This window comes from Vigna unguiculata, chromosome 5 (genome assembly GCF_004118075.2).
Source record: "Vigna unguiculata cultivar IT97K-499-35 chromosome 5, ASM411807v1, whole genome shotgun sequence".
NCBI classification, from domain to species: Eukaryota; Viridiplantae; Streptophyta; class Magnoliopsida; order Fabales; family Fabaceae; genus Vigna; species Vigna unguiculata.
In genome coordinates this window covers 9,194,865-9,314,475 of record NC_040283.1, presented here as the reverse complement: position 1 = coordinate 9,314,475, position 119,611 = coordinate 9,194,865, and the positions used below count along the sequence as shown (strand labels likewise).

Genomic DNA, 119,611 nt, shown 5'->3' with positions numbered 1-119,611 from the left:
CGATCGATTGGGATGACGATCGGGGTACCTGTCTAAAGTACTCCGACGCTTAAGTCAGTAAAGACCGAACGGTTTATCAGAATATGTATTGCAATAAATGCGAAATTAAGATCCCCACCAACCTACCTTTGGGCCCTATTTATAGCTTTCGACATGGGCCTGTAATTAGGGTTTCTTAATCACGGCCCAATGACCCCTTAATGAAGATTATTGACTCGTTTAACCGATAATTATTGACTTAAGTTATTTAACTGTGCGACCGATGGCCGCTTGGCTGGGTTGATAACGTTATGTTTTCAACAAGCTAACAATCTGTGTTTTACCGATCAACCGACAGGTGCTTAAGAAGGTTCGTCGCTGCTATTTTACCGACTAACCGATGGGTCATCGAGGTTAGAGGGTCCATCGCTGTTGTTCTACCGATGAACCGATGGGCCCTCGAGGTTAGAAGGTCCATCGCCGTTGTCTTACCGATGAACCGATGGGCCATCGAGGTTAGAGGGTCCATCGCTGTTGTTCTACCGATGAACCGATGGGCCCTCGAGGTTAGAAGGTCCATCGCTGTTGTTTTACCGATGAACCGATGGGTATGAATATGGTTAAGTCGTGACTTATATGTTCAACCGTTTGACCGATGGTCTGATGTTTTATCCGTTTATCCGTTCGACCGATGGTCCTTTAACGATGCCACGTGGCTGTTGGTTTAACCGTGAGACCGATCCGATTGACCGATAGGACATACAGTACAATTATTATTATGATTAATACTATTAATATTATTATTATTAATTGTTATTATTGTTCATCTTATTATTATTATTATTTAATAATAATAATAATTATTATTATTATTTACTTTATACCTTACACTTTAGCACCATTGTCAAGCTCAAATTAAACCACTAAACAAACCAGCCACCACCAACAAAAAACATTCATGCCTTGCAAACAAACTTTCAGAAAAAATTATAGGGTATTTAAGTATAAACACCCTATATAAACAATAATTACTCTTGCATCTCCTTATTGAAGCGAGGATTCCTTTTCTCCTACATCCTCTGCAAATCATTATCCTTGAACTCCCTAAAATCATATGAACCGAACACGGAATTACTCGCAAATCGATTTCGATAAATAGTAAATAAGCGGAAAAGAACGCAACATAAGTCTCTAAAAATACTATTCTATCTTACTTTATTCTTAATTAAATTTTTATTACTTTTAAATATTTGACATTTTAGTTTTGTCTCTGTATTAACTATGAAATGTCGGTTAAAATAATGTAAGACTCAGATAAGAAATAGTCTTTATAATAGATATCCAATTATTTATTATTAAAATGTTTAGTATAAATAGAAATCAGTTATTACTAAATAAATAAATAAATTTTCATTTCATGAAAATTACTATTTCTCTAAAGTAAATTCTTCTTCCTTTTCTAACATCTAAGTTTTTTTTTACCTTTCTATTTGCTTGTTTAAAAGATCGAAATATACCATAGGGTTCCCGAGAGAAAAACATCTTTCTATCTTATTAATTCTTTAAATATAGTAAATTCCTCTTTTGTTCTTAATAGAGTCTTTTGGTTTTGGGCTACATGTATAGTTTTGAAGTTTGCATGTATGGTTCAAGAGCTCTAGATGAATCTTTGTTCAATTACGATTGTTAAGGTATGATCAGATTATTGATCTGAGCTTTCTTTATGCAGATATTGTTTTCTCTATGATTAGGAGTACTTGGAGGCAAATGAGACTTTGTATTTTTCTCATAGTCATGTAAGGAAAGTTAGATATTTAAAATTGATTGTGTTGTTGTATGATATTGTTTTTGAATTTATTCTTTATAGTGGTTGGATTCGATGTATGATATAATTTTGTTTGTTTGATAATGTTAATTAGTGAAATGGATGAATTAATAATTTAGTTAAAAATTGATATGTTGATGTGGAATTTGTTTCAAAGATATGTAAATTTAGCTTACTTGGTACATTTTGAACTCATATCACTTGTTTTGGCTTGTGTGAGGAAAGAAAAATACATGTTGAGGCTAATCGAACATATTCACAAATCTTCCAAAAACATACACTTTATCAACAGAACTATCAACATATACTTTTTAAAACATTATACATATGACTTCGACAAATATTTTTGTCGGTAATGAAACTGAAATAATCTATCAGTAATATTTATCGGTAACACAATATTTTTGACGAATCTTATTCCATTGATAAATCTAGTATTTCTTGTTGTGAACTTTATCAAACAGTAAAAAAAAATCATTAAGTAGCAACCAAATTTAGAAATACATAATTAGTCATTATATTGACTAAGTTAGAGATAATTTTATAAACTAAAAATTGTTGGTATCTAAATTAGTCTCTATTATTAATAAAAATTTATAATTAATTTATAAATTAAAATATAAATTATTTTCTAATATTAATTTCTAAGGTTTTAATTACTAATTATTATTGATTATAAACTACTTTCTATTTTTAAATTAGAGTTGTATTCACTCTTTCAACCATTTACAATTATTCAATATTTCATGAAATTTACTCAAATCTTCTGATATACTTTCCCTTTCAAACATTTGTAAAGATAATAATAGATATTGCGGTTGTTATTTTGTTATTTAATATCACGCTTTCCTTTATATATATGTATATATATATATATATTTATTTATTTATTGCAAAAGTATCATTTAATTAATATTTGAAAGTATACATATGGATATGAATATAAGTATATATATTTTTAGAGTGACAATGTCTTAAAATAACGAGTCATATTATTTTAATAATAAAATGCTTAACTATAAATAAAAATTTCATAAAGTGATATCACTAGTTAAAAACACCTTATTTCTCTAACAACTCTTCTTTAAGAGTCTTCTACCTTCCGTCTAAAATATCTTAACCCCTGTTTATCAGTTTGAAGATTGAAGACCGCATGTGTGATTCTCACGATAAAATCAATTCTTTTATTTGTTTCTATAGTGCATGTTAATACAATAACTTTCTTTTAGATAGGATGTTCTAATATGGAAATAAATCATACAAGAACATTATACATTATGACAATCTTAAAAAAAGATGTATTTTTTTAGAGAGTTTTATTGTATACAATTGATAATTGACCTCACAGAAAATTTAAATAAAATAAATTTTAGACAGGAAGAATCATCACACAAGTTGGATATTTATGTAAAGTTTTTTACAATCATATATTTGAGTTGGTATTTGGGGAGGGGACCTTTAGAATCAGTCTTCTTCTCAAGTGGACCTTGTTGGGTATCATGCTTATTATATTTGGATGGTCAAGTTGAAGAAACAATGAAAGGATACTACAAGAGAATATGAACTTCCTTTTTCTTCGAAAATGAAAGCAACCATATAAAATGAAAGTTCTTCAACACATCTCAATTCATATTAAAAAGCATGCAACTTGTTTATAAAGTAAAAAAAAAAGAGAATGCAATTGGGACATTATAACTTCTAAAACCCGTAATTGATAAAACCCAATAACAAAAACCATAATATCTAATGTTTAAATTATTTGTTATATAAATATTGATAGTAATAATTGGTGGTATAAGGTATTTTGATTCCTTAACAAGTAGTAGCAGAAAGGAAGTGGATAATATATATATTCTTGGAAAAGGAAAAGAAAATGCAATTAAAAGTGGTAAAGTGAAGAAAATGTGACGTGCATGGTCCCATGGCATAGAGAAGGCAAGTTGGTAGAAAATGGTGAGGTTTTGTAAGTTTAGCAGTGAATGGAGGGAAGAGATGCACGTGATGGTATGAATTTGATGTCACGTGCATAAAAATATTAGGTCTAAAGTCTGAATTTGGCCTTTGCCACTCCCATCCCATTCGTGGTCACGCACAGTTTCAGACTTTCTGTCAAGTCTTCACTTTGAACAACGAAAATTATCAAAAACCCATGAACCTGGCTGCGTTCATATATAAGGATTTTTTGTGGAAAATTGGAAATCGTCAAATCTATAAATCTACATGTACATGCGGCTATCGCACGCATCACTTATATTATAAATAACTCAAAATTAATATATTAATATATATATATATATATATATATATATATATTATAGCCTTATATATTCTTCGATTCGGTGAATATAGACTTAGGGATGTTTCGAGCTCTAATGGATCGAAATAGTATTTTCATGTTTAATCAATACATTATTTGTCTAGATTCTTAAACTCTATCTCGGAAGAGAATAGTATATTTAAAATATTGTTACGATTTTTAAATAATATGAAATTTTTATAGGCATATTAGAAATACTATTTTCCATTAAAGTATAAAAAGATGATAATTTTAAATAAGATTATATTAGACATTATTATGAACTTTGACATCTTAAGTATGCTGACACCTCAAAATCTATCAATCATTTTTAGAATTATTTTTCCATTTTCTCACTTGAGAACTAAAAGAACTAAAATGAGTGTTCATCTTTAAAACTACATTTCTAATTTTTTGAAGAATAAAAATTTTCTTTGAAACATATTTTCGTTTTCACAAATAACGTTAATGTTTTAACCTTAAATATCTTTAAATAATATAATTATGATCGATAATCAATTCAAAATATTATTTACTTTAAAATTTGAAATTTCTTCGTGATTTTATTCTTAAAAAGTATATTATAATATTAGAAGAACATAATATATTTAAATTTTCATTAATCTTAACTTTTTAAATAATGAGATTATCGAAAATACAAGATAAAAGTTTCTTTATCCTGTTTACCAGTGATAAATACATTATTTTTCTAACTCACAAAACACTTTTTCTAGATAAAATGATAGAGACATCAAATATTAAAGTAATATTTTACCACTTCTAAACTTACTAATGAAGTTCAAGACTGAGCATTCACATATTATATTATAATCGAAAGATCTTATTCGGTCAACTCCAAATTTTCACTTGACCTTGAGAGTATAACCTCTCCATTAATTCATTACATAAGGATAATAACTGTATTAATATTTTCGAAAATTAACAAAAAAATTGCATTTTTTTTTTGCTTAAAATTTTCGATGATTTTGTAATTGAGTATGCAATTCGTGAAATTTTTTGCTTTTTTTTTTTCTTTCTAAATCTTTTATTATGTTTGAAACAGTAGGTATATGATCTCATAGCTTACGACCTATCTGCAAGTTGATCATAATTCATTTGAATAAGCCTATCTTTCTACACGGCATTTATTCATACCTTCATGACTTAATTAAATTTCGGATCTGTCTTTTCCGTGATGTGAATAAAATTTTCGCACTTAATTTTATTCTTTTTTTTTATAACTTATTCAATATTCTTTACTTTTTCTTACATGGAAGCCAAAAATTTGTAAACACCATACATGTACTAGGGTTTCTTATTTATTAATATTACTGCGGTTTTGTTTGCATAAAGTTGTCCAATAAATTCACTTATTAAGGTTGTTTAATGAGACCTTTATAATTCTTCAGAAGGAGAAAATAGATAAATATTATGTAACTTGATGTTATGGGAATCTATAACTAAGGTGTGAGATGGAGAAAATAGAGACACTACTAAGGTTTTGTTATGTTAACGTTTACCAAATATCCAATAATTAAAATCGTAATTTTCTTTTTCGGGTAGTCTAACTCACTTAATTTGACCATTTATAATTACAACCATATAACCATGTTACTCTATATTAGACAAGGAGACATAAATTTTCAACAATATCTCTCATTTAGATTTAGTAATACTCGCTAAATAATTATTTTAAAAATTCCTTGGATACCTGCATCTAATAATTATATTAAAATAGCTTGGACACGTGTGTCTGTATACAATTCATTTAGATTTTCCTTTACAATCGGTCTATTCGGTATTAATTCACAACTTTTATCAAATCTAGTGTGTCATTACACAATAACAATCACCGCATTTGCTTAATATATATAACAAACAAATATGGAAGAATGATGTCCAAATTAGATTATCAAGAAAATATTTTAATAATTATAAATTTTAGTGATAAAAATAATTAGTAATTATAGTGACTGATTTAAATACTAATTTATAAATTAAAAGTTATTGGTATTTAAAGTAGTTTCAAAATATTATAATCAGTTTTTAGATTGTCTACTAAAATAGTTTTTATTATTAATTTGTATCTGAATTGATTACTAATATTAGCTACCAAAATTTTAACTATCAAAATAATTAATTTCTAAATTAGTCTCTAATTACGAATTTGGTCTCTAAACATATTCTTTTATCACTAAACATAAGATTGGATAGAACAAAATATAAGATTGGATAAAATATAATATTTTAAGGAGTCCCATATTTGATGTAATTTTTAGGTCGAATGTTGTATGATTTAGTTTTGGTTTATATTATGCAATATTTACATGGTGAATTCTATAACTTCATATTGTTCTACTTCCCCTTAAACTGTATTGTACATTTGATACTTATCAATATATTTTTTTTCCTCAATTTTTGTTGAATCACATCAGATTCATGGGAGATTTGATTTTCCTTATATTTCTCATTGTTCCCCTTCGTCTTATCTAAAATATACTCCTTTTCCTTTTGTTAACAAAATTCTATTAAAACAAAGGCTTGAATATATATTTGGTCCCTATTTTCGTTGTTTTTATTTAATTTGGTCCTCATTTTCATTTTATATTCAGTTAGGTTCTAATTTTCGTCAAATTTTGGTTAATTAGTCATTTTCACTAACTATGTTTAAATAGTTAACGTTTTTGTAGTGAAATACTTTCAACATTCTAAATTTATTGTGTAATATATCAATATAGAAAGGAATAAAGTTTTAACATTGATTAATAATTGAAAGTTGATATATACACGAGTTATGTCATTCATTTTGATACAAAAGGAAAAACATGACCCTTTTCATATAAGTTTTCATTCACGCACACATAATAGTATATATATATATATATATATATATATATATATATATATATATATATATATATATATATATATATATATATATATATATATATATATATATATATAATCTTACCTTTTATACATCATATCATCCATATAAACATGTATAAAAGCATGGAATATAACACATATCATCAAACTCTTAACACATTGTTGTTTAGCCATATCTTCTTGCTTAAGCGACCTCATCAACACAAACAATGTTCCAACCGTTGTGCTCAAGCAAACTCTTCAACACAAACATGGTTCCAACCATTTCATTTGCTTAAGTGAAATGCACCCGAGAATAACACCCTTTCATGATTATCCTTGCTACCAAATCTCTTGGCACTTAAACGTTCACCGCTTAAGTGTTATGATCAATGTTAGAGTGACCACTGTTCATTGGAAATAACCCAAAAAAGTTTCAAAATGTTAATCCACCATCTTAAAATGCTTGAGCATCCAACTATCACTTGAGTGTCCAAGCCACGTATCTCACACAATCTCACATTAGTACACATGTACATTGCTTTTATGCTATGCTAAGTGTTCAAAAATAATGTTTGAGCCACAATCAATATCGTTTGAACATTCTTTTTAACTCTTGAATGATATGTTTTCAGAGTTGACAAAATTCTTTGAACCCTCTCACACTCATGTTGCACGTTGAGGAAACATATTTCGTAAACACATTTATAACTTTGTTAAACAGTGAAACCACTCTCTACATGTCTTATTTTTAGTATCTAACTCATTTCCTTTTAATAGTAATAAATTGGGTATATTATACATATTTGCTTTAATTTTGTATTTTTGGCTCATTTAATCTTTTCTTACTATTTTTGTCATAATTATTTTAGTAGATATTTTTGTGGTTTATTCTAGTTTTGTTGCATTTTAAATTTTGAAGGTTTCAAAATGAACATATGATTTGCTTGATTTGATGTTTTATACTATTCTCTATGATTTTTTGAAATTGAGACAGATTTGATAAAATTTTATAAAAGAATCCATGCAAATTGAATTTTATTTACTATAGTTTAAATTTTTGTATTTAGGTTTATCGACCTGATTAGAATAAACATTTAGGCCCATGTTTCCTTTAAATTTTAGAACTTATATATAACTTAAATGTGCTATAAACTTGTACATAAAAATCATTGGCTTAAATTTCAATCATAAAAATTGTTCATCTCATTTTCTCTCTTTCTTCTCCAATTTCATTTTAGTTATTCATCTTTTTCTCTCTTCTTCTCTCAATTTTTCTGTTCTTCATCAACGAATAACTAATTATTGAAGATGGATTTATAGAATCAAGAACAATCAAGCCGAACAACATTTTGTATCGACAATTTAACATTTTGACTTTATTTTTCAATTCTCTAACTTCAATTTTGCACTTTGTGATTATAATTTGTGTTTCTAATTTTGGAAATCAAGTTAAGAATTTATTGAATCTTAATTTGATAATTAGGTACAAATTGGATTGAATGATATTTTTATTTGATTCGTATAACTAGTTTAATTGATTAATTGAATCAATTAATTGTTCAAACCTGTATTTGAATATTTAAATGACTATGATAAGAGGAATTTTGGTTCTTAAATGTGTGAAATTGACATTTTCATCTTCTTGATTTTTGGTTATGCAATTTGTTACATTTTTCAATTTGTGTTATACTTTTTTTAATCTTTAAGCCTTCAAATTAATTTGTATAGGAAGAATATTAAAGATTGAATACAATCAATATATGTGTCATCCTAAGTTGTGCTTCACATTGCAAATTTTAGAGGAAAATTATAATATTTGATTTCAAGAACAACATTAAATATCATAAGTCATCATTTAAATTATACAACACATCACTTTAGCAATGTGAGATAATTAATGCTCACTACTTGGGCTTCACTTGAGCAATATCACATTGCTGAGTGATATTAGAACTGAAAGCAATCCAAACTAAAATGACAACCTTATTAAAGTTTCATCAAATCAATATCACATTTATACTTTCAAAATTAATGTCTAGACCATAATGGTTTCCAAAACAATAACTATTATTACCATTTCAATAAATCTCATACTAAACACATATTTCCGACACTACTTAACTTTTTGTATGTTATCAATTCATCATTTTCATTATATGTCTAGTATAATATCACCTTTCTAATAATCCATGCATTTCAAACCAGGATCACATTATATACAAGGACTATTAATTGCTTATACCTAGATTGATGCTTGATTATATCCAATCATCAGTTAACAATCCTTTCTAGTAACCTCACAATCAATTAAGTCCTCAAATAATAATCCTACACAACATGATCTCTTAACCAAGACATGTGAGAGAAGGATAAGAAAAGGACTAAAACACCAACAATATCGAATATACTTACCAAAATGAAATTTTGATGAGTTCAAAAACTTTATAAACTTGACTATCTTCATAGGTCCTTGATCCATTAAAAAAACCATGGTAAGAAAAAAAATGTTTGTTAGAGAAATTGTAAAGAAAGAAATGAACTAAAAAAAAGAATGAATAACTTCTATTTATACATTTCATTTCCTATTTATTTTAAAATATTCACGATCTTACAATGAAACTTCTAGTTATTTACTCATTCTTTGTTATTGTCACACAACTTATATTAAAACATTAAAAATTCCACCTTATCCACAATTTGATTCAAAGACATTAGAATTTCGATAAGACTAGTTGTAATTTACAAATTGCACACTAATAAATGATCTTTATTAGGTCTAATAATAAATTGGTCGATTGTAATTTTTTTTTCCTTTTCAAGTAATACATGAAATACAAATCCAAATATAAAAAGTGAACATGATTCTTACTAGAACTATGAAAAGAAATAAAAAGACAATACGAACAACATGCTTATTAAATACTTTAATGTCAATTATTAGTTAATGGATCAATAGACATATTGTTTCTTTTGACAATGTCCTATGAGTATCTCTTTCCCTAAAATATTTTATTTGCAACCAAAACCTTTATATATGTAATTTTAAGTTGATAGAAATATTGTTGTTATCGATAACATTATCAAAATTTGATTTCAATTTGTAGACTAGTTGCAAAATATGTCATCATATTCTAAACTATAACTTCTATTTATGTGATCAAAAGAACTATTAGAGTTTTTTTTAGTATTACCAAATTAATGATAAATTTGGATATAGAGTATGTGCTTTCAGAATATTATATGTCAAGATTACTCAAGTTTCTAATACTCTCAATATAAATAAAAACTACATAAAAGGAATTCAAACTATAGTATACACAAGAATTCTAATAATCAATGCTTTGATAATATAACACTTCCTTTACAACTCACTAAGAGAGAAGTGTTCAAGACTAAACTTGTCTTTTTTTTTTAGCAACATAACCATCTCCTAATATAGTTTCTTTCATGCTAAATTTTCTTGAAATTATATTAATAGCTCTTTTGTGATAATCAAAGCGTATGCTAAGTGTAACGTCTCTGGCTCGCCCAGACCATGTTAGGTTACTACAGCCCGATGTACCCCAACCCCTGACCTTTAACACCCTCTCAGCGAGACAGATGTTACCAGTTGCGCCGCAGCACAACTGGTAACATCTGTCTCGCTCTCTCCCCGAGAGCCTGTCAGGTTACTACAGCCCGATGCACCCCAACCCCTCACCCTTCTCCGTCCATTCATATTGGGTGGGTTGTTGCCAGTGGGAATCGAACCCCCAACCTGACCTTTAACACCCTCTCAGCGAGAGAGATGTTACCAGTTGCGCTGCACTTTTTTGTAACATCTCTCTCCCCGAGAGCCTGTCAGGTCACTATAGCCCGATGCACCCCAACCTCTCACCCTTCTCCGTCCATTCATACTGGGTGGGCTGTAGTAACCTGACATGGTCTGGGCGAGCCAGAGATGTTACACTAAGAATTACATGAACTATAACAAAAGATACATTATTGTTTCAATAAATGTTCATTAAGGTTTTAGGAACCAAATCCAAACACTCAAGAGTACAATTGCAAATTGAGTTACATATTTTCACCTTCTTCATGCTTAAAACTTGGTGTTTATAGGATGATTTTTATAGTTTGATGGATGTTATTATCGTGATATTATCATGAAATAATCAAATAAGTCGAGTTTAATCATGTGACCCTTGGTAGAGTGTGTAATAGTTCACTGATCGAGTGCTCTTACATCGAAGATGAACAAGGTTAAGCGATTTGTCGAAGCCGTGGGATGTCAGAATGAATCGATAGGGGAGCATTCCACCTTAAGGGAAAAGACTCGCACGAGTAGTGTTGGACGAAGCATAAACAAGAATGTCAGCTTGAGTAACGTAAACGTTGGTGAGAATCCAATGCCCCTAAAATATACTATAATAATCAATCTATTTATTTAAAGTTGATAAATGATTAAGAAGATTTAAATTACTTCAATATTAAGAACTAAAGTGTAAAGAAGAAGTTAAAATTATAAATAAGTGATGGATTAATTATTATAAGAATAAACAAGAAATCAAAAACAAAATTCAGATTAAAAATTGCTGCAAAATTGGAATGATACAATTATGAAGGACTTTGATCAATGGTGCACTTTGCTTTATTACACAAGTAATTTTGTTACGTTTTTGTTTAGAAAATAAAAACATATAGTGGACTAGTTACTCACAATCATGTGGACAATCTTTATTGATTTAAATAGAGTTTGTTAATACCAATCAAGTTGATAAGATCATTAGAGGGAGTGGATGGAAAGAAAACAAAGTGGTATTTAAAGCCTTATTAATAACTCCACCTATATTAGACTCTGCCAATTAATAAATCATAATTTGCTTGAATGATCTAATTAAGAGTGTGTGCCAAAATCAGCGGACATTTAGTTCAAAATTTCAATTTGGAATCTCGATTTTGAAAGATTTTTAATTGACTAATTAGATTAAAATATTTAGTAAAACTAGTTATTAAAATAATTGATAAATATAAAATAAGATAAAGGAATACATTTAATTACTTAGCTATAAATTATATTTAAGTAAATATATTTTGAATAACTATCACTTTTAATATTTTAACATTATTAACTCTAAGGAATTTATGCTTCCTTTTTCCATCTCTAACTCTCTAATGAATTTTTTTCTTTTGATGGTTCTTTCAAAAATCACTCTTATTTTATCTTTGATTCGGTATAAATGAAAAAAAAAAAGTTAAATATGATTTTGGATTCAAAACTTGATATAAAATTGAAATTTGTCCATATTTTAAATTTTGATATTCAAACTTTAAAAGTTAATAAATACATTCATTTTAACTCAACAACCATAAATTTTTATAATATATTAAACTACTTTTGAGACTAAATTTGAACTTGAATGTGTTAAATGATATAAAATAACTCAAATGTAGATATGGGATGTCAAGTTAACAAAATTCAAAGTTGAATTAAAATGACTATATCTATTTATTTTAAAGTTTAAAAGTTTAAAGAAAAAAATGATAATTTTGGAAAAAAAGAATTTTAATTTCACATCCAAAACTTTAACTACTAGAAACATATTTAATATAAATGTGTTTAGTAAATTTATTTAAATTATAAATGAAATTAGTAAATAAAATTTTGATAATATTACTTTATTTTATTGAAGAGATAACGTTTTAACGTCCAGGGCTTATTATTATTATTATTTTTTTATTATATTTTTTTGTTATTGATTTAATGTTAGACTTGTTTATTATTGTTTTAATTATTCAATTATTTTTTTTTATTTTTAATAAAGTATTTATTTATTTTATCAGTAAATGAAAACTATTTAAAAGTATAATGAAGAATAAAATTTTACCGAAATACAACTTGAAATTTAATTCATATAAATAATTATATTTAATTTTTTTTAACAAAATTAAAAAAAATATAAAATTATAATTGTTAAAAATATCTATTTACATAATATTAAGATTTCATTCTAGAACTAATCATATCTTTATTTTTCCTTTTACAATTTACACTTTTTATTAAATATTTGTCTACCTTTATAATTTAAATCTTTTAACTTTCAACTATATTTTCAGCTAATTTGATTAGATATCGTCAAAGTACCTTATTGAAGTAAACTAAAAGTTACTATACTAAAACAACTATGAAGCCAAACACCAATAAAATAATTTTATCAAAATAAATTAAAATTTATGTTCAATTTTCACTTCTATGATAATTCTTATCTCAAGTTTTAACTTAGAACGAGGCACACGTAAAAGAGAGAAATGAAGACAAATAATTAAAAATAAAATTAACTAATTAACCATCATGAAATATATATTATTACTATTTCTAAAAACTTAAGGTTATAGATTCTCAATGTCTTGAACTAAAACTCCATTGCTTGTCTTAAATTTCGTAAGAAAAATAGAATTATGTTGAAAAATACATAGAAGAATTGAGACATTGAAAATTAAATTTGTTTTAATATTATCTCACATTACTCACATTACTCCAATAACCTTTCATGCTTTGACAATCCCAGCCGCCGAACCTTTCTTCAACCTTTCTCTCTCATCTCAAATTAAACATTCAATCCACAAATAAGTAAACTTATAATTAAAAATTATTTTTTATCAACAATTCAACTCAATAAAAAGTGAAAAAATAATAATAATTGAATCTTCCTTGAGTACATTATCTTGTTCATGCAACTTGACATACACATACGTAACACAACCACATTTATATTAAAATAATATAAATTTAATAATAAACGTTTCATAAAAAAAATACACATGATTTTTGAGTTAGCAATCATCCCGCCACCTATATTTTTATACAGAAGAATACATTTTTTTAACTTCATTGCTTAATTAAATAATTTTATCTTTAATTAAGTAAAAACATTTTTTATTCAATAAGATACACCATTCTTATTTCTCAGTTATATAGTAAAATTATTGTAGTTGAATAAAGAGTAAAATTATTTAATTAAAAATGTTGTTTTCTTTGTATAAATGTTTTTATATGCATATAAATAATAATGCAATAACTGCAGAAGCAACTGAAACTTCTTTTGTGCCTTGGTCCCTCCAACTTCACTTAACTTCCCTCTATTCCCTTTAAAACAACAACCCTTCTATCTCTCTTAAAAAAAAAAGAAAAAACCGAACCAAACCATTCCATTCTTTGGTCACAAACCTTCTTCAATCCAAACCTCAAAAAAATGCCGAATCCCTCTCTCTCTCCGACCACCGCTGCCGTTCCAGACGCGGTGGCCCGCCACCACATCCACGCGGTGTCCCCGCACCAGTGCTGCTCCGCCGTGGTGCAGGAGATCGCGGCGCCGGTCTCCACCGTGTGGTCCGTGGTGCGGCGCTTCGACAACCCGCAGGCCTACAAGCACTTCGTGAAGAGCTGCCACGTCATCCTGGGCGACGGCGACGTGGGCACGCTCCGCGAGGTGCGCGTGATCTCCGGCCTCCCGGCCGCCGTGAGCACCGAGCGCCTCGACGTCCTCGACGACGAGCGCCACGTCATTGGCTTCAGCATGGTCGGCGGCGATCACCGCCTCTCCAACTACCGCTCCGTCACAACCCTCCACCCGTGCTCCGCCGCGGGCACCGTCGTCGTCGAGTCCTACGTCGTGGACGTCCCCCCCGGCAACACCACCGACGACACGCGCGTGTTCGTCGATACCATCCTCCGCTGCAACCTCCAATCCCTCGCCAAATTCGCCGAAAATCTCGCCCGAACGACCAAACTGCATCATCAACAACGGTGACTTCAATCTCCAACCCTCAAACTTCAAACACTGTTCGTATTTCTCTTTTCCCATTCACTTTTTTTCGGCTTTTCACCTTTTTTTTTTCCTTTTGTAATTTAGCCATTAAGTAGCTGTTGTATACTTTTTGATTAATATCACAATGTTGTGTGAGGTTGTCACCAGAGAAACACCCCCCCCCCCGAGTTTCTCTTAATTTTACCCTTGTATGATCATTTTACCGTTTCTCTTTGCTGAGAGAAAGTGAACAATGAAACAAGGATTTATGTAATGTTAGTGTAATCTCTGTTCCCTTTGTACTAATTTCCTTGTCCTCAATACAATTGTAGAAACGTTTATCCATAGTCTATAATCCATAATCAGTATGAATACCATCAAAGTTTACTCATTTTGTTTTCCAATTTCTCATATCAGTTACATTGATATATACACATAAGGTGTTTGTGATTTTGCTAATATTGTAGAGTTAGAATGCATATAAATGTGATGGAGGGGATAAGAATTGCACCGACTATGTAGTTGTTGTTGTTTGAGAATTGATGATATTGGAAGGTAGTGGTTGTGTAACTTAGGAGGAGGTGATGTGAATTGCAAGTTTCCACATGAAATGCAGAGTTTTTGATATGACCTTCCCAGAAGTTAAGGCGAATGTGACGATGGCTAGTTGTGGGGCGATGCAAGTTGCAGCATGGGTTCCGTTTGTGCTTTCACTTTCTGACTTGTTTGGGTGAAATTGTGCACGGATCCATTTGTCACGTGTACATGATTTTTTCCATTAATGACAATTTAATTACCAAGCGGAAAAAGGTATCAACATAAATGCTTCTTCCCAGAAGTTAGTGGTAAGTTTTGAACTGCATAAATTGGAAAGAAAGAAAGGTGGATGAAATAATCACGCATGTTGTAGTTTGTGGTGCCATAAATTGACCCGGTGATTTTGTTTTGTACCTTTGCAAGTAGTTATCTGGATTCTGCTACTACACCTTGAAAAAGCTTATTAAAATAAAAGTTGGGGAAAGACATTTATATTGAAATTAGAAAGGTAAATAGATTTAGAGGAATAAAGAAAGAGAGAAGAATGAATGAAGAGTGGAGAGGTATCTAGCTGGATTCGGCTGTATTGTGACTTTTTGGGGGGGTTTCAAAGATGAATAGAAGGCAATATTTTATAATTAGGTTAAAGAAAGAGAAAAAGGGTGCAAGTTGCAGCAGAGAGAAAGAGAGAGAGTATTATATTTTGAATATTGTTGAGACACAGTGGTTGTTATTTAATTTGATGGAAAGGGATATAAAATAAAAGAGGAGAAAAGAAATGTGGTGCAGCATGGGTTGGTTTGTTTGAATAATCACCGAATCGTCGTCGGTTTATGCAAGTTGGTGTGCAAGTGGATGATAAGTTAACATTTACACGAGATAATAGATGCTCTTCATATCATCCCTGTACCGCAGGCTCTACCCACCCTTTATTTTGTCCTCTTCTTCCGCTTTTTCAATTATGTATATTTAAAATCTTATCAACTCGTTCAGTAAATAAATAAATAAATATTTAAAAAAAATTAAAATATAATATATATGTTATCAATACAGATTCATACACAAATGATAAAATTTCCAACTGCGAACTTTCGTTTCGAATATCCTCGTATCCTTTTTATTGATAGAGAACTTTTCGTAGTTGTGAATTAGTTCAGCATGTTATCTTTTAAGAGTTTATATAGTTAGACCTGTGAAATAATCGCTTAGGTGAATTTTAACTTAATATTAATATTAAATAAGTAGGCATTGTGAGTGCTTTATAATATATTTATTTACTAAAAAATAAAATATTGATCGAGTCATTGAAACTTATACTTGGTGGTTAGAGGTGGTCTATTTTGTTTCGATTCGTTATTGGTTCTTCGAAAATATGAACTGAAAATTCTAACTCGTCTAGTTAAAAAAAGTTGGGTGACGGACTGACCCATCATGTTTTTCTTTTTAGTTTTTTTTAAATGTTTTTAATTATATTTATAGATGTATATATTAAAAATACATCATGAATATTTTTTAAGTTTTAATTGATTAATTAATGTGAACAAATTAAAATAATTATTATCTTTACATTGTAACTAATAATTAAAACTTAATTTATAACTATTAATAATTTAATTATAATACTTTTATATATTTGCATCTTTCAAATAATATAATACACAAAAATAAAAATTTTCAAATTTTTATTTTATTTTGATTTATATTTGAAATTAAACGGACTAGCAGGCTAAGTGAGTTAAAGTGGACTGGTAGGTTGAAAATGCAAACCTGATTCGCTAGATTTTAGCGAGCTAGCGGGTTGACTGCTGGGTCAAGTCCGTTTTGCCATCTTTATTGGTGGTTGATAGGTTTCAAAATGAGTTTTTTTTAATACTTGATTCTTTTAAAATATATATATATATGATGATATTTATCTCTCAACGGGTGAAAATGCTAACATATGTTCAAATAATCAGTTAAGTGTTATGGTTGAGACATTTTCCACATTTAAGTTATTCCTAATTGTCAAATAGGGATTATTATGTCTACCTTTTAGAATTTTTAACCCGTGTCCCCTTCGCCACAACGGTTGCAGAACCACTCATGTCTCGTTCACCATTACCTTGAGTCATTGCTGCTATTTTCGACGAAGCCTCACAAAGCTGTGGTGACATCCCACCTGAACCTTAATCTACTTTGGGCAAGGTTAAAATGCTTGTATTTTGTTTTATTTTGGGTTTAGGCTAAATGAATGTGATTTTGGGTTGTTATGTGTTTGTTGTATTATGGTTTCAACCTTGATTTTGGATTTTGTTGAATTTGGGTTTTGGTTTAATGAATGTGCCTTTGTCCTTTCGTTTTTGCTAGATTGAATAATGATTCATGTTAATGTGCATATACAGAGGGCAAATGCATCCACAGATGCAGTAGACTGTTGGTGACTACGTAGTGGTGTGCTCCAAACGGCAACCCTCGTGCACATCTCCATTAGCTACGGTGGGCTCCAAGTCGTGCCACTGTTCTTCTTCCCGCGATGATCAACATTCCTATCAATTTTTTCTTTAAATCACTAACATTCTAGATCGGTTGTGATTAGGGATGACAATGGGTCGGGTCAGGCATAGATAATGCCCACCTGCCATTCGACCCGTATGAAAAAATCGACATGTTACCTATCCCCTCTCCTATTACATACTTGCATAAAAAAAATCGTGAACTTTTTTAAATCTAGGCTACCCATGGATACCTGTGGATATTTAAAAAAATATTAGTTTTTTAAATGAGATCCAAATAAAATTGCAAAAGAAATAAATTAAAAACAAATAGTACTTAAAGAAATAGTTTCCCATGATTTGCCCTAATTAGACTATGTTTCAACAAGCCCAACCAAGTATATAGCTTAAGAACAAAATCAAATATGTTAGAAAAGAACTAGGGTATTTTTTTATTAGCAAAAATGAAGAAGAAAAACTGGGATGTGTGTTTGAATAAAAAAGGCAACTTCTAAAGAAACAAACAATAGAATGACGGAAGAATCAACATTCCCAAAAAACTAGGATGTGTGTTTGAATTGAAAAGGTAAGCTTTAAATAAACAAACAATAGAATTAGGGTAGAACAAACACTAAACAAGGCAAAAAAATTCCCAAAAAAAGCAATAGAATCAACATGTAGCGCCAACATATGTAAGACAAGGAAGAATGTAATTGCTTACTTGTTGTTGGCTCAATCACTAAGGGTTTGCTATTGAACCTTAGACGACAGAGAGAAGAAGAAGAAATATATACATACATAACAACTTAAAATAAGATAACCAAATGGGGGATAAAAGTATAGTTTCATTTTCTTAATGGGTGACGAATATCCGCGAGTATGGGTAGTATGATACCCGTTCCGATCCGTTTAACGATTAGTAATTTACCCGCTACTTGTTACCCATGAGTACCCGTTTAAGGTATCCATTTACTATCCGTGACGAATTTTACCCACAAATATTCAGGGTTACAAATATTTGTTTCATTGCTAGTTGTAATTATAGTCGATGTTATATGATCTTTTTTTTACACCAGTTTAACAAATGATGTAAAATATCTAAAACTTGTTACATCAGTTGCATCTACATCAGGTCTATAACCAATGTAATATGTCCTATACAACTGATGTAAAAGGTGATTTTTGGACTAGTGATGTGAACTTTTATTAAGATGCGGAATGCACCTTTTCCACCATTGTTTTCGTCCACATTTTGAACTTGTAGATATCCTTTATGTGTTAGATGTATACCATTAGGTGCATAAATATCATCATTTTCACTAGGTAACTTTGGTTGATTTTTTTTCTCATTAGATAAACTTTCTAACACAGTGTGCATTAAGTATATTCTAATAACGCCTTCTAATAGTATGCTTAGCTCTTTATTCTTGCCCTTAAAAAAGACATAGGTGTTGGAACATTTCCCCTTTGTCTCACACAAATATTATCTTGAATTCAACCTTTGAAGGAGAATATTCTTTCACCTTACCATTAATGTTGTCTTATTTGTAAACAAGAGGTGTGACTTGTATAAACCACCCTCAACTATCATTAAAAATGAGTCCTTACCACAACCTTCTTCTCCATTAGCATTCGTTTCTTTACCATGTTATTTTTCAACATGTAAATCCTTAGTATCAATCTCCTCTTGAACAATTATTTGTTCCTCATAACTTGTTCTACGATAAAATTTCGTTGTTAACCTTTTGTTCCACACTTTGTTCCTCATCATTTTCTTGACTAGTTCTTGTTTCTCACCATCTACTTCTATCATAGTTTTTAAATGAGAATCAACATTTATAAGTCCTCAAGAATTCAATGTGGTAAATGATATGTATATCACATTTGGTTGCAATCAATGTAATATGTAATTTCTACATTTGTTCCTTAAGCACCTGATGTAGAAATACTATTACTTCAATTGAATTACTAATCAATGCAATATGCATAACTTTTTTTAGTAGTTTCACCCTTTGTGTTTCCCATTCCACATATGTTGTGCCTTAATAAACTATCCTTCATCTCGTTGCCTTTTTACATAACAATATTCGCATCAAGTAAATAATCTACATAAAATATATTTTTTAATAAATGTTTCATACGAGACAATGAATCTTTTGAGTTTATTATAATCATCTCACTTAACCTTCACAAATGATTAATCTTTACATATTGGGTTGACTTTTTGGAATTTAGCTTTTATACTTGATTCAACATTGGGAATATACGTGGGAAGTCCAATTACATTTGTTAGAAGCAAGAGAACCCTGGAAAAGGGATATAGGGTGGAGTCTTGGACCAATGTTATGCTACCCTTATCTACCTAAGTTTAGCACAGTAAGGTAGATTTTAAAAAAATTGTTGATAGGATTTGGAAGGCTTTTAGAGGTGCATTTGGTGAATTGTTGAGTAGCTTTGAAGCACAAGAAGTGGCCTGAATCATGCCAGCTGGACCAGAGTGGAATGCAACCTATTTAGAATGTGTTTTAACTTAGTTTTGGTTAATTTGGAGAGAATTTTAAGTAAGTTTTACTTAGCAGTTCAATTAGCTAACTAGTGGTACTTAGTAGTTATATAAATAGAATATGAACTAAGTAAAAAACACAATTTTGATAGATCCCAAAACAGTTCCAATTTTAGTTACTTTCTCACGGGGTTTCTCTCTCCGTTCTTAGGCTTGAGGTTGGAGAACCTAAGTGACATAGGTTCATACTCTTCAATTCTTAGAAGAGAATGGGGGAGATGCGTGACTACCTCACTGCACCATGATTATGAATGGGAGAGAATTAACACATAAACCAATCAATGCATTAAAAAATAATCTTACCAAATACCATCATTCTATCCAAATAACAATTCAGACAATTTCAATTTGGACTAAGCATCAATCAACGATAATCAAACCAAAAACAGAACCAATCAACAATCAAACCAAAAGCAGAACCAATCAATGAATTTAAAATATAGAGAAAAAGGGATAAATGGTCACACCTTACAATAGCTCCGATATCTCACAAACACACCACAAGATCAATGCTCTCTATGACCAACAAAGATGTGGGAAGATCGAACACAATCCCTTACAAATTAAAGAACCATGTGAGAACAAGTAGCAGTGATCAACATTGCAAGAACCAAAATGAATGAAACTCACCAAAACGACAGTGAGGGTCGAAGAACGCGGTGGCTAATGAAAATACAGAGTCGTTGTGTTTCCTCAACCGACAACCAACATGAACGTGGAAGTCAGACCCACTGTGGCAGCATAGAGGTGACGACAGCGACAAGCCAGACCCACGATCAACAACATAGGGTTTTGATTTGCGTTTTGGGAAGAAATTGAATTTGGGGGAAGAGGAAAGTGAAATGCAATTTCATATGTGCGAGAACTTTACCGAATAATATCATCCGTCGATAAGTACGCCACTACCATCGGTGCATAAGTGACCAATTTCATATGAACATTACGAACTGATTAATCCGTCAGAACTAAGAAGACAACTTCATACAAACATTACCAACGAAATAATCTGTCAGTAATGACAACCATGGATATCCGTCGATAAGTCCGTCGGTAAAGATCATTTACCGACGGATATATATCCGTCGGTATCGATCCGTCGATAAATACAATATTTCTGATAGTGATTACACTAACTAGGAACAAGAAAATCTCATATAAAGTTACTCCATTATTTAGACTTTTGTTAATAGCTACTAATAAAAAATTAAGGACAAAATTTCCATAACCTCGGATAAAAAGAAAAAAAAACTATTCAAAAACTTATCAACAAACATCTATAACTTTTAAAGACTTCGTAAATAATTGACTCAAAAAATAAAGTTAAATTTGTCACATTCAAACAAAGATCCATTTTAATTCATATACTTCTACAAATTTGTTTTTTAAAATATGTTTCAATAAGTTTTAAAAATATAATAAACCATTCTTCATCTTTTATAACAATATTAATTTTTTTTATAATGTATTATATGGCCCATCGGTCAGGCGGACCAAGGTCAAGCAGCCGCAGGCCACCCGCTACAGGCGGACCTCACCTTGGGACGTTGATGTAGCAACTTTGAACACACTAAGTCGACTACCCGTCGGTCAAACGGACTAAACACACCCCCCGCCCCCGTCTTCATTTTCAGTTGCACTTTGTCTCCACCTCTATGGAGACCCTCAGTCGTAAGGACAACAGGACGCACGGTTCTCCGGTCGGGCGGCCATACCAAAACCTGGATCAGTAAGTTAAAGGTAAAATAAGATAATGCAAGTCAGTAATCAAGTTTAAAGAGCAATTGGGCCATGATTAAAAAACCTTAATCGCGAGCCCATACTGAAAACTATAAATAGAGGCCCAAGGTAGGTTGGTAAGGATCTGAAACCCGCATTTATTACAACATTTATTACCACTCGTCGATCGACCTTAACTGACTTAAGCATCAGGACCTTTTAGATAGGTACCCCGATCGTCCGACTAACCGGACAGAAGAAGAGAAAGATCACACTGAACAAAGGATTGGACTAGTTAGCTAAGGAGAGCACAAAACAAAGAACTTGAGGGTAATTCGAGTGTTGATAGTAGGTGTTTGGCTTTTACCCCCGAAACATATAATATACCAAAACAAAAGCCAAAATTGAGATTTAAAATATGATAACGTTGTATAAAGTGCATTGGATATTTCATAAATTATATTTGAGGCATTAAACTTATGTCTTCAAAATTTATGCAAGTTTTAACTTTTTCCTTAGTTGAAAAAGATAGAGAAGTATATACAAAACATCTTCAACAAACACGCGACACAGAAAAGAATAAAAACGAAAAAGATTGATGATGGATGGAGATATATGAGAGAAAAAAAAAGGTACTACCTTTGATTTGTGCATATAATTAATATTCTATTGTATGTTCTAAGCCATTATTCAAATAAATTTGCTTTCTTGAATCTTCATTTTTCAGTTCTATCTTTCTCTCTCACGTTTGAATTTTTTTTAAAGCATTAATTGAGACTGATAACTCCATTATTGCTGCATTATTTTGAAACTGAAAAATTGACCATACATATGAATATGGTTGCAGCCTGTGTTTCTTCCTTTCTGAACTGTACCAATTGCCTGCCAAGTACCAAGTACAATATCAAACATTTATTTATTATTAACTTTTTCAAAAACTTATTCATATGATGTTCATATTAGTTTTATAACATTCTTTCATGGAACCATGGTTATCTCAATTCTTGTGTTTCTTAAAGGACGACACCACCATTTCTCTGCATTCATTGGACTTTCGCATGTGTATGTAAATGATGAAAAGTGTGTTAATATATGCACACAAGTGCTCGTAGATTATTCTATATTATTTTTAAAAAAATTGTGTAGAAGTGATACAATTTTATTTTAAACTATTGGTGTATATCTAACCCTGTTGTCACGTGACAACTTTGTCACTTGTCAATGGTCAATTTTTCTATGGAAAGGAATATTTTAAATATGAAAACTGAAAAGTAATTTTTTATTGAGTGGATCGCTAAATTCATGCTTAAAATCGTAGAGGATGATTAGCAATAGGAAGATAATTGATTGTTCGGGAATTCTTTTGATTAATTTTAACTAATGAAAGATGATGTTGAATATTACTTTACCATCTGTTGTGTTGTTATCTCAGTGATGGACATTTTATTTGTTGAAGCTACTGTTTAATGTTGATAAACAATGTTCATGAGATGTTAGAGTGAAAAAAATTACTATATTAAAAAAATGTTCACATGATATTGGTGGATAAAATTAGTAGCGACATAAAATTGGTATTTTTAATAAATATTTCCTAATAATATATACATATATTTCAATTATCAATTTATTAAAAGATGAATATGAATATTATATATTATATCCACTTTTGTAATATATTATATATATATATATATATATATATATATAATTTACATTATATAACAACTCTTAAAATCTTATTTTTAAATATTTAATTTCAATAGTAATAATTGTTATTATTTTTTATTTGAAGATACACCACTAATTCTTTATTATTGTTGATTTTTTTTTGTCAACTATTCTATGTTCATGTTTAATTAAGGATGCTAAATAAACCAATTTTAGCATGTATTATTTAGATTCATCTCCATTTTGTAGTGACCGATTAAATTTTTAAGTTGAATATGAGAATGAAAATAAATATGAACATATTTGTTCTGTATTTTTATCGATACACAATACATCATTTTTTACATTAAGTTACATTGAGCTAGGTCACGGAAACATAGTTCTGTAATTTACAAAGCTTACATAAACTATAATTACATAAATATTAAATTTCATAACTTATTTTTAAGACACACATTTCATTTTTTATTCTTTGTTATCAATATATAACATTTATTTAATTGTCATTTGATATTCTTGTTTGATATTTATGTAATTATAGTTCTTTTATTTATATTTAACATTTAATACTTAATAATATAATTTTGTATGAGCACAAGTATGAGTATATACTTGTCTTTCGATGAGAATAAAAATGAAACAAAAATTCTATATTTATTGGAGGCGGGAATGAAATGAATTTTTACTTTAGAAAAGAAGATGATATAATCAAAGTCTTAACCATATCCCTTCTCTTTTTTATTGATGACAATTGTAAATTACTATTAGGAGTTTGTTTTCATTGTTGATAAAATTCTCTAAGCAAGTACTAATGTAAAATAAAATAATTAGAATACCTATTTTAATTGAATTGTTAAAACATTGATAGTCATAATTTTATAAATTTGTGTAACTTTATGAAAGAAATGAATGTTAAAAGTGTCTTTGTCTTTTATATATGTTAGGTAACATGACATAAACAAACGTTTTTAATGTTTTTTTTTTTTCACAATCAACTTATAACATCTTTTTAAGGTAACTTTTATTTATTTAATTTTTCCCACTCTTGAATTTGTGGAATCAAACTCGTGACCTTGACTCTGATACCAATGGTTAGGATCAAACACTTATCACTTGATCAAAAGCCATAGCTATTAATTATGATACAACTCTTTTTACTTAAAAGTATAACAGTCCAAACGTCACGATTGGATCGTGACCCGACGCACTTGATCTTTGTTATGAGACAATTGATGCCACATGCAACAATATCATATTGCCATTACGTCGTAATTGTTGCTATTGAACGTATAATTAGATACTTCTTCATGTAGTAATTTTGTTTATGATAAAGTTGTATAATATCAATTGATAACATTAATTTAACAAAAAATGTTGAATATTGATATTTTCATAATTTTAAAATGAATTATTCATCGTTATTTTGTATATTATTTTAAAAATTTCCTTCTTCTCTTAATTATTATAAATGTTTTGTTGTTTTGTTTGACTAACAATTATGTATCACAATTACAGATTTAGGGTTTGTGGAAATTTAAAAAAAATGAATGTTTTTTTCATTAATTAATTCAAAAACTCATGTAAAATACAATTTTTATGTCAATTTCAAACACTGTCCTATCTTGCACTTAGTTCTATTAGGTAAAAATGTTGAAAGTGAAGCATTGGTTGGTTATGGTGCAGTGAGCTTCCTCCCATCCATCTATCACATAAATTCTAAATAATTTGAGCTATTTTATAACAGAAGAATAAGTATGTGACAATTTCTTCATTTTTCTCGAATAACGCAAAGTATTGGCTAATTCTAACCCTAATAGCATGGAATTGATCCACAATATAATTTAATCCATATTCTAAAAACATGCATATATAATAATTTAATCCAAACATATATTTTACTAGATTGGACGTTTGTGGCGACATAATTAATATATAAATTCAACAACAATTTTCGATAAGAATATACTATTATACACTATCTTAAAATTAATTTAATATGTACACTAATTCCAATTAACAAGGAAACACAAACTTCATATATAACTAAATTTTAACGTAGAGGCATCTATAAAATGGTATTGTGGTAGACTACAAGTAACTCCTCAATTTCTTCACATAAGGATTTTCTTCTTCACCTTGCTTCAACCTTGAACCTTGTAACTCAGGGTGAAAGTTTTTGTGTATAGGAAAGTGCAAAAGTAAAGGTTTTGTAAAATAGGTGCAAAAGTCATTAATAAAAAAAATTGAATTAAAAATGTTTTGCCTCTTCATCAAGTAAAATTGATTGAACCCTTCATCCAATTTTTTTATTACTATACGTAAAAAAGCACTTCACCCATTGTATATATTCTAATTAACTTCTATTTTCATGCTACAATTACTGTTTTTGTTTAAATTTTCTTGTTTCACTCTGTTTTTTTTTTCTTCTTTTGCCATATTTTATTATAAATTGTGCATTTTTAAGATTTGTTCTTTCGCTCTCAATTTTCTTTTTCTTTCTTCTCTGTCATGAGAACACCAAATAAACTTAATCTGAAGAATATCTGATCTGTTATCCACTACAAGATGAAAAGATATATTGAGAAATATTATTATATGATAATTGTTAGTTGATTTTTAATTTAAATTATGTGGAAAGCACAATGAGGCTTCGAGCTTACTTCAAGCAATGTTATCGATTGGTGAAAACGTCAACAACACAACCTAAAGCTATTTCTATCGTTAAACTGGGCCTGCATTTAAGTCATATCATATAAAAGTTGTAAACAATAAATACCTAAAAGTGCTGCTTTAATTTATATTAATTTATCAACTCAAAACCTAAGTTCTAAATCTCTAACTAATCACTCTCTTCAACCTCACACTAAATAGCCTGAAATATATATGCAATATTTCACTTTTCGGAAATAATAAGTGCATTCATTAAATGGTTAAATTTTATGAAAGTCGACATATATATTTATATATTTTATGAAACTCATTTTTATCTTAGAAAAAACTTGATCTTATGGTTTTAATACATTTGAATTAATAATATAGAATGTGCTAGAATCTATTTCTAACCCTTCACTTCAATTTTGGGGATACTTTTCTCGTTTGAACGTTGTTATCAATTATAAATAAAAAGTGAAGTAGCTTCACCATTTTTTTTATATAAATATAGTGAAGATAGAAAATCCGTGTACTTACGGAGCAAATCAAGTAGCATTGGAAGAATTTATTTCATTAAAACCTTAACTAAGTTAATTTATTATATTAAAACTGTTTGATCCCAAGTGAGTGGAGATATTGTTAGGGTTCATTATCCTATACGAGCTATTGTTTGTTATGTTTTTATCTTTTAAAAGATGTTTTAGAGAGTGAAAGAATTATTTAATTTATGTTTGACCTCAATTTTTAAGTGATGTGAGACTATTAGATTTATTGGAAAAAACTAAAATCCAAGTTTAATCTTAACAAAATTGGTGGCATTCTTAACATAGTTTTTTTTTTCTTTTTTTTTTCATGAAATACTTATATGATACCATTTTGAGTGGGAATATATGATGAATAAGAAAAGCTTGGAAGTGCAACATACTCTACCAACTACTTTTAGTGGACAAGTTGTCTAAGCTAGAATACAAACCTTTCTCACCAACCGATTGCAACGAAGCTTCAAAAAGGAGGAAGGGATGTTGCTGTGGAAACGAAGAAGCCAAAATGAAAATTGCAAAGACACAGCAAGTGATGGTAGCAGGAAGTTCTTGGGGAGTTAGAAACACCTTTCATTCTCTTGTAGCCATCTTAACCACTCTTCTTCTTCTCACTACTACCATTTATGTAAGACATGATAGAGCACACTTATCTCCAACCATAAATACCTCTAACAATTCCTCTTTCTCACCATCATCATCATCATCATCTTCAAAGTGTGACTTGTTCTCTGGTAAGTGGGTTTTTGATAACCAATCTTATCCATTGTACAAAGAGCAGCAATGCAGCTTCATGTCAGATCAATTGGCTTGTGAGAAGTTCGGAAGAAAGGACCTTAGTTACCAGAACTGGAGATGGCAACCTCACCACTGTGATCTTCCAAGGTCTGTTCTAAGAAAATTATTACATGTTTGTGTTCTTAAACAATCTTTAGGTTTGGGTATAGTTTTTGAGGTTTGTGGAATGTGGTTGTTTCTATGTTAATAAGGTTCAATGCCACAGCATTGCTTGAAAGACTAAGGAACAAGAGGCTTGTGTTTGTGGGGGATTCACTCATCAGAGGCCAATGGGTTTCCATGGTTTGTCTTGTTGACTCTATACTTCCCAAAACCCTCAAATCTATGCATTCCACTGCTAATGCTTCACTCAACATTTTCAGGGCCAAAGTAAGTTCTCATTAAACATAGGACTTGTACATAATACTGTCTATGTTGCTGACATATATGTTTGATTAACATGTTTAATGAAGGAATACAATGCAAGTATCGAGCACTATTGGTCCCCATTACTTGTAGAATCAAACTCAGATGACCCAGTAAACCATAGGGTGGTAGAACGCACGGTGAGAGTGAAGGCAATAGAAAAACACGCAAAGTATTGGACTGATGCAGATTTTCTGGTTTTCAACACATATCTGTGGTGGAGAAGGCCAGTCATGAATGTTCTGTAAGTTCAGCAGTTATAACCTAACCATCAAGTTGCATGCCAACAGCTCTAACTTCAATTCCAACCACCACATGACATGATCGTGTAGGGTTGTGTTGTAATATTCAACACACAATCATGCATCTAACTCCACTTTACAAATTAATTTTGACTCGGTGTTAATTGAACAAACAGGTGGGGATCATTTGGAGACCCAGATGGTGTCTACAAAGGTGTGGAAATGTTGAGAGTGTATGAAATGGCCCTCAGAACCTGGTCCGATTGGTTGGAAGTTCATGTCAACCGTAACAAGACCCGTTTGTTTTTCGTTAGCATGTCACCCACCCATGAAAGGTATCCACATTAACATATATAATAACTATCATATTTGTTCACTGGTGATATATAGAATCATAGCCATTACATAGGTTCGTTCCCCAAAATACGAGTTTAATGATAAAAGTGATAAAATTAACTCAAACTTTTGTGTTGAAAGGGTTTTTGTCGCGTACAATTCTTTGAAGTGGGGAAACTACATTTACAATTTGATGCACATGGAGGTGGGCCAATTCATCCTAAATATCTATGGTGGAACCCTCTCCCGTAAAAAATGTTCAAACATTGAGAAGTAATTATATATGATTTTTCAATCAAACTCAAATTTCACGTTTCCAATATGTTGTATTGATTCTACGAAAAGCAAAATTATCTTGCTTTTTTCGTTAAATGCCATTGATGCTAGCTAGGTGCTTTTTTTATTGGTAGAAACTTTTCGAAGATTTTTTAATGATTGTTCTATATAGTAAAGTCATGATTATACGAGAATGAATGAATGTAGAAGTGCATGCAGGGCTGAGGAATGGGGAGCTGCAAAGGGTAACAATTGTTACAGTGAAAGTGATATGATTGCAGAGGAAGGGTATTGGGGCAAGGGATCTGACCCTAAAATGATGCGTGTGGTGGAGAATGTGGTTGATGATCTGAAAGAAAGAGGTTTGAATGTTGAAATGCTTAACATCACACAACTCTCAGAATACAGAAAAGAAGGACACCCATCTATCTACAGGAAGCAGTGGGATTCTCCAACACAAGAACAGATTGCAAACCCAAAAACTTATGCAGATTGCATTCATTGGTGCCTCCCTGGTGTGCCTGATGTGTGGAATGAACTCCTTTATGCCTATATTTTCTACCAATAACACATCAAAAGCTTGCGAATACTATGTGTTCAAATGACACATTAATTCATTCTATCTTTCAGGCTATTTAATCATTTTATAATCAATCAAACAAAACTGTAAAGCATCAACTTTTTCCTTTTTCCTTTAACATGTCTATGGAACACCACCGTTATTCAAAACATTCTTAGGTTAACTCAAAGTGTGGATATTTTAATACATTTTTATTTTCAAACTTTAAAAATGAATTAATGTAGTTTTTTTAATCCAATTATATTAGATTTTTATTTTTGTGATAAACAAAATTTTCAACTGAGAAGAAAAATATATTAAACTTATCATAATTAACATGTTTTAGAAATTCAAAAGGTAACAAAACTTGAAACTAATACAGAACCAAACCATATCTCAATCATGTTAAAATGCAGGTATGCTGTTTCACTTTAATTGAAGTTATAATGTGTGTATTTCCGTTGTTTAATTAGGGGAATTTTAACGATACCAGGTTTTATGAGTTTAATTAGCATGTTCACATAATTGTACTTTCTTGACTCTGATGATGCACTAAGATTGTAAAGGTTTTTTACTCCGAACCATGGACATTAGCATAAGGTAGATAGTGTTTGTCTACCAACTAAAAACAAATTACAGAAATGGTACTTGATTGGATTATTCAGGAAGAGAAAGTTCATAGAAGTTCAAGATAACATATTTCAATTTGAAAAACAAGGGAAAAATTTACGTTTATGTATAAAATTTTATTTGTTTACTTTGTGATACTTTATGCTTTTTTTTTCTTCTTATTTTTACCATTTCTAATTGTATTGGTTTCACAAGTTATATCTCAATTGTTTGTGTTTTATGATCACTCAGTGGCTTTTAAATTGCAACGTTTAAGTTCAATTTCATTTTGATTCAATTTTTGTGAGAGGAAGCTATGTACAATAGGACTTTTTTTTTTAATTAGGATTCTTTTTCTATTTTCTATATCTTTTTTAAAAATTATGAATTTCAACTTTTATATATATATATATATATATATATATATATATATATATATATAATTAAATGTTACAATAATGTTAAGTTAAAGACACTATAAAATAACTATTTCTTATAAACAATTAATTGTTTATTATTAACTAAGAAGATATTATTTTCATTGCAAGAAAATCTTCTAATCTTCTATTAGAAATCAATTTTAAAAATAAAAAATAGTTAGTTACTGTAGTGACCAATTTAAATATCAATTTACAAAATTAAAAATTATTGATTACTAAAATAGTCACTATTATAAATAAAAAATTATTATAAAAAATTCAAATTTTCATTTTGGTCCAAGTGAAAGTATGGGCATGGTTGAAACATAAAAATGCAAATGTAACCTTTTCTTTTTTCTGATTGGTGCTTTTGTCCCATACATTGCTTAAGATCAATAGATAGGCACCTATCACATACCTAGGTGCTTTTTATTATGTATTTTTAGGCTGCGAATTTTTATTATGTTATTTCTATTATGTAATGTATTTTTTTAAATTAATTTATTGTACCAATAAAAAAAATTAATTCCCAACAAATTAAATATAATAACTACTGTTAACAAAATTGTGTAAAAAAAATTTATCAAATCTAAAAGGTTAAAAAAAAACTGAAAACTGAAAATTTTTAAAAGATAAAATAAAACTTCAACGTTAAAAAAAAAAACAAAAAAATTGAAACCGGCAACTTGTCTGACGACTTCAGTATTATATATGCAGAAACCGACCTCCTGTTTGACTTCGTTTTTAAAAAAGAAAAAAGGAAACCGGCTTGGGGAGGACGACTTCACCTTTAATGTCGTCCTCCTCTCTAACGACATGACTCAGTTTTATAAATAAATTTTCAACCGATCATATTTTACAAATTGTTGGTCAAAATATCCAGAAAACAAAAAAGCCGTAAATAGGATGGTAACTCTGAATTTATTTTACTTCAATATCTTTTAAATACTAAAGACGTAAAGACTTGAAAAGAATGTAAAACATAACAGTTCTGAAACTGGGTTGTCCACTTCATTACTTGCGTTATATAAAAAAGAGGGACAAAGTGACAGTGACCTGTATGATAGGCCTTTTCTTCGAGCACCCCCTTTTATCTTCGTGCACCCCCTTTCTATTCCCTTATTAAAATTATAATAAAAATCTCTACACCTCTTTAGTTTTTATAATTCCTGGATTGGGTGTTCTAGAAAGTGTTTTCTAATCTAAAAAACATCTCCCAAAACATTAAATCTGAATGGTATAAAAAAATACATCTAAATTGAATAGTTCAAAAGATATTTTTAGATCTAAAAAACACATTGTGAAACAGTTTTTTGGAAATATAAAAATGGTTCAGAGTAAATGTTTCTTTATGTATATAAAAAATATTCTAGAATGACATTTATAAAAATGCATTCTAGAACAATAATTTCAAAATTAACAAAAAATATTCAGAAAATGTCTTTCAGAAGTTGTTTTCGGATATAAAAGTATCTTTTGAGACGATCATTTTAAAATGTATAAAACATAAATCTTGTCGGACGGGTGAATCCAATGTATGATTTTTTTCTTACCATTCACCACAAAAGGAGAAAATATATACTATTACTGAAAACATATGAGCTATGAGCATGTGGGTTGACTTTTTGACTTTTATTATAATAATTAAAATAATAAAATTAATTTTATTATTATTATTATGAAATTAAATAAAAATAATTTTTATAATTTTCTTATAAATATTTTTTATTTATTTTTATGGATATTTTTTAATTAAAAAAATGATTAAATTTAAAAAAACGGTCAAATTGAAAAAGACAATTAAATTAAAGAATCAATAAAATTAATAAAATAACAATTTTAATTAAAAAATTAATTAAAAGGTAAATTGGAAAAGTATATGTAGATAAAAAAATATTTTTAAATATAGATATATAGTAGACTATTTATTTGTTATTATTATTATTATTATATAATAATTATTATTATTACAATTATAAATAATAATACTATAATAATAATAATAATTATTATTATTATTATTATTATTATCTATTGTAAATATTATTATAATAAATATTATTATTATTATTATAACATGAAAGAGTAAAAAATATTAAATAATGAAGAAAGACAACTTGGTAATAACTAAAATTAGTCTTGTGCTTAACAAATGTAAAATAATAAAGAAAAAACTATATCAGACACGTGTTACTGAGAATTTATACACTGTTATACACTATTATTTATATTTTTCCTAAAATTAAAAGAAGGAAGAAAAGAAATGACAATCATTTAGTTAAAAACATTGATATTCGAATATGAGAGATTAATATCTAATTTAGTTCTTTTAATTATAAAAATACGTGAATTTAATTCTTTTAATTAAATTTTATTAAATTTATTTAACAATTCAAATCATAATAAACACGATAATAATTAATCCAAATATCGAAGGTAAAGAACACAAAGATTTAAGAATAAGAAGATATATATAATTTTAATTTTGAAAAGTAGTGTTTTAAGGTTAAACACAACAACACATGGGATACATAAATCTAGACTCAACAGTACAGGATCCGCCCTTATATCCACTCTTTGTGCATTCATTGTTGCAATCGCCCTCACATGACCCTAAGCAAACCTTAATCGGATTCACGTAAATACGCCCTTCACATTCTCTTGGCCCTGCAATAACAATCATCCATTTTAAAAACTAAATTAACTTCTTTTATAAATATTGCTTTTCTTCCAAATAAACTAAACAAAAACATTAATATCTATTTTTTTACCTGAAGCAATTACGATAAAAGCAATGCACATAATTCCAATCAACAAACTCCTCATCTTCTCAAACTTCCTTACTTTCAAATTTTTTATTTTTCTTTCTAATGTGGATAACTTGGTGTAAATCATCACCCTATATGTATAAATTATTTTCCTCTCCAATTTTATCCAACATTAAACTCAATAACAAAAAATTAATTATGCATTCATTTCTTAACTTTTAATTAATCTTTAATACATAAAATTTCTTTCCTAAATATTTAAATATAATTAATTGTTTCCCTAAAATTAAAGATTATTGATTCTTTTAATTCAAAATAAAATAGCATAAATATTTTACTATACAAAAAACTTCAGCAAAAAACAATTAACATATATAATAGTTAAATTAAATATATTATATATTTTACAAACTGAAAATAGTAAATCATTTTGTTTTAACAAAAAAATCAGCATAAGCAAATATATAATATAATTAATGGTTTCCTTAAAATTAGAAATCATTAATTTCCTTATTAGAAAACTATAATGCCATAATAATCTTGCAAAGTTAATAAATTTACTAAAAAAATTTCCTTACTCCCCATTAAGACCTCTTGGATCTCTTACTCTGAATTAAAACTTATTCAACTTCTTAATGAAGATCTTCATCTTTCTCTATTTTTATTTACCTTCAACGTCTTATGATTTTGTCATCACTATTTCTCTTAAATATCATACATGAATAATTATACTAATTTGAATTTAAATTTATCCAATAAAACTGTCCATATGTTTATTTTATTTCTCCTATAAAAATATTTGTTTTTACAAATAATTATTGTTTAATATATATATATATATATATATATTCTTTTATCTGAAAGCAATTAAAACACTTATGGTTCTTTACACTATTTTTCTTTTCCCGTAATATTTATTTGCCGATTTTCTCTCTGTGAGATTTTATTTAAATGTTGTTGTGTTGACATCAAAAACCTCAATTTTATTTAATCAAATTATTTTAAAGATATGCATTGGATAATTTCTATTTTTTCTTTCAAAGTGATAATAATTGACTATTTAGTTGCAATTGAGCCTGCCGTTATTTTATTAAGCACCTAAAAAATTTATTTTCTTCATTTTCTTTAATAGTTGTTTACATTCCTTTCACTCCATACTTTTTATTCTTTCTTTTTCACTACTTTAACGTCTATCAAGTTTACTTGGACATCTAAGATACTTTTTCTTCGATCACACTCTCCATTATATATTTTTTCCTGGATTTCTTTTATTCATTTTGGGAAACTAAACTTTAATTTCATCAAATTAAAGTATATTTGGTGGAGGAGTGCCGTCAAGCAGTGGCCAGCGAGCGCTTGGTATAGGTATTTGGCTCAAAATTAAACTTTTGTTATTCAAAATATACTCTTGAAGTTTTTATTTATTTTTCTACATCATAAATATTATTTTTTAACTTATTTAACACACTTAAACTAGAGATTAGAGGTAAAAACAATCATAAAATAATTAAAACACAAAACAATACAAAACACACTAAAACTTGAGAATATAAATATTATAAAAGAGCTAGGAAATAGTTTATTTATTAATGACACTAAACACACAAAGATAAGTAAAAATAGACCTTATCAGTCACTAAAATTAGCTAGGTAGGTTTTTGCTAGCAAAATGAGTTAGTTTCTAAATTAGTCTCTAATTAATTAGTAATCAATTTAGTGACTAATTATATTTTGTTTTTTAATAATGGTGACTTATGATGCACTCATACTTCACCTTAGATCACGTATTCGTAACTAACATGTATCGTGTCCCATAATTTATGATACTTTATTGATATTATTTATCAATGAAGTATCTAATTTATAAAGTCGTACTACACTACAAGAAAATATATATTTGAATAGTGATCAATTTTAGTGACAAATAATAATTAGTCACTATATAATGATCAAATTGACAACTAAAATAGTTCCAAAAAATTATAATTGGTTTCTTAATTGATTTCTAATTAGAAAATTGGTCTCTAACATATTTTTAGTTACTAAAATTGGTCATTATTTAAAAGTTTTCTTGTAATGGTACTTCTATGATGACAATAATTTATATTTTATGTTGACAACTTTAGTACATATACTTTTAATTTGGATTCACACAAAAAGAATCATATATTTATTATGTTTTTAAGAATTAGTATATATGGATGTGGAACGTGAGACATGAGACGTAAGATGTGACACATGGGACGTGAAACGTGAAACGTCAGAGACTTGAGAGACGTGGGACATGGGACATGGGACGTGAGATGTGAGACGTGGGACATGGAACGTGGGACGTGAGACGTGGGACATAAAACTTGAGAGACGTGAGACGTGCGATGTGAGACGTGAATAATGGGACGTGAGACGTGAGACATGGGACATGAGACGTGAGACGTGAAATGTGAGAGACGTGGGACGTGGGACGTGGGACGTGGAACGTGGGACGTGACACGTGGGACGTGGGATGTGGGACGTAAGACATGAGACGTGAGAGACGTGAGACGTGCGACGTGCGGCGTGCGATGTGCGAGGTGCGGCATGCGACGTGTGACGTGCGACGTGAGACGTGTGACGTGCGACGTGCGACGTGCGACGTGCAACGTGCGGCATGCGAAGTGCGATGTGCGATGTGCGACGTGCGACGTGCGACGTGCGACATGCGACGTGCGACGTGCGACATGCGACGTGCGATGTGCAGATCATATATTTATTATGTTTTTAAGAATTAGTATATATTTTTTAATATTCATATATCGCGTATCTATTACGTATCGTATCCTATTGTTTTGAAAATGAACGTATTGACGTATCGGATACATGTACGTATCGTATCTGTGTATCATAGATGGTGACTATTTTAGTAGTCAATCATTTTTAATTTTATAAATTGGTATTTAAATTGGTCATTATAGTGACTAACTATTTTTTATTTTTAAAATTGATTTTTAAAATAATATCTTCTTAGTTAATAATAAAAAATTAATTGTTTATAAAAAATAGTTATTTTATAAAAGTTGAAATTCATAATTTTTAAAAAAAGATACAGAAAATAGAAAAAGAATCCTAATTAAAAAAAATCCTCTTGTACATACCTACCTCTCACAAAAATTGAATAAAAATGAAATTGAACGTTAATTTAAAAGCTACTGAATGATCATAAAACACAAACAATTGAGATATAACTTGTGAATAGAGATAACAAATAAATCCGTCCACGTGGGTATTGCCCAAACTCATCCCCATTTTGACGAGGAATTCCCGCATTGACTGGGTATGGGTATGGGGAATTCCCTACTTTTTCAATTAGGTATGGGGATGGGTATGGGGATGTACATATCCCCGCCATATTACCCGTCCCCATTTAAATTATTAAAATATTCCTAATTAATTAAATAACCATATATATATATATTATTTTTTATTTATTCTAATTATTTGGTTTGTCATGAAACTCATTCGCATTTCAATTATATTTTTCATTTTATCATAATCTTGATGTAATTATGTTAAAAATATGTATATTAATTAAAAAAATTTATGTCTCACATTTGAATATTTCTATTATTTTTAACATTTTTATTTAATGTATATTTTTTTTCACATGAAAATGTTTAATACTCTCAATTTAAGTATTTAATAGCACAAACATTTCGTTTACTAGGTAATATAAAAAAAATCATTTACTTATTATTCTTATTATTAGTTTTTGTTTCATTTGAATAACTTTTTTATTTCACTAAAACATTTTTTGTTATTTCTCAACTACTGAGTATATATGTTGATATTTGAAAAGTTTTCTTAGATCTCTAAGATATTTTTCAACTTATCATATCCTTAATTATACATTTGTTTTCGTTTGTGCGATTTCTTTCAATAGTCTCTCAAATTGTTTCAAAATATTTGTTAATTTGTTAATATTTTTATTTCTTGTTTATTTTCATTATGTAGAATACTATTTCGATATATTTTATTTAATTTTTTATTTTTTAACTCATTATCAATCATACTGTAATTTTGTCACTATAATTGTGTAAATAACTTTTATTTACTACAATATAAAAATTTAATGTAATTGTCATTAATATTTTTTTATCACCATCCAACATAATTGAATTTCAAAAGATACAAGATCTATGTTAAAATTTTATTATTATGATTATTATTTGTTCTTTGTATCATTTTGATTAAGTAATGTATTATAACTTTTATTAGTGTATAAAAAAGAGATTCATTAGAATTTTAAAGATTGAAGTAAACAAACATTTAAAATATATTTTAATTTAAATATTTGTTTTCCTTTTATATATTTTTTAAATATTTTTAAATTTTATCAACTAGGTTTCATTAATGTTTGCAAATTTAATAAATGTGTTGGTTCTCATGAAATTTTATTTGGTATTATAATCTAAAATGTAAAAAATTATAATTTATTTTAAACTTTTATTATGATTATTATTTGTTCTTTATATCATTTTGATCAAATGATGTATTATAACTTTTATTAGTGTATAAAAAAGAGATTCATTACAATTTAAAAGATTGAAGTAAACAAACATTTAAAATATATTTTAATTTGAATATTTGTTTTTCATTTATATTTTTAAAAAAATATTTTTAAATATTATCAACTAGGTTTCATTAATGTTTGTAAATTTAATAAATGTGTTGGTTCTCATGAAATTTTATTTGGTATTATAATCTAAAATGTAAAAAATTATAATTTATTTTAAACTTTTATTATGATTATTATTTGTTCTTTATATCATTTTGATCAAATGATGTATTATAACTTTTATTAGTGTATAAAAAAGAGATTCATTACAATTTAAAAGATTGAAGTAAACAAACATTTAAAATATATTTTAATTTGAATATTTGTTTTTCATTTATATTTTTAAAAAAATATTTTTAAATATTATCAACTAGGTTTCATTAATGTTTGTAAATTTAATAAATGTGTTGGTTCTCATGAAATTTTATTTGGTATTATAATCTAAAATGTAAACAATTATAATTTATTTTAAACTTTTATTATGATTATTATTTGTTCTTTGTATCATTTTGATCAAATGATGTATTATAACTTTTATTAGTGTATAAAAAAGAGATTTATTAGAATTTAAAAGATTGAAGTAAACAAACATTTAAAATATCAATTATGTTCTTTGTATCATTTTGATCAAATGATGTATTATAACTTTTATTAGTGTATAAAAAAAATATTTATTAGAATTTAAAAGATTGAAGTAAACAAACATTTAAAATATATTTTAATTTGAATATTTGTTTTTCTTTTATATTTTTAAAAAAATATTTTTAAATTTTATCAATTATGTTTCATTAATGTTTGCAAATTCAATAATTGTTTTAGTTCTCATGAAATTTTATTTGGTATTATAATAAAAAATGTAAACAATTATAATTTATTTTAAAGTATTTGATATCGAAGAAACAATTATCATTCTAATATTGAATATTTGATAATATTATGTTTCATTTATCATAATTTTTTTATTATTTTATAAAGATTAATTAAAATTAATATTGAAATAGTAAGAAAATGGGTATGGGTATGAGTACGAAATTATACCCATTACCCGGTGGGGATGAGGATGGGTCAAAAGTTTAATACCCGTTGGGTTTGGGTATGGAGATGAGGATGAATTTTTTTTACGGGGATGAGTATGGGATAGCGAAACCCGTGCCCGCCCCGCCCCGTTGCCATCCCTACTTGTGAAACCAATACAATTAGAAATGGTAAAAATAAGAAGAAAAAAAAACATAAAATATCATAAAGTAAACAAACAAAATTTTATACATAAACCAAAATTTTCCCATTGTTTTTCAAATTGAAATATGTTATGAATGTGCCTCAACTCTTGAACTTCTATGAACTTTCTCTTCGTGAATAATCCAATCAAGTACCCTTTCTGTTAGAGGTGATCATAGATTGGAATTTTAATGATCTAATCCACATCTATTTTGGATCCAAATAATTGGATTAGATTTTCGATCCAAATCCATTTAAAAAAAAAAGATTGCATTTTTTAAAAATCCAGATCCAAATATTTAGATCAAGTTTAAATCCAGATCTAAATATTTGGATAGTTCAAAATCCAAAATCCATTTTTCATAAAATAAATTCAAATTAAATTTTTTAAAACTTGTGTCCATAAGGCTGACACCATAGAATTTGACAGATTTTTTGTCGGGGCCAACGAGGCCAAATTTCAGCATGGGGTGAACTTGGATGACTTTTGAACGAATTTCGGTCGGGGACGACGTGACCAAATTTGGGCCAAGGAGTTGAGATCAACTTGACTAGATTCGACTAAATTTCGGTCAGGGCCGATTTTGCCTAATATGACCAAATTTTGGCCAGAGCCGACTTGGCCAAATATGGCCACATTTGGGCCAGGGCCTGATTAATCAAATTTCGGTCAGGGTTGACTCCACTAAATTCGTCGGTCGGGACCGACTTAAATGAATATGGCAAATTTTCGATCACAACCAATTAAGTTGAATATAGTTAAATTTCGATCGGGACTTACTCGACCGAATACGGCTAAATTTGGGCTAGTGCCGACTCAACCAAATTTTGATCATGACCAACTCGACTGAATTTGGCCAAATTTAGGTCAGGACCAACTCGCCTAAATATGACCAAATTTCGGTCGCGATCGACTGTGCCAAATACGACCAAATTCAGGTTAGGACCAACTTAGTCAAATTTTGGATGAGGCCAACATGACCGAATTTTAACCGGAGCCGACTTGACTAAATTCGGCCAAATTTCGGTCGTGGACGACTCAGTTGAATACGGCCAAATTTCGATCGTGACAGACTAATACGGCCAAATTTCATCCTAGGTCGTCTCAGCTGAATACGACCAAATTTGGGCTAGGGCCGAGTCGGTTAAATCTCAAGCGGGGCCAACTCGATTGAATTCGACCGAATTTTGACTAGAGCCAACTAGGTTAAATACAACCAAATTTTGGTCGCGGTTGTATCGGCCGAATACGGTCAAATTTTGTCTAGGTCGACTCAGTCCAATGCAGTCAAATTTGGATCGGGGTGAACTCAACCGAATACTTCCAAATTTTGTCCAGGACCAGCTAGGCCAAATTTCGATCAGCACCGACTTGAAAGAATTTGGCATAATTCAGCCAAATTTTGTATAGGGTCACACCAACTCAATCAAATACGACTAAATTTGGCTAGTCCGTCTCAACCTTTAGCCTACCCTAACCAAAAATATAAACTGAAAATATGGATTGGATATTTTGGATTATCCATTTTGAAAATATAGATTTAGAGTATGGATATACAATCCATAAAATATATAAAATGTAGATCAAATTGATATCCAGATACAATAAAATAGATTGGATTTTTAATAAAATGAATATTAAATGGATTGGATCATAGCAAAATTGGATTGGATCATGAAAATTAGATTTTTTGTTCATCCTTAGTTTAACTTTTCATATCATCATCTGCTTCCTTCCGCTCATTTAAGAGTTCAATAAATATAAATTATTGTTGTTATCCTCATAATTTTTATTTTTAGGTATTAAATAAAAATTAATTATTATTTTTACCACATTTATATGTATTTAATCTCTTTTTATTAATACTTTTTTTACAAGAGTATAATTTAAATTTGTTAGTACAAATTTATGAATACATTAAAAATTCTTTTATTAAACTTCTAAAATTTTTAATTAAATTGTAAGGTTTTAAAGTTTATTAATATAAATTTCAAGGTTTAGTGTTTACGGACGTCGCACGTCGCACGCCCCACATCGCACGTCGCACGCCGCACGTCGCACGTCGCACGCCGCACGTCGCACGTCGCACGCCGCACGTCGCACGTCGCACGCCGCACGTCGCACGTCGCACGCCGCACGCCTCACGTCGCACGCCGCAAAACCGCACGTCGCACGCTGCACGTCGTACGCCGCATGTCGCACGTCTCACGCTGCACGTCACACGCCGCACGTCGCACGCTGCACATCGCACGTCGCATGTCGCACGTCGCACGTCGCACGTCGCACGTCGCACGTCGCACGTCGCACGTCGCACGTCGCACGTCGCACGTCGCACGTCGCACGTCGCACATCGCACTTCGCATGCCGCACGTTGCACGTCGCACGTCGCACGTCGCACGTCACACGTCTCACGTCGCACGTCACACGTCGCATGCCGCACCTCGCACATCGCACGCCGCACGTCGCACGTCTCACGTCTCTCACGTCTCATGTCTTACGTCCCACATCCCACGTCCCACGTGTCACGTCCCACGTTCCACGTCCCACGTCCCACGTCTCATGTCCCACGTCCCACGTCTCTCACATTTCACGTCTCACGTCTCATGTCCCATGTCTCACGTCTCACGTCCCATTATTCACGTCTCACATCGCACGTCTCACGTCTCTCAAGTTTTATGTCCCACGTCTCACGTCCCACGTTCCATGTCCCACGTCTCACATCTCACGTCCCATGTCCCATGTCCCACGTCTCTCAAGTCTCTGACGTTTCACGTTTCACGTCCCATGTGTCACATCTTACGTCTCATGTCTCACGTTCCACATCCATATATACTAATTCTTAAAAACATAATAAATATATGATTCTTTTTGTGTGAATCCAAATTAAAAGTATATGTACTAAAGTTGTCAACATAAAATATAAATTATTGTCATCATAGAAGTACCATTACAAGAAAACTTTTAAATAATGACCAATTTTAGTAACTAAAAATATGTTAGAGACCAATTTTCTAATTAGAAATCAATTAAGAAACCAATTATAATTTTTTGGAACTATTTTAGTTGTCAATTTGATCATTATATAGTGACTAATTATTATTTGTCACTAAAATTGATCACTATTCAAATATATATTTTCTTGTAGTGTAGTACGACTTTATAAATTAGATACTTCATTGATAAATAATATCAATAAAGTATCATAAATTATGGGACACGATACATGTTAGTTACGAATACGTGATCTAAGGTGAAGTATGAGTGCATCATAGGTCACCATTATTAAAAAACAAAATATAATTAGTCACTAAATTGATTACTAATTAATTAGAGACTAATTTAGAAACTAACTCATTTTGCTAGCAAAAACCTACCTAGCTAATTTTAGTGACTGATAAGGTCTATTTTTACTTATCTTTGTGTGTTTAGTGTCATTAATAAATAAACTATTTCCTAGCTCTTTTATAATATTTATATTCTCAAGTTTTAGTGTGTTTTGTATTGTTTTGTGTTTTAATTATTTTATGATTGTTTTTACCTCTAATCTCTAGTTTAAGTGTGTTAAATAAGTTAAAAAATAATATTTATGATGTAGAAAAATAAATAAAAACTTCAAGAGTATATTTTGAATAACAAAAGTTTAATTTTGAGCCAAATACCTATACCAAGCGCTCGCTGGCCACTGCTTGACGGCACTCCTCCACCAAATATACTTTAATTTGATGAAATTAAAGTTTAGTTTCCCAAAATGAATAAAAGAAATCCAGGAAAAAATATATAATGGAGAGTGTGATCGAAGAAAAAGTATCTTAGATGTCCAAGTAAACTTGATAGACGTTAAAGTAGTGAAAAAGAAAGAATAAAAAGTATGGAGTGAAAGGAATGTAAACAACTATTAAAGAAAATGAAGAAAATAAATTTTTTAGGTGCTTAATAAAATAACGGCAGGCTCAATTGCAACTAAATAGTCAATTATTATCACTTTGAAAGAAAAAATAGAAATTATCCAATGCATATCTTTAAAATAATTTGATTAAATAAAATTGAGGTTTTTGATGTCAACACAACAACATTTAAATAAAATCTCACAGAGAGAAAATCGGCAAATAAATATTACGGGAAAAGAAAAATAGTGTAAAGAACCATAAGTGTTTTAATTGCTTTCAGATAAAAGAATATATATATATATATATATATATATTAAACAATAATTATTTGTAAAAACAAATATTTTTATAGGAGAAATAAAATAAACATATGGACAGTTTTATTGGATAAATTTAAATTCAAATTAGTATAATTATTCATGTATGATATTTAAGAGAAATAGTGATGACAAAATCATAAGACGTTGAAGGTAAATAAAAATAGAGAAAGATGAAGATCTTCATTAAGAAGTTGAATAAGTTTTAATTCAGAGTAAGAGATCCAAGAGGTCTTAATGGGGAGTAAGGAAATTTTTTTAGTAAATTTATTAACTTTGCAAGATTATTATGGCATTATAGTTTTCTAATAAGGAAATTAATGATTTCTAATTTTAAGGAAACCATTAATTATATTATATATTTGCTTATGCTGATTTTTTTGTTAAAACAAAATGATTTACTATTTTCAGTTTGTAAAATATATAATATATTTAATTTAACTATTATATATGTTAATTGTTTTTTGCTGAAGTTTTTTGTATAGTAAAATATTTATGCTATTTTATTTTGAATTAAAAGAATCAATAATCTTTAATTTTAGGGAAACAATTAATTATATTTAAATATTTAGGAAAGAAATTTTATGTATTAAAGATTAATTAAAAGTTAAGAAATGAATGCATAATTAATTTTTTGTTATTGAGTTTAATGTTGGATAAAATTGGAGAGGAAAATAATTTATACATATAGGGTGATGATTTACACCAAGTTATCCACATTAGAAAGAAAAATAAAAAATTTGAAAGTAAGGAAGTTTGAGAAGATGAGGAGTTTGTTGATTGGAATTATGTGCATTGCTTTTATCGTAATTGCTTCAGGTAAAAAAATAGATATTAATGTTTTTGTTTAGTTTATTTGGAAGAAAAGCAATATTTATAAAAGAAGTTAATTTAGTTTTTAAAATGGATGATTGTTATTGCAGGGCCAAGAGAATGTGAAGGGCGTATTTACGTGAATCCGATTAAGGTTTGCTTAGGGTCATGTGAGGGCGATTGCAACAATGAATGCACAAAGAGTGGATATAAGGGCGGATCCTGTACTGTTGAGTAAAGATGGCAAATAAACCCGTACCCGTGGGTATCACCCGAACCCGTCCCCGTTTTGACGGGGAATCCCCGCTTTGACTGGGTATGGGTATGGGTATGGGTAATACGCGAAATTTTCAACTGGGGATGGGGATGGGGATATATATACCCGCCCAAATACCCGTCCCCGCTTAAATTACTAAACTATTTATAATTTATTAAATAATCTAAAAAATATATATAAATAAATAATATATTTACACATAAAATATAATATAATATAATATAATATAGTATATATACATATAAATAAAATATACTTTTATATATATATATATATATATATATATATATTTACACATATACATGTAATATAATATAATATAATATAATATAATATACATATAATATATATACATAATAATATAATATAATATATATAATATATGCGTATAAAACAAATTAATCATTTAACTAGTGAGATCTTTTATAAACAAATTTATAACATGACAAATTTATAAAAATTTAAAAGAAATATATATATATATATATATATATATATATATATATATATATATATATATAAAAGCATAAAATATCTACGCATATACATATAATATATATACATAATAATATAATATATATTATTATATTTATATTATTATATAATATAATATAATATATACTTAAAATAAATATATATCTATAAATATATATATATATATATATATATATATATATAAACATAAGATATCCACACGTATAATATATATACATAGTAATAATAATATAATATATAATATAATATAATATATATAAATAATTATATATATATATATATATATAAACATAAGATATCCACACATATAATATATATATATACATAGTAATATAATATATATATATATATATATATATATATATATATATATATATAACATATTTCTCATTCTCTTTGTTTTTTGTTATACACTTTGTTTACTCTCTCAATTGTCTGGTTTGTTTTTCAAGATTTAATTTTGAAGGTAATTTTTCTTCTTCTTATTACATAATTTTTACTCTCTGTACATGGTTATGTTCAAATAGGTGTTCCTCAATTTCATTCTATGAAATAATTTTTAGGTTACACATTTAATTATCTTTATTTATTTATTTATTTTCATGAAAATGTTTGACTCTTATTTTGTAGCTCTTCTTTTTGTTACTTTGGTTATACACTTTTTTACTCTCTTTTAATTGTTTGGCTTGTTCTTTAAGGTTTAAGCAGATCTTCAAGGTACTTTTCCTTTTATCATAATCTTAATTATACATTTTTTTTTTCGTTATGTTATGTTCAAATGGATATTCTCAAATTTGGGTCACACATTTAATTATCTTTACTCCTTTATGATAATTTTATTTATTATTTATTTTTTGTTTCATGATAATGTTTAATTATTTACTATAGAGGCTTTGATGTGTACAAGAAGTTGGATATGGAACTCAAACCATCTAGGTAAGTTACTCAAATTTATTAATATTTGTTGTTAGTATTTTTTGTGAATTCTCATATAATATTCTACATTTGGTGTTTGTAGGTGTTAAAAAATTAAAAGGAAAAGATGTTCTCATGAGTGAAAATGAATCTGATGAAGAAGGTACATTATATTCTAGTAATTAAAATTTTCAATTTCAATTATTATATCATATCTAATTTTTCATTTTTTTTTCTATGTGTAGGTGGATCGAATGCAAATAAAACCACTGATCATTTGTAAAATTAATAAATATTTTGGTTATTATAAAATTTTAGTAATGTGTAATTTTTTAGCTTTTATATAATTATTTGAATTTTATTTAGTTGTTATTTGATACTTTAATTTGAGATTTATACTATTATAATATTTTTCTTAATATTTGACATCATGAAAATCAAAAAGAGTATGTTATTTTAATATTGAATATTTTGATAGTATCATGATTCCGTTGGTGTGATTTTTAAATTTTTTTATAAAAAATATTTAATTGATATATGGAAAAATAAAAAAATGGGTATGGGTATGGGTATAAGAAAATACCCGTTATCCGGTGGGGATGAAGATGAGTCAAAAGTTGTATACCCGTTGGGTTTGGGGATGGAGATGGGGATGAATTTTTATTATGGGGATGGGGATGGGATCATGATACCCGTACCCGCCCCGCCCCGTTGCCATCCCTACTGTTGAGTCTAGATTTATGTATCCCATGTGTTGTTGTGTTTAACCTTAAAACACTACTTTTCAAAAATAAAACTATATATATCTTCTTATTCTTAAATCTTTGTGTTCTTTACCTTCGATATTTGGATTAATTATTATTGTGTCTATTATGATTTGAATTGTTAAATAAATTTAATAAAATTTAATTAAAAAAATTAAATTCACGTATTTTTATAGTTAAAAACTAAATTAGATGAAAAAAATTTATATAAACCTCTCATATTCGAATATCAGAACAATATTTTTAACTAAATAATTGTCATTTCTTTACTTCCTTCTTTAGAGAAAATATAGATAACGATGTATAACACATACTAAATTTATAAATATATTTCATTGGCTCCATTTGATCTCATATGATATGATTGATTATAAAGTTTTATTTTAAAATTGATTAAATTAGTCTATTATCAATTCTCAGTGACACGTGTCTGCTATGGTTTTTCCTTTATCATTTTACATCTTTTGAGCACAATACTAATTTCACATATTACCAAGTTGTCTTTCTTCATTATTTAATAATTTTTACTCTTTCATGTTATAATAATAACAACAATAATAATAATAATAATAATAATAATAATAATATTTATTATAATAATATTTACAATAGATAGTAATGATAATAGTATTAATAATAACAATAATAATTGTAGTATTATTATTTATAATTGTAGTAGTAATAATAATTATATAATAATAATAATAAATAATAATAAATAGTCTACGATCTATATCTATATTTAAAAATATCTTTTTATCTACATATACTTTTCCAATTTACCTTTTAATTAATTTTGTAATTAAAATTGTTATTTTATCAATTTTAGTGATTCTTTAATTTAATTGTTTTTTTCAATTTGACCTTTTTTTAAATTTAATTATTTTTTAATTAAATAACTACCCATAAAAATAAATAAAAACTATTTATAAGAAAGTTATAAAAATTATTTATATTTAATTTCATAATTATAATAATAATAATAACTATTATTTTAATTATCATAATAAAAGTCAAAAAGTCAACCCACGCTCATAGCTCGTATGTTTTCAGTAATAGTATATATTTTCTCCTTTTGTGGTGAATGGTAAGGGAAAAAACGTGCATTGGTTTCACCCGTCCGGGAAGATTTATGTTTTATACATTTTAAAATGATCGTTTCAAAAGATACTTTTAGATCTGAAAACAACTTCTGAAATCATTTTCTAAAATTTTTTGTTAATTTTGAAATTATTGTTCTATAATGTATTATTATAATTGTCATTCTAGAATATTTTATATATATATACAGAAACATTTACTCTGAACCGTTTTTATATTTCCAAAAAAGTGTTTCACAATGTATTTTTAGATCTAAAAATATCTTTTGAACTATTTAATTTAGAATGTGTTTTTTTATACTATTCAGATTTAATGTTTTGGGAGATGTTTTAAAGAAGTGTGGAGATTTTTATTATAATTTTAATAAGGGATAGATTGGAACTTTGACGTGGTACAGCATAAAAAGGGTGAATAAAAAGGGGATGCACGAAGAAAAAAAGGGGTGCAGGAAGAAAAGGCCTATCATACAGGTCATTGTCGCTTTGTCGTTTTATTATTGATTGATATATATAGTTTCTTTTATGACGCAAGTAATGAAGTAGACAACCCAGTTTCAGAATTTTTCTGTTTTACCTTCTTTTTATGTCTTTACGTCTTAGTATTTAAAAGATATTGAAGTAAAATAAATTCAGAGACTCTTTATCTCAGACAACTATAAGTAATGCAAGTACAAAAGTAATCGTAGATTATTACGTACGCATCTAATTAAACGTATGTATGAGAAATACTTTAAAATTGTAATTATTGAAACCACAAGTTGTATAGTATATATAGTTTTTTTTTTTTAAGGTAAAGAAGATTTATTAAATGTAGAGAGCAGAAGAAGAGATGCATGCGTTACCTAACAATTCATACACCACACAAAACATCCAACTGCTCTCACCCAATTCTATAAATATATATATATATATATATATATATATATATATATATATATATATATATATGTAGTGGTTACATGACATATCATGAGTAATTAATTGGACTGTTCGTCATATAAAATTCGAAAGGAGAAATTTATTCTAAACTATCTCAACTTTTTTGTGCCATCAAATATGAAAATGAAAGATATAAAAGTCTATCAACACGTTTATGATTAAAATATACTATATAAATAAAATATAAATTATGTTAAATTTATAATTTATAATTTAATACTGTGTTTTTTCTATACCACACACTTTTGGGATCGACGTGAGACACTCGTCGTTAGAGTCAATCACCCTACATATAAAATATGGTTCGATTGGGAGTCTAAACTTTGGTTATGTTGTCTCGAAAAATATAAATTAAAAGGAGTATTTAAATGATTTTTGACTTCGACTTTTAAACCATGTAAAATTATTGAATATCATGACAGAAACTTTTGTATTATCAAATTTTGAAATGTGGAGTTATCGAAGCGAGAGGTGCTTTGTGCATCATACTCTACCTATTACTTTGGATAATTAAGTTGACTAGCGAAGAAAAAATACAAATCTCTCTCACCAACCGATGGCACTAAGCTTCAAAAAGGAGACTGAGGAACCAATAATGCAAAATGAAAATGGCAAAGACACACCAAATAGTGGTTGAAGGGAGTTTATGGGGAATCAGAAACACCTTTTATTCTTCTCTGGTCATCTTAGCCGCCCTTATAGTTGCCACTACCATCTATCTTAGAAAGGATAGGGGACACTTGTTTAGAGAAATAAGTGTTCCTAGTGATTCTTCAACATCACAATGTAACTTGTTCTCTGGTAAGTGGGTTTTTGATAATGAATCTTATCCATTATACAAAGAGAAGCAGTGCAGCTTCATGTCAGAAGAAGTGGCTTGTGAGACGTTTGGAAGGAAAGACCTTAGTTACCAGAATTGGAGATGGCAACCTCACCACTGTGATCTTCCAAGGTCTGTTCTAAGATAATTATTACGTGTTTATGTTCTTAAACAATCTTTAGGTTTGGGTATAGTTTTTGAGGTTTGTGGAATGTGGTTGTTTCTATGTTAATAAGGTTCAATGCCACAGCATTGCTTGAAAGACTAAGGAACAAGAGACTTGTGTTTGTGGGGGATTCACTCATCAGAGGCCAATGGGTTTCCATGGTTTGTCTTGTTGACTCTATACTTCCCAAAACCCTCAAATCCATGCATTCCACTGCTAATGCTTCACTCAACATTTTCAGGGCCAAAGTAAGTTCTCATTAAACATAGGACTTGTACATAATACTGTCTATGTTGCTGACATATATGTTTCATTAACATGTTTAATGAAGGAATACAATGCAAGTATTGAGCACTATTGGTCCCCATTACTTGTAGAATCAAACTCAGATGACCCAGTAAACCATAGGGTGGTAGAACGCACAGTGAGAGTGAAGGCAATAGAAAAACATGCGAAGTATTGGACTGATGCAGATTTTCTGGTATTCAACACATATCTGTGGTGGAGAAGGCCAGTCATGAATGTTCTGTAAGTTCAGCAGTTAACCTAACCATCAACTTGCATACCAACAGCTCTAACTTCAATTTCAACCACCAAATGACATGATTTTACTGTATTCATCACAAAATCATGCATGCATGCGTCCAACTTTGCAAATTCATTTTGATTGTGACAAATTTACAAGCAGGTGGGGGTCATTTGGAGACCCAGATGGTATATACAAAAAGGTTAAAATGTTGAGAGTGTATGAAATGGCCCTTAGGACCTGGTCTGATTGGTTGGAAGTGCATGTGAATCGTAACAAGACCCGGTTGTTTTTCGTTAGCATGTCACCCATTCATAAAAGGTACCCTCAGGTTACAATATTTCTTGAGCCAAAGTAAAAACCACTCATGATCAAGCTAGCATCACTATGCCATTAACTTTTTCGAGATATAAAAAATCATTAAACCCTAAATTATTTTATTTTAAGTATTGGAAAAATCTCAACTTCATCTTTAAAATTTGACTTCTATATACTCCAAAAGTTTAACTATCATTCATACATCTTCAAAGGATGAGCTTCAAGTAACAAACATATGTGGGGATATCCTCCACTTAACAGTAAGAAACTTCTTATTAATAATCCTAAAAAAAAAACTGAAGTTGTAAAATCACCTTTAAAATTATGAAAAAAAGAAATCCTTTCTTTGAACACTGGCATTAAGTTTTACCAGATATCCATACAATGCAGTGCATAACTGTAAATTACATTTGCAATTGAAAAAAAAAAATGCAGGGCTGAGGAATGGGGAGAAGCTAATGGTAACAATTGTTACAACGAAACAGATATGATTACAGAAGAGGGGTATTGGGGGCAGGATTCTGATCTTAAAATGATGCATGTGGTGGAGAATGTGGTTGATGATTTGAAAGCAAGAGGTTTGAATGTTGAAATGCTTAACATCACACAGCTCTCAGAATACAGGAAAGAAGGACACCCATCTATCTACAGGAAGCAGTGGTATCCTCTAACCAAAGAGCAAATTGCAAACCCAAAAAGTTATGCAGATTGCATACATTGGTGCCTCCCTGGAGTTCCTGATGTGTGGAATGAACTCCTTTATGCCTATATTTTCCATCAATAACATAAAGCTACAGGATAACACGTATGTGTAGAAAATTTAGTGAACTTAAAGTTATGGTAATTGTTGGATTAATAAAAATCAAATTTTGTGCACAATTATTGATGACGCGAAAATAAACCAAACTTATACCATTATATACAATATTGAGGATTATACACATGAAAAACTGCAATTTTCATTTTTGTAGTTTCTATTAAACAAGATCATAATCTTTATCCTTCTCGTCAAATCCTCTTCTCTAGCATGCCACACCAAAAGACTAATTACAAAAATCATCTACTTAATTTTAACTCAGTATTGTGTAGATTTTTTTTAATTGTCATCTAATCATTCGCTACGGTTGAAAAAAACTTGTAATAGGATCAACAAATAATTGAATGATAGAACCATTAAAATGAAATAACTGAATACTAACTCAAAAAAAACAAACCTGATAAGAAAATGATTAACTAAATCTATAAAACATTTGTATATCTTAACAATAATAAGAACAAAGTGCGGTTGGTTAGTTGAAGAGGCAAAATAAATAAGAGTCAAACTCGTGTTGATGCGTTGTTTCTACCACCTCTAACTCTAATTACGAACAAGAAAGGAGAACGGACAGATGGTAAGAGAAAGGTAGGGTTGCAAATATCATAGATCAAGTCCAAAAATAAAAATAAATACGACCTAAAAAGCAATTAGCATTACTAAGAAACACAATGCTTAAAGTTTGAACTTTGAAATAAATTTGGGACACTTTCCGAAGTCTATTCTGAAAGGAAGAACGTTCCAAATGCACTGTTTGACATAGCATATGATATGAAACAACCTAAGCAGTTTCTGTTGCTGGTTGGGTCACCCCAAACTTCACCAACAGCTTAGTTAGGTTTTCAGGGGAGCAAACTTGATACTTGACTTTTCCAGAGGGTGAGAGTAAAACCTCTGCAAGTTCAAGCTTTTCAGAGGTAAGACTTGTGCTGTCCATAGTTTTACTCAGTACCTTCAGTGCAAGTTGAACTGCTTCTTCCCTTGTGATATCATCCTTGTAGTCCTGTTTCAGAATTGACTGGGCAGCCTGGTTGTTGGCACCAATAGCTGCAGCTTTCCAACCACCATAATTTCCACTGGGATCACTAGTGTAAAGCTGAAAGCCAAAATTCTTGTCCCAACCTGCAAAGAGGAATGATACTCCAAATGGTCGAAGACCACCGAATTGTGTGTAACCTTGCTTGGTATCACAGAGAGATTGAACCAGCTGCTCAACAGGCATCGGCTCTTGGTAAGCGTATGCATAACGTTGTGCCTGGACCCTAGCAGTATTGATTAGGATGTTGGCATCAGACATAATTCCAGCAACGGCACATGCAACGTGATCATCAATCTTGTACATTTTCTCAGTGGAAGTTGAGGTTTGCAGCAGCTTGGATGTGACTTTCTTTTCGCCAACCAGAACAACCCCATCTTTTGACAATATTCCTATTGCTGTACCAGCATTCCCAATTGCCTCCATTGCATACTCTACCTGGTAAAGTCGTCCTTCCGGGGAGAAGATTGTTGTACGACTATCATATCTTCGAGACATATTGATCTGAATTTTTAGTTCAGAACAAAGAAAATGAGAGCAGAGAAATGAATAAAGTATAGCTTTGGTAAATGAAAATAAATGAGAAAAGGCACTCCTATTGAACAAAAAGATAACCATTTCAGTCATTGTTATGTTAATACCTTATCATGAATAGATTAAATGACCACTTCAAATAATACCTCTTTCATCATGCATTTCTTTTTTGTCAATGGTTTATTTTTTAAATTCTTCCATGGATTAATTTTGTTAATACTTATCTCTACACAGATTGCAAGCTCAATATAACAAACTAAGTAGTATCAAAATAACAACTTGAGAAAACTATAGTATACCAGTTTTATGAGCTTGTGTCACAGTTAAACTCCACTTTCTGAGATACACATTTGGGTCTATTATCTACATAGGAAGGGAGTACAAACGGCCAACAAAACAAAGTACAAAACTAGTAATCATGGACTCAGCAACATTCCTACCTACAGTAATCTTATTAATTAAAGCTATTTGCAACCCCAAGAAAGTATAAGATATAAGTCTGCAATTTGTGATCAGAGAATATCAAGCTTCCATAGAAAATTAAGAAAACTGAAAGCAGATATAACAACATAAAGACCATACTTAGGTTCACATATAAAGCCAAGTACTGTTCTGGAGACGTGATGATAGGGTGTGGCCCGTTACAAAGGTTTATTGGAGAAAATTTTAAAAGATTAACACATTTGCAACTGCAAGAGAAGATTAAAAACTGATAGTGTTTTGTTTTGATGAAAAATATAATTTAACTCATGTTTGAGAACAAGCAACTCGATGTCACGGTGATGTTAGAAGGAAAAGGAGTAGGAGGAAGGTTCACATACAGAGGCTGTAATTACTGAAGAGCAGCAATAGATAACTCAATCATACCTGCACAACATAATGGGGTTAACAACTCTCAGTTATTTGACAGGGTGGGGGCATGTGTTGGGTCACAAGGTGGTGGTATTATGTGATTGTGTCACAGCTTTACTTCTACGGAATTGGTGACAAAACTCCAGTTACCAGTAGTGAATAAAAATCCATATTCATTTGAGGTTGGTGACAGCCATAAAATTGTGTTGAGGCAAGTGTAAAGGGTTGTTACCAGAGTTACAAAAGTTGACGATACAACAAAAAAATTTCTTATTTAGTTTGGGCAGAGCTGATGTTGTTCCACGGTTTTGGAGTGGCTTGAAAGTTTGGGAGAGATCAATGCAAATTTTGATACTCTCTAACAACCTTCAAATTAAAAATTAATGAAGAAACGAAGTTGTCGAAAGGTGAACCGGAATTGGTCAAGACTGCTACTTCATTAAAAAACAGTTAGAAGGGTTTTGCAAGAAAAGGGAGGGGACAGGGGTACATTCTGGAATGGATTTCAGAGTGGATTTAGATGGTCATTGATGAATATTCAAATGTTTTTCAAACTAGAGAGAAACATCAATCTCCTCATAGGAAGCAAGATCATGTAATTTTACTAAAACCAGATTCTCAAATTTCAAGTAATAGACCATATAAATATCCCCACTACCAGAAGAGATTGAAAGATGAACATAAATTCACAGGAAAGATAATCTCTCACATATCAATAGCTCCAAACAAACAATTGTGACATTCTGAAGCATCAATCAATGGTTGGGGCTTTAACTCTTCTATTTAAAAGGTAAGCAAATTACATTTTGAAAATAACATGAATTACACAAATACATGCTAAGAAAAATGAGAGAAACCTCAGAGGACATGTGGAAGTAATGCATGACTACTAACCTAGAAACTCAGAAAATGTCAGCAATCCAGAAACGTAGAGCTAATAGTCAATACAGAAATCACTTTAAAGATTTTACAGCCCAGACAGTAGATAAAGGGCAGCAAACACAAATCTCCCTTCCACAAAATCAATCACGCAATAAACTCAGGTCTCATACTTAGAAACTGGGTACTAACATCAATTCCATCAAACTTCAAAAACAAACAGATCCAATCTCTAAAATTGCCCAAAAAAAATTGGGGCAGAAATATTAGTCCCAGAAAATGTAAGAAGTTCACACTAATCTAAAGAGCCACATATGTCTAACCATAATAACCCTCATACACTAAACAAATTAGTTCCTGAGAAAGACCAACATGGCTCAAACTAGTGGAATCTCAGGAACCAGAATAGGGTTTTTGCCATCTTGGTGGGACAAAATTGAGGATTTCCTAATGAATAAATCATCATCCATATTCGATAAATCAAGTATCCAACTCTTAGCAGAGATCCCTAAAAAAGTGCAAATATGATTTCATCTACCGAATCGCAATTTTATTTCGAAGCGCACAGATTTTCCAGAATGCTAAGAATCTACTATAACTTTTGCCAACGTTTTAGAAGACGAAATTTTTAAACTCCCGATTATTGGTATAGGGAAATACGATTCAGAAACCACAAGAACAGTATCACAATCAAAAATTAAAAAATAAAAATTAATAAACTTTAACTACATTTTAGACAGAATGCAGAGAGATGAAAATTGCAGGATATAGAAGAAAGATAAGCAAATACAAAAAAAAAAAAAAAATTACCAGAAATGGTGAAAGGGAAGACGACGATAGGAGAAGAGAGAGAGAGAGAGAGAGAGAGAGAGAGGAGAGAGAGGGAGAGGAGAGAGAAGGTGTTAGCGCAGTGAGTGTTGCTGAAGCTGAAAAGAGAAGGAGCGGAATCAAAAATCAATAATTTTATAGATAATTATTTTGTATATTATAATAATAATAATTAAATATTTTTAAATATATAAATTATATTTAGAATTTAAATTAAAGAAACATATTAGAAAATAGAAAAAAATATATTAAATTCATAATGGGCTTCTTTTGTTAAATTTCATTCAAATAAATGCTTATAATTATCTTATTTTGAAAAATGTAGACTCTGCCTTTTAAATTAAACTTATCACGCAATTAATTTTTATAATAGAAAAATAAGATTAAATAATTTATCATACATCTATACCATTAAATAAAAAAGAAATCATATTTTTGGTGTTTACATTTTATTTCTTATTTTACTCATTAAATAATATCTTATTAAAATCAATCTTACCTTTTAAGTAAGTTTTTAAAAGTTTATCTATTTTTTTTTAATTTGATCATTTTTTTTAACTTAACCATTCTCTTAAAATAGAATAAATATTTATAATAAAACTATAAAATTATAGATTTAATTATATTTTATTATTTCTTTTATCATAAAAAAATATTTCACTAGTAAGTTATAATGTGTTTCCAAAGTAAAATATTTTACTCCATTTGAAATACAAAGCACTATTAACATTTTCTTTTCTCAAATAAGGATTAGTGTTAAATTTAGGAATAAACACAAGTTTACTTTATATTCGATAAACTAAAATAGATTTAATCTTTAAATATCTAATTACTTAATTAGCATGTTAATGACATCAAAAGAAGAATAATTCATCATTAAACACAAATAAACATTCTTCTCATTCCAAGGAATTTGGTTATATTGTAAAGTTTATATTGATTAATTATTAAAAAAAGTTTTTAGAATTCATAAATGCTAAGAACAACCATGTCATCATGAACAAGAATATTGTTTATCTTTGAATCACTATGAGTAATAGCTTCCTCAAATCTATTGTAAAGATAGTTGAATGCAGAAATAACCAAATTTATTAAAAATAATATAAAAAGCTTAAAGGAATAGTAATTTAAATAAAAGGTGTAATGTTAAAGAAAGAGGAAGAATTTTTGCATACTAAGGTATAATAAATTTTTGCATACTAAGGTATTGAGGTTTAAAATGAAAAATCATGTAAAAATGTGTTAAATTTCAATATTTAAATTTAAAAACTATTAATAACAACAAGAAAAACGAAATCCAAATTGTCTGAAAAATCTTTTAGCTTTACGATTCTATCAACTGCTATGCAACCTATATATATATATATATATATATATATATATATATATATATATATATATATATATATATATATATATATATATATATATATATATATATATATATATATATATATCACTTGAAATGAAAACATAGTTGATTCACCAAGTCGAAAATTAAATCCATGCTTGTAAGACTTGTAAAATAATTCAACTTAACAAAATAAACTCAATATATATATATATATATATATATTAAAGACTGCACTTATTAAATACACATCAGGTTTATCAGTATAGTTTTCACCCTGATGGCATTTACAATTAGCATCAAACACTTCTTATCTCTATAATTACCTCTGATTCATCTACCATAAAAAGCATTTCTTATCACATTTAGCTCCCTGGTGACTTCCATCATATCCATCCTTTCTCCTGGTGACTCCACTGAGCAAGCTAGACCAATCTTAAACAATGAAAACAAACACTTTTTGGTATTAAGATGCAAATTATCTGCAATCTCAGATATGTTGTGCTGTTCTGATACTGTAATTGTAGGAGATTCAGTTTCCACTGAAACAAGAGTTGCATCAACAATCTCCAACAAGTTATTTGGAAATGAAATTTTAGCATAGTTATGGAGGTTGTGTCCGTCTTTGAACATTTCTTCTGTCGGTCGTCTCCCTGTTAACATCTCCAGAATTAGAATGCCAAAACTGTACATGTCACCTTGTGTTGACACCTGAAAACTTGCTCCATACTCTGAAATATTTGAGAAACCATCAGTATTTTCAGAACCATTTTCATAGAGTTAATCTAAAAAGAAATATATAATATAAGATGAAAACATACCTGGGGGAGAATAACCTATAGTCCCTTTTATTCCACTTGTACTAAGGTTGTGAAAGTTATTGATTGTTGTGACAAGTCTTGCCAAGCCAAAATCACTAACATGAGCAACCATGTCATCATCAAGAAGAATATTACTTGGCTTTAAATCACAGTGAATTATAGGTTCCTCACACTCATGGTGAAGATAGTGTAGTGCATAAGCAACACCAACCACAATTTCTAATCTTGTCTCAAGGTTCAAAGTTCTTGTTTGCTCTTCTCTTCCATTTTGTGGATGCAACCATTCCTCTAAGCTTCTGTTTGGCATATACTCAAACACTAAAGCTTTAAAATCATTTCCATTGTAATCCACACTAGAGCAACATGTGACAACCTTCACCAGGTTCCTATGCCGAACATTTCTTAATGCTATACATTCAACCATAAAACTTTTCTTAGCCCCTTTCTCTTGGAGGTTCAGAACCTTTATAGCAACAAATCCTTCCATCGGATCAAGAATTCCTTTATATACAGACCCATGAGTTCCTATTCCTATCAAGTTCCAAGATGAGAACCCATCAGTTGCATGGAGTAGGTTCTGGTATGATACCTGACGAAGTTGATCAATTGTTGAATTGGTAGATGATGACTTTTTGTGTCTTTTCCTTATCAAATACATACCAAGGATACATGATAGTGTAGAAAGAAAGAAAACCACACAGGATATGGCCAGTACTAACTTGAGATTATGGTGCGTTCTTCTTTTCTTAGCTTCTAAAGGGCAAGGTGAAAGCTTTAGTTCAGATATCCCACCACAAAGCTTGCAATTGCCAGCCACTGAAATTGAACTGGCATTTTGAAAGACACCATTTGTTGGCACCTTACCCTCCAACATGTTGAAAGAAGCATTGAAGTATTCCAGAAAGGAAAGGTTTTGAAGTGTTTCTGGAATTGATCCAGACAAGTTGTTTCTAGAAAGGTCTACCTCTCTAAGACCTTTTAAGGAAGCCAATGAAGGAGGCATGGTTCCATGGAAGGAGTTACCCTCTAAATGAAGGTACTCCAAGGTTATGCATTCTCCAATTGTTTCAGGAATGAGACCAGAGATATAATTTTCAGACACATCCATGAAGTCAATATTTTTTAGCATGCCCACTTCTGCTGGTAGACTGCCACTTAAGGAGTTATATGATAGGTCCAGTGCAGTAGATAAAGTTGGAATTCCAAACAATTGTGATGGTATGGTTCCAGTGATGCTATTGTTTGAAAGATGTAGAAATTGCAACTGTTGGCAATTTCCAATGGTTGAAGGAATATTTCCAACAAACATATTAGATGACAGTTCTAGGTAATACAACTGACTCAGATTGCCTATGGAAGGAGGAATCTCTCCAAACAATTTGTTTTCTCCCAAACTTAATAATTGCATCTTTTGAAGCTTACCAAAAGTACTTGGAATGATGCCAGTTAGGCTATTTTTCTTCAAAGCCAAGGTAATTAAGTTTACAAGATTTCCTAATTCCATAGGAATTTCTCCAAAAATGTTATTACCACCAGCAAATAGTTGGCTGAGATGGGTGGTAAAATTGCTCACATACCTAGAAAAAGTCCCTCCAAAATTGTTTTGCCCTATATCTAATATATCTAGCTGGCTACAATTCATCAAAGATTTCAAAAATTGCAAGTCATTAGATGAATTGCTACCCAGATTATTTATACTTAGCTGCAGAGTTGAAATATTCTTCCACTTCCCTAGACTTGGAACTTGTCCTACCAATTGGTTGTCACCAATATCCAATATTTGCATCCCTGATGCATTAGTGATGGAAGCTGGGATTGAACCTGAGAATTGATTCCCACTCACAACAAAGTAGGGTGAGGAACATGCTGTCTGGAAAAGAGCCATTAAATTGATTGTTTGTGAGTGAGAAGACATGGAGAGAGGACAAATTGTACAAGGAAAGTGGAATGCTGTGAGATAGTTTATTATTTGGCAAGCGCAATATTATCAAATTTTTCAAAAGGCCTATTTCTTTTGGAATGCACCCCTCCAATGTATTTGAACTCAACGAAAGTTGAGTGAGGGAAGATAAATTTCCAATGGAAGGTGGGATTTGTCCAGTTAGATTATTCTCCTTAATACTAAACTTTTTAAGATTGCCAAAGGATTCAATCTTCCTTGGTATTTCACCAGTGAAAAAATTTCTATCTAAACTCAGATATCTCAATTTAGAACAATTTGCCAAGTTGATGGGAAACTCTCCCACTAAGGTGTTATTGGTGAAATATAGTACACGTAATCTGAACAAACGCCCTAATTCTTGTGGAACTTCACCATAGAAGTGATTGTCCTGGAGGAAGAGGATTCTCAGAAACGAAAGGTTACCAATGTGTGGTGATATGAAACCATGCAAGTGACATCCTGATAGATTTAGCTCTCTAACTCTTTGGTGCCGTGTACTGCATGTGACTCCGTACCAGTTGCAAAAGTGGCTTGAACTATTCCAAGAGTTGAACACTTCATTAGGGTCTAGAGATATTGATTCTTTGAATTTGAGCAGTGCAGATTGATCGGTCTCATTTCCAAATGCAAAGGTAGTTATTATATTTTGAGACCAAAAGTTTGAACAGCAGAGAAGAAACCAGACAATGCATATGGACCAAGCAACACTTGACATCATTAAAGGAAGCAACTGAAAACCAGAGTTATGGAAATTAGAGTCCAACTCATGATATAGTTATGATTGTGATTTGTAAATAACCACAGTTTACGCATACTATACTACCTTATTTGAATAATGTTTGTTTCAACACTCCAACACCAGCAGAACTTCTAGCTATAATTTTCCCTGCAAGACATCATGCAAGCTGAACTAGTTATGTCAAAGACTTTATGCATGTCTAAGTTAAAAACATTATGGTTAAATATATTTTTAGTTCCTAACTTTGATACAAAATTGTAATCTATTCTTGTTCTAAACTTTGGTACATTTTGATCCCAAAATTTAAAAAATAATAGAAATAGTCTTTTTAAGCCAAAAAATTCAATGTCATTTGAGTTATAACCTGTTGTAAATAGCTCAAATGTCAATATGAAATATCGTTTAATACATTAAAAAAATTTTACAGAGTTAGGTCAGAAGAACTATATTTATTCATTTATAAAGTTTAAGAAATTAACTGCATCAAAAAATGAACAGTAGCATTTTTTAGATATCTGGTTGTGTCGGTTGCATACTACTTTATCACAATAATTGAAACACCTCAAAAACTATAATCAACAGAACGATATTGATTTCACCTTGATTATTTCTTCTCCACCCTATTCTGATTCATGAATCATGATAACTACGAAATTGAAAAACTATTGTATCTTTGATTACTTTAAAACACCTCTACTTTATATATATATATATATATATATATGAATGATCATCTAATTTAAAAATTGAAGTACATATTTTGTTTGACTTGATTGATTCAAATGATTTTATACAAATTCTATAAGCAACAGTGAATAAAACTTGTAGTAATCAAACAAGTATATAAAATGCAAAATCAAATGCTCTAAACATAACATTTAGAGTACTAATTCACGACTAAAATGTTCAAGTTGACAACTAATCCTGGATATATAATTTCATACTTCAGTTGGGAATGAAACATACATGACCAACCTACATTAGTCACTTTGAAGTTTGTGTTGTACTGCCGTTTCATTACACTTCTTGATATTGTGAGAACCTGTGGGAAAGTGCAGTATATATGCAGACACAATTGGGGTTGTCTTGTGGTTGCAGACACTCTAAAAACCTTATAGTTGTTGCAGAAATTGCGATTCATGATCACTGTTGACTCAAGGAGAGACTCTAGAAACATCAATGAAACCGTATAGCACACTGCAACATAAAAGTCTACAATAAGATAGTATTGGAATGATGTGATAGAATTCATATTGTGAAAGTTTGGTATTTCTCTTCAAATTTACAGCAAACTTGTCATTGGTAGGAAATTTTGGTATTGGTTTGGAAACTTAACTTTCCATCACTCTGGCCCACGATTATTTACATTTTTTTCCAATGGACTGTGATGAGATTGAAAACTTATGAACCAGCTTGGAATAAGGAAAAACACAATTCAACAAAAGTTTTATACACGCTAAGAGGACAACCATACTATAGTGTGAACAAGAAAATGAACGTAAGAAAATTGGCTTGGTTGAAAAAAATACACGCCAAGAAAATTTGGTCTGATCTTATAGAATATGAACGTAAGAATCTCAATCCTGCTAAAGATGTAGAGTGAAACAAGATGAAAAAAAAAAAAAACCAACAACAATTGGCTTGGTTGGACATCGGTTGATCATAGTGTATTTCATCACGTATCTCAATAACCGTTATCATTTCAAAACCGTTAGTCTTCTGTGAGTGTTTAGGGTTTTAGTTGATTTTTTCTTGTCATTTCTTCGTGGTTGGCTATCTCTAATAATAATTGTTTTTTGAAACAGTGAGATTAGGAAATACCAGAAGAGTACCGAGCTTTTTATTAGGAAAGTCCTATTCTAGAGGTTGGTTCATGAAATTGATTAGGATTTCAAGGTATTGATGTATTATAGTCACTAATCGATTATGTGAGAAGATAACCTTGTCTAATTTATAATGTTGCTATGTTTTCATATTGATATTCATTTCCAGAGCCATGCTATTTTAGTTTTGCAAGAGATTAAACTCGCCGCAAGAAGGATTCGTGGTGAGCGTGTTTGAGGTAAATCATTTAGTTTTGCTTGAGGTAATATTTAATCTGAACTTAATTTACATTAAATATCAAATGTGTTTTTATCCTTTTGCTTTGAAAATGTAGCTTTTCAAATATTATATATCCTTATCATCATAAAAGTTATGTATTCAAGGAAATAATAAAGTATTGTATGGTCCGTTCGGTTGAGCCAATCATAAAGCCATCTAAGATTATTTCGAAGATCTCCAAATATGTATTCGAACGTGTATCTACCAGTTGCATAAGATTATTTCAAAGAAGATTTCTAGAGATGTAATCGAACGACATTCACCGATCATGTGAAATTACTTCGAAGAAGATATTCATTCATGTTATAACAATCGCTCGATCGTCGAATTGTCTACCTCACTATCTAGAAGTGGACCTATGAAGGAACATAGGAGGGCCATGGCCCCCCTCCCCAAAATTTTTATATCTATTATAAATAAAAATTAATTATAGTAAAATTATAAAATTTATTTGTATTTATTTTATAATTATAATGATAACAATAATTATAAATTTATTATCTTAAAAAAGTAAATACAATGTTTTTACCAGTTTATATAAATATTTTGAAATTAATCTTTTAATTTTTATTTTCGTTCAAAAATGTGAATTTAGTCCTCCAAATTTTTTTAGTTCCAATTTGATCTCGATTTTTTAAAAAATGATGTAATTTGGTTATTTTTCGTTAAATTTTCTAAATCAGATCAAGAATTTTTAATCAAAATTGAAGTTGTGAATAAAGATGATTTACTTTGTTTATGTAACTGACCTAATCTTAGAGTCAGTCATGATAAAAGATCATTGCTCCGCTTCAAAAAATTTAACAAAAATAATCAAATTGCATCAATTTTTAAAAAAATCAGACCAAATTGAGACTAAAAAAAAATAGAAGACCAACTTGACATTTTTTAACAAAAAATGGAACAAGAGTAATTCAACCAAAATTTTGGTGGATCTTCAACCAAAATGTTGGTTGAAGATCCGCCACTATCAATGTCAGCAGTTGGACTACCCCCAAACTCCCATCCTGGTCCTTTATAAAATTATGTGTCACGTCGTCCAGTCAGGAACGATGTTGAATGGATTAACTAGTCATCTAATTAGCACAAAAAATTTAATAATCAAGTTTAGAAAACAATTGAGTCATGATTAAACTTACCCTAATCACAAATAACAAATACATACTTAATTTAGTATAGAGTACCCAAAATAAATAACAAATATAAATAACAAATACATACTTAATTTAGTATACTTAATGAACATTGTTAGAGCATAAATTCTCGATATGAATTTTACCTTTTGGCATTTTAGAAAAGGGTATTGTGGTTCTTAGAAATGAATCCCAAACCAATTTTCATTTTCTTAAAAAAGATTGAAGGATAATTATGTGGATATAATTAAAAGAAAGGTTTCAAACACAAAGGAAGAAGAAAGTAATGACAATGTTTTTTCCAATTTACACTTTCAATGGTTGATGCAATTTGATCCAATATTATAAAATAGAAAACTACGACGGACTTTTGACATATTCCTATCAAACTACGGGTTTAAGTTACTAATCACAATAATTTTTTATAAGAGAAAAATATATGGTCTTGAAATAAGTAGATCTACGTCGATGATAAAATACCTCAACAATAAAAGTAGTTTATTAGCCAGAATTTCAACTAATTTTTTTAACATGAGAATTTAAATTTTTACTTCAAAATTTACTTAATTTATGTGATCAATTCATGATCGATATAACAAATAATAATAAAAAATAGTGATAATAGTGATAAAAGATAGATCAATGAAATGTGGTTCTAGTGAGAGTTAAAATCTTTGCAGATTAGACTCCCAAAAGAAAGAAGAATCTTAAATCTTACAAGTCATAATTATTTAAAAAATAAAAAGTATTATTATTACATTTTATATTGTATATCTTACTGTTTTTTTCTGAATATTAATAATAATAATAGCCATACTAATTTATCTTTAGTAATTATTTTACATTTAACCATGAACTGTTATAAATTCAATATAATATTTTTATTACCGAAATCAAAATGATTATTTTAAGGTCTTAAGAATAAAAAATTATAATATAATAAAAAAAATTGCATTTAATGTATAATTGAATTTCGAAAATTAATGTTATTTAACTAAAATTTTATAATTATATAATAATTTAATATTAAATAGTAACATTCTATTTATTTTATAAATTTATTTTCTAGCTATCTATAAAAACTAATATTTATATTAAATGTATATAAAGATCTAAATACAATGATAAATACTTTTAAATATGAAATAAGTATTTTTAGAAACTTAAATATTTTGAATTGTGTATTATGACTTTGTGTAGTTTTTACAATTTTATTATAATCTTTTATGAAACATAAGTGTTTTTTTTTTCTATTACAGAAATATTTGGATCCCTAACTTCGTAGTTTAGTCGTGGAGTCACAACTTTATATATCTGTTTAAAAAAAAAAAAGACTAAAGAGAATTATAATTGATAATTTAAAAAATTTGAATACTTTTTTGTTTTCAATTTTATAGATTAATCACTTAACATTTGATTTGTCCATACAAAGGGTTTAAGCCTAGTAGCGTAGGTTCCAATCGCATACTACTCACTCCTCTTGTTTGTCATTTCGTTCAGTTGAAGAGGGCTCTGCCGCAGCTCCACCTCCTCCTCCGGTCGGTCGCCGCCACTGCGACGGACAACACCAAGAAAAGTTTCCTTGAAATAGACTCCGTTTCCCGGTTTGGGAATAATTTTCATCACTGCTCGTTGCTTTCGATTTGTTCGAGGTTCGTTAACCCTGCAATTTCTCCCAATATTTATGCGATTTTATTTTTTGAGCATTTTATTTGTGTGGAATTGAACTACACTGTCAGTCCGGGTGATATCCCTCACCTCCTCCCAACATTGATATCTGAGTGAGAGTTACTGTTGAAGTTATCTGATTGAGATAATCACAGATTCGTGTGTTTCTCTTTTTCTTAAAATCCTTTTCAATCTCATTTATTGTTTATAATGTAATTATAAAAAATGCGACTGTATTATTTATTTTTATTTTATATTTTCAAATGATTGTATGAGTAAGGTTAAATTTTAAGAGTTTGTGTGCGTGTACGCAAGATGTTTAGACTTTTTCATATAGACATTTATGCACTAGTTGTTTTCTCGTAATATATTTGTGACATTTGATGCCTTTGGAATGTTCTTCAGGAGAACTGTTAGTTGGATTCTTGCAGTCTATTTGTTCCTTTATTTTATGATCCATAAAAAAACATCGAAGCAAATTTCTTGAGAGAACTTATGAGTTATGAATGTCAACTGTTTCTAACTTGTTCCTTTTTCTAAAAAGTATTGTACTTCATGTAAACAACTTATTGCATATATGGAAACTAGTGTAATCATATTTTATTGTCAATTATATAAACAACGTGTACACTAGTACATATGAAATTAAGCACGCAGGGTCTGATGGGATAAACTTTTTATAAACACCTTTATGAAGTTAATAAGAGAGGGATTCTACCAATTTATATAGGTATGGGCTAATTGTAGTTTTTGAAGAAACTGTTCTCGTATTTTTCCTTTTAATTATTTTCTTTAAGTACTCACAGAGAAATTTATCCAAACAGACACTTGTTCCCTATGTCCTTAAGTAAGGTGTTTATCAAAATGGACCCTAAATAAATATAGTTATTTTCAAAACAGAAAGTAAAGATAAAATAAGGTAACATAATTATAGGTAAACTTATAAAAAGGAAATAGAAAACAATTTTGTCTGTAACAGCTTCTACAAATCATGTGTAGTTGGTCAGTATTTTTCTTCTGTCTGGTGGTGTGCAAGGTCTTGTTCTTGCATAATACGTACTGAGTTTGCAATTTTGTGTACTGTGTCCTTCATCTGTCTTGTTGGTGAGGACTAAAGGATCAGATTTGGCTGCTGGGAGCTATATTTTAAGTACCGTCTGTAGGGATTTAAATTTTGCGAGTTTTGGACGAATATTTGCTTGTGTACATCCCTGGTTCCAGCCCATGAAGTTCAAATGTGTAATTAATGTTATCGATTTTAAAAAGATTCAAGTGGTGTGTTGCAGGTTGGGAGGAGAAAATGAAGCAGGTAGTAGGAATGGTAGTTTCCAATAAGATGCAGAAATCTGTTGTGGTGGCAGTGGATAGACTATTCTACCACAAGGTGTACGACCGTTATGTCAAGCGCACCTCCAAATTCATGGCTCATGATGAGAACGACCTCTGCAACATTGGTGACAAAGTTAGTAACATGAACTTATCCATCTAATTTGTTTATCACTTATATTGTTGTGCCTCTTATTCTCATCACTTAATTAGTAGTACACTTGTTTTGCCCAAAGGCTACTACATCTATTGATTTTTCCCTGTTATTTAGGTTCGACTAAATCCTTCTAGGCCATTGAGCAAGCATAAACATTGGATTGTTGCTGAAATTCTTAAGAAGGCACGGATTTATGTTCCACCCTCCACCTCAATGTCTAAAAATGTCAGCTCCAGCTCTGAAGCACCTGCTTCATAAATTGACTCAAAGTCTGAATGTATGAATTTAGTTGACCTTCTGAATTCAGGATTGTTTGCTGTTAAGTATTTCTAATGTTCCCCACACTTGTGGAAGGTTACACTGTTGTGGACATGTTTTGGCATCACATGTTTCTACAGGTTCCCCCCTGTTTTCTTTTTGTCCGTTTTGTACTATTCTTACTTTAATTATTTCTATAAACTATTATACCAAGCTTCTGATTCTTGCCATCCTTCAAATCCTTAGTCTATACAAATTCATGAGAGATAATTTTTATAGAAACACACGAGAGATATATTTTTTATGAGTCATGAATGTGTTTAATTATGTAGTGAACACGGGCCTTTTCACCTTCCCTGATTGCCCTTCCCCAACTCCAACATTCTGACTTCTGAGTATAGTTGTTTTTATGTTTTCTCCTTGCTATGTTGGTTAATATCTGCATCATCCAATGGTAATATCATGCTGGCGTACAAAACATGTTAGTGGTAAACTGTTGTTGAGGAAATCTATGAAACACTGATACTTTTAATTTGCTTCATATATCTGTAAATGATTTTAGTGCTTTGTTGGATACTTTCACCAATACATATTTGTAAAGTATCTTCCGAGTCTTTAAAAATGTTGTGAAAATCCAATAGAACCTAACATAGAAGCATTTGTCTCTTGGTTAGAGGTGTCTAACCGCCCGATGGGCCACCTAAACTATTTGTATCAAGCAGGCCCGCCCCTTGGACCAAGCCTATTTTGACTGTACGCTTGCTATACAAAAATTGAAATGGTATTCTTAATGGAGATTTTAATGAAGGAGTGATATTGTGGACAACAGGAAGTGATTTATAATTTTTTTTTTTTAGTATAGCCTAAGAAGTATGCTATTAGTTCGCATTTGTAGTATTGCAATTATATATTTACTATGAATTTTAATGCATACATATATTATATATTTATCTTTCATGTTTTTTTTATCTAATATAGTTTTTTAAAAACAATAGTATGACCGTATTCGATATGTATCATATCAGTGCATATGAGGAAATAGTTACAAAAAGTGTCTGTGTGTATAGAGTTCGCGGGAAGCTTTCCTCAAACTTATAAAATGCTCACTCATCTCTGGCACTCTTTTAGTTTGCATAGTGCATATAGGAATGGAGAATATTACCTACTTTACTGGACGAATTATGCCCTGTCTATTAAAAAACTTAGCCTTTTAGAAGGCATCCTTTCTTAATATTCTCTCCATTGGATTAAGGACTGTCTTTCAAAATCTACTCCCCATAGTAGAGGGAGTCTCTGATATTTTCCGACATTAAGAATTCTGATTGATGAAATATTGGTGAAATTATCTTTCTCCTTGAGACAGTAAGTAATCTGAAAGCCTTAGTCTTATTAAAAGAAAAAGAGAACGACATCATCACTGAAGTGAATGATTCCAAGACCTAGCACAGCATGAAAAGGTAGCCAGTGTCAACTTTTTGCTTGACCAAAAGGGCTCACTTTTTCATACGTAGAACAAAACACATGAGGAGGGTTAAATTGTATGGGTATGATTTAATTATTTTATGCAAGCGTTTAAAACTACAAAAGAACAGATCTTTTGTAGGTGGTTCAGATCGTAGGTAGAAGGTTGTCCAAACTGTTGCTTTGTTGGAAAGATACTTGAGAATAAATGGAAATCTGAGCCCCAAATTTGTTCTAGCCTTAAACGGAACTTATTCCCTCCTTTACTTTGTATTTGGATATTATTTCTTTACTTTGGTGGCAGGATAAAGGTAATATGATATACTATAAGATTGGTAACCTGATAATTTGATGCTGTACATTCAGGCCGCTGTATTTTTTATTTTATTTTTTGTACTAATTTCCGTATGAAAAAATGGGTTTTAGTTTGTAATCAAATAAGGAAATATTTTCACATGATTTATTCACAAGTTTTATGGCCAGTTCTCTTGGGTAATAAATCAAGTCTTACGTTGTGCTGCTGTATTATATATGCATCGACTTTCTAAGAAAAGTAAAAAAGCCCCAAATTGGATTAATCTGTTCTGTTGTTCCATTCTTATGGGAGACTTTGCCTTCGTGTTGAGATTGAAATGAACCACGGGGAATTCGTTTGTTCGTACTTATTCAACACACTTTATTATCCATTCCCCAATCCCCAATATTATGACGACTTTGATGTCCCATGCGGCATCATTATGAATACAATTTGTTAAATAGTGAGTAATTTCTTTAATTTTCGGCATAGTTGACACTTTTAAAGTATCATAAAGTTTGGAAATTGAGATAGTTTGATACCAAAGATTCAACGAGGACCATTTTTCCTTTTGTAGATAAGAAAACTGATGAATTTCTCATTCAGGATGGATTTGATAAAAAAAACAAAATCCCAAGGAGCGAAGGTGGTGGGCGGAATTGGAAAATGAAAAGTGAGAGGTCTGAAACCAACTTGAGTTACATATGCTAGGTGCACATGGTGCATTAATAACTCATGTACGCATCAAGTGGCACGTTGACCTTTTCTCAACACATTAATGTCTTGCTCCTCGGGCAAAGTTGTTTATGGCAATATATTATACATACCAAGACAATAAACCTAAGTCTTTTTTTGGTTCTGGATTTATTTCCGCAACAACACTGCATCTATATATCACTTGAAGTTCACATGAATTTTCTTCACATCAAGACACTGGATTTTAATTTTGGTTTTGTCCATGTTCAAATGAAAGGCAAAGTTCTCACAGATGAATGAATGGAATACTCCAGAACTATTAGATCTAATGACAGAACAAATGCAACATTTTCTTGAGTTCATTTATTAAGGTGCGGGACCTATGTTTCTGATCTAATAACTGTTTGAGTTAATTTGCTGGTTTTGTGTAGTTGGAAGCCATTTGGTACCAACTATTTCCCTTGACTATAAAGCAAAGCTTTTTATTAATCTATTTTCTTTCTTAAAAGTGTTAATTATTCTGTGTGTGCGAATTTAAGCTGTCTTCTTCTGAAACAGGGGAAGATATCATTGGGCATGCATAAAGTTCTTCTATCTTTTGCCGATGCAAATCATTCCTGAAAGTATACGCACAAGAAATACTGAAAAAAATTGCATTATAGTTCGTGTGGCCATATGTTGTAGCTTCTAAGTTTCTTTTGCATGATTGTGAAGTAGATGCAATAATCACGTATAGTTTCATTCAAAGAATGAATAATCATGGCAAAATGGGCTTTTCGGTTGTACCCAATTAAGAAAAATTGAAAATAAATGTGACGTACAAAGAAGTGTTTTAATCTTCAATGCAGGAGGTAACCCTGCCATTATGAATGTTTATGAGTGGCGTTTGGTTGAAGTCCTTTGGTTTTGCCAATGCATCTATGATCCATCATTACTAGTAACATTTTTTTTTTTCGGTTTATGAAACTAAAAACCTTAGAAATAAAAGTTTACTTAACTGAAATTCAAAGACACTAAATTGTTAAAAGTGAAACACGTGACAAAATAAACCAGCAAGAAAGTTGACTTTGTTGAAAATTGAAATAGATAAATTGGTCATGGATTCAAATGGTGGTGCAATGTTATAAGTATTTTATTATATTCAACTATGGTACACAAAATCCTTAAAAAAAAAAAGTCCACAAAGGAAACACAATAGAAACACAATAGAAACAAATAAGAACTTTGAAAGAATTAATGTTTCACATGCACCAAGTTTCGTGTGAATAAAAACTTGTCTCTATTTGTTGTTATACAATTTTAAAAAAAGTATTGAGAGTCCACGATTCCAACTACAGCACAATGATCAACCACATTTCAACAACATCACCAACTCAAACAAATTCCAAATCAAATGATCCAATCTGAAGTTGTACCCAAATGAATGAAACAAAATTCTTCGTCCTCTCCCAAATAGCAATTGCTTCTCTTTCACTTCACTTCACTGTGTTCTTTCTTCTCTGTTTTAATTCTCTATCTTTTTGGCGGGAATTGGACCCCACCAAATTAAAATCTCGTCCTCTTCTCCCATTTCTCTCATAAATACAATACATGCTTTCTTTCTTACGCCTCAACAGAAAAAAAAAAAAAAAAAACTTTCTTCTGCATTTCCACTCTCCAACACTGAACTCAAGCTCCGTACCAGTTTATTTCTCTTCCAAACGGTGCCGTACAACGCATTCTAAATGACCGTTACACTCTTCATCTTTCTCCTCTTCTTCTTTCGCCCCGTCGTTGCTCTCTCCTCTGACGGCATCGCGCTTCTCACGCTAAAATCAGCGGTGGACGCGTCCTCTGCAGCCGCCTTTTCCAACTGGAACGACGCCGATGCCACCCCTTGTCGGTGGTCCGGCATCACGTGCGCCAACATCTCCGGCCAGCTCGAGCCGCGCGTTGTCGGCATCGCGATCTCCGGCAGGGGCCTCCGTGGCTACCTCCCGTCGGAGCTCGGCACGCTGCTCTACCTCCGTCGCCTCAACCTCCACACCAACGCCCTCCGGGGCGCCATCCCGGAGCAGCTATTCAACGCCACCGCGCTCCACAGCGTCTTCCTCCACGGTAACAACCTCTCCGGCACCCTCCCTGCCTCCGTCTGCACCCTCCCTCGCCTCGAAAACCTCGACCTCTCCGATAACGCCCTCTCCGGCGCAGTGCCCGACACACTCCGAAATTGTTCCCAGCTCCAGCGACTAATTCTCGCCCGCAACAAATTCTCCGGCGTCATTCCGGCGAGTCCCTGGCCAGAGCTGAAAAACCTTGTCCAGCTCGACCTGTCATCGAACCTTCTGGAAGGTTCGATCCCGGACGAACTCGGGGAGCTTAAAACCCTAACTGGAACCTTAAACCTCTCGTTCAATCACTTATCTGGTAAAATTCCTAAATCTCTTGGGAATTTGCCTGTTACGGTGAGTTTCGATCTTCGGAACAATGATTTGAACGGTGAGATTCCCCAGACGGGGTCGTTTTCGAACCAGGGTCCCACTGCGTTTCTCAACAATCCGAACCTGTGTGGGTTTCCTTTGCAGAAACCGTGCACAGGTTTAGCGCCCAGCGAATTGGGGCGTGGTCCGAGTTCTCGTGGACCGGCGGCGCACCGATCTGGGAAGGGGCTGAGCCCCGGTTTGATTATTTTGATCTCGGTGGCGGACGCGGCCGGGGTGGCCTTGATCGGGCTTGTGGTGGTGTATGTTTATTGGAAGAGGAAGGGCAAGTCCAATGGGTGTAGTTGCACTTTGAAGAGGAAGTTTGGTGGGGAGAACGAGAAAGCTAGTTTGTGTTGTTGGTGTAATGGGATGAAGAGTGATGATTCTGAAGTGGAGGAGGTGGAGAAGGAAGAGGGGGAGGGTGGGAGAGGGGAAGGGGATTTGGTGGCCATTGATAAGGGTTTTAACTTTGAACTTGATGAGTTGTTGAGGGCTTCTGCATATGTGTTGGGGAAGAGTGGGTTAGGGATTGTGTATAAGGTTGTCCTGGGGAATGGGGTGCCTGTGGCTGTGAGGAGATTGGGGGAGGGTGGGGAACAGAGGTATAAGGAGTTTGCTGCTGAGGTTCAAGCCATTGGCAAAGTCAAGCATCCCAACATTGTGAAGTTGAGAGCATATTATTGGGCTCCTGATGAGAAGCTTTTGATCAGTGATTTCATCTCCAATGGCAATTTGGCCACTGCCCTTAGAGGTGAGTGTCTTCTTTCACATTCTATCCATCTTTTCATTTTTTCCCTTTGTTTTCGATCATTGATTTTCTTTGTTGCATTCAATGACTATGCGCTTTGATGTTTGGGGTCATTTCTCAGTAGTGATGATTATTATTCCCAGTTACACAGACAAAAATGGGATGTCTAGTAAATAGAGTTGCATAATACTAGTAATAAAAAAAATAATGATAACAGATAATAATTGGGTGAATTTTATATTCGGCAACTCAAAATAAAGAAAGCTCGTTTTACTCAATTCCGTTTGTTTATGTCAAATGAGATTTTTTTAGAAAATAAGGGAGTGAGAATTAATTAAGGCCTGACCATCTACCATTCCAACCTCACTGACACATTGGTTTTTTACAAAATTTGGTGTTATTGTTTTTTATTAATCCAGCAATAAGTAAGTTTTTAGAAAATATTTAATATAGCATTATCACCGATTCGACCAATGAAAATATATTAATCAAAAGTAAAAGTGCAACACTAGCTTACTGCATTAGCAACTCTAGGCACTATTACCCATCACAGTATAATTTTTTTTATCACTAATGGTGGAATGTTTCCACTACTTAGGACTAATAATTGAGTTATTATTCTAGAAGCTGATATATAATAAGCCTGTGAACTTATTCCCGGTTTTTTTTTACTCAGTTTTTGGCTTTCACTAGTTAGAAGAGTCATTTAACTGTGCAAACGAGGTTCTGTCCGCATGTTATTTTCTGTGTTTTTCACTGATTAGATTAATTGTTGTCCTTCTTAATTTAGCCAGAAAAAAAAATGTCCGTTTTGGAAAGGATTGGTATCAATATAAATTGAACATGTTTTTGTTCAAAGAAGTGATAATAATAAAATATGCTTTCAGGGAAACATGAAACTATTTGGGTTTGCTGTTCTTCAATTTTGAGTTGTTTTCATTGTGTGTGTTTGTTTTTTGCTAGGATAATAGAATTGTCGTTTCTGCTTTAGATTTGTGGGACAATGGGACCAAAATGGTAGGTTAACTGGTCCAAATGTGCAAATATTAAATTTTAACTTGTCTCGGTACAAATAAAGAAATGGCATTATATTTAATTTATTATAAGTGTATGGCTAGATGAGCAGTTTGGTTAGATGTTTATTTATTATTGCTAAGGGGCGTTAGATCCAAGAAAGTGTTTGGTGAGACAACAGTGCTAATGTTAATGACATCGCATTGGGGACATCCGACGAGAAAGTAAGACATTCACCATGTGTCTGGGAAATGTGATGGCAGTGGCACTCATGTTGGGGACCATGAGCTTCTAGATCTTTAGCTCACTTACTGCACATGGGCCACTTAACAAACCAAAACTTTAGGTGGAAAAGTTGCTGTTTCACAGTTTCAACTCGTTTCCCTAGTGCTCTCTGTGTTTCACTTAGTTTTATCTACTTCTTTGGATCTCCTTTTTATACGCATACTTCCAGTTTCTCAGTTATCACAAACTCCGCAGACCGTATTTCTTAAAGTAAGCTTTGTACAGAGCCTTGTGTTTGTAGAATTGTAGACCACTTTTGTGCCTTTACTTCATGCAGCTAAAATTGAACTTCTAGTTTTTTTTTTTTTTTTTAATTTATTTATTTATTTATTGTAGCGGAACTTCCTTGGTCTTTGACTCCCAGTAGAAAACGTAACTTTTCCTTGTTTCATTAATTTCTTTTTGGCTAAACTTTCTTACTTGATTACCCAGTCCCTTCCAGAGCTGTTTTCATACTGTTTTTCTGTCTCTGTTCTTCTAGGAAATTGTGAACACAGGTTAATTTTTTGCTTAGAAAACAATGTGTATAATATGGGATATAGATAATCCAACCAATAATTCATAATTTTTTGTATTTGAAATTATTTTATAAATTTAGTAAGTTTTTAACTTAAGAGCATCATGCAAACTTTCCGCCTCAAAGTCAATTCTAGTGGGTATATTTGAAATTATCTAGAAAAATATGTGAAATTGCTTTATGACCTTTCTCAAGAAAATATGTCAGTCTATATGAAGTTTGTATAAATTCATTTTTGAATCAATAGCATAATTTTTAATTGCAACAAAAAATAACATAATCCGTTGCATTCTACACTAAATTTATAATCTTCCCGATACAAAATTTCCGCTAAAAACAGTTCATATTTACTCCTACTTATTTATGCAGGAAGAAATGGTCAACCACCACCGAATTTCTCATGGTCAACCAGGCTAAGGATCATCAAAGGAACAGGCAGGGGATTGGCCTATCTCCATGAATGCAGTCCCAGAAAATTTGTTCATGGTGACATAAAACCCTCCAACATCCTCCTTGACACGGACTTTCAACCACACATTTCTGATTTTGGTCTTAACAGACTGATCAGCATCACAGGCAACAACCCATCCTCTGGTGGTTTTATGGGAGGAGCACTTCCTTACTTGAAGCCATCACAAACAGAGCGAACTAACAACTACAAAGCACCAGAAGCTCGGGTTCCCGGTTGCAGACCCACCCAGAAATGGGATGTATATTCATTTGGAGTTGTATTACTTGAATTGCTAACTGGAAAGTCCCCAGATTCTTCTCTGGCAGCATCAACTTCCATGGAAGTCCCTGATTTGGTGAGGTGGGTCAGGAAAGGGTTTGAACAAGAAAGTCCATTGTCTGAAATGGTCGATCCTTCAATGCTCCATGAAGTGCAAGCCAAGAAAGAAGTACTAGCCGTGTTTCATGTAGCACTGCAATGCACTGAGGGAGACCCTGAGATCAGGCCAAGGATGAAAACCGTCTCTGAAAATCTAGAAAAAATTGGATCATAAGGTTCTAACGTTTACAAGCTGAAGTACTGCACCTGAGACTGGAATTTCCTTGATACTCAATGAAGATGCATTGCAACCCCATAATGCATTTTTCTGTGGTACCACCCGGAAAATTTTCTCTTGGGGGTATCAAGATGGTGCTGCAAATGCTTAGCTATCTTCAACTGCGCTCGCAAGCCCTACTGTGTTTTCACGTTAAAGCAATTTTTTGACGGCTATCCCCATCACAGGTCTCTCCTCTTTATTCTTTTTTCGGCAAATGAAGGCACTTCGTAGAAATATTTAAATTTTGTTCTGATCTCATTTTATCACGAGTCTGATCACAATAATTTCACAATATTATGCGTTATTTGGTTGGCAAGTTAAGATGCAATCATGTGTATAATAAAATTAATTCAGATCTCTGTTATCAATGGCAACTCGGTTTCATTTCACATTTTTCTTTGGTGTTCTAAAGATTGACGGTACTCACAACAAATTTACGTATTAGTTCTCTTACCATTAACCAATCTAAAGACTATGCTGAAAAATAGCGACACGCACAGATACTGAATTTTAATTTAGTTTAACCTAATAATTTGTCTACATCAGGTACTAGAACAATCATCATGTATGTATTAAAATGGGAGTGTTTTTTGATAGAAATTAATAAGTTTTACCGAGTCACCTTATATTTCTCCCTTATTTGTGGATTTTCTCTTGATTTAAGAGGTAGTCATATTTTTTATTTATTTAATGTAATTTATGAAACCTGTATAAAAACATTTATAAACGTTATGTAATGTAATAACAAATGATGAGTTAACAAGTTATTCATTGTTTCATACTTCCGTGAGTGTAAACTTTGTTTTGGTATTATAATGTCTCATTGATATCAAAGTGGTATCTGGTTACTACTGTGAGCCTAAAAGAGTGTGACTATATAGAAAAAGCATATATAGAAAGAAAATAAAACATGAGTGAGGATCGAGAGAGTTCTCATAGACAAAAAAAAAAAATGTTACAAAGAGTGAGATATAACAATCAATTATAATATTATATGGTCAGGTATCAAAGTAGATGGAAAACTTTATTATAGTTATTGGTAGTTGTTGATAATTACCTATTTAAAGGCTCACAATATCTGGAGCTTGATTGATCCAGGCTTATTAGATGAAGCTAGTGCAGAAAAACAAAAGAAGGATTGGTTGGCTCTATCACAAAATCCAACAAGGAGTAGACTATATTATATTTTTGGTAAAATTGCGAATTGTAAAACTAAAAATGCGTGGAACACTTTAAAGTTATCATACAAAGGAAAGACACAAAAGTCGAAGTTGTAATCTTTACATAGAGATTAAGATAAGTGTGAGATGTCCAACTAAAAAAGTGTTGAACAATATTTTACCCGTATTATCGACCTTGTTAATAAGATGAATGTATATGAAAAAGAGATACCTGACAAAAAGGTGGTGGAAAGTTTTTTACGTATGTACCTTTCCAATTAAATATGATCATGTGGTGGCTCCAATAATGTATCAATAGTAGAGTTGCAGGGAAGCATTGAAAATCATATAAGGAAAATATCGAAAAAAACAAAAAAGATAAATCAAGAAAGAATGAAGATTCAGGTGAATTTCAACATTATAGTTAGGAATAATAATGTAGGATGGGCCGGTGTAGGTATGCAAGATGACTCAATTAATTTGTACCGACTTAAATTTCTAAAATTCAACAATACCAATATATATATATATATATATATATATATATATATATATATATATATATATATATATATATATATATATATATATATATATATATATATATCTTGTGGTATGTTTCTTTTAAACAAACTTGTATATTAACATTTCTTCTCTAATATTTCTATTAATTCAAAAGTAGTTCTTTTATTTGCAGTTCAATCACAAAATCATTTCTATTTCCAATAGATTTGTACTTAAAATTATAAATATAACTTAATTTAAAAAATAAATTTATAAAAATATTATTTATACTAATTTAATTAAATAAATTTTGTTCAATTCTTATGCAAGCCGCGGTCAAACGTTATGCGAAGTAGACAAAAAAAATTGGCTGAAGCGAGCCAACACATATATTCATCTCTAATTATAATAGAATCTAGTCAAGTTGAAGAAGATAGAGATTGTGATGGTTTCAATAATAGAGGAAGAGGAAATTTTAGAGGAAGAAGTCATGCCAATTTTAGAGGAAGAGGACGTTGCAATTTCAATCAATGGAGAAACAATAATTCTTGGTCCTCTAATCATGGAAGAGGTAATGGCAAATTTTATCAAGATACTAATTTTAATTGCTTTCATTGTGGGAAGTTTGACCACAAAGCAACAAATTGTAGATTCTAGGCACATGTTAACATTGCAGAAAACTAGTTCGAAGATATTGGTGAGAATTTGAACAACCCACAAAGTTTATTTTTAGCAAGTAATAATATTTTTGAAGATGAAAATATTTAGTATTCAGATATTGGTTGTAGTAATGTGGAAAAAATAAATCATTTTCTTTTCTAGATGAATCGGTAAAGTCTATAATAAAATTTGGCAACAATAATGCTATTCCGATTTTGTGGAAAGGTAGAATCACAATTAAATTGTAGGATGGTACTCAAAATTTCATCTATGGTGTTTCCTTTGCTCTTAGTCTTCATCACAACCTAGTAAATATGAATCCCTCTTTTCTTTGCGTGTTCGATTTGGTTTCTTTTTTGCTAAATTATATTTAATTTTGTTATTTTCATTAATGCTGGTTAAATTGATAATTACAGAGTGTACATGTTGACAATTGACACTATTAACACGTGGACTATTTTAATTATGACTGTTTGTGTTTTGTTCAAATAAGTCCTAGTTTTATTTAAATTTGTTCAAAGTCTCACCCTCCACTTCATCTCCCTTACTTTCTATTTCATAACCCTTCACCACTCACCACCACTATTGTCGCCGCCACCACCACCATCACCATTGTCGCCGCTATAACACATGGTTCTCTTTTGTTCTCTTTACAGGCTACAAATTTCAATGAAAACTACATGATAAAGAAAGGTCCATGGAAGGAGACTATTTGAACATAAATGGTACTACTACTCCACAGAGAGAAGGTAGTGGTGGTGGTTGTGGTGGTAATGATGGTTATGGGTTTAGTTTACTAGTGGTGGTAGTGGTGACAATAGTAATGGTGGTTTTAGTTTGTTGATGGTGCTGGTGGCGACAATAGTGGTGGTGATGGTGTGATGGCACAAATAGTGGGGTGGTGGTGACAGTGAAGGGGTGCACTGGTGAAGAGTTATAAAATAGAGGATGAGGAAGATGAAGTGGAAGGTGAAACTAAACTGAACAAATTTAACTTAAATAAGAATTTATCTGAACAAAACATAAACAATCGTGATTAAATCAGTAAAACAGTTAATGTATTGTAAACAATATTAACCTGTACACTCTGCTATTATCAATTTGAACAACATCAATAAAAATGACAAAATTTAACCTAATTTAGCAAAATAAAAACCAAATTGAACACGCAAAAAATGAAAAAAAAAAGAGAAGAAGAATTAAATTGAACAAACTGAATCAAATCAAAATCAAAATAATATTTAAACCTATAATTAAATATTAATTCTTTCAATGCACCTGTTCTTTTCCAACTAATTGGTTAAAAATAGAAATGAAAAAATGTAGTACATATGTACATGTTAAGTTGTACTACTGTACTTTTTGTAAGTGCAATTTGTTGAGTGTACTGCTTTGAAATAGAAATTTAGAAAAGAAAGGTTTGTTATATATATATATATATATATTGTTTTTTCTTAATTAACTTTCAAACATCTCATATAAATATAAATTAAGATATATAACAATAAGGTTCTCTTTCTAGAGGACACAAATTATACTCAAATATAACTATTTTCTCTATATAATTATATAATTTATATAACCACTATTAATTTTCATGTAACCATTCCATTCCCTTTTTTATAAAATAATATATAAGAGAATGAAATAAAATTTAAAAACACGTGTTTAATTTTTTAATTGTAATTTTCATAATTACTCAAATTATTTTTTAAAATTTTCAAATTATAAAGATAAAGATAAAGATAGAACATCACTTGTGTTGTGTTTTCAATAGTAATGTAATAAGATTTCTTTCTTTTTGTGGATACAAATTTTTTCTAAATTTACTCTTAGATGTGAAACATACAAATGTTATCTTTTCTGCTACTCTTCCATTATACTTCTATTTTTAATATCTTTTACATTAAATAAATATTTTCTTAAATGTATTGAACTTATATTAACCGTAATATTTTATTTTTTAGAATTAGAAAAATGCAAATATATTTCATGTATGGTTTTTCTCTAGTATAGAGATGTTAAAACATTAAAATTTTCTCTAGCGTAGAGATGTTAAAACATTAACATTAACATTCCCTATGATACAAATATTGTTTTTTTTTTAAATTTATCTAATTAAAAATATTAGTTTTTAATTAAAATTTTCAATTTAATAATTAATTAAAATTTCCTCAACTATCTAAAATCGCTCTCTTTAATGTTTATACTTTGTTTTCTTAACTTCTTATTTCTGTCACCCTATCACTTTCATCTAATCTTCTCCTTGAAATTTTTTTGAAAAACTTTGGTGAAATATATTTACTCGAAATTTAGAATATAATTAACATGTTAAAAAATTGTTTATATTAAATTTAACTATTAAAAATAAATATTTATATGCTTCCAAAACTACAGAACTAAGGAAACCCAGTTGTAACCCACCAACCGAGATATTTGTGACCAAATAAATTCACACAAACCGTTAACTTAAAAAACGACAAATAAAAATAAAAATAAAAATGAAAATGGAATAAATATATGGTTATTCTCTGTTTGGCATTTCCACTCTCATTGATTCATTTCTGATTCTCATGCTCCAAATTCAGAAATGATGTATTCTCTCTCTACTTCTTTTCTTTGCACACACTCTTTCAAATCGCCGAAGTTGAAATTGAAACCTACCACTGAGCCTCATTGCTTTGCGCGTCTTCGTGTTCGAGTTCCATCCAGAGCTTCTTCCCGGAACGACAATGCCAACACTGATTCCGTTGAAGCTCCCTCCGTCTCTCATGATTCATCTTCCTCCCTGCGTCGTCGTTTCAGGTACTTTTTGGACCTTTTAGAACTTCTCTTTTTCCTTTTGCGACATTTGCTTTGTTTTCTTTTGAAGTTGATATCAAGTTTTTCAATCTTAGAATTCAGGTCTGATTGTAAATACTTCTCTCTGAGGACTTTCAGCAAAATCAAATATGAAGGAAACATGAAATAAATTTATCTGAAAACTAAAATTGTGCAAAATTTAAAAACAAAAAGAGTTTTTATAGGAGGTAATACGAGAGAGATTTTATGTTTACGAATATTTTAGCCTGAAGAAATTTATTTCATATTTTCTTTCTATTTACTTTCTATTTAACTTAAATACTTGTCGTCTAATGATGTTTTTCTTTCTATGTAATTTAAATACTTTCTATTTCTCTATTGACTGATCATTGTTTTCCTATTTTATCTTTAACACTTTTTCAAATTTATGGTATATAATATGTAATGAACAAAAGAAAGAAACTAACAAAGATAAAAAATTGTGACTGTGATTCCCACTTATACTAAAGGAACAAAGTAGCCGTAAAATTGTTCACTTTAAAATAACTGCTTTAAAATTTTACATGTAGAGTTACTTCTATTTGATTGACAGTGAAATAATTTCGTATTAAAAATAAGGGTTTTATTTCTATATATTTGTTTCTCGGGTTTTGGGGTTTAATTTGATCCATTGGCTGTTTATGCTATGTTTTGGGATTTTTTTTTTTTTTTTTGCGTAAGCTAGATTTTATTTGTTTGATTGTATGTTCATTTACACATTTGGGGTTTGGGAAATTGAATGTTGGGATTTGATAAGAAATGGGTGGATTAAATTTCATGAATTTATCGTCTATGCTTTGTTTGAAGCATATATATTTACTTTGAAGTTTGTTTATTGGGCCATGAACAGTAAAGGCTGGTTTAAATTTGATGAACTTGGGATGGAGATAGTGCTCATTGCCCTGCCTGCTGCTTTGGCGTTGGCGGCTGATCCTATTGCCTCATTGATTGACACTGCGTTTGTTGGCCATATAGGTACTTATGTGGAAGTGAATTTTATGATCTGAGCTTTACTTTAATTCAGGAAAAAAAAAGATTAACGAGTTAGCTGGCTGCTGCTTTTTATTCTGAATTCGGTAGTCGTTTTCGATTTTTACTACTACTAATTAAAAATTTACAAAATGCCATATTTGTTTCCCGTTTTAGTCTCGATACTTGAAATGATGAAAACAATTTAAATCTCATTTTTGTCATTTCTTATTCAAATTCTCAAACTCATGAAACAGAGTTTGTAATGATTACATTACACAGCTTTTTCTCAAACCAAAGTGTACCTTCTACTCGTCGTAGTAGCAAGTATTCGCTTTTTCTGTTTCTGTTTGTTCTGATTTGGATTGATAAATAATTACTGTAATCCTTCTATGCAGGGGCAGTTGAATTGGCTGCAGTTGGGGTTTCAGCTTCTGTGTTTAATCTTGTGTCAAAAGCATTCAATGTTCCATTACTTAATATTACTACATCCTTTGTGGCGGAGGAGCAGGCACTGATTAACAGGGAAGTAGAGTCCAGTCCAAAAGATGGAAATGGTTGGTATCACAAAGTTTTAGTAATGTCTAATTTTCCTGGACCTGGTCGTAATTTTATTTCAGATGTATCTACTAATAGTTTTGATCTCATGTGGGTGTTATCATGATTTCTCAGGCAAGTACCAAAGCAAGAAGCTCCTTCCTTCAGTTTCAACCTCTTTAGCACTTGCTGCAGCTCTTGGAATTGGGGAAACTGTGGCGCTTACCCTGGGCTCTGGCATTCTTTTGAATATCATGGGTATACCTGCTGTATGTCGTACTTGGCTAATCATTGATCCATATATTTTCTCATATAACTGATGTTACGTTTCCTTATGTTATTTCTTTTGACTGCATTTTACTGGCTAAACAAACCCACCCATTCAGCACAAAGAAAAGGAAAAAAAAGAAGAATCATTATCTCAGGACACTTGAAGCACATGTATTTATTCAGGTTTAGATCTAAATGTCTTTGAACAACCACCGTGTGGCAAGATAAATCTATCATGAACAATCTATCTTAACCGAAAGCAATATTTCAGGTTTAGCTAATATTTTGAACTTACATATGAGGTTTGCTTATGAACTTGTAATTAATTGCACGTAAGCTTGTTTTTTCTTACTCTTATTTTGTGCTGTGTAGTAATTTTAATGAATCATCTGAATGTTGGAAAACATAATAGGGGTTTTCAGTTGTAGACTTAGGTTTTTTTTTAAGATAGCTTTTAATTGGTATATAAAATGTGTTTGAGTTAGCTCCTTTGTGTTCTGTAAAAATTTGGAAAATTTTAAACACCAATTATGTTCTGTATTTGTAGCCAAACTGTTAATTCTCTGTGATTTGACTTTTATAACATTAAGAATCAATATCAATAATATAAATATACATTTTTCCTTTGCATTCATTAGCTATCAGTATTATGATATCCACAGCAAGAAAATTCACATATCCTGTTTTTTTTTTTTTTTTTTTTTTTTTTTTATGGTTTGGGTGTCATGAAATTAAAAAAAAAACATTTTTTTGGCTTCTCTTCACGGGCACTTAGTTTTATATGGTTGGGTTTTACTTTTATGATCTTGTTTGCATAATATTTTTTTCCATTTTTATATGCTGTACAGGATTCTCCGATGCGTGGACCTGCTGAGCAGTTTCTTTCATTGAGGGCCTTTGGTTCTCCCGCAATCGTGCTTGCATTAGCTGCACAAGGCACCTTTCGTGGATTTTTGGATACAAAGACACCTCTATATGCTGTTGGCAAGTATTTCAGCACTACTCATGTTACATACAAATAAAACTAGTGACAAAGTATTCATTTACCCACAGTACTTCTCAATAATTTTAACTGACAATTCTGAATTTTTTATTATTAACAAATAGTTCAACTTTGACTGACACTTATCATGCTTTATGAATCAGGAAAAGAGACAAAGTTTACATTTTTTAAATTTTAAATTACAAACAAGTATCCATTCGCAAAGATGATCCATGGTTAAAGGGCAATATGTAATGGGGAATGCGTGATTATATGATGGTTTTATATAAATTGCCAGTGCAATTTGGCTGGCAGCTTCATGCTTTTACATTGCAAAATGCTCCATGCAACCCTGCTAATGTTGATGTGTACTTGTGTTGCTTGATGTGTAAATAATGAAGGTTTGTCTTGGAATGTCAGGCGCGGGAAACTTTCTTAATGCCATATTGGATCCAATTTTAATATTTGTTTTTGGCCTTGGTGTTAGTGGAGCTGCAGTTGCTACTGTGATCTCTGAGTACGTCAATGATGTGGTAAACTTAGTATTATCAGTGCATTGTGCACACATCCCTTAATTCATGGGATCTTATTTTAACAGAATTTCTCTTTGTTCACCAGATACTTAACAGCTTTTATACTGCTATGGAAGTTGAGCGGCAAAGTGTTGCTAATCCCTTTTGAATTTGATGGGAGAAAATTTTTTAGCTATCTGAAATCTGGTACGTCTTTCACAATTAAGTTCTACTGTTGCTTTTGCTGTCGTGACCCTTCTATGAAAATTGGTACTGATAATGAAATGATCAAATGTGATTGATATTGGAAAGCGGCCTAAATTGTGGTCACTCCTAGCTACCAGTTGTAGCATCTTTAGGGGTTGCACTATTTTTAAATATAAAGATGATAATTTAGTCTCACATTGACTAGAGATATGAGTCATGTTAGATATATTTTACTCTATGGGCCTAGGCCCATCTTTATGCAAAGCAATGTACATTCTATATATATTATGTTCTTTTGTTGTGCTTGTGAAACACAAAGATTCCATCATATAAATATCTATCATTTATTTCCATATGATATCGAGAGCCTAGTTGAATGCTTGTCCTCTTGGTGGATTGGCTGTCGATCATTGCCATTTTTTTTCCCAAAAATCATGTTTTGTTTTTGGCATCCTTTTAGTGTCATGCCTCCTTTGTCACATGCTCTACACCATTTATGCTGTTGTAGTCAACGTAACTAGAGACCTCACCATGATAGTTGCCTTGCCTAGGCGGCCATTGTGCCGTCAGACTCATGACCATCAAAGCATTCACACTCCTTTATATGTGTCTAGAAATAGGGGTACTTCTCTTTTCATCTGTCATTGGCAACTAGGCATGGCAGTGTGTTCAGCCATCATTCCAGCCAATCTCATTGGCGTCAGACTTGCCTCAATGTCCTCTCCTCCAATCTAGTCTTGATTTCGTTGTAGGGACTCATTTTACATATTTGCATCATGTTTTTGCTTAAGGGGCAAGATTATGTTGATCACCTCACCTAGACAATGTCCTCCATTGATGAGAAAGATCACCCTTGATAGTTGAAAGTTGATGCCCAAGTATGTTGTGTTCTTAAGTCAACTATTCATCCTCTTTTGAAGTTGATCTTTTGTGCTCACAACACATGAATTGGGGTTTAGAAGAAGTCCAATTGTTGCACACGAATGATGCTCTTTGCTTCTATTGTGTTTGCCAAAATCTCATGAGTATCATCACCCCTAAGTGCCTTGATAGCCTCATGGCTGAAAACTTAGGCAAAGTTCATGATCTTCTACATGATTCCAAAGAACTATTGCCTCCTACTGCATTCCTGCCCAAGAACTAGAGCAAAATCAAACCTTCTTTATGTTGATGTTGTTGTATGGGCTTCATGATAAGTATTCGTCAAATTGTGATCAAATTATGGGTTTTCAATTGTGTTCACACTGAATATTGCATGTTCCCCACCTTGTTACGTGTTTCATGCAAGTTACCACATAACATACCTTCTTTTGTCTTCTTTGTGATTCCTTAGCATTGGTATCTTACTATGATGACAATAATTGCTCTTGCAAATTAGACAAATGTCGTTCCAAATGTGATCATTATCACAAATTCAGTCATATAATTAATCAATCTGATACCTTGTCTGGTCACCCTTGTCAATTTCTATTGCTCCGCTGTCACCCCTATGCGTTCTAATTTTGGTGCCACTCCCTTTAATAGTTTTAGACCTCCAACTCTTTTTTGTGACTTCCTCAAATGGTACGAGGAACGTCAAGCCTCCAGTTCCATTACTTTTGTTGTGCACATAGACTCTTCATTCACAAGTCTCACTCACTCCACCTACACCTATCTTAGCTTTTGAGTCTTCAACTTTGATGCCACCAATCATATATTTGGTAATAAGTCTCTTTTCTCGTCTCTTACCACTTATGGTTTTTTACTCTTTAGCATTGTGGCTAATGCCTCTCCAACCCCTTTTCAAGGTGTTGATACTATTCATTTCTCTCTTTTCTCTCCATTGACAATGTCCTTCATGTCCCTGGTCTTTGTTTGAATTATTGTCCCTTAGTTGTCGCACTCGCTCTCTTGATTATTTTATTTCTTTTGCTATATATTTTGTTTTTTTAAAAGCCAAAGTTTGGAACAAATGATTGGTACCAGATGTGAGTCTCATGGCCTTTATCAACTATGAACCTTTGCTCATGTTGACTTGATGGTGAAATCCCTTTCTCTCATACATGTTCAATTGGGTCATTCTAGCTATCTAAGAAGATGCAATACCTTGTATCATGTCTGTATAAGTTGTTTACGTAGTTGTATTGTATGAATTGTATCAATTAGGGACACATAGATTTAGTTCTTTTCCTAAGAGTGTTTCTGAACGAGCTTTGTCTCTTTTTTTTTAGTTCACTCAAATATTTGGGGACCTGAGTCATATTAGGTCTACTTGAGGTTTTCGATATTTTGTAACTTTATTCTCAATGCAATTGGTTGTTTTGGTGGAAAATCGTTTTAAGGTTGGAAAAAGCAATATTTTAAGAATATTTTTAGAAGATAACACAATTCTTAAAATTAATGCCATGAACTGTTACAAGCCCACACCTCAAAAGCAAGAAGAAAAAGAAAGAAATGAAGTAAACATTAATGTTTGTATCATGTTGTTAATGGAAGCAGAATACATAAGGATAAGAGATCCCACTACCCAAAGCTACGCTCCTCTAGAGCAACACAGGCTGTTCCTCCCTTTTTACCAAAACCCGTCCCCCTTAACTAACGGCAAAAATGAATACAAATAGGATTCCCATTCTACCCTCCACGATTGATTTTTTTCTCTCATCCATATATTCTTCTCTGTACTCTAACTGTTCTACCTGTAAGTCATGCCTCCTCAGCCATCCAATTCTTCTTTCTCACATACACTTTTTCTCATCTTGTCTTAGTACCATCGCGGGCTAGTGATTGATGAAGCCCACTCATGCTCTGGGCCTCATCACGGACTGAATTGACTAATGCTCTCAACTCCTGCAAATTAGTTAATAGAGTTTTATTATAGGGATGGAGTACGATTTCATTAGCTTCAAAATGTTTTGTTTGGTTAACAACTTCTATAATGAGGGATGCAGCATGTTTACTTTTTGACTATTGCCTTTTGTAGGTGGACTTCTTACTGCTAGGACTTTGGCCGTGTTTATAACTGTGACACTGTCAACATCTGTAGCAGCTCAGCAGGGCCCTATACCTATGGCTGGTCATCAAATTTGCATGCAAGTTTGGTTGTCTGTGTCTTTGCTCACTGATGCTCTGGCACTTGCTGGTCAGGTTAGATAATTATATTGCATTGGACTATAAATTGCATTTTGTTTGGATATACCAAGGTTATTCCAGTTTTAATGATCAATAAATATCTCAAGGGCACTTCATCTCACCCAGTTTCAAAATCGCATGATTGTAGAAGAATAAAATTTATAATATGAAATCTATTATGGTGAACATTTGAGGGCTTTCCCTTACCATATCAGGTGGAAAATTGGGGGGGCATTTCATTTTACATGATGAGCTTGATACTTTTCCATTTGCCAAGATACTGAATGGTAATAACAAGAAATAAGAAATACAATACATTACCAAAAAGGAAAGCAATTGGCAAGGATTGGAAGAATGGACTCTGTATATGCAGTTTCAAATGATACAGATGATATGATCTATTATTAGTAGAATTCATATTATTTGAAGATGGGATCCAAACTAACTATGTCAAAATTATTAGGCCTATGAAATTTATTTGGCTGAATCTTACCTGCATGTTAAAATGACATTTCTTTACAGGCACTTCTTGCCAGTAGTTACTCCGTGGGAAATTATAAACAAGCACGCCTTGTTATATACAGAGTGATACAGGTTGTCACCAGAAATTGCTTTCTTCTTTCTTACATACCTTCTTTTAGTTAGATTGGAACTTATACTGACCCAGAATTCTTTTCTCCTACTCTATTTTACATGTTAAACAGATTGGTTTAGGAGCAGGATTCAGTTTGTCCATGATCTTATTCTTTTGGTTTGGATCATTTTCTACTTTATTTAGCACAGATTCTGAAGTTTTGGATGTTGCTCGCTCAGGTATATGGGTAAGAAACCACAGATTTGCTGAAAGTAACCTTTATTATCATTTTGTAGGCTTTATATGCTACTCCCTTGCTGATTTGGACTCAGCCTGATAGAAATGGGTCTGAATGGCCAAGTCATGAGAGCCAACTCCAAATTGAAATACTTATGTTTAAAAGCACTATAGGGCATTTTCTAATGTATTTCATTTGAATGTCTGTTTCTATTGTTTTTTTTTTTTTTTTGCCTGATTGTTCTTCCTCTAGCCTCTAGTGTGGATATACCTTGAAAGCTAATGTTTTTGGACAGTATCAGAATTATTGTGATTGATGGCTATTTAAGACATGGTAACCTTTTAGTATAACTAATAAATATTCATTATATGCCGTGCAATTCTCCATTCTTTCTGTGGAAGCATGTATTCACAAGTCATTTGGCATTCCTGACATTTAGTTACAAATGCAGTTTATTGCTGGATCTCAACCAGTGAATGCTTTGGCATTTGTTATTGACGGGCTTTATTATGGGGTATCAGACTATGGATTCGCTGCTTACTCAATGGTATTTGCCTAGTTCAATGATTGAAAGATAGTTACTCATTCCATATGATTGTTTCCTATGAACTCGTTTCCTTGTGTCCTATTTTTTCCTTTTGGCTTTTGTTTTGGGTAGGTGCTGGTTGGACTAGTTTCTTCAGCTTTCCTTCTGGTGGCTGCTCCAGCAGGGCTTCCTGGAGTCTGGACTGGATTGTTTATCTTCATGGCTTTGCGTGTTGTAGCTGGAGTTTGGAGGTGAAGTATTTAATTCATTTTGAAGGTGGTAGTTGGGAAACTTCATGTTCGTGTATTAAGACCCGTTAGTCCTCCTCATTCAAATCCTAGCTCAAAGAGCAAAGGAAAAAACATATAGTACATGTTGGATGAATCTGAATTGTCATCAAGTTGTATTTTTACCTTTTCTTCTCTCCTATCTTGATTTTTTTACTAGGGAGGTGTAGGGTATCCATCCACGAACAGAATTTTCTTAAGATTTTTTTTTTGAGTTAATATTGTTCGTTTCTTCAGGTTGAGCAGCAAAAGTGGGCCTTGGGATACAATCTGGTACAAAGACGGAGCAGAAGATTGACTAAATGCATTCAAAGTCATTTACTCGGTACTCAAAAGTTCCAACCATAACCAGGTTAAAAAGCCGTTTTTAGGATGATGAAGACATGACTTGTTGATTTTCAAAGAGCTCTAATATGCGGACTCTAAACCCTTGCAATCAAGAGAATCCAGCATGATAGCAGGCCAATAATAAATTATCAAAATGTCTCAGCAATTGCTGCATACCGATTGCCAAAATCTCGCTGATACAGGTACATACTGAATGACCAACAGAACAGGGAAGGAGAAAATGGTTAATGACCAGCTTACTTTTTGTTCAAAATTTGTATTTATTACGAAGTTATGCAGAATTTTGTATATTTTCATTGGTAAAGGCTGCAATGTAAGTGAAAATAGGTACTCTGAATTGTCCTTTGCTGCTATTCAAGTTAGGTGGGTATGATATGTATTATGTACAACTTTGTTAATGGTTATCATTAATCTTCAAGCTATTATGATTATTCATTCAGTGGTATTAGCTGTTAACGATTTCACATGCATCTAGTTAATTTGTCTTTCATTATTTACTTATTTTTATTAACCAACGTCAGTGAGTGGTTGTTAAATAAATAATTATCAACTTTTAGTGGTCAATATAGTCATTAAGGTTTTCATCAAAGATAATCTTAGCAATCGTATGGAAAGTTAAATGATTTTTCTCTTGATTAAAACTAAATTAAATTATTCTTGTAGAAAGAGTTTAACCTTTTTCTTTTAAAGATTAAATGTTAATTCTTATGAGTCGTTTCAAATAATATTAAAGTTAAATTGAAATTTTGTAGATTTTCTTTAGCAGTAAATAAATTATATTTATTTAGTTGTTTAGTAACGAGTGGTTAGTTTAGATAGTATATCTCTAATTTTTCTTGGCTTAAGTTCAAGTTAGGAAAAATAAAACTAGTGCCCACTATTGTCTAGACGAAAAGCTAGTGCTTGTAATAAAATAAAAGTATGCCTTTTGTACTAAAAGGTCATGAAGTATGCACTTTAAGATATCAAATATAACTTTATGGATAGTGACAACAATAATGTACGTGGGAATTCAGTTTAAGACTATAAGCTAGCATCATAGTTGTTCAACATTTATTAACATGATACAAAATTCTTACTACAAAGTCTCTATATAGTGAATGAGAACAGAAACATAACTTATTGAATCGCAAGGTCGGGGAAAACCATGGTATAAGTAACCCCACCAAAGCGAAAAACAAACACTGCAAGTCTTCAGGAATACTAGGATCCTATTTGGGGAAAACATACATCAAGTAACTTCCGCTCCTCCAATAAGCCAAAATCATAATCAGGATTTAAGAAACTATAATCATAACCCACTTCCAAGTCTGCAAACTGCATGTTATTCCAATGCTCTGGAAGGTAACCACCAAGTTTGTGTAGCTGTTGAGAAAGATCACACAAACATAGAGAATTTCTGCTTGTGTTGATGTTGTTCATAGCATCAATTTGGGACATGCTTTCAATTGGTCCAACAGTGCCACCACCAAACATATGAATTCCTTGCATTGAAGGATAATTGGAATCCCCAACCATGGATGCCTGAGTTTTGTAATGAATAGAATGTGCTCTCAGCTTGCATTCGAAACACTTAAGCTGAGTTCTCATCTCATCAAAATGTTCAGTTCTATAATGCTCATGTGGTGACTGATCATGACTAATCTTCAAGCTCTTGCTGTGACACAGGCCCAGGATTTCAGAAATTACTTCCTCGGTATGTTTTCTTGCTATGGATGCCTCAGTTTGGTTGTTACTAAAGTGCTCAGAATGTGGTTTTGAATTGCTATCTGGCAGCATGTTATGCATACATCCAAGGCAATGGCTGCTGCAGCTTAACTCACATGGTTTCAAAGCTTCAACTGATTCTCCTCTTGTTTCTTCACTCTTCTCCACAATGTCATGTTCAGCAGCATCAGAAGAGCTGCAGTAGTTAGCTCCTGTATTCATGGCTATGTCCAAAGGCTCATTCTGCAAGAGATTATTTCCCTCTTCACCTATGCCAGAATTTTTCAAAACCCTCTCCAATTCTCTCTCTATCCCTTCACTTTCTTCAGGTATTTCAGACTTAATATTCTTCAAAGTTATTGCCTTACATTCCTCACTTGTTTGACATTGTTCAAAGCCACTTGTCATTTCCTTCAACTCCTCTATTGAGTCATCAGCTACACAACCTCCAGAGAGAACCAGTTTCTCTTGTGTTACCTCAAAAACACCAACCTCAGAAAACCTTGGTTTCTCTTCATGAGGCTGATGAAGGTTCCTTTCTGACCCAGCTTTTTCAACATCACCGTCATTCTCTGAAGAACCACTCGGTGATTTTTTATCACATCCACTAGATGATGATGATGATGATGATGATCCATTAGAGTGTACTGGCTCCACAGAAGGGTCGGGAAAATTCAAACGCGCAGAGGAGCCATACATGGCCTTCGCAGCTTCATCATAAGCAAGAGCAGCTTCAAGTGCAGTGGAGAAAGTACCAAGCCAAAGCCTATTTGCTTTTTCACCCACAAGCTTTCCATTGATTGGTTCGCGAATCTCAGCAACCCATTTCCCCCAAATTCTTTGCCTCACACCTCTGAACTTGCAATCGGAGTTCTGAGGCCCTCCCTTACCTCTCATGCACCCTTTTCTCGACCCTTTTGCCGGAGCTTTCTGAATCACTTCCACCCCATTCTCTCTTGACCCAAGTTGTTGCTTCCTGTTATACTCTTTCCACTTTTCAAGAGTGTTCTCCACAGAATCAGTTCCACTACTGCGCCTCTTACGCGATTTCCTCTCCCTGCACCCATTCCAACCAACAAATAAAAACCTTAACTTTCCACTCAAACAACGAAATTTTTATATGGAAACATACAGCATAACAAAGCTTATGCAGTAATCACAAACTGCGTATGACATGATAGCGTATGATATGATAAATTTATTGACTTCTCTAATCATTTTCTCAGAAACTAAGCAAAACATGATTTTTTATGCACGAAATCTGATTGGGTAGCAGAAAGTAAACGAAACAGAATAAAAACCAGATAGAGTTGAGATGAATGAAGAAGTGAGGTACTGACCCAGAAACGTTAGTATTGGTCTTCATGCGCTTCTGCTATGGAAGAAGCATGTAGCAATAGGATGCAATATGGTTCCTTGTAGAAGATGGTGTTGGGATATGAAATGAAATAGCTAGTAAGAAATTGTGTTGCAGGGTTTTAGAGAGGTTTTGGATTTTCCTATGTTGCGGCTGTTTGATTTGGATGTTTGTGTGTTTTGTGAATACAAACGTCATGCTTGACTTGTTGTCTAAGAAAAAGTTGAAGAATTCAATTTACGTTTGGAAGAGCGAAACGAGGATTGGTAGGTTTAGATAGGCATGATGACGTGGCACTCTCTCACATGGTGTTCGCGAGGCTGATGAGCATCTGGGGTTCTGACACGTGGCGGAAATGGTTTCACGGTGGCAACTCCATAGAAGCTTTCTTCACTGCGAAGGGCTCTTTTTCTATTTGGTCTTACTTTCTGCAACTCTTCACTTATCTCTTTATTTTTTACGCTCATTATAATAACAAATTTTCAATTTTACGTTCTTTTATTTTATTTTTCTAAAATACATTCGTATAAATCTTGATAATGTTCTATGTTTAGCTAGTACACCCTACACTAAGTTATCGTATTATTAATAAATTTTTTTTGCTGATAGCTTTTTTGAATCATGCATTTATCCTATAATAATATAACAGAACTTTCAAATAAATTATAAATTTAGATTTGGATAAAACTTGAGCATTCAAATATTATTTTTAATAGTAAATGTCTTTTAGTTATTGAATCATGTATTTAATTCCATTCAAACATTTGTTGAATATTTAAAGATTTAAAAAAATACTTGAATAGATGACAAAAATAGAGATATATTATTGTGAATGAATATGTATAAGAGTTATTTATTATAGTATTAGTCACTAGTTAGATAATTTTTTAATGGTTAATCTCTAAGCACAAATGAATAATTTATAATAATATATGATGGATTCTCATTTATCTTTTAAATATAATTATTTTCTTCACATAAGATGAAAAATCGTTTCAATGAGTTTTATTATGCCAAACATAAAATAAATAAAGAAATCACAATATTTAAAAAATTACTTTTTAAGTTTTAAAAAATGTTAGCTACAATATTTGATAATAACCATTTTTTTTTACTCTAAACACGATAACAACACAAATACAGTTCTTTTATGGGCTAGGTGTAGATTATAATATAGGTAAGTAAGTAAAATATTAATTAGTATATAAATCAATTCACACAACCTCATGAAATATCTTTTACATATGATGTTTCCAAAATCGACTGAAGATAAGTATTGTTAAATGTGATGTACCTTACCAACAAACTAATCATTAATGTCTTGAATGAAGCTAGTTCATATTATTTCTCTATTATTTTCTTTTTCCTTTTCCTCTCACAGTTTCATGTCTATCTTGTTAACTTATATTTCTAGAATTTTAAAATATTATTAATAAGTTATCCTTATTGTAATAGAAAGAGTATAAATCTTATTATATAGTAAAAGTTATTTTGCCTTCATGTGTATCATTTTTTATAACTATTTTTATTATTAGTTTTTAATTTTCAAGGGACGAGTTCTCTTTCATGTCATTATCATATTGTCTTTATATTGAATGTGTAAAGATAAAATAATTGCAAATGGGACTGAAATCAGAGAAGAAAAGAAGAAGAAGATAAGTTCTTTGGCAAATTATAAAAAAGGAAACACATCATTTTAATTTTAACTTTAGAGCAAGAAGAGTTAAATATCCCCAAAAATAACATTGAGAAAGTAAGTATTATTGAAAATTTACTCATTGCATTAAGAAAGTAAGAAACATCGTTTGTTAAATATTTTAGAGTTGTATATGTTTTTTTTCTTTAATAGTAAAAATTAGAATTTGTTATGAATTAATGGTCGTCCATTGATTTATACAATTACTCATATGATTGATAATCATATTATTCATTACTCTTTATGATGTAATATTTTGTATTTACTATTTGATTTTATATCCTTTCTGGGTTACCATATTGTACCTATAAATAGGACTCGTCCTATCAGTAATAAGACACACATACAAACAGAAGTTGCTCCCTACTCTCTCATTCTCTATTCTTCCTCTCCTTTGTCTCTCTTATTACCTTTATTTTATAACACGTTATCAGCACGAGGGTTATCCAACTGAGCGTGAAGGCATATTTTTTTTCTCCCTAAGAACAACGCTCTATATTCCTTAACCGAGGTTCTTTCTAATCTTTTTCTCATTCACAAACTTTATCTCATTTTCTTTTTTTTTTGTGTAATGATAATTGTTTGATTTATTTTTCTCTGTCATAATATTTTTATTATGACGATGATTATTATTAATATTATTATTTTGATGATGATGATTATTATTAATATTATTATTTTATGTGTTAGTTTTAAACACGCGAAACGTTGCAAAATTTGGATTTGTGACCCTTGATATTGTAAGGAAGAATTCCTTATATTGGATTTTAAATGTTGAAATATATTTAGATGCAATGGATATTGGGATACCATTAAATAAAGAAATAAAGCAACTAATTTGCTCATAACAAAAATATTGTGAAAAGAGACTTCACAAATATTGTGAATTTATTTCATGCCTATGCATGGCTGGCTGGACAAAGCAATAAAGCTTTTGATGAAAAATCATGAGATCCGCCTAATCTGCTCCATTCCCAGAAGTGAATGGAGCAATCAATATTATGAATTGATTTCATGCCTTCTTGTGGCTGAACAAAATAATGAGCTCTTGATGAAAAATCATGAGGCCCGACCAACTGGTTCTGCTCCATTCCCAGAAGTGAATGCAGCAACATCTGATCCATATAATCATGGACGAGGTCAAGACCATAATAATAATCGTGGTCGTAATTTTGGCCGTGGTCGTAGCCATGGTCGTGGTCGTGGTCGTGCTATTAATCATGGTCGTGGACATGGTTATAAAGGAAATTTCAAAGAGAAACTTCATCAACAGAAGTGGAACAAGAATGCGAAAAAGGAAAAAGAAAGGGGTGAAAATAATGGCAAAAAGGCTAAAAATATATGTTACCGTTGTGGTAGTAAAGGTCATTGGACCCGTGCCTGTTATACACCAAAGCATCTTGTTGAACTCTACCAAGAATCACTTAAAAAGAAGAATGTAGAAACACACTTTGCTTATGAAGATGGTGATTCTGATTATGGTCATATGGATACTACTCATCTTGATATTGGTGATTTCTTTTCTAAACCCGATGGAAGCATTGATCACCTTATTGGTGATGGGAGTGTTAGAAAATAGTTTTATTTTATGATTAATTTTTAAGACAATGTTTTATATTTAATTCATGTTGCTTTTATATGTACAAGTTTTTATGTTTTTATGAATAAAATCCTCTATTTTATTTTATTTTTTTTTTCTTTCTCTCCTCTTACAAAGTAATCTCTAATATTGATATTATGTTTATATGAAGAATGAATATTGGCATTAACACCAATGATGAGGATCTGTGCCTTGCTGATAGTGCAACAACTCATACAATTCTCAAGAGTAATAAATTTTTCTCTACTTTGGTAATGCGAGAAGTCAATGTTAGTACTATTTCTGGTACTACAAATATAATTGAAGGCTCTGGAAGAGCTACAGTACTTCTGCCAAGAGGTACAAGATTGCATATTAAAAATGCATTTTATTCTCCTAAGTCCAATAGAAACTTATTAAGTTTCAAGGATATTCGTCTAAATGGATATCATATTGAGACAAATAATGAAGGAGATGTTGAATATCTTTATATCACTCAAATTGAGTCAAATAAAAAATGTGTATTGGAGAAATTATCAGCCTTCTCTTATGGCTTGTACTACACATATATTAATGCGATTGAGACGCATGTTATTGTAAGCCAGAAGCTTACAAATAAGAATGAATTTCTTGTTTGGCATGATCGGTTGGGTCATCCTGGATATATCATGATGCGAAAAATAGCTGAAAACTCATGTGGACATCCACTTAAAAGTCAAAAGCTTCTTCAGTCCAATGATTTCTCATGTACTGCATGTTCGCAGGGAAAATTGATAATAAGACCATCACCAGAAAAAATTAGAAATGAGTCAATCTCATTTTTAGAACGAATACAAGGTGATATTTGTGGTCCAATACACCCACCATGTGGATCATTTAGATATTTCATGGTATTAATTGATGCGTCCACTAGATGGTCACATATTTGTTTACTATCAACTCGAAATCAAGCATTTGCTAAGTTATTAGCACAATTGATCAAGTTAAGAGCCCACTTCCCAGATTATCCAATTAAGAAAATTCGTCTTGATAATGCTGGTGAATTTACATCTCATGCTTTTAATGAGTATTGTATGTCAATTGGAATTGAAGTTGAACATCCAGTAGCACATGTTCATACTCAAAATGGACTTGCAGAATCATTGATAAAACGTCTAAAATTGATTGCACGACCTTTACTTATGAAAGCTAATCTTCCAATGACTACTTGGGGATATGCAATTCTGCATGCTGCAGTATTGATTCGCATCAGACCAACAAGTTATCACAAATACTCTCCTTTACAGTTGGTTTTTGGTCAACAACCAAATATTTCTCATTTAAGAATTTTTGGGTGTGCTGTATATGTCCCAATTTCCCCACCAAAAAGGACTATGATGGGTCCTCAAAGACGTTTGGGAATATATGTTGGATATGATTCTCCATCGATAATAAAATATCTTGAACCATCAACAGGTGACTTATTTACAGCTCGATTTGCTGATAGTCATTTTGATGAATCAATTTTTCCAACGTTAGGGGGAGAAAGAAAGAAACTGGAAAAAGATATTGGTTGGAATGAATTATCATTATCTCATCTTGATCCTCGTACAAAAGAGTGTGAACTAGAAGTTCAACGGATAATTCATTTACAAAAATTGGCCAACCAATTACCAGATGCTTTTACTGACACAAAAAGGGTAACTAAGTCGCATATACCCGCTGCTAATACTCCAATCAGAATTGATATTCCTGTTGGACAATCTAATATAGCAAATGAATCTCAAACACGCCTAAAGCGTGGTAGGCCTTTGGGTTCCAAAGATAAAAATCCTCGTGTGAGAAAAAGGGAAAAAAGGCAAGATGGCCTAATCAAGGGGGTAAAAGTCCCAAAAGATTCTTTTGACATAATCAATGATTCGGTTCCAGAAGAACCTCAGGTACCTGAAATTGTTGAAAATGATGAGATCTCAATAAATTATGTCATGAATCATAAAATATGGAATCGAAATAAAGTCAATATTGACGAGGTTTTTGCATATAATGTAGCAAAGGATGTCATAAGTGACAATGATGATCAAGAACCAATGACAATTGAAGATTGTCGGCAAAGAAATGATTGGCCAAAATGGAAAGATGCAATCCAAGCAGAATTAGATTCGCTTGCTAAACGAAAGGTTTTTGGACCTGTAGTTCGCACACCTGAGGGTGTAAAACCTATTGGGTACAGATGGGTTTTTGTACAAAAACGAAATGAGAATGGTGAAATTGTTAGATACAAAGCACGGTTAGTTGCTCAAGGTTTTTCACAAAGACCTGGTATTGATTTTGAGGAGACATATTCTCCAGTATTGGATGCAACAACATTTAGATATTTAATTAGCCTTGTTGCACAAGAAGGTTTGAATTTGCACCTCATGGATGTTGTTACAGCCTATTTGTATGGCTCTTTGGAAAATGATATTTATATGAAACTCCCTGAAGGATTTAATGTGCCCAACAAAGCAAATTCTAAAAAGGATTATTCAATAAAATTGAATAAGTCCCTTTATGGATTGAAACAATCAGGACGTATGTGGTATAACCGTCTAAGTGAGTACTTATTAAAGGAAGGGTATAAAAATGACCCTATTTGTCCTTGTATTTATATGAAAAGATCCGAGAATGAATTTGCCATAATTGCTGTTTATGTAGATGACATAAACATAGTTGGAACTCCTAATGAGCTCACAAAGGCAATTGATTGTTTAAAGAAAGAATTTGAGATGAAGGATCTTGGAAGGACAAAGTTTTGTTTGGGATTACAAATTGAGTATTTAAACAAAGGTGTTCTTGTACATCAAGAAGCTTATATAACGAAAGTGCTTAAAAAGTTCTATATGGACAAATCACATTCACTATGCACTCCAATGGTGGTGAGGTCATTAGATGTTGATAAAGACCCTTTTAGACCTCAAGAAAAAGATGAAGAACTACTTGGTCCTGAAGTACCATATCTTAGTGCTATAGGAGCACTAATGTATCTTGCTAATTATACTCGACCCGATATAGCATTTGCTGTAAATTTGTTAGCAAGATATAGTTCTTCACCTACAAGAAGACATTAGAATGGAGTAAAACAAATACTCCGTTACCTTAAAGGCACTATGAATATGGGCTTGTTTTACCCAAATGATTCAAAATTAGATCTAATGGGTTATGCAGATGCAGGTTATTTATCAGATCCTCATAATGGTCGATCACAAACAGGATATTTGTTCACATGTGGTGGCACAGCGATTTCATGGCGATCTGTGAAACAAACAATAACAGCAACATCGTCAAATCATGCAGAAATTTTAGCATTACATGAGGCAAGTCGTGAATGCGTTTGGTTAAGGTCTATAATTCAACATGTGCGACAAACTTGTGGTTTATCCTTGGGAAAAATGAAACCAACAACGATATATGAAGACAATAGTGCATGCATTGCTCAATTGAAAGAAGGATATATTAAAGGAGACAGAACAAAACATATTCTTCCAAAATTCTTTTTCACTCATGATCTTCAAAGAAATGGTGATGTAGAGATCCAAAAGATTCGCTCATGTGAAAATCTAGCAGATTTATTTACAAAATCTTTACCAAGGAGAACTTTTGAGCAATTGGTTCATAGGATTGGACTCCGCCATCTTAATGATGTAAGTTTACATGAGGGGGAGAAATAGAAGATGCAAAGAACAATATTATATAGAATGATGTACTCTTTTTCCTTCACTAGGTTTTTATCCCAAAGGGTTTTTCCTAGTAAGGTTTTAACGAGGCACATTCTTTTATCAATGGACACCCAAGGGGGAGTGTTATGAATTAATGGTCGTCCATTGATTTATACAATTACTCATATGATTGATAATCATATTATTCATTACTCTTTATGATGTAATATTTTGTATTTACTATTTGATTTTATATCCTTTCTGGGTTACCATATTGTACCTATAAATAGTACTCGTCCTATCAGTAATAAGACACACATACAAACAGAAGTTGCTCCCTACTCTCTCATTCTCTATTCTTCCTCTCCTTTGTCTCTCTTATTACCTTTATTTTATAACAGAATTAATTTTTTTTTTTAAATTTTGGTGTAATTTAGTCCACAATTTTAAATGCGTGAATTTATTCATTTTAACCAAATTTTATTAGATTTATTTGACGTTTTAAATGTGTTTTATGGTAGCATTTAAGTTGTTTACATAGTTTGAGACATTTTCGTTTCAATGTAGCTAATAAACATGTTTAAAACATCAAATAAACTTAACAAAATTTAATTAAAATAACTAAATCTATGCTTTTTTAAAGTTAAGAGATTAAATTTGATCAAAATTTTAAAAAATGACTAATTTCAATTTTTACCGAAAATAAAATAACTAAAAATATATTTAATCTAATATTTAATCTCTATATATTCGACGTTTGTAATTATCGGCGATGTCATAACATATATGAGTAAAATTATAATTCAATATTAAAAGTAGGTAGGAAAAGTTATACATTGCCTATGCAATTGGTGTGATAAGTTAATTTATGTATGCTCCAAGAGAAAGATACATGAAAGTGGTCAACAAAATGATTGTTCAGTACTTAAAGTCAAGGAAATAGACCATCGTTTAAGAAGGAAAACACTTTGTTCCTAAAAATTATATTGATGTAGATCATGCAAGTCTTGTTATTAACATAAAATCGTACTAAGTAACCTTAAAATAAAGGTTGATATTTTTACCAAGTTGTATTGTAATAACAATTTAATCATAAGCATTGTCAATAATTCTCCAAACATATTAGAATTGAAAGACACTTCACCAAAAAAAATATCTCAAAAAAGTATTATAATCAGAAGACTTCAAATAACGAACATTTTCACTAAAGAACTTCCTCATACTATATTTTAGGATGTTATAAGTAAGTCAGAAATTGTCTATATTCGTTTATAAAGGAAAGTTTTGTAAATTGCAAAGTATTCAAACAAAAATATCATTAGTTTTTCATAACAGTTATGAGAGATTTTCCATAAAGTCATCTTAGACATCACTATAAATATTAACATTTTAATAATGTTGACATCCAAAAGCTCATCAATAATTTATGATCACATAAAAATTTATTAAAAGGAGAAGAGAAAATAAAAGAATACAAAACATGGGGAACAATCATACTTCACCTAACATAAGCAAACTATACTTATTAAAAAAATCTAAATAAATTCATGGATGTAAAAAATTAAACCACTTATATTGTTTTCTATAAATGAAAAATAAATTAGCCAATTTATCAACACAATTATTTTCTTCAAAAAAAATTTGAGAGACTTTGAACTGAATTTGCATTAAGAAATGGAAGAACTGACGTCATCCTCTAGAAGACTTCAACGAATTACTCGTTGATCCAAAAAACCATGACGACAAGAGAATAATTCCTTTCCAACCAAAGTTTCTGAAACTCCTCCTTCCAAGCATGTTCAAAGCATAAATGTCTCCCATAAATTTAGTATAAATAGAAATTTGTAAATAGGAGATATTATCTTTTGAATATTTTTGATTAATTTCAATATATTTTTATTTATTTTAAAAGCTTTGATTGTTTGTTACAATCGTGAAATATCATTTGTGTGATTGTTATTAATAAAATATACTTCTTTTTTTAATTTTCTTACATAATTCAAGTGCAATCAACCTAAAATAATAAGCTTAAATATTAATTTGGTCCTAATTTTCGTTAATTCAATCCTAATTTTTATTTGTTCAATTTGGTCTCAATTTTTCTTAATTTTGTTCAATTAAGTGTTTTTGTTAACATTGTTTAAATAATTAACGATCAATGAACAATATATGTCATGTGTCAATACATATTTTTTTTAATTTCTAATTTTTTTAATTTAAAAAAGATGCACATGTGTTAAGCCAATGTCATGTCATGTGATAGTAATAGTGTTATGTGTCAGTATCTTATATTCGATTTAGTTGCTATATTCGTTATTTTTATTCAATTCAATTTCAATTTTTTAAAAATTGATCGATTTTGTCCTTCCTAAATTGAAGTCAAAATTAATTTTTATATAAATATTATAATGATATTTTTATTAAAATTCACATTTTTATTAAATATTTTTTGTTTAGTGTTATAGTTGATTTAAAATTAGAATGAAAATTTTAAGAAAAGAGACTAAGACTATTGGTTTAAAATTTGAAGATATTAAAAATCACATAAAATTTAAAAAAATAAAAATAAAATTAAAATTTACACATTTTTCAATATTAAAAGAAATCATTATAATTATTGTATTGTGATAAAAAAGAAAAGAAAATCTAAAAAAAATTATTTTTACAAAATATATATATATATATATATATATATATATATATATATATATATTTGACAATTTTAATTTATAATAGATTAATGCAATGTTGTATAACATTTTTATCTAATCATTGATGTGATTTTTTATACTTTATGACATTTTTAATTTCTTAAAATTTTAAACTAATTGTATTAGTTTCCACTTTTAAAAATTTCATTCTAATTTCAAATCAACTCTAATCCTAAATTAGAAATATTTAATAAAAATATCAATATAACATTAATATTAATATTAATATATATATATATATATATATATATATTACTATTTATATTTATTTAAAAAGTAATAAAATTATTCCATTTATAAAAAAATTGGGATTGAATTGAAGAAAAATAATGAATACAGAACAAAATTGAATATAAAATACTGACACGTGACATTTCATTGTCATGTGACATGACCAACACATGAACAATTTTTTAAATTAAGAAAAACAAAAAAGTTTAAAAAATTAAGATGAAAAAACAAAAAACAAAAGATTACGAACGTGTGATATAAGTTATTCATCTACTATTAATGATTTAAAGGATGTTAACAAAAAATGGCTACATCATTCAAAATTGACAAAAATTTGAATTAAATTAAAAAAAATATATATAAAAATTAAATTGAAAAAACTCAATAAAAATAAAACCAAATTAGTATTTAAACTTAAATAATAAAACTTTCAAATAGCAAAAATAAAAACAATACTAAAATAATTCAACTTAAGCAATAATACATCTTATAAAACTCTAGGATTTACATAAACCCAATATATTCGTCAATTAGAATCACATGTATACAAATACAAAATTTTGTCACCAAACAACATGTAACAAGCATACTAAACGACGGACGGGATTTATCAAACTAAATACTCATTCTTAGAATCACTAATTCTTGGAAACTGAAATAATTATATTGTCGTTCCATTCACATTCCTCTTGAAGTTATATTTTTTTATACTTTGGACCACATAAATATAGAGAATACTACATAATTATCCTTTTTTCAATCATATTGTGTTTCAATTCAGTTAATGATTCCATATATCAGATTAAGTGGAGGAAGTACTATTTCAAGTTCGCAAGAACAAAGAAATTCCCACCATGAAGACACATTTTTGTCTTCGATATAAAAAGTTCAAAATAAAGAATGAAAACCTAGGATTAAATAACAATATTACAAAATTATAAAATAAAATAATATTTTATTGAATACAAATATATCTTATCCTACTTTTGTTCTAAAACAAGTTCTAAAATGAAATCTTTTATTTTAATTGATCAAATGAAATATTGGAAATTAATACGTTTCTCAGGTAATATAGGAATTTTAATCAAATATGAATATATTTGATAAACTTTTGTAACTTATCGTAGTATTATAAAATTTAAATCTTTGTTTTGGGTTATTGATAATGGAGTGGTCTCGGAGAATACTATCATTTAGCCTTTCTTTTATCAGCAAGTAATTATATAATTATAAACAAAATACATTGTGCTTCAACTCAAATTCATTATATATGGAATGGAACTCTTAAAAACATGTTATTCTCAATCTTCTACCCAAATCAAATTAAGTTGTATAAGTCTTTTTGTTTACAAAGCTCTACACCCAACTTTTTTTTTTATCAGCAAAGAATAAAATTTAATTAAGTAGAGCACTTGAGGAGTACTCTAACCCTTATACAAAAAACACAACCTGTAAGTGTTGATGCATAACTTAACAAGAAAGAACCATCAACCAAAACCTACCCAGAATAAAGAGATAGCCTTAGTATATGACCATGACACTAAGACTCTGCAGTATCTATGAAACTATTGACATTCAGCCCCCTCTATTGCAAATATAAAGTTGTTGCCTCTGTTATAACAGCAGTCACCCCTCTAGCATTATTTCTATGCAGTTCCATAGCTACATAACTTTTAAGTTATGTTTATTCCTTCTTCCCGCACATTAGGCATACATCTGTTCTGAAAAGTTTTAATCAATTTTTAATATTATAATCAAATATGATTTTATTCAGAGTAATTTTCTGGAAAATTAATTTTTAGTATATCTACAACTAGTATTTTAGCCTCATTGTACAATATCTATTTATATATTATTGAAATTATAGAAAATAAATAATTTTTTACTGTTTACTAATTATACATATTCTTTTGTTTATCATTAAAGAAAATGTGAGAGTTGTCAATGTTAAAAATAAAAATTTCTTGGAAACTGTTGAGACACAATTATTCTAATTTTTATGAATGCAACACAATTATTCTAATTTTTATTCCAATTTAAAATTATTTAACTAATTCATTATGTGTAGCAAAATTTGCGATGTAACTCACAATACATCATCAAATTGTACAAATTTTACCATATGTAGTAGAAAGTATAAAATTCTTAAATTTTTTAACTTAGGAGTATTCTAACTTGAGAAAAATATAATTATCGTGTCAATTCCATAAAAGATATAAAATTCTGAAAATTATAACTAGAGTTTAAATTAATTTAAAAAAAAATTAATTTGATAAAAACATCGTATTAGATAATAATTAATTTAACATACATAAATTATAATAGAATATTAACATTAATTTCGAGAGATTATGTGAAAATGTTTTTGTTGGTACTGCAGCTGCAGAAGGTGGAGGAAAATCTCACACTACTACAGATATATGATCAATGATCACAGTACTAGTAGATAACAGATACCTGGTGGAGGCATTGTTTTTTGTTTTGCATCAAAAACAACTTCAAAATTTCTGCATTCACATCTCACAAATAACACACAAAATAGCATGACAAACAGAATTTTGCAGGATGGTAGGCCTTCGGCACATAAAAGAAAACTACCAATTTATTTATTTTTAGAATTGATTTTAGCTTAATAAATTATGTAACGCAGAAAAAATAATTAATTGTTTTTTTATTCGATATAAATCTTTTACTCTTTAATTGATTTTAGAAACCAAACACATACAATTCTATGTTAAAAATTAATTTTATATCATTTTGACAACACCAAACATCCACAAAATACTTCCTCTTGTTTCTAATATTCCACCTCGACAACTTAGTAAGACAAGCCGGTATTTTCATAATCATGATGATAATGAAAAATTCATACAATATTTCTCATAGTATATATTATTTTTAATTAAACTAATTGTCTTATATGTCTTTTTTTCTATATGAAATTTTATCAATTCAATGTCTCTGATGAAAAAGAATTCTTATCTTCTTTCTTCTGTTTTCTATGTATCTCTATGTAGTATAACTTTTTGTGTCAATAATTGAATAGTTTCTTTAATGACAGAAGGACCATTGTCTGAGAGGCCAAGCAGAGGCAGGGAAATAGGGACACTAACAAGCCCTTATTTTATAAACAAAAATAGTTTAGTTGATTACAAAATTACTTTTGTTTTAGGAAGAAAGCAAAGAACTCTTTCATACACCTGAAGATGCAAGACGAATTTTGGAAACAAAATGAACCCATGTATTCATATCATTTGAACGTTTTATAAAAAATTAAAAATATTAAAATAATAAACAACTTTGTTACGAGTAATATAAACTAACAGGACTTATAATTTTTTTAACGGTTTCACATAATAAAAAAAAATAAACCGCTAATAATTTATTTTGTAGTGTATGACGTGTACTTCTTTTTTAAATATTATCAAAATAAACTTTGAAAGTGATTCATATAGTCTTGTAGGGACAGCAAAAATGTCCGTGTCCGCGGATATCCATGACGGATAGTTATTATCTGCGGGTAGCGGGTATTTTAATATCCATTTATAAACAGGTCGGGTACGAGTATCATACTATTCATATCGTGGGTACCTGTTACTCACAAAAAAATTAAAATTAAAATTAACAGTATATTTTATTATGTCAAATTTAATTATAATTAAAATTTAATTTAATTTATATTTTATTTTTATAATTTTATATTAAAAAATTTATAATATATATATTTTTTAAATATTTGCGGGTATCGGATATCCACGGATATCCGCGGGTTTTAAAAATATCCGCGAATATTTTTTAAGCGAATACTCAACAAGTAAACGGACGAATAGCGGACAAATATTTTTTTGGCAGGTCGGATTGCGAATAGGCACTATCCGTGTCCGACCTGACCCCTTGCCATCCCTAGTCTTGACTTGATAAAATAACATATCATAGGTTTAATATGAAGACCATAAATCAAGGGATAAATATATTTGTTTGATAATGAGATAATTATTTTAAATTTTTAAATAACATGTTAATATTACGTAGCTAGAAAATAAAGGTGCGAGATGAATTTTTTTAGAATTTGAATAGAAAAACCAACTACGTAAATAAAATTAAAGTAATAATATACAAACTATATTACTAACATGCAAAAAAATAAAAAGAATAAAAAAGATTAAAAACACAATACTGCTTAATAGAATGCCTAATCTACTAAAAAGGGAAACCAAACGTGGCTGTAATTATGAAAAAAATAAAATTAAACAATCACTCAAAACCTCAATAAGAGGAGTTTCATTGCAACGGAGTTGATCCATTAGGTTCGCGAGGAAGCAGCAACGGAAACCAAGCTTTCAACGTGATCAAAAGGATAAATCCAACTTAAGGTGTCAATCATCTTTTTGGAAGTCACTGTCTTATCTATCAAATTATAAATTAGTATTTTCACACGACCTTGAAATGAAGTTTGAATGATCACGATGTCACGATCATTCTCGATCATGCACAGAGGTATCAAATTGTTATCATCAGACCAAAAGTGTTGATTTTGTATTAAAATCCTCTGTAGGTAATAATGGTAACGGGAATTCGTAGGTAATCGTATGGTATGATGAACTCCAAGATCTTGAAGAGATGTGTTCAACAATAGAGTCCAAGATCTTTGATTCCCAAACTCCTTCATCTGCCATATGCTTAGATATTCTGTCGTGCGGTTACGAAGAAAAAGACTTAAACAACCACCCAAAATTCCAATAAATGGAGCATCATTGCAATGGAGTTGACCACAAGGAAAGCAGAAATCTCCTATGAACACCCCATCAAGTTCGTGAGGAAGCGACATCTTTGTGTAGGTCTCAGTCTCAAGATCAAGTGAAGCGATCACCACTTCATCAAATGAAATATCAAGGTCATCATAGTTATAATAATTATAATTTGGCATCCCTAACCAGTTAAGAGTGTTGTTAAGGTATATTCCTTCACCCTCCACTGTAGTAGGATTAGCAGGAAAATTTTGAATGTCTCTCCAACCACTCCCTTCATTCAGGCTGCAAACTATGGATCTAAAAGGATGACCATATTCGAAATTCATATGCCTAACTATTTCTACCACTTTGTATGTATGCCTTGAATCATCATAGCCAAACCCTAACATAACAACTATTTCTTCCTTAGCAAGTTTTAAGGAAGAATGAGAACATGTTAATAGCTTTTTTGTGGCGGGGTTCAGTAAGTGAAACATGCTTGGTCCCTTTCTGTTCTTCCATATAGCCAAACAGACCAAACCATTACATGAACCAATAACCTGATACTTGTTCCTCTCAAGGTTAGATCCATGGGTAATATCATCGGCATAAAAAGGTGTTGAATCTTCAAGCAAAGAATGGATAGGTGAGGGAATGATAAAGCAGGGAATTTTACGTTCATTTAGGTATCTTGACAAGAATTTGGTGTTTTTGCGTGAGTTTTGAAAATGCATTGTCACGAAATGTGGATCCAAGATCAGAGATTGAAAATACTTGCTCACACACATGAATCGCATAAGAGATTTCACAGGAAGCTTTGACAAGATTTCCCGGAACATATCTTCACAAAATACATCTTCACTCAACATCTCCCCTTTACGGATTTTTTTAACCTGGTAGTAGAAAATACTATCATAACATCTCACATAATTTATAAAATAGAAATCTTTTAGCAAATTTTACATCTTTGTTTCAGTTATCAAAATATGAATGGTTGGAAAAAATTAAGTATATCTACAACTATCTTAGTCTCATTCCTTTGAAAATTTATATTTATTTTCTCTAATCAAAATTAAAATTTTAATAAACAAATATGTTTGAAGAATTATCACTATACTAGAAACCTTGATAGACATAGAAGGAATATTTTGGCCTAAATGTAATGTATTTCATGTTATCAAAATTAAAATATGGATAATCTGATTAAGGAACTCTTCTATGAACTAACTTTTCTTCACAAAATCAATCTAATCTAATTCATAATGCTTCTTACCCTTCAAACAACAATCATATATTTCTAATCACATATATCAAATAATTTAAAAAAAAATAAAAATAAAAGGTATATAAAGTATATTCTAGCCTTTTACTTCTTAGTTTGGATTTTAATGTATAATTAGAACGTTTTTAGCCAAAATAAGAAAAACTTTATCAAACCTATGAACCAAAGAATTACTTTTTCTTTTTCCACTGTGAGAATCCTCAACAAACACAGAAAGGGTTAAACAAATAGTTAACAGATAAGAAAAAAAAAAACTCAGAAAGTATTTTTCTCAATTGTCTTGTATGTTATTATGTGAGGTAAAACCTTTTATATATAGAGAATCAATACCTTAACTTTCAAGCAATTTTGAAAACAAAATATAAGTATATTTTATCTAATCAAATAGATTATAACAAATTATATCATTTCAAAATCTAATTTAATCATTTAAATATTTTTTTATACAACTTGCTGTAAGTAATTTGTTGTTATTTCTCACCAAAACAATTATATTTTTATTTAATTGAAATAATCTTGTTATAGGATTAATATATAATATTACACTATATTTATAAGTATAATTGAATAATTCCTCACTAAAAAATAATCGCTAAATATTCTAACGTTATATAATTTATTTATCATTGTTTTTTCAAAACATATTGTATTAATAAAAATGGGAAGACAGTACTAAAGTATGAATTAATTTATTAAGTAAATCACTCCTATTATTTTAAAATTTTACAACTATATATTCCATAAAAGAATTAATTTTGGAGGGGGTGTTCACCAAATTCTAATAGATATGAGAAGAAGAAAATTATTATAAAAATAATAGTTGATTTGAGAGGAAAATCACAACTCACTATATAGTACAAGGGACTTTTGATAGTTGACTTAATTGAAAGGAGTCAGTAGTAATTGTCTTTGAGAAGAGGATTTGCAGTTTTGTATAAAATACAAATTGCATGAGTTTATAATTTTGGCAAGAAAAAATTTAAATTACATGAAAAGCGTTTGCAATCTTATCGAAACAAAATCATAATTTATAATCACAGTATAATTGTACAAATCAAATAATTTTAAAAGAAAAATAGAAGATATATAGAGAATTATAGCCTTTCACGTATCCTTCATAGTTCATAGTTTGAATTTAAAGATATAATTTAGAACGTTTTTGAACTAAAAGATAAGAAAACGTTATCGGAACTATGAATCAAACAATTACCTTTATTTTTTTCCACTGCAAGAATATTCGATTCGACGACCAACTGCGACGATTACTCGATCCTCAGATGACCAACTAATCCTCAACGAACACAGAAAGGGTTGAAGCAAATAGTAAATAGATAAGAAAAGAAAAACTCAAAAACAATTTTTTTCTCAATTGTCTAGTGTGTTATTATGTGAAGTAAAACCTCTTATATATAGAGAATCAAGACCCTGACTCTCTATCAATTTAAAAACAAATTTTATTTTATTTTTATATAATCAAATATGGTTTTTCTTTTCTGAAAAGTGTTTTTATACCAAATATTTTGCGAAAGAATTGGTTGTAATTTCTTATAATCTTTTTATAACAATTTAAAAGTATTTTTTATAAATTTTTTTAAACAAAACTGATAAAAAATGTGAGATTTTTAAGAATGATTATGATGTTTTATTTTTTATTTTATTATTATATTTTTAAATATTTTAAGTTTTATTTAATGAAATGTAAAAAGATAAGTATTTAGTTTATATCTGATAGATTAAGTGGAAATCCATCAAGATTTGAAAACTATTTCCAAGATTATTAAATAAAGAAAAATCTTTGAAAATTAAAAAATATTTTCAACATTATTATTCAAGTGGAAATCTTAGATATTTCAAAAATTATCAACAAAATTGGATAATTAAATTATCAACATAATTAATTGTCAATAGAGATTCAATAAAAAATTCAAATACAACTTTCCCTCTGAAATTCACTCTAGAAAGACTTTAAATAGAGGGCTCAAGAGTCAAAAATCATCAATCTTTTGGGAATAAAACTCCCCTTTCGAGAAGAGAGGAAAAAAAAATAAATACTTTTGAAAAAAAAATATTTGAAAATAAGAATATTGGAGACATTCATCTTTATCATTATTCTAATATTCATAATGTTAAGATCTTCATCATTATTTTTTTATTTTAGTATTCAGAACGAACATTAAAGGGCAACTAAAGGTTGGGTGTAATGTATTCTTAAATCCTTGTGAATTTCAGTATTCAATATAATTCTTTTTCATCATTGTTTTAACTACATTATAATTATTGTGAGTATGTAATCATTGGACATGATATTATAACCTAAAGTAGAATAGACAACTAATTAATTGTGCATTTATACATAGAGTATATCATTGATCATTCTTAACATCAAAATTTTTATCTTAAGGCAAACACATAATAAATATTGTTAGACATAAGGTTTTTATTATTCTAAGTTTTAGACTTTAGGTCCAAATGCACAATGTGTGAATTATAGAGTAGGAATTAGAAGGATATTTTATACTATTTTTGCTTTAAATGAAATCATGAAATCCAATGTTATTAAAGTCTTTATCATATATGGTTGCACACCATATTTTTGATAAAAATACAAAAGGAAGTTTTTTGTGTGAAATTTGTTGTCTAATCAAGTTATAAGTTTTAAGAGTTGTCAAGTGTCACACAAGTCTCTTAGTCATATTCACTTTATTTCTTGTTCGACTTAGTATACTTGTCAATCCCATACAAAATATTATTTGGCCTCTTTTGAAAAGTTTTAATCAAACATGACTTTATTTAGTGTTGTTTTTCGGAAAATTATATTTTACTGTATCTGTATCTACAACTAGTATTATTATGGGAAATGATAAAATGACTACTATTTTTTACTACTTCCCTTACCACCTTACGTGTCCTGACACATTCCATTTTATTTTCTTTTTTGAATTTAATTAAAAGCTGAACAATGTGTCAGATGAAAGTGGAAGCTCACTTTCGCGCGTGGGCTGAAAAATTCTCACTCTCTCACCTTACCCCATTCTTTGAAACATTTTTAAACAGAACCCTTTTTCTCTTCACTCCAAAAAATTCCCAAACCTCTCACGCTTCCATTTAGAAATCCCACCCCCATCCCATTTGTTGTAAAACAAGTATTGGTTTCCATTGTAGAAACTGCAGCGGAAAAATAATTCCCTTCCAAACTTGGTGGACTTTCCAAATCTGTTTGAAAAATGAACTTAAAAGGCAATTTTTTTCCAAAATGAACTTAAACCTCGTTTACAACCACATTGATGGGTGAATTATTGTTGTGCACAGGCTGTGGTCCAGCAAGTTTGGGAGGCAATTATGGATGCAGTTGCAATTTCCAAATCTGTTTTTAAAATTGTCCAAAAAATCGTTGGTGGATTACACCTTATTTAATCTTGGGTTCCAAGTTATTTTTTAAAATATGTGTCAGGAAAGTTTTCCCGCAAATGCATAAATAGTTGGTTTAGAACAAACGGGGTGTGCACAACCTAAGGTCTACCAAGTTTGTGAGGGAATTCTGTATCCAACTACACTTTCCAAATCTGTTTTATGTTGTGTTCAAAAAGTGACTTTTGGGTTACTAGTTAATTGGTATTAGATTGCAAGTTAAATTTAAAAATCGGCGAGGGAAGTTCATCCATAAATGCACAAATAGTTGGTTTAGACCAAATGCGATGAGGTGTGTTATTCGTGTGCACAGGCTGAAGTCGACCAAGTTTGGAAGGTAATTGTGTATCTAATTACACTATCCAAATATGTTATTTTATCTTTGTTCATAAAATCCTTGGCAGGTTACAACTTAATAGGTCTTGGGTTGCAAGTTAAATTTAAAAATTGGCGAGGGAAGTTCGTCCACAAATGCACAAATAGTTGGTTTAGAACAAATGGGATGAGGTGTGTTGTTGGTGTGCACAACTTGGGGTCCACCAGGTTTGGGAGGCAATTCCAAATCTATTATCTTACTTTTGTCCAAAAAGTCTTTGATGGGTTACAACTAAATTAGTTTTGGCTTGCAATCTAATATTCCATACGGGTCAGGAAAGTTTTCCCACAATTCAAGCCATTACATGGTTTAGAACAAATGAGATGGGGTGTGTTGTTGGTGTGCACAACCAGGATCCACCAATTTTCGAAGGAAATTTTGTATCCACTTGCACTATCCATATTTGTTATGACATTTTTGTTCAAAAAGTCGGTTGTGTTAAAATCAGATCTGCCTAATAGCTCAACCCAGAAAGGGATCTGAATTGATTAATGAGTCTTTCACTTGGTTAAGTTGAATCTTGAAAGAATCTTTAAGTCTTATAACCCAAATAATCAATTTCCCAGTTCTATGTTAATGGACTGTTTAAGGCAATTAAGAAAGATTGTAAGAGAAGAGAAAAACCAAGACACAACAATTTATACTGGTTCGATTCAAAAAGAATCTACGTCCAGTCTTCTCCTAAGTAAACCCACTTAGGAGGATTCCACTAACACAATAAAGATCTAAGAATTACAAGAACATCTATATAATTCTAGAACCTAAAAACCAAGGCACTTGATCTACCAAGACTAGTGTATTTTAGAGATTTTACAGCGCTGTATATGCCTCGGTTCATGCGGACCCGCTGCATAAAAGCACGCGGTGGCAGTTTTGTAATTGAATTGAACTTTTATGCCTCGGTTGTCATAATAACCGAGGCATATAGAGCTAAAAAAAATTTGACTCAGCGCCTTGACCACTAATTTAATTTATTTATTTTTTTCACTGATGCAATATGCCTCGGTTCTCTCTTAACCGAGGCAGTAGAGACACTTAATTATTTTGACCACTGCGTTGACCCCTAATTTGAATTTTTTATTTTTTTTTACTGAAGGAATATGCCTCGGTTCTGTAATAACCGAGGTAGTAGTGGTAATATATGCCTCGGTTCAGCGCCTACCCGAGGCAGTAAGTGTAGAATATGCCTCGGTTTCGAATAACCGAGGCAGTATCCCTTCGTAGGGTTAAAAAACCCCAATTCCTTCGTTGTTCTGCGATTTCATCTTCTCCGTTGTTCTGCGAGTTCGTCTTCTCCGGCCAACCTTCAGTTCTCCGACGACCAGCACCACCGTCACGCACAGCTCCCATCGTCCGGCGCACCTCCGACGCTTCAGCGCAGCTCTGCGCCACCGTCCCGACGCTCCAGCGCCGCGGCTTCTTCTTCTTCGACCAACCACCACCGCACTGCTCCGCCCTTCTCCGACGACCAGCGCAGCTCTGCGCCACCATCCCGCACACCTCCGACGTAGAGCTCCCACCATCCCGCACACCTCCGACGTTCCAGGGCATCGTTTCGTCGCAGCACCGCACCGCCGCGGCTTCTTCTTCTTCTTCGACCAACCACCACCGTCGCTGTACCTTTGACGAGTCGTGCACTGCCACCGGAGCCACAGCGTGTTTGTTCTTCGAGCAACCATCACCAACGGCTACTGCAATTCTGTTCAGTCTGCCTCCACCGCCACTGCACGCAACTCGAGGAGGTTCTTCCGGTGCCGTTGCCATTGCCTCCATTCAATCCACCGCTCCTTGGTATGTTTATTTTTACGATTTGGATTATTTTTGGATCCGCTGGATTTAATTTTTTTGGATTGCTTGTATGTTTTTATATTTTCAATCTTGAATTTGAGATTATTAAAAATATGGAAGAAATTTTGGATTGTTTGTACTAGAAGATAATTTGGATCCTAGGAGTTAGTATGTATCAATTTCATGAGAATTTATTTTAAACTTTTGACAGTGTTGACGTAGTATCCCTGTTGTCCGACTGTGGGTACAATTGATTCTCCTCCGTTGCTACTCACGTCTCACACTCTAGGTTCTTAATTTTATTATGAGCTTATAATTGTTTAGTATATTGTTTATTTAGTATGTTTTTTATTTATATTTTAAAGTAAATCAATTTATTTTGTTTGATCTCAAATTGTCGTTGCATGGAGTTAGCCATAGTTTCCCGTTTGAGATTGAATACGAAAATTATTTACTTGTCTCCAAGTATTTTTTTTAAAGAATGTGTATTTTTTTTAAAAGGAGACAATACTAATAATTTAAATGTATTCAATCTTGAATTGTCCAGTTGGACAGTTTAAGAAGATTAATCACTTCTTAATAGTTTATTAGTGCATGTCTATTTTAATATACATATCTCAATATTCATGAATATTTGTCAATTGTGTTTTGTATTGATCTTTGGGTGCATATTTGACTGTGGTTAATAATCACTTTCATTTCGTGTAACCTGAAGACCAATGCGAAATGCTGGCGAAATTTCGTGAAATTTAAGATATGTGTTTTAAAATTAATATGTACCAATAAACTAGAAGAAGTGAATCTTCTTGAATGGGATAGGGTCACACCTTAAATACAAAAGCGAGGTGATCATTCATTTAAAGATTACTGAAATTGTTCACACAATTTCAGTATATAAACGTATGGATCGAGACTGGATTTACTTGCCACGCATCAGTGTTGAGTATGAGAAAGGAGTAGAAGAATTTATACAATTTGCGCAACGTTATGAAGGTAGAAGTGATGATGAAGTGAAGTTTAGATGTCCTTGTGTGAATTGTTTGAATGCGAGAAAGTTGAATGCAACTGCAATTAGGGAACATCTTATTTGCGATGGTTTCCTTCCAAGTTATACAATATGGACATGGCATGGCGAATTAATAGACTTTCCAACTGTCTCCCGAACTGAAAATTTTGTGGATTCCATCATGGAAGATCAACATGAAGAAGACAAATTAGAGGACATGATTCGTGATGTTGGCGCTGAAGCTTTTGCCCAAGCGCACGTGTATGAGACAATCTCTACTGATTCAGAGACTCCGTTGTATGTTGGTTCAACTAAGTTTACAAGGTTGTCAGCGGTGTTAAGATTGATGAATTTGAAGGCGACTAATGGGTGGACCGATAAGAGTTTCACAGAATTATTAGTGTTGTTGAATGAAATGCTTCCAGATGGAAATACACTACCCACTCGCAACTATGATGCCAAAAAAATTCTTTGTCCGATGGGTATGGAGTATAAACGGATACATGCATGTCCTAATGATTGCATACTCTATAGGAAAGAATTTGAAGGATTGAAAAAGTGTCCGAAGTGTGGCTTATCACGGTACAAGGAGAAAATCAACAATGAAGATAAAGGTGAGTTAGAAAAGGATGGACACGCTTTGAAAGTAGTCTGGTACCTTCCAATCGTACCTAGACTTAAGCGTTTGTTTGCGAATCCAAAAGACGCTAAAAACCTTCGATGGCATGCAGATGAGAGAAGATGTGACGGCCTACTTCGTCATCCAGCTGATTCAATGCAATGGAAAAATATTGATCACAAGTTCCCCCAATTCGGTGAAGAATGTAGAAATATTCGCTTTGGTTTAGCTATTGATGGAATGAATCCATTTGGTAATTTAAGTACCAACCACAGCTGCTGGCCCGTTATATTATTTATTTACAACTTGTCTCCTGGACTTTGCATGAAGAGAAAGTACATGATGTTGTCTATGATGATATCCGGTCCAAGACAGCCTGGAAATGACATAGATGTTTATCTCAGTCCACTAGTTGAAGACTTGAAGATGTTGTGGGAGGATGGGGTTGAAACATTTGATGCTTTTACTTCTAAGACTTTCATGATGCGTGCAATGTTATTTTGCACAATTAATGATTTTCCAGCTTACGGTAATTTGTCAGGATATAGTGTCAAGGGTCATAAAGCATGTCCTATATGTGAAGAAAACACTGCAGCTCATCAATTGAAATACGGAAGGAAAATAGTATATATGCGCCATCGAAGATTTTTGCAATCGAATCATCCTTATCGAAGGTTAAAAAAATCATTTAATGGACATCAAGAGAATGATGATGCACCAATTCCATTGAATGGCTTTCAAATTCATGAAAAAGTTAATAAAATACATCATGTATTTGGGAAAACCTCTAAGAAATCATCTACAACGAGCCCTTGGAAGAAAAAATCAATATTTTTTGATCTTCCATATTGGTCGAAGTTAGAGGTTAGACACTGCATAGATGTAATGCATGTGGAGAAGAATGTGTGTGATAGCTTGATTGGTACACTACTTAACATTCAAGGAAAGACAAAAGATGGAGTAAATGCTCGGTTGGATATGCTTGAAATGAATATTCGCAAAGACTTGGCACCAAGGGAGGCTGGTAAGCGTACTTATTTGCCTCCGGCATGTTACACCATGTCTAGACAAGAAAAGATAAGTTTTTGCCTTTGTCTTAAAAGTGTCAAGGTACCACAAGGATACTCTTCAAATATTAAGAGTTTAGTGTCAATGCAGGATTTGAAGCTTGTTGGCCTGAAGTCTCATGATTGTCACGTCTTAATGCAACAATTGTTACCGGTGGTTATTCGTGGAATTTTGCCAAAAAATGTTCGACAAGCTATAACTCGTTTGTGTTCATTTTTCTCTTCAATTTGTAGTAAAGTCATCGATCCTTTAAAGTTAGATGACCTTCAAAGTGAGATTGTTATCATCTTATGTCAGCTGGAGATGTTTTTCCCTCCATCCTTTTTTGATGTTATGGTACATTTGCTTGTTCATTTGGTAAGAGAAATCAAGTTCTGTGGGCCAGTATACTTAAGATGGATGTATCCTATTGAACGCTATATGAAGATTTTGAAAGGGTACGTGAAAAATCAATATCGTCCAGAAGCTTCAATGATTGAAAGGTATATAGCAGAAGAAAGTATTGAGTTTTGTTCAGATTACATGACAAAAGCAAATCCGATAGGAGTTCCTCCTAGATCATGGTTGAACAGGTGTTCTATAAGTAACAACATCCGGGGTGTGAATGTGGTAACCAAATCTCGCGCAGAACTATTGCAAGCACATTTATACATATTGAACAACACTGATGAGGTGATCCCTTACTTATCTGCACACAAAGCCATTGTAAAGAAACAACATCCAAGACAATCAGAGAAATGGCATTTGATGGAGCATAACAAAACGTTCATGCCTTGGTTTAAATCTGAGGTTTTGAAAGATTCACAATCTTCTGAGACTTTGATGTGGCTAGCAAATGGATTGAAATTTGATGTCGTAACTTCTATAGGTTATGAAATTAATAATTGCACATTCTACACAAAGTCTTTGGATGATAAAAGCACAATACAAAATAGTGGAGTGAGTCTTGAAGCTGAGTCGCTGCAATTTTCCACATCCAAAGATCAAAATCCGGTAATTGGGTCAATGACGTACTATGGTGTAATAGAAGAGATATGGGAGGTTGACTATACTGTGTTCACTATTCCACTCTTCAAATGTAAGTGGATTGATAATAAGAGTGGTGTCAAAATTGATGAATCGGGTATGACTCTAGTTGATTTTCGAAAGGTGGGTTATCGAGACGAGCCTTTTATCATGGCACATCAACCATCTCAAGTTTTTTATGTAAAAGATCCTGCAACTGAACATTGGTTTGTTGCTCTTCATGGCAAGAAACAAATTGATGTTAATGAAGAGAATTTGAGTAACCTTCATATTGCTGACACTCATCCATTTAAAACAGCGATAAATTTTGATGAGGCCCCAGTACTTGACGATGTACAAGCAATTCGGGAAGATCACGATGAGGGAATATACATATGACCAATCCATAACTTTATGTATGAATCTGAATTGTTTATATAAATTTACGTGTTTTGTGAAATAATATGTTATTTGTTATTAATCTTTTGTATTTTTTTGTTTTAACAACAGATATATGGCTGACCATCAGACTTCATCATCATCATCGGAGGATGAATTGCCTAAAAAGAGAACCACCAGAGGAGCCACTAGATTGAGGAAGCTCATGTTGAGAAAAGCTAAAGGTAAGAAGACTCATGTCATTATTGACGTCATCACTGGTCAAGCTTCAGGTCGTAATGGAGACCTCTTTAGAAGCTATTTAGGAGTACTGGCACGTGAAAGAATATCCATCCTTACTCCTAGTTTCGATCATGTGTCTGAAGTTCAACGGAACATGATATGGCAGGATCTAACGGTAAATTATGTCACGTAATTTTTTTAATTTATATTTTTATTATATTGGTAAAACACTTATTGATGTTCATTTTCTTTATTGCAGACAACATTTGATATTCCAAATGTGCCGACACTTAAACATAGATGTCTGGCAGCAGTCGCCGAAGATTTTCGTGGTTTTAAGACAAAACTAACGTCTAGGTATGCCTATGGATCTAAAAAGAATGAAGATCCACGTGAGCTATACACTTCAATTGATGAAGACACTTGGCGTCAGTTTGTTGAGTCTCGTACATCTGAGCGATGGAAGGTTAGTTTACTTGAATTCAAAAATTTGTTGAAATTGTCTACAAGTTGAACTAATTCATAAAATCAATTATATGTTACAGGAAATAAGGACAAAAGCCCAAGCAATAAGTAAAAAAAATAAAAACCCACACATATTGTCTCGTGGTGGGTATAGAAAGCTTGAAGAAAAGATATTGAAGGAAAAAGAAAAATCTAGGCCCCCACCTTCTGAAGATGATTGTCTTGCGCCTCCTTCACCACCATCTCGTCATCAAAAGTGGAAGTTAGCCCGCCTACGATCATCGGGCACCTACACTTCCAAAACTGCACGAGAAATCTATGAAAAAATTGTAAGAGTTAACTTTACTAAAACATTAATATCATTTTATACTGAGTTTCTCTTAATTTTCTTGTGTTATATTGTAGGACTCCTTGGTTGAGCAGAGCTCCCAAGGTACTTTCATTCCAGAAGGTCGTCATGATATTCTTGCTACTGCAATTGGACAACCTGAGCACCCCGGACGTGTGCGTGCTGCTGGATCAGGAGTCGGCATTCGTCAATTTTTTGGTGGCTCCTCTAGTCAATCTTCATGGACACATAGTGCTGAGTATGAAGAAAAACTGACTCAACGGTTGATAGAACAAATCACTGAAAGGGTTATGCGCCAATTCGAGCAACATTTTGGTGGTCATGGCAACCCTCCGCAACTAATTCCCCAAGCAGAACCTTTTGTGCCCCCAACAGGTAGAAGCAAAAAGGGGAGTTGCTCGGGTCCAGCTGTACCAGGGGATGATGCAGACAACACTCATCGATGTGAACTATATGTTCTACATGGTACAGGGAAGACACTAGTTGCTCGTGGAACAAAATTTGAGGCAGCCACTATTCTTCATGGTATGGAGCTGGCGGATGATGAGGTTAAGGTCACTGTAGAGGAAGTTATTATACCAGATGCTTTAGTTCCTGTGCCAACATATGAGGTATATACTGTGGCACAGGCATTTCAGTCTTTCCTCGCCTGGCCTAAAGATTTAGTTGGTTCTATTTCTGACCCTTCGGTATGGATCCCCAAACTCACCTTATAGTACTTTGCATTTTAAGTTTACATGTTATTTATGTTCACAATCAAATTATTTTTTCCATGTACTAATAGT

The 119,611-nt window shown here is 31.1% G+C and overlaps 9 protein-coding genes and 1 pseudogene across 14 annotated transcripts; 6 read left to right on the top strand and 4 right to left on the bottom strand.

Annotated features, from left to right (window-relative positions):
- Window positions 1–14,034: 14,034 nt before the first annotated feature.
- Window positions 14,035–15,105, top strand: LOC114183017 (abscisic acid receptor PYL4). Its single transcript, XM_028069847.1, has one exon. The coding sequence runs from the start codon at window positions 14,204–14,206 to the stop codon at window positions 14,759–14,761; it is 558 nt and encodes a 185-aa protein (XP_027925648.1). The 5' UTR covers window positions 14,035–14,203; the 3' UTR covers window positions 14,762–15,105.
- Window positions 15,106–27,367: 12,262 nt separating this feature from the next.
- LOC114183013 (protein trichome birefringence-like 34) lies at window positions 27,368–29,583 on the top strand. Of its 2 annotated transcripts, none has more exons than XM_028069840.1 (5): window positions 27,368–27,789; window positions 27,894–28,071; window positions 28,155–28,351; window positions 28,526–28,684; window positions 29,169–29,583. In XM_028069840.1, exons 1-5 carry the CDS (start codon window positions 27,413–27,415, stop codon window positions 29,527–29,529), a joined length of 1,272 nt encoding a protein of 423 aa, XP_027925641.1. In that variant the 5' UTR covers window positions 27,368–27,412; the 3' UTR covers window positions 29,530–29,583. The 2 variants fall into 2 exon arrangements, with proteins under 2 accessions (XP_027925641.1, XP_027925642.1); XM_028069841.1 differs by having other exon boundaries at window positions 27,371–27,789; window positions 29,181–29,583.
- A 19,584-nt stretch (window positions 29,584–49,167) lies between these two features.
- On the top strand, window positions 49,168–51,374 carry LOC114183014 (protein trichome birefringence-like 34). Of its 3 annotated transcripts, none has more exons than XM_028069842.1 (5): window positions 49,236–49,585; window positions 49,690–49,867; window positions 49,951–50,147; window positions 50,308–50,466; window positions 50,899–51,372. In XM_028069842.1, the coding sequence occupies exons 1-5, from the start codon at window positions 49,236–49,238 to the stop codon at window positions 51,245–51,247; spliced, it is 1,233 nt and encodes a 410-aa protein (XP_027925643.1). In that variant the 3' UTR covers window positions 51,248–51,372. The 3 variants fall into 3 exon arrangements, with proteins under 3 accessions (XP_027925644.1, XP_027925643.1, XP_027925645.1); XM_028069844.1 differs by having other exon boundaries at window positions 49,263–49,585; window positions 49,704–49,867; window positions 50,899–51,247; XM_028069843.1 differs by lacking the exon at window positions 50,308–50,466 and having other exon boundaries at window positions 49,168–49,585; window positions 50,899–51,374.
- A 481-nt stretch (window positions 51,375–51,855) lies between these two features.
- LOC114183015 (proteasome subunit alpha type-4-like) lies at window positions 51,856–55,516 on the bottom strand. 2 transcript variants are annotated; one of them, XM_028069846.1, is made up of 3 exons: window positions 55,389–55,511; window positions 53,669–53,714; window positions 51,856–52,817 (listed from the first exon to the last, which is right to left on the bottom strand). In XM_028069846.1, the coding sequence occupies exon 3, from the start codon at window positions 52,809–52,811 to the stop codon at window positions 52,059–52,061; it is 753 nt and encodes a 250-aa protein (XP_027925647.1). In that variant the 5' UTR covers window positions 52,812–52,817; window positions 53,669–53,714; window positions 55,389–55,511; the 3' UTR covers window positions 51,856–52,058. The 2 variants fall into 2 exon arrangements, with proteins under 2 accessions (XP_027925647.1, XP_027925646.1); XM_028069845.1 differs by lacking the exon at window positions 53,669–53,714 and having other exon boundaries at window positions 55,389–55,516.
- A 1,480-nt stretch (window positions 55,517–56,996) lies between these two features.
- LOC114183011 lies at window positions 56,997–60,399 on the bottom strand (annotated as a pseudogene).
- Window positions 60,400–64,909: 4,510 nt separating this feature from the next.
- On the top strand, window positions 64,910–67,128 carry LOC114183018 (30S ribosomal protein S17-like). The gene is made up of 3 exons (XM_028069848.1): window positions 64,910–65,147; window positions 66,450–66,625; window positions 66,761–67,128. The coding sequence occupies exons 2-3, from the start codon at window positions 66,464–66,466 to the stop codon at window positions 66,902–66,904; spliced, it is 306 nt and encodes a 101-aa protein (XP_027925649.1). The 5' UTR covers window positions 64,910–65,147; window positions 66,450–66,463; the 3' UTR covers window positions 66,905–67,128.
- Window positions 67,129–70,612: 3,484 nt separating this feature from the next.
- On the top strand, window positions 70,613–75,824 carry LOC114183012 (receptor protein kinase-like protein ZAR1). Its single transcript, XM_028069839.1, has 2 exons — window positions 70,613–72,569; window positions 74,752–75,824. Exons 1-2 carry the CDS (start codon window positions 71,081–71,083, stop codon window positions 75,384–75,386), a joined length of 2,124 nt encoding a protein of 707 aa, XP_027925640.1. The 5' UTR covers window positions 70,613–71,080; the 3' UTR covers window positions 75,387–75,824.
- A 4,454-nt stretch (window positions 75,825–80,278) lies between these two features.
- On the top strand, window positions 80,279–89,593 carry LOC114185218 (protein DETOXIFICATION 44, chloroplastic). Of its 2 annotated transcripts, none has more exons than XM_028072829.1 (13): window positions 80,279–80,560; window positions 81,447–81,571; window positions 81,970–82,122; window positions 82,238–82,371; window positions 83,221–83,356; window positions 83,775–83,871; window positions 83,973–84,073; window positions 87,033–87,196; window positions 87,704–87,775; window positions 87,886–88,002; window positions 88,445–88,540; window positions 88,652–88,770; window positions 89,044–89,593. In XM_028072829.1, exons 1-13 carry the CDS (start codon window positions 80,346–80,348, stop codon window positions 89,102–89,104), a joined length of 1,590 nt encoding a protein of 529 aa, XP_027928630.1. In that variant the 5' UTR covers window positions 80,279–80,345; the 3' UTR covers window positions 89,105–89,593. The 2 variants fall into 2 exon arrangements, with proteins under 2 accessions (XP_027928630.1, XP_027928629.1); XM_028072828.1 differs by having other exon boundaries at window positions 81,964–82,122.
- A 577-nt stretch (window positions 89,594–90,170) lies between these two features.
- On the bottom strand, window positions 90,171–92,393 carry LOC114183882. Its single transcript, XM_028071048.1, has 2 exons — window positions 92,202–92,393; window positions 90,171–91,918 (listed from the first exon to the last, which is right to left on the bottom strand). The coding sequence occupies exons 1-2, from the start codon at window positions 92,225–92,227 to the stop codon at window positions 90,358–90,360; spliced, it is 1,587 nt and encodes a 528-aa protein (XP_027926849.1). The 5' UTR covers window positions 92,228–92,393; the 3' UTR covers window positions 90,171–90,357.
- A 14,019-nt stretch (window positions 92,394–106,412) lies between these two features.
- LOC114184326 (F-box/kelch-repeat protein At3g23880-like) lies at window positions 106,413–107,708 on the bottom strand. Its single transcript, XM_028071636.1, has one exon. It carries the CDS (start codon window positions 107,706–107,708, stop codon window positions 106,413–106,415), a length of 1,296 nt encoding a protein of 431 aa, XP_027927437.1.
- Between the last annotated feature and the right edge of the window lie 11,903 nt (window positions 107,709–119,611).

Bases quoted from the DNA above. Each gene is read 5' to 3' on its own strand.
- LOC114183882 (XM_028071048.1), bottom strand. From the start codon at position 92,227: ATGAAGACCAATACTAACGTTTCTGG. The intron at 91,919-92,201 runs GTCAGTACCTCA...GAATGGGTGCAG, and splicing joins ACCAATACTAACGTTTCTGG to GGAGAGGAAATCGCGTAAGA.
- LOC114183018 (XM_028069848.1), top strand. From the start codon at position 66,464: ATGAAGCAGGTAGTAGGAATGGTAGTTTCCAATAAGATGCAGAAATCT. The intron at 66,626-66,760 runs GTTAGTAACATG...CCTGTTATTTAG, and splicing joins TCTGCAACATTGGTGACAAA to GTTCGACTAAATCCTTCTAG.
- LOC114183013 (XM_028069840.1), top strand. From the start codon at position 27,413: ATGAAAATTGCAAAGACACAGCAAGTGATGGTAGCAGGAAGTTCTTGG. The intron at 28,072-28,154 runs GTAAGTTCTCAT...TGTTTAATGAAG, and splicing joins TCAACATTTTCAGGGCCAAA to GAATACAATGCAAGTATCGA. The intron at 28,685-29,168 runs GTATCCACATTA...GAATGAATGTAG, and splicing joins ATGTCACCCACCCATGAAAG to AAGTGCATGCAGGGCTGAGG.
- LOC114183017 (XM_028069847.1), top strand. From the start codon at position 14,204: ATGCCGAATCCCTCTCTCTCTCCGACCACCGCTGCCGTTCCAGACGCG.
- LOC114183014 (XM_028069842.1), top strand. From the start codon at position 49,236: ATGAAAATGGCAAAGACACACCAAATAGTGGTTGAAGGGAGTTTATGG. The intron at 49,586-49,689 runs GTCTGTTCTAAG...TATGTTAATAAG, and splicing joins CACCACTGTGATCTTCCAAG to GTTCAATGCCACAGCATTGC. The intron at 49,868-49,950 runs GTAAGTTCTCAT...TGTTTAATGAAG, and splicing joins TCAACATTTTCAGGGCCAAA to GAATACAATGCAAGTATTGA.
- LOC114184326 (XM_028071636.1), bottom strand. From the start codon at position 107,708: ATGTTGAGTGAAGATGTATTTTGTGAAGATATGTTCCGGGAAATCTTG.
- LOC114183012 (XM_028069839.1), top strand. From the start codon at position 71,081: ATGACCGTTACACTCTTCATCTTTCTCCTCTTCTTCTTTCGCCCCGTC. The intron at 72,570-74,751 runs GTGAGTGTCTTC...TTATTTATGCAG, and splicing joins TTTGGCCACTGCCCTTAGAG to GAAGAAATGGTCAACCACCA.
- LOC114185218 (XM_028072828.1), top strand. From the start codon at position 80,346: ATGATGTATTCTCTCTCTACTTCTTTTCTTTGCACACACTCTTTCAAA. The intron at 83,357-83,774 runs GCAAGTATTTCA...TTGGAATGTCAG, and splicing joins GACACCTCTATATGCTGTTG to GCGCGGGAAACTTTCTTAAT. The intron at 87,776-87,885 runs GTTGTCACCAGA...CATGTTAAACAG, and splicing joins TTATATACAGAGTGATACAG to ATTGGTTTAGGAGCAGGATT.
- LOC114183015 (XM_028069845.1), bottom strand. From the start codon at position 52,811: ATGTCTCGAAGATATGATAGTCGTACAACAATCTTCTCCCCGGAAGGA.